The sequence below is a fragment of the Callithrix jacchus genome, chromosome 5 (assembly GCF_049354715.1).
Source record: "Callithrix jacchus isolate 240 chromosome 5, calJac240_pri, whole genome shotgun sequence".
NCBI classification, from domain to species: domain Eukaryota; kingdom Metazoa; phylum Chordata; class Mammalia; order Primates; family Cebidae; genus Callithrix; species Callithrix jacchus.
The window spans coordinates 137,543,737-137,676,559 of NC_133506.1; the positions used below are offsets into that span (position 1 = coordinate 137,543,737).

At 56.5% G+C, this 132,823-nt stretch overlaps 8 protein-coding genes, 4 long non-coding RNA genes and 1 pseudogene across 126 annotated transcripts in view; 5 read left to right on the forward strand and 8 right to left on the reverse strand.

Moving 5' to 3' along the window:
- Positions 1–13,810: 13,810 nt before the first annotated feature.
- NOTUM (notum, palmitoleoyl-protein carboxylesterase) lies at positions 13,811–22,085 on the reverse strand. Of its 6 annotated transcripts, none has more exons than XM_035302150.3 (12): positions 21,987–22,085; positions 20,803–21,176; positions 19,753–19,805; positions 19,570–19,665; positions 19,057–19,117; positions 18,729–18,787; positions 18,248–18,350; positions 17,297–17,488; positions 17,064–17,164; positions 16,286–16,433; positions 15,260–15,307; positions 13,811–14,572 (listed from the first exon to the last, which is right to left on the reverse strand). In XM_035302150.3, exons 2-12 carry the CDS (start codon positions 21,147–21,149, stop codon positions 14,266–14,268), a joined length of 1,515 nt encoding a protein of 504 aa, XP_035158041.1. In that variant the 5' UTR covers positions 21,150–21,176; positions 21,987–22,085; the 3' UTR covers positions 13,811–14,265. The 6 variants fall into 6 exon arrangements, with proteins under 6 accessions (XP_035158041.1, XP_054112596.1, XP_035158043.1 ...); XM_054256621.2 differs by having other exon boundaries at positions 16,286–16,364; positions 18,729–18,835; XM_035302152.3 differs by having other exon boundaries at positions 16,312–16,433; positions 18,729–18,835.
- A 16,124-nt stretch (positions 22,086–38,209) lies between these two features.
- ASPSCR1 (ASPSCR1 tether for SLC2A4, UBX domain containing) lies at positions 38,210–79,157 on the forward strand. Of its 41 annotated transcripts, none has more exons than XM_078374996.1 (18): positions 38,210–38,425; positions 40,284–40,339; positions 42,496–42,603; positions 45,833–45,947; positions 47,693–47,793; positions 57,212–57,269; positions 58,736–58,809; positions 59,145–59,535; positions 70,847–70,986; positions 71,257–71,338; positions 72,036–72,102; positions 72,731–72,793; positions 73,287–73,356; positions 77,741–77,867; positions 78,206–78,257; positions 78,521–78,590; positions 78,662–78,834; positions 79,069–79,157. In XM_078374996.1, the coding sequence occupies exons 3-18, from the start codon at positions 42,593–42,595 to the stop codon at positions 79,080–79,082; spliced, it is 1,608 nt and encodes a 535-aa protein (XP_078231122.1). In that variant the 5' UTR covers positions 38,210–38,425; positions 40,284–40,339; positions 42,496–42,592; the 3' UTR covers positions 79,083–79,157. The 41 variants fall into 41 exon arrangements, 32 of the variants coding, with proteins under 32 accessions (XP_078231122.1, XP_054112609.2, XP_054112606.2 ...); XM_054256631.2 differs by lacking the exon at positions 38,210–38,425 and adding an exon at positions 39,078–39,197; XM_054256634.2 differs by lacking the exon at positions 42,496–42,603.
- LOC108591902 (uncharacterized) lies at positions 52,448–55,676 on the reverse strand. Of its 2 annotated transcripts, XR_013536096.1 has the most exons (3): positions 55,138–55,676; positions 52,931–53,165; positions 52,448–52,724 (listed from the first exon to the last, which is right to left on the reverse strand). It is a non-coding gene; the product is annotated as an uncharacterized LOC108591902 (long non-coding RNA). The 2 variants fall into 2 exon arrangements; XR_013536095.1 differs by lacking the exon at positions 55,138–55,676 and having other exon boundaries at positions 52,448–52,645; positions 52,931–53,582.
- On the reverse strand, positions 60,802–62,247 carry LOC144582732 (uncharacterized). Its single transcript, XR_013536097.1, has 2 exons — positions 62,107–62,247; positions 60,802–62,053 (listed from the first exon to the last, which is right to left on the reverse strand). It is a non-coding gene; the product is annotated as an uncharacterized LOC144582732 (long non-coding RNA).
- Positions 79,158–79,159: 2 nt separating the features above from the next.
- On the forward strand, positions 79,160–84,133 carry LOC144582734 (uncharacterized). The gene is made up of 3 exons (XR_013536099.1): positions 79,160–79,284; positions 83,477–83,593; positions 83,998–84,133. It is a non-coding gene; the product is annotated as an uncharacterized LOC144582734 (long non-coding RNA).
- CENPX (centromere protein X) lies at positions 80,377–93,505 on the reverse strand. Of its 30 annotated transcripts, none has more exons than XM_054256649.2 (6): positions 84,336–84,395; positions 82,655–82,702; positions 81,461–81,512; positions 81,248–81,301; positions 80,901–80,989; positions 80,377–80,825 (listed from the first exon to the last, which is right to left on the reverse strand). In XM_054256649.2, the coding sequence occupies exons 1-6, from the start codon at positions 84,369–84,371 to the stop codon at positions 80,811–80,813; spliced, it is 294 nt and encodes a 97-aa protein (XP_054112624.1). In that variant the 5' UTR covers positions 84,372–84,395; the 3' UTR covers positions 80,377–80,810. The 30 variants fall into 30 exon arrangements, 23 of the variants coding, with proteins under 23 accessions (XP_054112624.1, XP_054112622.1, XP_054112623.1 ...); XM_054256647.2 differs by having other exon boundaries at positions 81,219–81,301; XM_054256648.2 differs by having other exon boundaries at positions 81,455–81,512.
- On the forward strand, positions 84,848–92,388 carry LRRC45 (leucine rich repeat containing 45). Of its 13 annotated transcripts, none has more exons than XM_035302153.3 (17): positions 84,848–85,340; positions 85,713–85,774; positions 86,123–86,193; positions 86,442–86,620; positions 86,762–86,890; positions 88,145–88,257; positions 88,624–88,682; positions 88,915–88,992; positions 89,245–89,380; positions 89,468–89,545; positions 89,630–89,741; positions 89,847–89,917; positions 90,331–90,423; positions 90,766–90,858; positions 91,297–91,470; positions 91,565–91,712; positions 91,842–92,388. In XM_035302153.3, exons 1-17 carry the CDS (start codon positions 85,103–85,105, stop codon positions 92,036–92,038), a joined length of 2,031 nt encoding a protein of 676 aa, XP_035158044.1. In that variant the 5' UTR covers positions 84,848–85,102; the 3' UTR covers positions 92,039–92,388. The 13 variants fall into 13 exon arrangements, with proteins under 13 accessions (XP_035158044.1, XP_035158045.1, XP_054112605.1 ...); XM_035302154.3 differs by having other exon boundaries at positions 84,848–85,322; XM_054256630.2 differs by having other exon boundaries at positions 84,848–85,280.
- Positions 92,861–95,396, forward strand: RAC3 (Rac family small GTPase 3). 2 transcript variants are annotated; one of them, XM_017972951.4, is made up of 6 exons: positions 92,861–92,982; positions 93,568–93,639; positions 93,975–94,092; positions 94,212–94,274; positions 94,680–94,843; positions 94,939–95,396. In XM_017972951.4, the coding sequence occupies exons 1-6, from the start codon at positions 92,948–92,950 to the stop codon at positions 94,997–94,999; spliced, it is 513 nt and encodes a 170-aa protein (XP_017828440.1). In that variant the 5' UTR covers positions 92,861–92,947; the 3' UTR covers positions 95,000–95,396. The 2 variants fall into 2 exon arrangements, with proteins under 2 accessions (XP_017828440.1, XP_002748908.2); XM_002748862.7 differs by having other exon boundaries at positions 94,680–94,839.
- Positions 95,397–95,539: 143 nt separating this feature from the next.
- DCXR (dicarbonyl and L-xylulose reductase) lies at positions 95,540–99,378 on the reverse strand. 5 transcript variants are annotated; one of them, XM_078375032.1, is made up of 8 exons: positions 99,312–99,378; positions 99,139–99,236; positions 98,534–98,688; positions 98,402–98,444; positions 98,225–98,324; positions 98,059–98,123; positions 97,866–97,983; positions 95,540–95,737 (listed from the first exon to the last, which is right to left on the reverse strand). In XM_078375032.1, exons 1-8 carry the CDS (start codon positions 99,361–99,363, stop codon positions 95,598–95,600), a joined length of 771 nt encoding a protein of 256 aa, XP_078231158.1. In that variant the 5' UTR covers positions 99,364–99,378; the 3' UTR covers positions 95,540–95,597. The 5 variants fall into 5 exon arrangements, with proteins under 5 accessions (XP_078231158.1, XP_078231159.1, XP_008996191.2 ...); XM_078375033.1 differs by lacking the exon at positions 95,540–95,737 and adding an exon at positions 96,592–96,732; XM_008997943.4 differs by lacking the exon at positions 95,540–95,737 and adding an exon at positions 96,755–97,027.
- A 1,796-nt stretch (positions 99,379–101,174) lies between these two features.
- LOC144582733 (uncharacterized) lies at positions 101,175–105,420 on the reverse strand. Its single transcript, XR_013536098.1, has 5 exons — positions 104,693–105,420; positions 104,390–104,478; positions 103,040–103,753; positions 102,591–102,946; positions 101,175–102,155 (listed from the first exon to the last, which is right to left on the reverse strand). It is a non-coding gene; the product is annotated as an uncharacterized LOC144582733 (long non-coding RNA).
- Positions 105,421–115,311: 9,891 nt separating this feature from the next.
- On the reverse strand, positions 115,312–116,300 carry LOC100402232 (calponin-2 pseudogene; annotated as a pseudogene).
- An 11,173-nt stretch (positions 116,301–127,473) lies between these two features.
- RFNG (RFNG O-fucosylpeptide 3-beta-N-acetylglucosaminyltransferase) lies at positions 127,474–130,948 on the reverse strand. The gene is made up of 8 exons (XM_002748845.6): positions 130,645–130,948; positions 130,439–130,487; positions 129,821–129,923; positions 129,563–129,716; positions 129,116–129,204; positions 128,874–129,039; positions 128,264–128,349; positions 127,474–128,166 (listed from the first exon to the last, which is right to left on the reverse strand). Exons 1-8 carry the CDS (start codon positions 130,903–130,905, stop codon positions 128,085–128,087), a joined length of 990 nt encoding a protein of 329 aa, XP_002748891.1. The 5' UTR covers positions 130,906–130,948; the 3' UTR covers positions 127,474–128,084.
- The window catches only part of GPS1 (G protein pathway suppressor 1), a 5,918-nt gene continuing 3,666 nt past the window's right edge, over positions 130,572–132,823 (forward strand). For 4 of the 23 annotated variants that reach the window (XM_035302184.3, XM_035302186.3, XM_035302187.3 and 1 more), the window contains exons 1-3: positions 131,040–131,103; positions 131,344–131,547; positions 132,355–132,447. In XM_035302184.3, the coding sequence (XP_035158075.1) occupies positions 131,071–131,103; positions 131,344–131,547; positions 132,355–132,447 (330 nt within the window). In that variant the 5' untranslated portion in view covers positions 131,040–131,070. Of the gene's footprint in view, positions 130,670–131,039; positions 131,104–131,258; positions 131,548–132,354; positions 132,448–132,823 lie in introns of those variants that run through there. The other 19 variants (XM_035302185.2, XM_078374984.1, XM_035302188.2 and 16 more) reach the window with 6 other exon arrangements.

Here is a 132,823-nt window from a genome sequence, read left to right on the forward strand (position 1 = left end):
CTCCTGAGTAACTGGGATTACAGTGCCTGCCCACACCCAGATAATTTTTGTATTTTTAGTACAGACGGGGGTTCACCATGTTGGCCAGGCTGGTCTCGATCTCTTGACCTAGTGATCCTCCTGCCTCAGCCTCCCAAAGAGCTGGGATTATAGGCATGAGCCACTGGACCTTTTTCTTTTGAGACAGGGTCTAGCTCTGTCACCCAGGCTAGAGTGCAGTGATGAGATCGTGGCTCACTGCAACCTTGACCTCCCAGGCTCAAGTGATCCTCTTGCCTGGGCCTTTTTATTTATTTATTTATTTTACCACCTGCAGTCACTCCCAACTCTTCCATTTTTAAGCTAAAATATGAAATGTTTTTGAAAAGGAAAAAAAGATTTCTTACTAAATTTTGTACATGCTCTGGCCCAATCAATACAGGAAAAGAGAAAGAAAAATTGCCTGTAATTCCATTACCTGGATTTAACCACTTTGAACATGGTCCAGTATATCCTTGTAGGTATTTCCTGAACTTTTTAGTTAGAAAAAACAAATCCACAGAAGGGCTGCAAAATAGCACAACAAACATTCATATACCCTTCACCTAGATTCAAAACTCATTGAGGTTTTGTCATGTGTGAACTCTCTCTCCCCCCAGACACCTCATTAATTAATTAATTCTGCAAATATGACAATGCAACCCTAGATTCCATAGACCTGGTCTTCCTAAGAACAAGGCTGGCTGGGCACGATGGCTCACGCCTCTGATCCCAGGACTTTGGGAGGCCAAGGGAGGCGGATCACCTGAGGTCAGCAGTTCAAGACCAGCCTGGCCAACATGGTGAGCCTCCATCTCTACAAAAATTACAAATGTGTGAAACCCCGTCTCTACTAAAAATACAAAAAATTAGCTGGGCATGGTGGTGCGTGCCTGTAATCCCAGCTACTCGGGAGGCTGAAGTAGGAGAATTGCCTGAACCCAGGAGGTGGAGGTTGCGGTGAGCCGAGATCGCGCCATTGCACTCCAGCCTGGGTAACAAGAGTGAAACTCCGTCTCAAAAAAAATAAATAAATAAAATAATAATAATAATACAAATGTTAGCTGGGCATGATGGTGGGAGCCTGTAATCCAAGCTATTTAGGAGGCTGAGGCAGGAAGAATCTCTTGAACCCAGGAGGCGGAGGCTGCAATGAGCTGAGATCTTGCCACTGCACTCCAGCCTGGGTGAGAGACTCCTTCTCAAAAAAAAGAACAGGGCTATTCCTCCAGAGAACCTCAGCACACTGGCACATTCCAGAAATTTAAGAATGATCATAACACAATACATGGTTTATGTTCTGTTTTTCCTACCTGTCCTCAAAATTCATGTTACAGCTTTTAAAATTTTTTTCATGAAGCTCTCATTAGGGATTATGCCTTGCGTGTGGCTGTCATGCCTCTCAGGGGGCTGTGTTCTCAAATAGTCTCCGCTTTTATTTTTTTGAGAGAGAGTCTCACTCATGTCACCCAGGCTGGAGTACAGTGGTATAGTCACCACTCACTGCAACCTTGAACTCCTGCCCTCAATCCATCCTCCCACCTCAGCCTCCTCAGTAGGTGAGACTATAGTTTCAAGTCACCACTCCTGGCTAATGTTTGTATGTTTTGTAGAGATAGGGTCTCTCTGTGTTAACCCAGGCTTGTCTCTATCTCCTGGCCTCAAGCAATCCCGCCACCTCAACCTGGCACATGTCTGGGATTACAGGCATGAGACAACCACCACACTAGACCTCCACTATTTTTTTGAGATGGAGTCTTGCTCTGTCGCCCAGGCTGGAGTGTAGTGGCACAACCTTGGCCCATTGCAACCTCTCTCTAGCAGGTTTAAGCGATTCTCCTGCCTCAGCCTCCCCAGTAGCTAGGACTACAGTCACTTGCCACCATGCCTGGCTAACTTTTGTATTTTTTTTTTTTTTTTTTTGAGATGGAGTTTCACTGTTGTTACCCAGACTGGAATGCAATGGCACAATCTCGGCTCACCGCAACCTCCACCTTCTGGGTTCAAGCAATTCTCCTGCCTCAGCCTCCCAAGTAGCTGGGACTATAGGCATGCACCAACATGCCCAGCTAATTTTTGTATTTTTTATAGTAGAGACGGGGTTTTACCTTGTTGACCAGGATGGTCTCGATCTCTTGACCTCATGATCCACCTGCCTCGGCCTCCCAAAGTTCTGGGATTATAGGCGTGAGCCACTGCGCCTGTCCCAACTTTTGTATTTTTAGTAAAGACGGGTTGCCATGTTGTCCAGGCTGATCTCAAACTCCTGACCTCAAGTGATCCACTCACCGTGGCCTCCCAAAGTGCTGGGATTACAGATGTGAGCCACCACACCTGGTCACTTTTTAAAAATTTTTTATATTTTATTTTATGTGAGACAGGGTCTTGCTCTGCTGCTCAGGCTAGAATGCAATGATGAGATCTCAGTACCCTGCATTCTCTGCCTCCCAGGTTGAAGCAATCCAACCACCTCAGCCTCCCAAGTAGCTAGGACAATAGGCGTGTGCCACCATGTCTGACTAATTCTTTGTATTTTTTGTAGAGACAGAGTTTCGCCATGTTGCCCAAGCTGGTCTCAAACTCCTAGAGGAATAGCTGGGATTACAGGTGCCTGCCACCACGCCCAGCTAATTTTTGTATTCTTAGTACAGATCGTTGGTTTTGCCATGTTTGACAGGCTGGTCTAGAACTCCTGACCTCAGCTAATCCATCCACCTCAACCTCCCAAAGTGCTGGGATTATAGGCGTGAGTCACTGTGCATAGCCACACTCTTTTTTTTGAGACAGAGTCTCACTCTATTGCCTAGGCTGGAGTGCAGTGGCCTGATCTCAGCTCACTACAACCTCTGCCACCTGGGTTCAAGCAATTCTCCTGCCTCAGCCTCCCGAGTAGCTGGGATTACAGGCACCTGCCACCATGCCCAGCTAATTTTTGTATTTTTAGTAAAGATGGTGAAACCCTATCTTGGCCAGGCTGGTCTTGAACTTATGACTTCATGATCCACCTGCCTCAGCCTCCCCAAGTGCTGGAATTACAGGCGTGAGCCACTGAGCCCGGCCTTTTTTTTTTTTTTTTTCGAGACAGAGTCTGGCTCTATCGCCAGGCTGGAGTGCAGTGGTGCAATCTCGGCTCACTGCAACTTCCGCCTCCCAGGTTCCAGTGATTCTTCTGCCTCAGCCTCCAGACTAGCTGGGATTAGAAGCATTCGCCACCATGCCCAGCTAATTTTTGTATTTTTAGTAGACATGAGGTTTTACCATGTTGGCCAGGATGGTCTCAAACTCCTGACCTCAGGTGATCTGCCCTCCTCAGCCTCCCAAAGTGCTGAGATTACAGGCGTGAGACTGTGCCTGGCCTATTTTTTTGTATTTTTAAGAGCCAGGGTTTTACAACTTTGACCAGGCTGATCTCAAAATCCTAGACTCAAGCAATCCCGCCTCAGTCTCCCAAAGTGCTGGGATTACAGACGTGACCCACAGCACACAACCTCATTTTATTTTATTTTATTTTCTTGAGGCAGAGTTTCACTCTTGTTGCCCAGGCTGGAGTGCAATGGCGTGATCTTGGCTCACTGCATACAACCTCCACCTCCCGGGTTCCAGTGATTCTCCTGCCTCAGCCTCCAGAGTAGCTGGGATTGCAGGTGTGCACCATCATGCCTGGCTAATTTTGTATTTTTTTTTAAATCCAAAATGTGTTTGTTGAGATGGTTTCCCACTCATCTTGATTCAGAGTGCTTTTAGTGCTGCTTCCTCCTGAAAGAACATTCTTCTGTAAGCCTTGCTTTTCCTCCTGTAGGCTGGCAGAGGACAGTGGAGCAGCCAACATACAGAACTATCGTTTGTGCCTGGCTAAGACCATGGTGATGTTACAGCATCCTGGGCATTTCACATCCATCAAGTAGGAACTGGGGCTCTGCACCAGGCAATTTCTTCTTGTGTTTCCCCTTCTCCTCCTCTGGAGAGGGATGAATGAGATCCTTTGTGAGAGGCATGTTCTAGTGGGTAGGTCGTCACTGCCGGATAATTTTGTATTTTTAGTAGAGACAGGGTTTCTCCTGGTCAGGCTGGTCTCGACCAACTGACCTCAGGCCACCCACCCGCCTTGGCCTCCCAAAGTGCTGGGATTACAGGCAGGAGCCACTGCACCCTGTCCTGAATGCTCTATTTTAATATGATATTAACTTCTGGAAACACCATAAAGGTCTTGGAGAGGATGATCAGAATGCCTCTATCTTTAAAAGGCAGGGGTGGGTGGAGAATACTGCCTACTAGAACCATCAAGTATTCTCATGGAGAATACTGCCTACTAGAACCATCAACATTCACTAGGACCAGCAAGGAAGACTACTGAGGAACAAGTAACCACCCATGGGTGGGGCCTCACCCGCTCTGGGTGCTGCTGTCACATCTGCCTGGTTCTCCTGCCTGAAGCAGCCAGCTTGGACTCTAACTGTGAGGAAAGGGTCAGATGATACACATTGAAAGGTGATCTGTAAAGCCACCAGTCTGGACCCTTCAAAACGTCAGCATTATAAAATATTTTTAAAAGTGTGTGGCACTATTTTAAAAAGGCTGAAGTGCAAGAATTATCTGAGCCCAGGAGACCAAGGTTGCAGTGAGTGAGATTGTGTGACTGCTCTCCAGCCTGAGCAACAGAGTGAGACTTAGTCTCAAAAAAGAAAAACAAAAATGAAAAATGATTTGGATGCTGAGAGAATTAGGAATGAAAAACAATAGCAAAACAAAAAATTTACAAGTGTGGCAAGAGGCAACAAGAAAAATAAAATAAAATAAAATTTTTAAAAAGGCCAGGCATGGTAGCTCATGCCTTTAATCCCAGCAGTTTGGGAGGCCAAGGTGGGTGGTCAGGAGTTCAAGACCAGAGTCACCAACCAACATGGTGAAACCCTGTCTCTACTAAAAATACAAAAATTAGCTGACCGTGGTAGCACGCACCTGTAATCTCAGCTACTCGGGAGGCTAAGGCAGCAGAATCGTTTAAACCAGGGAGGTGGAGGTTGCAGTGAGCCAAGATTATGCCACTGCACTCCAGCCTGGATGACAGGGGGAGACTCCTTCCCAAAAAATAATAATAGGCTGGGTGCGGTGGCTCATGCCTGTAATCCCAGCACTTTGGGAGTCCGAGGCGGGCAGATTGCCTGAGCTCAGGAGTTCAAGACCAGCCTGGGCAACACGGTGAAACCCTTTATCTACTAAAATATGAAAAATTAGCCGGGCATGGTGGCGTGCGCCTGTAGTCCCAGCTACTTGGGAGGCTGAGGCAGGAGAATTGCAAGAACCCGGGAGGTGGAGGTTGCAGTGAGCTGAGATTGTGCCACTGCACTCCAGCCTGGGTGACAGAGCAAGACTCCATCTCAAAATAATAATATTAATAACATTAAAAATAAAATAATTTTAAAAAATTAGCTGGGCATGGTAGTGCACACCTGTAGTCCCATGCACTTTGGAGGCTGAGTTGGGAGGATGGCTTGAGCTCAGGAGTTCAAGGCCAGAAATTCAAGACCAACCTAGGCAATATAGCAAAACTCCATTAAAAATATATTATTTTTGAGGCCGGGTGAGGTGGTTCATGCCTGTAATCCCAGCACTTTGGGAGGCCAAGGTGGGTGGATCACGAGGTCAGGAGTTCAAGACCAGCCTGGCCAACATGGTGAAACCCCATCTCTACTAAAAATACAAAAATTAACTGGGCGTGGTGGCAGGTGCCTGTAATCCTAGCTACTCTGGAGGCTAAGGCAGTAGAATTGCTGGAACCAAGACCCAAGAGGTGGAGGTTGCAGTGAGCCGAGATTGCATCACTGCACTCCAGCCTGAGCTACAGAGCAAGACTCTGTCTCAAAAACAAAACAAAACAAAAAACCCCAAAATTTGCTGGGTGAGGTGGCACCCGCCTATAATCCCAGCTACTCAGGAGGCTGAGGCAGGAGAGTCACTTGATACCAGAAGGCAGAAGTTGCAGTGAGCCAAGATCTCGCCACTGCATTCTAGCCTGGCAACAGAGTGAGACTCTGTCTCAAAAAAAAAAAAAAAAAAAAAAAAATTGGCTGGGCGTGGTGGCTCACGCCTGTAATCCCAGCACTTTGGGAGGCCAAGGCAGGTGGATCACGAGGTCAAGAGATCAAGACCATCCTGGCCAACACAGTGAAACCCCGTCTCTACCAAAATATAAAAAATTAGCTGGGTGTCGTGGCCCGCGTCTGTAGTCCCAGCTGCTTGGGAGGCTGAGGCAGGAGAATTGCTTGAACCCGGGAGGAGGAGGTTGCAGTGAGCGGAGATCGCGCCACTGCACTCCAGCCTGGCGCCTGACGACAGGAAGAGACTCTGTCTCAAAAAAAAAAAAAAAATTATGTTGAATTCTTCTGCAAAAGAGACTTGTCTCCTCCCCCATTTATTTGTTTGTTCAATGAGGTGTCTGTAGGTGATCTCAGCTCACTGCAATCTCCACCTCCCGAGTTCAAGCAATTCTCCTGCCTCAGCTTCCTGAGTAACTGGGATTACAGGCATGCACCACCATGCCTAGCTAATTTTTGTAGTGATTTTTAGTAGAGACCGGGTTTCACCATGTTGGCCAGGCTGGTCTCGATCTCCTGACCAGGTGATCCACCTACCTTGGCCTCTCAAAGTGCTGGGATGACAGGGGTGAACCACTGTGCCTGGCCTGTTGTTTTTTTTAGACAGAGTCTCACTCTGTCACCCAGGCTGGAGTGCAGTGGCCTGATCTCAGCTACAACCTCCACCTCCTGCCTTAGCCTCCCAAGTAGCTAGGCTTACAGGCGCTTGCCACCACGCCCAGCTAATATTTGTATTTTTAGTATAAATCCTGATCTGCCTATCTCAGCCTCCTGAGGTGCTGGGATTGCAGGCGTGAGCCACCGTGCCCAGCTGGGTGTTATAGTTTGGATTATAATTCAGAGTTACAGGGGATCTTGTGGTCGGCCATGCTCCCCTCCCCATTTCCATCAGTGTGTGTGTGTGTGTGTGTGTGTGTGTGTGTGTGGACGTGTGTGTGTGTAAGCACTTCCTTACTTTTGGGCACTACAAAATATTCCAGGTTCAACCTGTGTTTTTCCTGACTGTGATACTGTGATGTAATAAGAAATGCATACTGAATCTCCGCCCTGGGTTTCTGAGACAGAGCTTCCACCACCCTTGCAGACAGAGGCAGGAGGAGTCTTTTATTTTAGTATTTGGTCTTTGACCTGGTTCCTGACGTTGAGCTCCTAAAACTTTTATAATCTCCTAACTGATAGGAGCATCTGACACGTGGCTGCCAATTCCCTGGAATTTCCTGGGTGACAGGAGCATCTTTTGTTCTAATGAGGTGACTCCTGCTGGGCACCTGGACAGCCTTGGGGTTGGGGCTGGTGGCAACCACTGTGTGATTGAGCCCTACTAGCCACCTCCAGGAGGGACAGGGGATGAGGGCTGAGCTGATCACCAGTGGCCAATGATGTAATCAGTCATGCCTACATAATGAAGCCTCCATAAAACCCAAAAGGACAGGGTTTGGGAAGTTTCAGCTGGCAGAATGCTAAGTTCCTGGATGGTGGCGCTCCCAGAGAGGGTGTGGAAGCTCCAAGCCCTGTGCACTGCTTCCATCTGCTGTTCATCTGTGTCCTTTGTAATAAATGGGGAAACATAAGTAAAGTGTCTGTCATCCCAGCACTTTGGGAGGCTGAGGTGGTCTGATCACCTGACCACCTGAGCTCAGGAATTCCAGACCAGCCTGGGCAACACAGTGAGACCCCATCTCTACAAAAAATACAAAAATTGGCTGGGTGTGGTAGGTCACACCTGTTATCCCAGCACTTTGGGAGGCCAAGGCAGGTAGATCATTTAAGGTCAGGAGTTTGAGACCAACCTTACCAACATGATGAAACTCTGTTTCTATTAAAAATACAAGGAAAGAAATGAGCTGGGTGTGGTGGTGCACCATTGTAATCCCAGCTATTGGGGAGGTTGAGGTAGGAGGACCGGTTGAACCCAGAAGACAGAGGTTGCAGTGAGCCAAGATTGCACTACTGCAGTCCAGCCTCGGTGACAGAGTGAGACTCCATCTCAAAAACAAACAAACAAAAAACAACAACAGCAAAAAAAAAAAAAAAAAAAAAAATTAGTTGGGAGTGGTTGTGCACATCTGTGGGGACGTCCCAGCTACTCAGGAGGTCGAGGTGGGAGGATTGCTTGAACCCAGGAGGTTGAGCCTGCAGTAAACTGTGATTATGCCATCACACTCCAGCCTGGGCAACACAGTGACACCCCATCTCAGAAAATAAATCAATAAATAGGCTGGGCGTGGTGGCTCACGCCTGTAATCCCAGCACTTTGGGAGGCCGAGGCAGGAGGATCACAAGGTCAGGAGTCCAAGACCAGCCTGACCAACGTGGTGAAACCCGTCTCTATTAAAAATACAAAAAATAGCCAAGTGTGGTGGCTCACACCTGTAGTCCCAGCCACCCAGGAGACTGAGGCCTTAGCCTGCAGGATCTGATCCCATCTCTGCAGAGAAAGTGTCAGAATGGAACAGAATTGGAGGATGCCCAGCTGGTGTCCACTGGACACTCTCTTGGTGTTTGGGGAAAATCCCCACGCATAGGTTGCACATTTTGCTGACCTTACCAGAATTTTGTGTTGGATGTTGACTGTTGAGTGCATGACAGCTGGTAAAACACTGTTTTTTTTTTTTTCCTGTCTCAGACACCAGCCCAGCCCTACAGTCAGCCATGTCTCCCAGGACCTTGGTTCCTTGTGTTGGGGAATAGCATCAGGGATCAAGATATGGGGGCCAGGCATACTTGTTGCTACTGGAATATACATTCACAAATATAAATATATATATATATATATATATATATATATAGAGAGAGAGAGAGAGAGAGAGAGAGAGAGAGAGAGAGAGGGAGAGAGATGGATGGAGTTTCACTCTTGTTACCCAGGCTGGAGTGCAATGGTGTGATTTCGGCTCACCACAACCTCTGCCTCCTGGGTTCAAGTAATTCTTCTGCCTCAGCCTCCTGAGTAGCGGGGCCTACAGGTGTGCACCACCGTGCCCAGCTAATTTTTGTATTTTTAGTAGAGACGGGGTTTCACCATGTTGACCAGGATGGTCTCAATCTTTTGACCTCGTGATCCACCCGCCTTAGCCTCCCAAAGTGCTGGGATTATAGGCATAAGCCACCGTGTCTGGCCAACAAATATTTTTATTTTTTATTTACGTATTGAAGATGGGGTCTTGCTCTGTTGATCAGAGCAACAAAGCTTTTTTTTTTTTTTGAGACGGAGTTTCGTTCTTGTTACCCAGGCTGGAGTGCAATGGCACGATCTCGGCTCACCGCAACCTCCACCTCCTGGGTTCAGGCAATTCTCCTGTCTCAGCCTCCTGAGTAGCTGGGATTACAGGCATGCACCACCATGCCCGGCTAATTTTTGTATTTTTAGTAGAGACGGGGTTTCACCATGTTGACCAGTATGGTCTTGATCTCTTGACTGTGATCCACCCGACTCAGCCTCCCAAAGTGCTGGGATTACAGGTGTGAGCCACCGCGCCCGGCTTTTTTTTTTTCTTTTTGAGATAGAGTTTTGCTCTTGTTGCCCAGGCTGGAGTGCAATGGCGTGATCTCGGCTCACTGCCATCTCTGCCTACAGGTTCAAATGATTCTCCTGCCTCAGCCTCCCGAGTAGCTGGGATTACAGGAACCCGCCACCACACCCGGCTAATTTTGTATTTTTAGTATAGATGGGGTTTCTCCATGTTGGTCAGATTGGTCTCGAATTCCTCACCTCAGGTGATCGACCCACCTTGGCCTCCCAGAGTGCTGGATGACAGTCGTAAGCCACTGCAACTTTTTTTTAAGTACAGAGTTTAAATTTGGAATAGATGTTGTCACACAGCGGAAGTTCCCTGCTTTGAGTCCCTCGACAGTAAAGGCTACGCCTTAGTCATCACTGCTGGAAGGAACAAGGCAGTGTATTGGGTGAATGTCCTGAGTGTTTTTGCTCCAGAGAATGAAAGGTGCCAACCCTCCTGGGAAAGTTAAGTCAGCATGGACAGCGTGGGGTCATCCCAGGGCATCCCCATCACTGTGGGGTTACAGGCCAGTTTCCTCTTCATATCCTAGGGCTCGTTTTGCCCCGGGTCCTGCAGGAAAGCATGGCACTGATCGACCAATTGACTACTAGGTGAGCGTGCCTCTTTCTGCTTTTGCCACAAACGTGGGAAGAAAGGGTTTATTCATCAATTAAATCCCTTTGGGCCCAACTCACAAGTGTCATGTTAGTGAGGCTTGTGCCCCCAGACACACAACACCAACGCCCTCAGTTCCCTTTCAGCCACCTCAGAGGAGCAAACTTCATGACTGCTGGACTGCAGCGCTCAAGGAAGAGCCAGGCTGCAGGCAGCACCTTGCTCGTGCTTCCCTAGCTCCGACAGCACCACAGGCCCCGCCCACCCAGCAAAGCCTCCCCAGACAGAGCAATAGCCAGGCAGGCTCCTTTCAGGTCCCCAGGCCCCTTCTCCCTCCCAAGCTCTGTCCTTGTAGGGAGTCCTGTCTGACACCCTGCCTGGTCTGGCTCTGGAGGCTCTAAGGACGAGGCCACCAGACTCCCACGGACCCCTTCTCTCACCTCCAGCCCTTGGTTTCCCTGACTCCCTTGGCTGCTGGGACTCCATGGATTCCCATTGGAGACCACAGAGAAGTGCCCTACAGGGGGATCACAGACAGGCCACTTGGCTCTGCTGCGGATGGCAGACACCCACCCATGGGCACCAGTCCTGCTTGGGGATTCTCGGGCCCCGGGCAGCCCTGACTCATTGGCACAGAGGATCAGACCCCAGGACATGCATCCCAGGGCACAGGGACTTCACAGTCCTGGCCGTGTGGGAATGGAGCTGTGACCAGAGGGTGGGTGTGCATCTCATGGTGACCCAGCCCCAGTGTCCTCTGACTCTTGTGGTCACATTGCCTCTCTGGGCCTGGTTCTTTGTAAACTGGAGTTTATTTTATTTTTTGAGTCAGGATCTCACTCTGTTGCCCAGGCTGGACTGCAGTGGCGTGATCTTGGCTCACTTGCAACCTCCACCTCCTGGGTTCAAGCGATTCTTATGTCTCAGCCTCCCGTGTAGCTGGGACTACAGGTGCTGCCACCACACCCAGCTTATTTATTTATTTATTTTTGTATTTTTACTAGAGTCAGAGATTCATCATGTTGCCCAGGCTGGTCTCAAACTCCTGGCCTCAAGCAATCCGCCCTCCCAAAGTGCTGGGATTACAGGCGTGAGCCGCCGTGCCCGGACTGTAAACTGGAGTTTATAATGAAACCCACCTACTGGGGCTACTAGGGGATCACATGACAATTTGTTCAGAAAGCTCCATCCACAACAGTGCCCAAGATTGGCATTGGTGTCACCTTGGTATTATCAAAACTACAGGTAGGTGTGTGTGTGTATGTGTGTGTGTGTGTGTTTTGACACAGTCTCACTCTGTCACCTAGGCTGGAGTGCAGTGGCTCAGTGTTGGCTCACTGCAGCCTCCACCTCCCCGGTTCAAGCAATTCTCCTGCCTCAGCCTCCCAAGTAGCCAGGGTTACAGGTGTGCACCACCACGCCTGGCTAATTCTTGGATTTTCAGTAGAGACAGGGTTTCACCATGTTTGCCAGGTTGGTCTTGAACTTCTGACCTCAAGTGATCCACCTCAGCCTCTGAAAGTGCTAGGATTATAGGCGTGAGCCTCCGTGTTGAGCCTATTTTTTCATTTTTATTTATTTATTTGAGAGAGAGAGTCTTCCTCTGTCACTCAGGCTGGAGTAGTGGCATAATCACTGCTTGCTGCAGCTGTGACTTCTCAGGCTTAAGTGATCTTCCCACCTCAGTCTCTTGAGTAGCTGGGACCAGAGGTGTGCTTCACCGCACTCAACTAATGTTCTAATTTTTTTTTAAGAGACAGGGGTCTTCCTATGTTGCCCAGGGTGGTCTAAAACTCCTAGGCTGATGCTATTGTCTCTCCCTAGCCTCCCAAAGTGCTGGGATTACAGTCTAGAGCTTCATGTTTTTGCCCCAGGAATCGCATGTCTGAGGTTTAGCCCACAGACATACATACCCACATGCAAAGTGGTGACTACACCAGGAGATGCATGGGCACCCTTTGCACCTGAGTGTGCAGCAGAACCCTCTGCAGGCCCCGCACTGTCACATCTGCGGCAGCTCACCCTGCACCCCGAGATAGTGTCAAGAGGAGACAACAATGTGTGATGTGTAGCCATCTGTGTAAAAGAAAAAATTCGGCTGGGCACGGTGGCTCGTGCCTGTAATCCCAGCACTTTGGGAGGCTGAGGAGGGCAGATCATGAGGTCAGGAGATCAAGACCATCCTGGCTAGCATGGTGAAACCCCATCTCTACTAAAAATACAAAAAAATTAGCCGGACATGGTGGCACGTGCCTGTGGTCCCAAGCTGCTCAGGAGGCTGAGGCAGGCGAATTGCTTGAACCTGCGGGGTGGAGGTTGCACTGAGCTGAGATAGCACCATAGCACTCCAGCCTGGTCGGCAGAGCGAGACTCCGTCTCAAAAAAAAAGAAAACGCGTGTACATGTGTGCATGTGTTTACTGGAATTTTCATCTCTAGGAATATCCACAAGATAACCCTATTTATCCTTGGAAGCGGAGCTAGGGAGCCTGGAGCTGGGTGGGAAATGGGCATTCTCACCCTCATACCTTCTGCATCTTTTGAATTTTGAACCATGTGCATGAATGACCTAGTAGAAATAAACTGCAAACGTTTAAGGAATTGTCAGCTGCGTAGGAAGTGTTCTGGGTTGGTAAGAGTTTTGAAACTAGGGGCCGGGCATGGTGGCTCACGCCTGTAATCCCAGCACTTTGGGAGGTCAAGGCAGTCGGATCACCTGAGGTCAGGAGTTCAAGACCAGCTTCGTCAATATGGTGAAACCCCGTCTCCACTAAAAAACAAAAATTAGCCAGGCGTGGTGGCACGTGGCTGTCATCCACAGAGGCTGAGGGAAGAGAATGACTTAAACCCAGGAGGCGGAGGTTGCAGTGAGCCAAGGTTGTGCCATTGCACTCCTGCCTGGGAGACAGAGAGAGACTCTCTCTCAAAAAAAAAAAATTTTTTTTTGAAACTAGAGAGAACCAGGGGTCACACAGCACTCTGAATGTGACAAATGCTGCTGAGTTGCTCAATTGGAAATGGATAATCTTATGCTTTGTGAATTTCTTCTCAATAAAAAATAAATAAAAAGAGGCGAAGTGCAGGGGCTCATGCCTATAATCCCAACACTTTGGGAGGCTGAGGGGGGAGGATTGCTTGAGCCCAGAGTTTAAGACCAGCCTGAGCAACATAGGGAGACTCCATCTCTACAAAAAATTAAAATATTAGCCAGGTGTGGTGGTGGGTGCCTGTAGTCCCAGCTATTCAGGAGGCTGAAGTGGGAGAACTGCTTGAGCTCAGGAGGCTGCAGTGAGCTATGATTGTGCCACTGTACACCAGCCTGGGCAACACAATGAGATCGTGCCTCTAAAATAAATGAATAAGATATGAAGCTGGTACTATCCGCCCTGGGAAGTGGGCATCTGGTGAAGGGTTGAAGGGAAGCAGGGCCCCTCCAGAAGACACTGCTCGGAGTCTGTGCATCAAGAAAAAGTCAGAGTTGGGGAGTTCCCATGGCCCCTCCCTATATCTCCCTGCTGCCCTGGGGTCCCGGAGAGGAGGTGTGAAGCAGGTGGAACTGCCCATTCAAATAAACACGTCAGCAGGGTGAGGTTCTTATCTTTTTTTCATCATTTAAAAAAAGTTACAAAACAATATCATTCATCATATATTTCTTGATTGTTCCTTTTTTAAAAAATTAAAGTAATAAAAAAGTCATTTTATAAAATAATATAAAAGGGCTTGATGGGTGGGGCCGGTTGGGGGCTGTCTGAGCTGGTGGGCTGAGGAATCCAGCGCATTTCTTCTGGCTCCCCTCATCGGGAAGGGCTCTCGGGCCACAGCTGGGGATGACAGCACATCCCCTGTCTCTGGCTGGGCCTCTTACACACCATGGGAGATGGGCAGGCAAAGCCAGGGCCGGGAGGCCGGTGGGCAGACCCAGGCAGGGGGATGGCTGGGGGCCTGTCCTGAAGAGATGGGAGGGCCTGGTGGGGGGTGAGATGGCACTGGGCAGCGGGTGGCCTTGCCCCTTGGTGCTGGCTCCTCCTCCAGACAGTCTGCCTAGCTTCCGCTGCTTAGCATCCCCAGCAGCTCGCTGGGCTCCAGTCCCTGCTGCTGGGCCACCGTCTGCACATCGAAGCCCATGTGCATGAGGAACTGGGCCACGTTCATCTCCTGCCCCGTGAACTGGTCCCGGACAGTGGGACACGAGGGGTTGCAGTGGGGCCAGGGGCAGCTGTCCACTAGGTGGACGGGACAGCCCTTTAGGGGGGTCTTGCTGGCTTTGTGGCTATCATGGAGGCTCCTATCCCAGCAGTGCAGTGCTCGGGGCAGTGAGATCCCCTTCACCTGGACATCCGTCCAGTGGCTGCAGAGGAAAACAGGGTTGGGGTCACATGGGCAGTGGTATCACCACTGAGGTAGCTGTTTTCTTTCTGAGACCGAGCTGGAGTGCAGTGGTGTAATCTCGGCTCACTGCAACCTCCGCCTCCCAGGTTCAAGTGATTCTCCTGCCTCAGCCTCCCGAGTAGCTGGGATTATAGGCACATGCCACTGTGCCTGGCTAATTTTTGTATTTTAGTAGAGACAGGGTTTTACCATGTTGGCCAGGCTGGTCTCAAACTCCTGACCTCAGGTGATCTGCCCACCTTGGCCTCCTAAAGTGCTGGGATTACAGGCATGAGTCACTGTGCCCGGCTTGGTTTTTTTTTTTTTCTTTAAGACAATGTTTCCCTCTGCCTCTCAGGCTAGATAGAATACAGTGGTGTGATCACTGTTCACTGCAATCTCACCCTCCTGAGTTCAAGTGATCCTCCCACCTCAGCCTCCCCAGTAGTTGGGATTACAGGCGTGAGCCACTGCTCGGCAGTGGTGGGGCTGAGTCTTAATTCTTGCCATACAGATGTTGCTACAAGTGGCTCTGGCAGCCCTAGAAGGAAATTCCATACACAGAGCCAAGAAGAGGCCCGTGGGAGGCCAAGTGCAGTTGGGGAGCCTGTGGTCTTTTGAAGCTGATGTCACAGACGCCAGCTGCCCGGAGCCCAGGGACACTGACCTCCGGATGATGATCTCATGGGAGAGGCAGGCAGGGGCAAAGCTGGCCCTGTTGGAGAGGAGAGAGTAGCTCGTGAGCTCCCCACCCCTCAGTCCCTTTCCCACCCTCCTCTCCTAGAGCTGTCCCTGGCCTGGCCATTGCCCTTTCCAGTTGCTTTGGCTGCCAGCTGCTCCTCTGGCCCAAGCCTCCCCTGGAGTCAGCCAGCTCCTAGCTGACCCTTATCCCTTTGTGCCACAAATCCCTCCTCAGAGTCCACGTCTTCCAGGCAGGGCCTCCCAGGCGTGGGCAGGAGGCTGTCCTAGACAGGGAAATATTATGCTACCATCCAGAACACTATTTTTATTTTCTTTTGAATGGGGGTCTGGTTCTGTTGCTCTGGCTGGAGCGTAGTGCCACAATTGAAGCTTGCTTGCCTCCCATAGGGAAGGTTAGCTCACTGTAATCTTGAACTCCTGGGCTCAAGGGATCTTACTTCCTCAGCCTTCTGAGTAGCTGGGATTACAGGTGCTGCCACCATGCCTGGCTAATTTTCGTATTTTTTGTAGAGATGGGGTTTCACTATGTTGCCCAGGCTGGTCTTGAACTTCTGGTCTCCAGCAATCCAGCTGCCCCAGCCGCCCAAAGTGCTGAGATTATAGGCATGAGCCACCATGCCAAACCCAAGACCTCTCTCTCTATATATATATTTTTTGAGACAGAGCCAGGCTGGAGTGCAGTGGTGCCATCTTGGCTCACTGTACCTTCACCTCCCAGTTCAAGTGAGTCTCTTGCCTCAGCCTCCAAAATAGCTGGGATTACAGGTGCACACCACCATGCCTGGCTAAGTTTCGTATATTTTGTGGAGATGGGGTTTCGCCATGTTGGCCAGGCTGGTCTCGTACTCCCGACCTCAGGTGATCTGCCCACATGGGCCTCCTAAAGTGCTAGGATTACAGGTGTGAGCCCCCCTGTGTCTGGCCTAGAACCTCTATTTTTAAATCAAGAGTGAGCTGCCCAGGGAGGGGCTCCCGGGGCCCATGCACTCACGGCACATCCTTGAGTGTGTGGCGCACCTCGCGGCCGAGATTCTCGATGTACAGCCGCTGGCCCTCCTGCACGGGCTGCCCTGAGAGGTGCACGTTGCCCACAGTCAGCTGGGCCTCGTCAAACAGCCACTGCACCACGAACACGGGGCCTGCAGGTGGCGGGGCTCAGTTCGGCCTCCCCATGACCCCGGCTCCTGCCCCCCACCCCAGGCTCCGAGCTCAGCACCCCAGGTCCCTTCCAGTGCTGGACTCTCCCCAGGGTGCCAGTCACCAGTCCCTAAGAATGTGGCTTCCTTCTTCTAAACCAGCATTTTTATAATCCATAGGTTCACAAACAGATAGATAAAACATCTTTCCTTGAAAAAGGGCTCTTGTTAACCCCTCCATGACCTTGGCCTACTTCTCAGCAACTCCACTTTCACTAAAATTTGCTGATGATTCACTTGAATACAACCTCACCACTCCTCAGAGTGAGGGGCTGGGGAGAAACTAGGCCAGGGCCCTGCAGCAGGGAGGGGCAGCTTGGGGATTAGCTCCAAAGCATGTCCCTAGCCACGGGTGTAGACAGGGTGACCACCTGTCCCGGTCTGCCTGGGATTGGGGGGTGTGAGTGCTGAGGGCAGGCAAGTCCCAGGCACACCGCAGTGACAAGGCCCCCTGGCACACAGCCGGCCTCCTCCCTGGACCAGGGCAGTGGTCTCCAAGCCCAGCCCAAGGGGCTAGAGTCCATGCTGGATTTTCAGAAGCTGCCCCGCTGCTCCACCCCACCTCCCACTCACAGCGCAGAGTCGGGTAGATCTTGTAGCCGAAGAAGCAGTTCCACTCCTCGCCCTCCTGGAACTGGCGGCGGCAGCGTTCTGGGACCACCCCGTTCCAGTATCTGGAGCCACAGCTGCAGGTTAGGCTGCCACAGGCCTCGCCCCCTGGAGCTCCCCACCCACAGATGCTGCTCCACCCAGGCCCTTTTGGGGCAGAGCTGTAGCTCGGGGACAGGCCCTCCGGGCTGGGGCACCTGATGCCACGGCGGATGGCCTCCGTGGGCGCACACGTGATGGTGTCGATGCAGTCTGTGTGGCGATACTGCTTGCTGTCCAGGAACCAGCCGGAGTCGGCCAGGCCTCGCACCTGGATGGCCGGGTAGCCCAGCTCCTCCAGCTGCTCAGCCACGCGGTCCACATTCAGCAACACCCCAGTGCCCCCCGCGCTGCGAGAAGGGCCGGGTGTGAGCCCAGGTGGCTGGAGAGAGGCACTCACCTCCCCAGAGTCTGCTCAGCCTCAGCCGCCCATGCCCCGAGGGTGACAGGAAGCCTGCTTTGTTCTGAACTGCACGTGCCTCCCTCGGTCTAACTGTTCCCGTGCAAGACCCACGGCCTTCAGGGTCCTGGGGCAGAGGGGCTGGCAGGTACCCTGCGCAGGCTGGCGTTGAGGCTGGCAGGTCACCACACTTTCCTGACACGGCCAGCCTCTCCCCTCCCTCCTCCCCTTCCTCTCTCTCTCTTTACCTTAGTTTATCTGAAAATGAAGATAAACTACATGGCCTCAGGCCCCTTCATCTGCTCCCCGTATGTACCCTGGGTCTCCTGCATGCTTGCTGGGATACTGAGACCCACAGGGGTGATCCTCACCTACCAGGCCCTGGAGGAGGGGCGTTAGTCCATGGCCAACCCCTAACCAACGACCTAGGTCCCTGCAGCCCAAACCTTCCCCTACATCCAGCAACCATCGAGCCCAGAAGCATTCTCTGGACAACGTCCAGTTACCCAGCACTCTGGAGCCCACCTCAGAGTCCCCAGTGATGCCAGTTCTCCCAGCTCCAGCCTCTCACCCTCCCAGCCACCTGCCAAGACCAGCACAGGCTCCGCTCCCTCCTCACCTCCCATACACCCCCACCCCACACCCATTCCATGCGCCCTCCACACCGGTCCTTGCCTCTCACCTCCAGCACCCACCCCACCCTGCCCACCTGCTGCCGGCCAGCAGCAGCACCTTGGCCCCGCTCAGCCCTCTGCCCAGGAGCTCTCGCACCACCTCCTGGATGATGAGGGTGCCCATGAATGCATACTCATCTGCAATAGAGAGAGGGGATGGCCTCAGGTAGGGGGCTGGGCAGAGAACCATCTCCTACACCAGAATGGCTGGTAGAAGATATCTGGCTCTGTTGGGGGACTGGGGGGAATCTTCTGGAGAGGGGTCCGGGACTGGAGGAAGGTGGGTACACCAGGCCACGCTGGGACCCCTCCCTAGGGAATATTCAGAAATAAGGACCCGCTACAGTCTTGGCCAAGCGGGCAGTGGGTGCATGGGGTGGGAACCCTGGGACATACTATCAAAGGCTTTGAGAGTGTGGCAAGTCTGAGTGTCAGCTTTTCCCTAGAAACCCCCTTGTCCCCCCTCATCCCTGCCCTGCAGGGCCTTGCCGTGCCCTGGGAAGGCCGAGGACTCACTCTTCTCGGACTTAGATGAAGCCCCGCTCCAAACATCACTGGAGCAGTAAGGGATGAAGCTGCAACACACGACAGTGAGCCTGCCACGGTGCCGGCCGCCCGGCAGCCTACAGGAATGATGAGGGACCCCCAGGAAGGACCATCCCAGGACAGGCCTCCCAGAGAAAGACTCCCAGGATAAGACTCCCAGGATGACTTCCCTAGGAAGGACCATCCCAGGACAGAACCGCCCCCCCACCCCCCCGGAAGGACCAACCCAGGATAGGAACCCCCCCATGGAGAACCCCCAGGAAGAACCCTCTCCAGGCAGAACCCTGCTCCCCCTTACACCATGTTTGCGTTCCACCAATGGGGGTTCTCCTCCGGCTGTGAGGACAGGATGCCTGTGCCTGGGGACAGAGGCGGTGGGGCTTTCTAGTGGGAGGAGGCTTCGCAGGGACAGGAATCCCAGGCTGGGGACTGGGCTCCTACTTGGCCCCAGCAAGGGAGGTGTGCTAGTGCTGCGGGCCTGAACCGTTGCCGGGAGTGGAAGACCATCAGGTTTAGTTACCCAGGGAAGCCACCATAGCCACGGTGCCAGGCCAGGCTGCGACAATAGGTCTGACCTTGACTTCAACCCCCATCCCCGCTTTGACACCCGGGACCGTGAGCGCCTATTAAATGCTAGTGTGGAATGGACCCCAAAGGGCGAGAGTGAAGGGCGCCCCTTGCTCTTAGGAACTTGGGCGCCGGGGGCTGGGTACGATGAGCGGGGTGGGGGCCTCGCTGGGGCTCAGGGAGCGGGCACGGCTTTCTCCTGGACCTCAGGTGGAGGCCACCTTCCCCGAGGCCCGCCGCTGACCTCTGCGAGTGCGCGGCCAGTCCCGGGAGCTCATGAGGCGCCGCATGGTGTCGTATCTGGAGTCGCAGTTCTCGCGGTTGAAGCAATACCAGCCGCCTGCGGACACCGCCACCGCGCTCAGGCCAGCGCTCGCAGGGACCCCCCCCCCCCGCCCTCGCCCCGCCTCGGCCCCCGGACGCGCACCTTCCAGGAAGAGCAGCCACCGCCTGCTGCCCTTGGACTCCTTCAGATAGTAGCTGCAAGGAGGACACCGAGCGGTCGGCCCGGGCAGCAGAGCCGCCGCGCTTTCCCCGCGCCCAGCCCCGGCGGAGGGGCCACGCCACCTGTTCCCCGTCGCGCGCGACGGTCGCACGAGGGCGCCCTCAGCCAGGCCCATGCGGAGCGCAGCGGACGGCGGCGGTCCCGGGAGGTGGCGCTCGCGGGGCGGGGAAGGGACCACGCGGGCTGCGGTCCGTGGAAAATCCCCACGGCCCGCCTGGCGCGGGTCCTGCTGTAACCTCGGCGCCCGCGTCTGGGCGAGAGTCCTCCCGGGGCGCGCAGCGGCGCTCAAAGCGGGCAACGCGCCCGCATGGAAGGAGCGCGCATGGCAGGGGCGCGGGACGCTCCAAGGGGTGCGGGCGCCGCCGACCTGGCGTGCGAGCCTTCAGGCAGAGGCCCGACCCCACGCCGGGGTCTCACGCCTGTCCCCGGCCTGCTGAGCGCGTGGGCGCCTCCGCCGCGCCCCGACACCTGGCGTCACGTCTCTTATCTACTTCGGGGCTGTGGGGCGGGGGGCAGTAGGACTCTCCCCGCTCCCCGGTGTCGCCTGTTCCCGCTGGAGCCAGGCGCACTCTCGGGCTGCATCTCCTCGCCCAGGGACCGAAGGACACGAGCAAAGCGGCTGGGTCCGGTGGCTGAGGGGGCAGTGTCCAAGCTGGCCGGGGACCAGCCCTTCCAGTGCGGCTCTGCTCTTCACGCGAAAAGTCACCGAATTGAGTCCTCCCCAGGGCCAGCACCGCCGGTCGCCCGACGGAAGCCCTTCCCCCCCACACCCCGGGGAGAGAACGGCCGCGGCCTGTAGGGAGGGTCCAGCCGGAGACAGGGCGCGTCTGGGTGAAGCAGAAAGGCGCAGGGTGCGGGCCTTACCGGGTTGGGTAGGGAGGCTCAGGGTGCCGGGCTTACTCAACGGGGTAGCGAAGCGCCGGGTGGGGGCCTTATGGGGTGGGGTAGGGAGGCGCAGGGTGCGGGCCTTACCCGGCGGGGCTTCCGTCGTTGCAGGTCACCGAGGTGTTGAGCAGGAGGTGCAGGCGCAGGTCCTCGTTAAGCTGCGGCGCGGAGCAGGGGTACAGGGACTGCGCCAGGCTCTTGACCTGTGCCATGAAGCTGTCCATGTTGCCCTCCACGGCCGTGAAGTCCAGCGGGAAGCTCTCCACTGGCTGTCCAGCCGCCGGCGCCGGCTCGGTCCGCGGGGGTGGTGGCGGCAGGGGCGGCGGCGGGGGCGGCTGCTGACCCTGGCGCCGCCAGGTCTTCCTGGCCTCGCCGCCCCCAGCGCAGTGCAGCAGGCCCAGCAGCAGCAGCAGCACGCGCACCCCTTGGCCCATGGCCGCGCCGCTCGGGTCCGCGGCCACCTGCGGACAGCGGGCGGCCTTGAGGCGGTGGCGGCGGGGGGTGCCGGGCCGGGGGTGCCCGGGCCGCTGGGTGCCGGCGGCTCCTGCTCGCTCGCCCCCGCTCCCGGCCGCCGGGTCTGGCGGAGAAGGCGCGGGTGGTTGGGCGTCGAGGCGCTCGGGGACGGGTGCCGTCGGCCTCCGCTGCTGGGGCTTCGCGCCCGGCCGTCCGAGGGCAGCGCAGGGTCTGGGTGCGCTGGCTCCGGCCCGCGCCAATGAACGGCGGGGGCCGAGCCTGGGCGTATTTGCGGGGGCCGCGGCGGCCCGGGTGCCCGCGCGTTAGATGTGCCGCCGCCGCCCGGGTTCGGCGGAGGGGGGAGGGGGCCGCTCTCGCTCTTTTCTTGGCGGAGGCATCGCCTTTTCTTCCCAAACCGCAAGCCTGACGGAGGGGCCTGGACTACCCCGCCGCGGCCGCCGGAGGCGCTCCCGGCCCGGCTCCGTGGGGGGCAGCGCGGCCGGGCGGCCCCGGCGGCTCCATTCACCGCGGCCAGCCCGGCGCCTCCGCCCCCGCCCCGGGGCAGCTGGAAGGGGCGGCGGGTGGGGGGTGGCGACGGGGAGGGGCGAGGCTTTTCCGCGCCGAGGGGGATGGGGGGAACTCCGCCTGCGGCGCAGCTAGCCGCGCCCGACGGACTGGGGGCGCGGGGAGGGCGCGCTCACCTGGAGCAGCCAGAGTCCCTCCCATCCCCCACCGCCCAGGCCCAGAGCGGGCCGTGGGGGACTCAGACCCCGGCCCACATCTCCCCACCCGGAGCAGCCCTGGGGCCCCGCTCTCACCGCGGCCAGCGCGGGCGACCCAGCGGCCCCAGCCTCTCAGCGCCCTGGCCCTGCGCCGTCCCGCTGGTGCGCCCGGCTCGGCTGCGCTCCCCCTCTGGCGCTGGCGCGGAGCCGCCAGGGACTTTTATCCAGCAGGGCCCCCCGGGATCAAAGCGGCGGCGGACACAGGGCTTCGAGCCGAGGGCCAGGCAGCAGCGGCGCCAGGGCCCCCTGGAGAAGCGGACAGGTGGGGCGCGAGGTCCTGGCTTCCTCGGAGACCGGTGGGAGGGACCGCGCGCCCCTGCAAGGCGCCGCGGCAGAGTCACCCAGTCCCGGGCCGGGGTGGGCAGATTCCGGGCCGCTTCTGCTGGCACTGGAGTCAAAGAGGGAGCTGCGACTTTAGAAGATCACAGGGGCCAGAGGTGAGGTCTTGGATCTCCTCCTGCCCCAGCCTGGCTGCTGGCCCCTGCCCAGGACCCCCAAGAACCTACCCCAGCCGCCACTGGGGGAGGAGGCCAAGGGTCGGGTGGCTGCCTGCTAGGCCTCTGCTTGGGGCGCTTCATGCCAGGAAGGGCGCCTGGCTTCACCTTGGAGGGCACCCCCGTCCACTTCCTAGGCTCAGGATACTGGGGGCAGAACAGGGTTCCTGTGGGAAATCTACGCTGGAGGTTGGAGGACAGGAGGGGCTCAGGAGGCTTCCCGCTGTGGTGGCGGGGGTGGGGGTGGGGGTGGGGGTGGGGGGGGTGGGGGGGTGGGGGGGTGGGGGGGTGGACAAAAGAAAGGAAATGACAAATGACACACAAGAACCAGTCGGCAGGGCAGACTTCCCCTTTTACCATCGGGTCTGCAGCCTGTTGGGTGCCATGATGCCCATTTTAAAGATGTGAAACTAGTTTTGCGTTTCAGGACAAGCAGAACTTCCAGAGCTCCTCCTAATTCAGGGCAGTGGGGAGCCCACAGCACTGAGTGGGGCAGGAGAGCAGAGGCTGCAGGGTCATGGCTGCAGCCAGGATGCCGCCTGAGCCTCGGACCCCTGACCCACAGGGACCAGTCCCCAGGCTGAGCGAGAAGCTTAGGGAGAAAGTCCCAGCCGTGCTTTCTGGGTCTGGGCTCTTGCAAAACACTGAGAGAGACCAAACAGCCCTGAGAGCAGTTGCCAGGTGCATTTGATGGGTGTAAGGGCACCCCTGTGTAAACCACAAGGCCTAAGATCAGGCTGGGGTGCCCTGGAGGTCAGCCTGGGCTGGGGACATTCTCAAAGAGGGAGGGAGGCAGGTAGTGTTCCTAACACAGGCCCACTCCACAGCCTCCCCCTGCTCCCTGCAGCAGACACACGCACACACACACACACACAGACACACACACACGGCAGATTGCAGCATTTCCCTGGAGGGGAACTGAGGTTCAGGAGCACTAATGGAGGAGCTGAGATTTGCCCTTAGCTCTCTGCTCACTCAGAAATCCACATCTGTTCTTCTGTCGTAGGCTCAGTTTAAAGACCATGTGTGGGCCGTCGTGGTGGCTCACACCTATAATCCCCGCACTTTGGGAGGCCAAGGTGGGCGGATCACCTGAGGTCGGGAGTCTGCTACCAGCCTGATCAACATAGAGAAACCCTGTCTCTACCAAAAATACAGAATTAGCTGGGTGTGGTAGCACATGCCTATAATCCCACCTATTACGGAGGCTGAGGCAGGAGAATCTCCTGAATGGGAAGACAGGAGTTTTGGTGACCGAGATGGCACCATTGCACTCCAGCCTGGGCAACAAGCAAAACTCCCTCTCAAAAATAAATCAATAAAAAATAAAGGCCACTTGTGGGGCTGGCCAGGGGCAGTAGCTTCAGACTCAGGTCCCATCCTGGAGTGTTCTCCCGCCCACACCCCAGCAGAGAAGGCTAGCCCAGGCTGGACTTCAGCGTCCAGCAGGAACCTGTCTGGAGGAGGCCTCTCCCCCGGGCACCTGTTATTCCAAGTCTGGAGTGTGATGCTGTCTTCCAGCTGGCTGCACACTACCCTGGCTCTGAGGCGTTTCCTGGGCAAGACCTGTGACCTTTCCCTGTGCTGCGGCTTCCTCTCCTTTATTTTTTTTTTATTTATTTTTTAGATGAAGTCTTGCTCCATTGCCCAGGCTGGAGTGCAGTGGCATGATCTTGGCTCACTGCAACCTCCGCCTCTCAGTTCAAGCGATTCTCCTGCCTCAGCCTCCTGAGTAGCTGGGATTATAGGCGCGAGCCACCACACCCAGCTAACTTTTTGTATTTTTAGTAGAGATGGGGTTTCACTATGTTAGCCAGGATGATCTCAATCTCCTGACCTCATGATCTGCCCTCCAAGGCCTCCGAAAGTGCTGGGATTACAGGCATGAGCCACCGCAACCAGCCCACTTCCTCTTCTTTAAAGTGGGGCAGTGACTCTGCCTCTGTCAGACGGCTGTTGCAGGATTACAAGAGCCCAGGCATGAAAGTGCACGGCACGGGTGGCAGTTATGATTGCTGATGGAATTCCAGGACAGGAGAAGAACATGCGTGTTCTATTCTCTGACGTCTGCTGTCATGCTATTTAGTCTGCTTGTTGAACCGAAATGAGTTTATGTTTTGGTTATTCAACACTGGTAGCAGACGCAAGAAGGGACTCAAACCCAAGATTTCCCCAAACCTCTCTGCCCTTCTGTCCACCTTCCCCATCCACTCTCCTCTGAGGCTCCTGCTGCAAACAGGTGACTGACAAGGCTGCAACCCCATGCCAGGGACGGGGCTCCGGAGTCTCCGCAGCTGCTCACACCCAGGTCCTTCTCTTGACTTCCACCAACTGGCTCTGTCCTCACACTCCCCACCCCCTGGGGCAGCTTTAGCCTCTACACCTGAGACTCCCCACCCATAATTTTGAGCACCCAGAGTCTGGCAGCAGCTCCAGGAATGGCGGGTCCTGTGGGTTAGCAGGTGCTGGGCCTCTGCTTCTGGGCCACCTGCATCGAGATGGGGCCACCCTGGTCCTGACAGGTATAAGGAAGGGTCCACCAGCAATGGGTCAGATGCCACCTCATGCCCACTAAGATGAGCATGATCAAAAACAGAAAATAACAAGTGTGGGCGAGGCTGAGACCACATGGGAGCCTAGAGCGTGGTTGTGGGGCTGGACAGTGCAGTGACCATGTCCCTAACGGTGGAAAACAGTTTGTTGGCCCCTCAGTATGTTACACAGAACACATGTCCCAGCAAGCCCATTCCAGGGATACACCCCAGAGAACTGAAAACAAGTGTTCAAACAAAACATTGCTCATGAATGTTCACAGTAGCACCAGCCACAGTTGCCAAAAGGCAGAAACAGCCCAAAGTCCATCAGATGAGTGGATAAACAATGGGCACAGCGGGATATGTTTTAGCCAGAAAACGAAGTTCTGACATGTGCTGCGCTGTGGACGAATCTTGAGATGATCAGCCAAGTGGCTGGACACTCATGGGCACACGCTGTATGATTCCATTCATTTTGAGTGTCCCGCAGAGGAAACTTCATGGAGATAGAAAGTCCACTGGCGGTTTCCAGAAGATGGAGGGAATAGGGAGTGATTACTAGTGGGGTTTCTCTTTCTCTTTTTGAGATTGAGTCTTGCTTTGTTGCCCAGGCTGGAGCGCAGTGATGCAATCCCGTCTCACTGCAACTTCCGACTCCCAGGTTCAAACGATTCTCCTGCCTCAGCCTTCCATGTAGCTGGGATTACAGGCATGCATCGCCATGCCTGGCTTTTTTCTTTTTTTGAGACAGTCTCGCTCTGTCACCCAGGCTGGAGTGCAGTGGCACGATCTCGGCTCACCACAACTTCCGCCTCCTGGGTTCAAGCGATTCTCCTGCTTCAGCCTCCTGAGTAGCTGGGATTACAGGCATGTGCCCCCACACCTGGCTAATTTTTTGTATTTTTAGTAGAGATGGGGTTTCACTATGTTGCTCAGGCTAGTCTCGAACTCCTGACCTCAAGTGATCTGCCTGCATTGACCTCCCAAAGTGCTGGGATTACAGGCCTGAGCCATCACACCCGGCTGGTCTGGGGTTTCTTTTTGGGATGATGAAAATGTTCTAAAATGGGTTGTGGTAATAGTTGCACAACTTTCTGAATGTACTCTATGTCATGTCATTCATTTTTGTTTTTGTTTTTTTTTTTTGAGACAGAGTTTCACTCTTGTTGCCCAGGCTGGAGTACGATGGCTCAGGGCAACCTCGCTTCCTGGGTTAAAGCGATTCTCCTGCGTCATTCTCCTGAGTAGCTGAGATTACAGGCATGCAACACCACCCGCAGCTAATTTTTTATATTTTTAGTAGAGACGGGGTTTCACCATTGTGGCCAGGCTGGCCTTGATCTCCTGACCTCAGGTAATCTGCCCACCTTAGCCTCCCAAAGTGCTGTGATTATAGGCGTGAGCCACCGCACCTGGCCCGATATTTTATTTTATTTTGAGATGGAGTCTTACTCTGTTCCCTCGGCTGGAGTGCAGTGGTGTGCGATCTTGGCTCACTGCAACCTCTGCCTCCTGGGTTCAAGCAATTCTCTGCCTCAGCCTCCTGAGGCATGTGCCACCACACCCAGCTAATTTTGTATTTTTAGTAGAGACGGGGTTTCACCATGTTGGCCAGGTTGGCCTTGAACTCCTGACCTCAGGTAATCCACCCACCTCAGCCTCCCAAAGTGCTAGGATTACAGGTGTGAGCCATCGAGCCTGGCCCAATATTTTAAAGTAATTAGTTTTGACTGGGCATGGTGGCTTACACCTGTAATCCCAGCACTTTGGGAGGCTCCAGCAGAATTGCTTGAGCCCAGGGTTTTGACATCAGCCTGGGCAGCAGAGCAAGACCCTGCTTCTATTTAAAAGAATCAGGGGGTAAGACCAATGATGATCAAGCTGCGCACAGGGTACTGGGCTGGGCACAGGGTACCACCCAGTCGGGGTGAGGCCTGAGGCTCAGTGATCGGAGAGGCCAGCTCGAGGGGGTGGGCTGGCTCCACTCTAGAAGACTTGTGGCAGGTAGGGCGTTTCAGAACCCTCCTTTTGCATGTTAGATGTCTACTTCGTCTGCACTGGCACGGATGGAGTAGGACAGCCAAGTACCAGCCTCTGCGGGGCATGCAGTTGTGTCTTAGGTTCCTCATCTGTGAGACGGGGATGAGAAGCACACCTGCTTCCCAGGGGCCTCGTCAGCATCAAAGGAGCAGGACGTGTTGGGGGCTCCGCTTGCCTCTGGAATGACCATGTGATAAATATCAGTTATTCTGCCCAGGTTCCATGGGGGTGCTGGCGAGTCCCAGGGACCAGACACCGGCCCGGGGACAGAGAGCAGGACAGTGCCCTGTCCCAGGCAGCATGGCTGTGGAGTGCTGTGCCCTTCTCTATTTCCTTGGCCCGCCCCATCCTTATTGTCCCGTTCAGGGAAGACCATTCACGGTTCTGGCCTCCAGGCTCCCCAGTGTCCCATTCAGGGGACACAGAGGCTTCTGACTAAGCCTAGACTCTGTGCCCACTGCAGGAAAGCTGGGGAAACGAAGGCCCAGAGGGGCTCTGTTCTTCAGGCAAGGCACCCGAGACAGGGTGGGGTGAGGGTTCAGTTCACTGTCTCCCCCAGGGAGGGAGGTGTGGATGCACTGGGGGGTTCCGAGTTAACCCACGGGGATCACGGCTGTGCTGGGGGCCGAAGCCCACTCCCTGGATGAAAGGGGTCAAGACGGAACATTGCAGAAAGCAAGGGCCCAGGCTGGGGGGGTGGGCACAGGTGAAGAGGAAGGAGGGTGTGATAGAGGGCGGTTGGCAGCACAGGGGTCCCCCCGAGACCCTGTGTGGGGCCCTGCAACTTGGTGACCTGAGCCTCCAGCACGCAGCATGTCCGGCAGTCCAGACTTGAGGCAACTCCACGCAGCACAGCCGGCCCCTCCCCCCAGGACCGCTCTGGGCTCCAGCTGCTGCCTGCTGTCTGGGGCCCAGCTGTTGTGTACTGGCCTCAGCCGCCCCGCCCCGTATGGCCACCTGGGCTACCCTGTGCCCCAGCTGCTGGCCTCTGACGCTCAACTGAGCAGGGAAGTGAGGCGGGCCACCCGCTTCCCCAAGTGGCTGGCTCTGGGGGGAGGCTCTGCTCTCCAGCTCAGAGTGGGGGAGGGGTCCTGAGGCCAGGTGGTGCAGTGGCAGAACTTGACCCCCTTTTGGTTTCCCCCAGCCCCCCTTTCTGGTCACCCCATGCATCAGAAGGACTCTCCTTGGCCTCATATACTGGGACCTCGATGAGCCAAGTCCCTTGCCAGGAGCTACTGTGACTCTCATCCAGGTCTTTGGAGGGTCAAGGGGTGCCACTGGGCTGGACAGCAGCTCCTGGGCCTGGTGCTGGAGCTGCCCTCTCCTGGGCCCCAGTGCCTGGGAGTGGGTGGCCTCTGGGTACCCTGGTGGGAAGGACCGGTCTTGCCCTAGGACTGAAGCACATGGGCTTAGAAGTCCTTTACCCAGCTGACAGCCTCTAGAGCTCAGCAGGGAGGCCAAGGCCCTGTCATTTCTGGACCCAGGTATTTGGCGGGATCTGCTTCTCTTGGCACCCCTGCAGCTGAGCCCCATCCCCTCCCACCTCCTCCCTATGGCCTCACCTGGCTGGTGCCAGCCTGCAGCCTACTGGGCTAACTGTGGAGTGGCAGGGCCACCAGGGAAAGGTCACATTCCGAAGCTGGGGGAGGAAGGGCATGGGGATGTGGGAGCCCCTGCTCATTGCTGGAGATGGGGCCTCAGGACCTCAAGCAGAGTGTGTGTGTCTCCTTCCTGGACAGGTGAGGGAGGCTGGAGGTCAGGCTCTGGGGTGTCAAGGGGAGGGGCAGAGAGGCTGGTCCTTTGCCCTCCCAGCTGTCAGGCTCTGCTGCCCCCCCATGTGGCCCCCACCCATCCAGCCTGCTGGTCCCCACACTCCTGCTCCTGCGGCAATAGCAGCAGCAGGCCAGGGAGGCCATGTGACCCTCACCCTCCCTCCCTCCCTCCCTATGATCCCCACGTGGCCTCTGGGGAGGCAGAAACAAACCCTCAGATCTTGCCACTGGGAACCTTTCAGCGCCAGCGACATCAAAGAGGGGTGGCGGAGGCGGGGGCGGCCAGCGGATGCTTCTCTTAAAGGGCCATACCACTTTTAATTCAAAGCAGATCCTGGGAGCAGCTGTCTAGCTGCTGTCTGGGAGGGAAGGTGGCAGCCAAGTCCTCTCCAGACCTGGCTACAGTTGCTCCTCAGAACTAGTTAAACTAGGCCGGGTGCGGTGGCTCCCGCCTGTTGTCCCAGCACTTTGGGAGGCCAAAGTGGGCAGAACATCTGAGGTCAGAAGTTCGATACCAGCCTGGCCAACATGGTGAAACCCTGTCTCTGCTAAAAACACAAAAATCATTACGGAAGGAAAACCCAGGGCATCAAAAGAAAATACAAAAATCAGCCAGGCATGGTAGTGGTGGTGCACGCCTGTAAGCCAAGCCACCTGGGAGTCTGAGGCATAAGAATCCCTTGAACCCAGGAGATGGAGGTTACAGTGAGCTGAGATCACACCACTGCACTCCAGCCTGGGTGACACAGTGAGACTGTCTCAAAAAAAAAACCAAGAAAGAACTGCACCACCACAGTCAGTTAATTTTTATTTTTTTTTGTAGAGATGGGGTCTCACTATGTGGCCTAGGCTGGTCTTGAACCCTTGGGCTCATGTGATCCTCCCCCTTCGCCTCCCCAGATGCTGGGATTACAGCTGCATGCAATCCTGCCTGGCTGAGGTGGGATTGTGATGGGCTCAGGTGTCTAATCTGCCGGGAGGCCACAGGAATGTTCTCTGACCACCTCCCATTCATTTGCCTGACCCCTGTCCCAGGCACAGGGACATAGGACCCAGATGGCAGGTGTGCCATTGCAGGGCTTATCTTCTGGAGGAGGCAGACAATGAAAAATAACTGCTCAGGGAGCTCCTGACAGGATGTCGGGGAAGGGGAAATGGGACAGCCAGGCAGAAAACAGCCCCTGTGCTGGGCATTCAGTGGGCCTGGCAGGAGCCCCAGGCCAACCCTGGGATGGACTCTGTGCAGCCTTGGGGAAGGAACCTAACCTCATCTTCTGGCCTGGCCCAGGCTTCCTACAGCCCACCGGGGACTCGCTGCCTGCAGTGATCTCTTGGTCCTCCTGTGCCAAGTCAGGGTCCGCTCACCTGTGAGACGGGGGCTACAGATGAGGATCCGAGGCCTGGGCAGGCTAGGCTCTATGTTGGAGGCCACACAGACCAGGTCAAAGTTCAGCTCTGTGCAGGTAGGGGGGGCTGGACCTTGTGCCTGGACCATTCCACACCTGGACACTGTGGCCTCCCATGCAACATCCAGCAGTGAGCACTTTGTGCTATTGACTTAGTGCTTGTGGAGTAGAGTGGAGTCACAGGTGTCCCCAGAGGGGGTCATGCATACATCTTTGAAAACATGGGCTGCAGTGATAACAAGAGAGACTGTGGTGCCCTGTGGTCACCTCCTGTGTAAGGAGGAAGGGAGGTTAAGAGTCTACATCTGGCCAGGTGCAGTGGTTCATACCTGTAGTCCCAGTGCTTTGGGAGGTCGAGGTGGGTGGATCACTTGAGCCCAGGAGTTCAAGGCCAGCCTGGCCAACATGGTGAAACCCCATCAACACTCAAAATACAAAAAATTAGCTCGATGTGGTGGCAAGTGCCTGTAATCTCAGCTACTCTGGAGGCTGAGCCAGGAGAATTGCTTGAACCTGGGAGGGAGAGGTGGCAGTGAGCCAAGATCGCGTCATTGCACTCCAGCCTGGGTGACAGAGCGAGACTCCATCTCAAAAAAAAAAAAGAATCTACATATATGTCCACCTGGCACCTGACACAGGCATTTGCTCATCTTTGCAAACAGAAAACAAGCAGGTTACTTACTCTAGAAGTGAATGAAAATGGTTTTCTTGGCTGGGCTTGGTGGCTCACACCTATAATCCCAGCACCTTCTGAGGCCAGGGCAGGAGGATTACTTGAGGCCAGAAGGTTGAGACCAGCCTGGAAGAGACGGCAAGACCTCATCACTATAATATATATGTATTTTTAATTGTGTGTGTGTGTGTGTATGTGTGTGTATATATATATGTTAGGCACGGTGGCATATGTCTGTAGTCCCAGCTACTTGGGAGGCTGAGGCAGGAGTTTGAGGCTGCAGTGAGCTGTGCTCATACCACTGCACTCCAACCTGGGCAATAGAGAGAAATTCCATCTCTAAAAAAAGAAAAGAAAATAGTTTTCTATGGTGATGAGTGGGAGCAGAAATAGGTCAGGCCATGTCTTTACACTTTTGAATCAAATAAATTTTTTTTTTTTTTTTTTTTTTTGAGATGCAGCCTCATTCTGTTGCCCAGGCTGGAGTGCAGTGGTGCTGTCTCGGCTCACCACAAACTCCACCTCCCAGGTTCAAGTGATTCTCCTGTCTCAGCCTTCAGAGTAGCTGGGATTACAGGCATGAGCCACCATACCCAGTTAATTTTTTTTAGAGATAGTATTTCATCATATTGGCCCGGCTGATCTTGAACTTCTGACCTCAGGTGATCTGCCCACCTTGGCCTCCCAAAGTGCTGGGATTACAGGCGTGAGTCACAGCACCCCACCTGAATTCAAATAAATATTTTGAACAATGAAAAATGTAGCACTACAAAAAAGGATGAAGAAAAAAAAGAAACCCTCTAATTTAGTAAAAACCAAAATAAATAAACCTAACCTAATCATGTATCAAATTGTTAAACAAAGCCAACCTGACTATAATGGTTAATTTTATGTGTCAACTTGACCCAGAGAGTTGGTAAAACCTCAGGCCTGAATGTGTCTGCAAGGGTGTTTCTGGAAGAAATTAGCATTTGGATCAGTGGCCCTCACCACTGTGGGTGGGAATCATCTGATCCATTGAGGGCCCAAGTAGAACAAAATGTGGAAGAAGGACTAATTTTCTCTTCTTGAGCTGGGACATCCATCCTCCTGCCCCTGGACATTGAGGTGCAACCTGGTTCTCAGGCACCTGGACTCCAGGACTTACACCAACTTACACCAGCTACCCATCCTACACTACCTGAGCTTCAGGATGGGAGTTACACCTCTCGCTCCCCTGGTTCTCAGACCTGCAGACTTGGATTGAATTATATTATACTATAATTATATTATAAACCAGTGTATTAAGTTATACACTGGTTTACAATACACTGGTTTTCCGGTCTCAAGCTTACAGACAACAGATCATGGAACTTTCTTTTCCTTCCTTCTGTCCTTCCCTCTCCTCTCCTTTTCTTTTTCTTTCTCTCCTTTTCCCCTCCCCGCTCCATGGAGTCTTGCTCTGTCACCCAGCTGGACTGCAGTGGTGCAATCTCAGCTCACTGCAATCTCCACCTCCTGGGTTCAAGTGATTCTCCTGCCCCACCTTCCCGAATGGCTGCGATTACAGGCACCCGCCACCATGCCCGGCTAAGTTTTGTATTTTTTTTTTAATAGAGATAGGGTTTCACCATGTTGGCCAGGATGGTCTCCACCCATTGACCTTGTGGTCTGCCTGCCTCAGCCTCCCAAAGTGCTGGGATTACAGGAGTGAGGCACTGAGCCTTGCCTTTTTTTTTTTTTTTTTTTTTTTTTTTGGTGAAATGGAGTCTTACTCTGTCACTCAGGCTGGAGTACAGTGATGTGATCTTGGCTCATTGCAACCTCCACCTCCCAGGTTCAAGTCTTTCTCCTGCCTCAGCCTCCTGAGTAGCTGGGTCTACAGGCATGCACCAATATGCCTGGCTAATTTTGTATTTTTAGCAGAGATGGGATTCCTCCATGCTGGTCAGGCTGGCTTCAAACTCCCAAACTCAGATAATTTGCCTGCGTCAGCCTCCCAAAGTGCTGGGATTACAGGCGTGAGCTGCTGTGCCCAGCCTAATTTTTGTATTTTTAATTGAGATGGGGTTTTACCATGTTGGCCAGCTGTCCTCTTGTATATGTCTACGCATGTCCTATTGGTTCTGTTTTTCTGGAGAACCCTATAATACACTAACCTAACCTAACACAGAAAAAGAAATTAATTCAGGGCCGGGCGCAGTGGCTCACGCTTGTAATCCCAGCACTTTGGGAGTCCGAGGCGGGTGGATCACGAGGTCAAGAGATCGAGACCATCCTGATCAACATGGTGAAACCCCGTCTCTACTAAAAATACAAAAAATTAGCTGGGCATGGTGGCGCGTGCCTGTAATCCCAGCTACTCAGGAGGCTGAGGCAGGAGAATTGCCTGAACCCAGGAGGCGGAGGTTGCAGTGAGGCGAGAACCCGCCATTGCACTGCAGCCTGGGTAACAAAAGCGAAACTCTGTCTCAAAAAAAAAAAAAAAAAAGAAATTAATTCAAATAACTTTTGAACACAATATATTTCTCTAATGCGACATACTCTAAGGGACAAAAATAGCTACAAAGCGACCTTGAAATTTCCATAGGTCTGTTGTTAATAGCAGGATTGCTGCAGTACCTCAAACTATTTGGAGGGCATTTTAGAAAAGAGAAAATGAATAAATATATTGATTTACTGAAAATTAGGGTTTTCACTGTGGACAAAGGAGACATTAGGTTGAACTATATAGATTTTGTCATTTTTTTGTAGATCAAAAATGACATCCAGGTGGGGTGGCTCAACACCTGTAATCACAGTACTTCGAGACGCTGATGTGGGAGGATCACTTGAGGTCTGCAGTTTGAGACCAACCTGGCCAATGTAGTGAAACCCCATGTCTACTAAAAATACAAAAATTAGCCAGGCATGGTGTTGGGCACCTGTAATCTCAGCTACTCAGAGGGTGAGGTAGGAGAATCCCTTGAACCCGGGAGGTGGAGGTTGCATTGAGCTGAGATTATGCCACTGCACTCCAGCCTGGGCAACAGAGTGAAACTCTGTCTAAAGAAAAAAAAAAGGTCAACTAGGGCAATTTCATAGAATTAAACTGAATATAAATGTGGAATGAGGAAATAAGAGGGAGGAAGCTGAGACATGGCTTAGAAATATTCAGATGAATTCATGACGCTAACTCTGTTCCCTAAGAGGACCCAGAAAACAGTGACATCCCAGTAGCAATGAGCACACTCAGCACCCAGAACTTGGTCTCTAAATCCCATTTCCTTGTTAAAGGGCTTCTCTGAGAAATGGCTGACTTCAGGGCTTGGGCAGGGAGGAGTTGCTCAAAGAATAATGGAAAGATCAAATGGATGCAGGAAAGATGTCAACACTTGGACAATTAACTGAGGATTAGCTCAGAGTATGATATCAATGTTAGAGTCCCAGTTTTGTATAAAATTATGGTGGTTATATAAGAGGCTGGCCTTATTTTTTTTTTGAGACAGAGTTTTGCTCGTTACCCAGGCTGCAGTGCAATGGCGTGATCTCAGCTCACCGCAACCTCCGCCTCCTGGGTTCAGGCAATTCTCCTACCTCAGCCTCCTGAGTAGCTGGGACTACAGGCGCGCACCACCATGCCCAGCTAATTTTTGTATTTTTTAGTAGAGACGGTGTTTCACCATGTTGACCAGGATGGTCTCGATCTCTTGACCTCGTGATCCACCCGCCTTGGCCTCCCAAAGTGCTGGGATTATAGGCGTGAGCCATTGCACCTGGCCTCTATTCTTTTTTTTTTTTTTTTGAGACAGAGTCTCACTCAGTCATTCAGGCTGGAGTGCAACGGCACAATCCTGGCTCACTGCAACCTCCACCTCCCAGGATCAAGTGACCCTACTGCCTCAGTCTCCCAAGGAGCTGGGACTACAGGAACATGCCACCATGCCCAGCTCACTTTTGTATTTTTTTTTAGAGACAGGGTCTCACTATGTTGCCCAGGCTGGTCTTAAAGTCCTAGGCTCAAGTGATCCTCCTACCTTGGCCTCCCAAAATGTTGGGATTATAGTGGTGAGTCACTGTGCCTGGCCACAAAAAGTTTTTACATATACATAGGGTTGGGGGGTGGTGGTGGGGGGGGAGAGAGGGAACATGATAAAGCAAATGGGGTGACACGTAAACACTGAGCTTGTTAAAGACATACAGGAATTCTTTGTACTGCTTTTGCAAACTTTTCTTCTCCTTCTTCCTTCCTTCTCCTCATTCTTTTTTGTACCTTTTTTTTTTTTTTTTTGAGACGGAGTTTCACTGTTGTTACCCAGACTGGAGTGCAATAGCACAATATCGGCTAACTGCAACCTCCGCCTCCTGGGTTCAAGCAATTCTCCTGCCCTCATCCTCCCAAGTAGCTGGGACTACAGGCGTGCACCACCATGCTCAGCTAATTTTTGTATTTTTAGTAGAGACGGGGGTTTCACCTTAGTCAACCAGGATGGTCTCAATCTCTTGACCTCGTGATCCACCCGCCTCGGCCTCCCAAAGTGCTGGGATTATAGGCATGAGCCACCGCACCCAGCCTCTTCTACTTTTTAGAGACAGTATTATACTATATTGCTGGGGCTGGGGTGCAGTAGCTATCCATAGGCATGCTAATGGTTCACTACAGACTTGAACTTGGACTCAGCAATCCTGCCTCAGCCACCTGAGTCGCTAGGACTACAGGTGTGAGCCGCCTTGCTCAGCTAAGTTTGAAATATATCAACATAAAAGGTCATTCCTTCCACCAAAAAAAAAGCATAGGAGTCAGGAGGGCCAATTTGAACATCAAAAAGAATACCAACTTAATAAAAAAATACATGAATTCATATAATAATTTTTTTTTTTAGACAGAGTCTCGCTCTATCTCCCAGGCTGGAGTGTAGTGGCATGATCTTGGTTCACTGTAACCTCCACCTCCTGGGTTCAAGTCATTCTCCTTGCCTCTCAGTCTCTGAATAGCTGGGACTACAGGAGTGTACCACAAAGCCCGGCTAATTTTTTGTTTTTTTTTTTTTGAGACGGAGTTTCGTTCTTCTTACCCAGGCTGGAGTACAATGGCATGATATTGCCTCACCGAAACCTCTGTCTCCTGGGTTCAGGCAATTCTCCTGCCTCAGCCTCCTGAGTAGCTGGGATTACAGGCAGGTGCCACCATATCCAGCAATTTTTTTTGTATTTTTAGTAGAGATGGGGTTTCACCATGTTGACCAGGATGGTCTCAATCTCCCGACCTTGTGATCCACCCACCTTGGCCTCCCAAAGTGTTGGGATTACAGGCGTGAACCACCATGCCCAGCCAATAGTTCACAGATTTTTTTTAAATAAGGGGAAGCTTGACCAAAAATGCCTATAAATGTGGAAGGAACAATAAACTTGGGAAGTCAGGATTTTGAAGCTGTAAATGTAACAATGAATCTACTCATTAACCTATGCTAAAACTGTTGGGCGAATGGTTATTGGAAAATCTTGGTATTTGTGGTCTCAGAGAATTGCCTCACACATGCCTTAATTACTCCATAAGGAGCAAAGGACCTTGACCATGGAGGAATTTAGCAGAATTGAACTTGACCAACTGGTTAAACTTTACTCATGACCACACTGACGTCCTGTACCTCCTGCTCACTTGTCACCTCCCTTCATTATTGCCCCAAATGTCTAAGCAAGGATCCAGACTGTGGGACGGTCTAAGGAAAACAGGACCAGATACGTCAAAAATGCCTCTGAAAAACTGAAATACACCCACCAGGAGATGTGTGGCTCAGTGAGGCTCTGAGGTTGCACAGGGCAGGGGGGTCTGGCTGGCTGGGAGGGCTGTGGCTAATGTGGGGCTCTCCCCAGCTTTCTCCAGTGTACATAAGTGTCCATGTTTGCCTGCATACAGGTGTGTGTATGATGTGGATGTGTCATCAGCAGGAAGGTAAGACAGCACCCAGGCAGAGGAGGTGTCCTTAAACTCAGCAATGATTGCCGGGTATGGTGGCTCACACCTGTCATCCCAGCACTGTGGGAGGCTGAGGTGGGCAGATCACAGGAGGTCAGGAGTTCTAGACCAGCCTGGCCAACATGGTGAAACCCTATCTCTACTAAAAATACAAAAAGTACGGTGGCTCAAGCCTGTAATCCCAGCACTTTGGGAGGCTGAGGCGGGTGGATCACGAGGTCAACAGATCGAGACCATCTTGGTCAACATGGTGAAACCCTGTCTCTACTAAAATTACAAAAAATTAGCTGGGCACGGTGGTGCGTGCCTGTAATCCCAGCTGCTCGGGAGGCTGAGGCAGGAGAATCACTTGAACCTGGGAGGCGGAGGTTGCAGTGAGCTGAGATCCAGCCACTGCACTCCAGCCTGGGTGACAACAGTGAAAGTCCATCTCAACAACAACAATAAAAATTAACCAAGCATGATGGTTTGCACCTGGTTTCCAGCTACCCAAGAGGCCAAGGCAGGAGGATTGCTTGAGCCCAGGAGTTGGAGACTGCAGTAAGCTGTGATCACAGCACTGCATTCAAGTCTGGGCCACAGAGGGAGACCCTGTCTCAGTCAAATGAAGCATAAGGACTGACTGACAAGTGCACCAGTTCCCCCTTCCACAGGCTTCTGTGCATCTGAGTCCTGGCCAGGAGCCCACAGAGCCAGGCAGGCCCACGGAGAGGGGAGAGCCAGGCAGGCCCACGGAGAGGGGAGAGCCAGGCAGGCCCACGGAGAGGGGAGAGCCAGGCAGGCCCACGGAGAGGGGAGAGCCAGGCAGGCCCACGGAGAGGGGAGAGCCAGGCAGGCCCACGGAGAGGGGAGAGCCAGGCAGGCCCACGGAGAGGGGAGAGCCAGGCAGGCCCACGGAGAGGGGAGAGCCAGGCAGGCCCACGGAGAGGGGAGAGCCAGGCAGGCCCACGGAGAGGGGAGAGCCAGGCAGGCCCACGGAGAGGGGAGAGCCAGGCAGGCCCACGGAGAGGGGAGAGCCAGGCAGGCCCACGGAGAGGGGAGAGCCAGGCAGGCCCACGGAGAGGGGAGAGCCAGGCAGGCCCACGGAGAGGGGAGAGCCAGGCAGGCCCACGGAGAGGGGAGAGCCAGGCAGGCCCACGGAGAGGGGAGAGCCAGGCAGGCCCACGGAGAGGGGAGAGCCAGGCAGGCCCACGGAGAGGGGAGAGCCAGGCAGGCCCACGGAGAGGGGAGAGCCAGGCAGGCCCACGGAGAGGGGAGAGCCAGGCAGGCCCACGGAGAGGGGAGAGCCAGGCAGGCCCACGGAGAGGGGAGAGCCAGGCAGGGCTGAGCCGTGGAGAGAATTTACCCAAGTCCCAGGCAGGGGGCGGGGGAACACGTGCATGTGCTGTCCATGAGTGGCCCAGGTGCTGGGCGCTAAGCACAGGGCTGCGATTCAGGAAGGCAGCTCCTGCTGGAAGACAGGAGCTGGCAGAATGTGGCCCTGGTGGCCCCGAGGCCAGGTGCCATCCCTTCTGCGGCGGCTGGGGATGGGGTGGGGTTTCTGAGGCTTCCACCAAGTCCCTGTTCAGCACGGCATTAGCGTGGGAAGTCCTCGAGTGCCTGTGGGTCCGCAAGAGCTCCGGTGAGACTCAAGTTCGCCCACCCCATGATTCTGGACCCTTACCTACCTTACTTACCTACCCTCAGGTTTAGGGACCATCGCAGCAGCCCTAGGGCTGCCAGGTATTTCACCCCCATTCTAGGGTGAAGGAAATAAGGCCCAGACTCGAGGGCCACAAGCCCCAACAGCCAGGAAGGATCCGTACAGCGGTGGGGGGCCTGCCTCATCCCATAAGGTCAGGAGGGGGACGCTGAGCACAGGGACAGGTAGGCAGGGAAGAGGCTCAGGTGCTAGAGCGGAGGAAGCCGGGAGGGTGGGGGAGAGCAGGGCACCGACGTGGGGACGGGACGAACCGAGGACGGGCGAGCGCGGACCGCTGGGGCCCCAGGGCTCACTGCCGCTCACTGGGGGTTACCGCGCACCCAACTCCGGCTCAGCCTGGCCCCGGCGAGCTCATCCGGGTCGCGCTTCCCGGATGCAGAGGTCGGCAGCGCCATTCGGGACGCCCGGTTCAGCGCGTGCTTCAGCGGCCCCAGGGCGGGGCGGGGGCGGTGTGAGCGGGGCTAGGGCGGCGCCCGGCGGGACCCGGAAGCGCGCTCCGGCCCCGCCCCTCGGCCGCGTGGCTGCGCGTCCCGGCTGTTGCCGATAAAGTTGTTTGACGCCGGGCGGCGGCGGGTCACGTGAGCGGAAGATGGCGGCCCCGGCAGGTGGCGGAGGCTCCGCGGTGTCGGTGCTGGCCCCGAACGGCCGGCGCCACACGGTAAAGGTGACGCCGAGCACCGTGCTGCTTCAGGTGCGGCCGCCGGCCGGAGGCGGATGGGTGGGCATGTGGGGGGTGGGGGCTCCGCGCCGAGGCCCCGCCCTCTGCGGTTGGCGTCCGGGTCTTCTGGGGCGGGGCCTGCGGCGGCCAATGAACAGACTCCTGCGCGGCGTCACCGCCCCCTGCTCGTGGGCACCTGCGCTTCCGCAGGGGTCCCGGGGGTCTCGTGTGGGGGCGGGGCGGGGGCGGGGCGGGGGCGGCCCTCCCCGGGGTGCGGCAGGGACGGTGTCGCGTGTCACCCCCCTTGGAGTCCTGGACGCCCAGCCGAGCCCAGCTCGCGAGGGCGCCGGGAAGAGGGAAGAGTGGAGTCCCAGACCCGCGTTCCCATCCCAGGGCATCCCCTGGAGCGGGAGCCCGGGTTGCGCGGTGGCTGATGTCCTGGCCGTAGGGCGTGGAAGCGATTTTTGCTGAGTCATGCACTGCACTTTTACTCGTGCAGCTTGTGACCTCGAATCAATTAAATATATAAGTATTAATTGAGCCCCTGCTGCTTTGGGGACCGTGAGGACCCAAAGTGCACACGACCCGTAGTCTGCGGGAGCAGCCCACAGCTTGGGGCGGCCGGGCCTGGACAGGTGGAGGGCGCAGCTGGGAGGCTGTTGGTGCCTGCCGTGCAGAGTGTGCAAGTGCGGCGCTCCCGTGGAGGCTGGTCCAGCGTCACGGCTTTGGCTGTTGGAGAAGGGCGGAGGCGGTGCAGGCTGTGGGAGCAGGTGCACAGAACCGTGCCAGAGCCAGGGGCAGCCTCTGATGGACAGGGTTGTAGAACTACAGGGTTTGAACTTCATGGTGGGAGATCCCAGAGTGTGTGCCAGGAAGATCCTGGTGTTGTTTGCCGCCGGGGAACCCTGAATAGAGCCTCCCTGCAAAGTGGGGACGGTGAGGAAGGGAGAGACGCCCGCGGCTGCTGTGGGGACCGTCCATAGTGCGGTTTGTGCTTGGCTTTGCCTGGGCAGAGTCACCTGGCTTGCCAGGAAGCTGAGTGCCCTTGGCTGGCCTGCCCCACTGCGCCCACCAGCCCGGCCCACTCAGCAGTTCACCGTCCTTTCATCCCACCCCTAGGTTCTGGAGGACACGTGCCGGCGGCAGGACTTCAACCCCTGTGAATATGATCTGAAGTGAGTTTGCTCCAGCTCAGCAAGCAGGGTCTGAGTGTATCTGTGCCCCTGCCCCCTGAACATACTGACTCTCACTTGGAAGAGCCCCCGGTGGTTTTAAACAGTCATCATATATTCCCTCCCAGCTCTGGAGACCCAAGGCCTTGGGAGGGCCACACTCTCTCTGATTGCCCTAAGGGAGGATCCTTCCTGCCTCTTCCGGCTTCTGATGGCTCCAAGTGTTCCTCGGCTTGTGGCCGAATTGCTCTCTGCCTCCGATTCCTTGTGGACTTTTCCTGTTTTCCGTGTCTTTAGAAGACCCTTGTCACTGGATTAGGGTCCCTTTGGATAATCTAGGATGGTTTATCATTACATCTCCAAAGACCAGGATACCCAAGAAGATGGTCAGAGGACATTGACCCATCGGTTTTTGGGGGGGGCACTGTTTAACCCCCTCTAGATTTTATTGCATTTGGTTGTGTAAGTTCCCAGTGGGGCTCTGAGGGGAAGAGCTGGCCATGGAGAAATAAGAAGATACCCTGAAAACTTCAGGGAGATCCCTGTGGTCTCACAGCCCCTGGAATTACCTCCATGTGGAGGTATTATTCCCAAGACAGGGCTTCTGCCAGATTCTGAGAGTCTGAGACAGCAGAAGGGTCAGACCCCTCCTATGGGTAGGATGTGTATGTCTATCCCACATGTGAAGCTTTTTACTTTAGTTTTTTTCCTTTCTTTCTTTTTTTTTTTTTTTTTTGAGACAGGGTTTCACTCGTTGCCCAAGCTGGTGTGCGCAGTGGCATGGTCTTGGCTTATTGCAACATCTGCCTCCTGGGTTCAAGTGATTCTCCTGCCTCAGCTTCCCAAGTAGCTGGGATTACAGGTGTGCACTACTACACCCAGATAATTTTTGAATTTTTAGTAGAGATGGGGTTTCATCATGTTGGCCAGGCTGGTCTTGAACTCCTGACCTCAGGTGATCTACCCGCCTTGGCCTTCAACATTGGTGGGATTACAGGGGTGAGCCTGTAACACCGAGCCCAGGGTTAAAGACCTGTTTTCATAGTACTGTTGTCCTAATACTGGGGGCAGAGGGCAGGAGCCTGCCTTACTGGCCTTGCTGACCCTGTCTTATGGGGCTCTCCCGGGAGGAGTTTCTTAGGAGTGATACTTGCCAAGTCATTCCAGTCTTCCACCCTGTGTCTGGACTGTGTGTTAGTCCCAGGGCCTGTGCTCTGAATGCCAGGTGGTCTTGAGTATCCTGCCTCAGACCACCACACCATCCTTCTCCAGTTTGTGGTCAACTGAAGAATGAGGTTAATACATTTGGGTTGCATCCTGAAGGGTGGCCATTCTAACAGGCTGGGAAGTGTAGCTGTCAGCCAGAAGCTGGAAGCAGACACTTCAAGAGAGGGAAGAATATGACAGGGATTTCCACCAGATAGGGTGGCTCATACAGACATACTTAATACGCTATGGGAGGATCGTGAGATTCTTGAAGGGAGAACTGTGCACACGCACAATTGAGCTTCATGTCTCTCCATGGGTCCTGTGTTTAAAAAATGACCTGAGGAATTTAACTTTTGGCCTCTGAAGTTAAAGGTGAAGCAGGCTGGGCAAAGTGGCTCATGCCTGTAATCTCAGCACTTTGGGAGCCCAAGGCGGATAATTGTTTGAGCCCAGAAATTCTAGACCAGCCTGGGGAACATAGTGAAACCCTGTCTCTACAAAATCAATCAATCAATCAATTAAAGGAAAACATGGCAAACCAGAGGGCACGAAAACCCTCACTGCGCCAGAACCGCCCCATGATTGGTGGTCTCTTATCAGGAAGAAATACCTGTGGGTTGTTTCGAAGAAGTGAGAGGAAAGGGCCTGGGTGGAGGTTGGCTGTTGTCAGATACCAGCCCAGGGGTCTGAAAGGGCTGCTTTCTGTTTATCCCTTAGGGAAGAAAGCCTATAGGTGTGCCTGACCTCATACCCATTCATGGCCAGGAACTCAGCTTTCAAGGTTTATGGAGTCCCCTGGGCCAAGAGGAGGCCAAGTTCAGTTGCTTAGGGGGCTTAGGGTTTCATTTTTATTTATTTTTTACTATTATTTTTGAGATGGAGTCTCACTCTGTCACCCAGGCTGGAGTGCAGTGGTACAATCTCAGCTCACTGCAACCTCTGCCTCCCAGGTTCAAGCCATTCTTGTTCGTCGGCCTCCTGAGTAGCTGGAATTACAGATGCATGCCACCACACTCAGCTAATTTTCAGTAGAGACAGGATTTCACCATGTTGGTCAGGTTAGTCTTTAACTCCTGATCCAGTGATCTGCCTGCTTCGGCCTCCTCCAAAGTACTGGGATGACAGGTGTGAGCCACTGCGCCTGGCCTATTTTACTATTTTTTGAGAGAGTCTCGTTCTGTCACCCAGGCAGTAGTACAGTGGTGCGATCTTGGCTCACTGCAACCTCCGCCTCCCAGGTTCGAGGAATTCTCCTGTCTCAGCCTCCCGAGTAGCTGGGATTACAGGCATGCGCTATCATGCCCAGCTAATTTTTTTTTTTTTTTTTAGAGGGAGACTCACTGTCACTCAGGCTGTAGTGCACACATGGCACTATCTTGGCTCAGTGCACCCTATGCCTCCCAGGTTCAAGCACTTCTCTGCCTCAGCCTCCCAAGCAGCTGGAATTATAGGCATCTGCCACCACGCCTGGCTAATTTTTGTATTTTTAGTAGAGACAAGGTTTCACCATCTTGGCCAGGCTGGTTACTTTTTGTATTTCTAGCAGAGACAGGATTTCACCATGTTGGTCAGAATGGTCTTGAACTCCTGACCTCAGGTGATCCACCCGCCTTGACCTCCCAAAGTGTTGGGATTACAGCCGTGAGTCACCTTGCCTGGCCATTTTGTTTGAAAAGTCTTGCTCTGTCACCTAGGCTGGAGTGCAGTGGCACAATCTCGGCTTACCGCAACCTCTGCCTCCCGGGTTCAAGCAATTCTTGTGCCTCAGCATCCTGAGTAACTGGAATTACAGGCACATGCAATGCCCGGCTAATTTTTGTATTTTTAGTAGAGATGGTTTCACCGTGTTGGCTAGGCTGTTCTCAAACTCCTGACCTCAAGTGCTCCTCCTGCCTTGCCTCCCAGAGTGCTGGGATTACAGGCATGAGCCACCGTGGTTGGCCTCATTTTTATTTCTGACGGCTCACCTGCCCATGATCTGTGTGATGGTGTCTAGTGGGAGCCAGTGAGTGTGACTTTGAGGCAGGTCTCCTGCAGCACCATTGCAGTGTTTTCTGGTCTCCTTTTCCTCTGCTGAGGCAGTGCAGCGAACACGGCTCCATGCAGGGACAGTGCCCTGTCCTCTCCATGGTTCCCAGTCTGCCTGCCCTCAGGTTCCCCCGATCTGCTGTCCTGTCTTGCCCTAGATATTTCATGTGGCAATTTCCAGAGTCACTTTTCTGGCCAGTATAAAAGATTGATAGCAAAGTTTGTTCTCTGTTAATTCTTCTAGACACCCTCGAACTTTCTGAACTCTGTTTTCTAATTGTTTCCAATGGCAGCTTGCATTTCTGAAGGGGGGCCAACCTTTTTCTTTTTCTTTCTTTCTTCCCTCCTTTCTTCCCTTTCTTTCCTTTCTTTCCTCTCTTTCCCTCACTCCCTCCTTCCTTCCATTGTCTGGGCTGGAGTGGGAGTGCAATGATGTGATCCTGGCTCACTGTAGCTTCTGCCTCTCAGGTCCAAGCAATTCTCTTGCCTCTGCCTCTTGAGTGGCTGGGACTACAGGCAACCGCTACCATGTCCTGCTAATTTTTGTATTTTTAGCAGAGACAGGTTTTTACCGTGTTGGTTAGGCTGGTCTTGAACTCCTGACCTCAGGTGATCCTCCCGCATTGGCTTCCCACAGTGCTGGGATTACAGGCATGAGCTGCCATGCCGGGCCAAGTATATTCAGATTTCATGTGTGTTCTCCCCTCAGCCTGGAGTTTTTTTTCCTTTTATCTAAACTTTTGTTAAAAACAGAGCTCAGATAGGAGTATGCCACCAGGTGACAGAGTGAGACCCTGATTCTTTTTTTTTTTTGAGATGGAGTTTCGCTCTTGTTACCCAGGCTGGAGTGCAATGGCGCGATCTCGGCTCACCGCAACCTCCGCCTCCTGGGTTCAGGCAATTCTCCTGCCTCAGCCTCCCGAGTAGCTGGGATTACAGGCACACACCACCGTGCCCAGCTAATTTTTTGTATTTTTAGTTGAGACGGGGTTTCACCATGTTGACCAGGATGGTCTCGATCTCTCGACCTCGTGATCTACCCGTCTCGGCCTCCCAAAGTGCTTGGGATTACAGGCTTGAGCCACCGCGCCCGGCCCGAGACCCTGATTCTTATACCTGCAATTCCAGCACGCTAGGATGCTGAGGTGGAAGGATTGCTTGAATTCAGGAGTTTATGACTAGCCTGGGCAACACAGCAAGATTCCCATTTCTGCAAAAGATAAAAAAATTAGCCAGGATTTGTGGTGCATACCTCTAGTCCCAGCTACTCAGGAGGCTGAGGTGGGAGGGTAGCTTGAGCCTGGGCGGTTGAGGCTACAGGGTGCTCTGTGTGCTCTGCTGCGCTGCACCCTGGGGAAGAAAGTGAGACCCTGTCTCAAAAACAGAGTCAGAGCCTGACCTGTGAGAGGCATTAATAGCCTCTTGTTTGTTCTTCGGGTGATTGACTGGCCACTGTGGTCTCCTTGAAGATCAGGGCAATGCGGCAGTTGTGATTTTCTTTTCTTTTTCTTTTTTTTTTTTTGAGACAGAATCTTGCTCTGTCATCCAGGCTGGAGTGCAGTAGCGTGATTTCAGCTCACCGCAACCTCCACCTCCTGGGTTCAAGTGATTCCCCTGCCTCAGCCTCCCAAGTACCTGGGATTGTAGGCGCCCACCATCATGCCCAGTTAACTTTTGTATTTTTAGTAGAGACTAGAAATAGCTGGTCTCCAACTATTGACCTCAACTGATCACCTGCCTCAGCCTCCCAAGGTGCTGGGATTATAGGCGTGAGCCACCGCGCCTGGCCCACATGTGGGTTTTCTGTTGCTTCTCTTGGGTTGCGGCCCCATTTGGAGGGAGGCGGGAGCAGGAGTGGTAGGTGGCCACTCTGACTGGTGGCTGAGGTGAAAGTGGAGGGTCTCGGGCAGCCGGCTTTACTGTGGCGGCTCCAGTTGTGATGACCGGGGGCTCTGACACCTCAGCTTCTCGAGTGCGGCAGTGTTCACCACCCAGCCTTTCTGTGTGTTTTCTGAGCATTTGCCCTGGGGCTGTCAGCACCCTAGACTCCGGAGGAGCGGCCCCTCGACGCGTCCGTCCGAGGCTCGCTTCTCCCTTTTCCCTGCTCTCTTTTGCATGCATGAGGCCCTATATAGTCAGGTCCCACCTTGTGCCCCTGTAGATGATGTGGTCCTGCTCTCAGGGAGCTGCCGTTTGCCGTGGATGGTGGGGCGTGTCAGGGTCTGCAGGGCAGCGAGTGGGCTCCGGTCTGTCTTGCAGGTTTCAGAGGAGCGTGCTCGACCTTTCTCTCCAGTGGAGATTTGCCAACCTACCCAATAATGCCAAGCTGGAGATGGTGCCCGCCTCCCGGAGCCGCGAGGGGCCCGAGAACATGGTGGGTGGTGCTCTGGGGGAGGCTGGCTGTGTGGGGTATGAGATCATTTAGCTGGCCAGGCACAGGGGGTGGTAGGGTTGCTGGGGAAGGAGGGACATGAGTCTTAGCACTAATTCTGCCTTCCCTGGGTTGGGTCTGAGCAATTTTCTCTTCTTTGAAAGCTGGCAACTGAAAATGAGCATCTCATGCTTTTTTTTTTTTTTTTTTAATCCCCTGACAGAGTCTTACTCTGTCACCCAGGCTGGAGTGCAGTGGCACCATCCTGGCTCACTGCAACCTCCGCCTCCTGAGCTTAAGCAATTCTCATGCCTTGGCCTCCGTAGTAGCTGGGATTACAGATGCCTGGAACAACGCCCAACAATTTTTTTTGTGTTTTTAGTTAACACAGGGTTTTACCATGTTGGTCAGGCTGGTCTTGAACTCCTGACCTCCTGGGTCTGCCCACCTCAGTCTCCCAAAGTGCTCTGGTTACAGGTGTGAGCCACTGCACTGGCCTAAAGTCTCATTCTTCATGTGAAAGTTTTTCTTTCTTTTTGGTGGGGTCATTTACCCCCGGCTCAGGGTATTGGAAGCATTCACCCACCAGCCTGACATTTCGTACATAGAATTGTCCAGAATGTTAGAGCCCGAAGCACTGCATGGACACTGCCCAGGCAGCTCCTTCGTTTCTCAGACGAGACGCTGTGGGGCTTAGGGTCTACCCCAGGCTGGTCTTGAAATCCTGGGCTCAAGTGACCCTCTCACGTCGGCCTCCCATAGTACTGGGATTACAGGCATGAGCCATTGTGCCCAACCCAAGTTGGCATGTGGGCCGGGCGCAGTGGCTCGCACCTGTCATCCCAGCGCTTTGGGAGGCCGAGGTGGGCAGATCACTTGAGGTCAGGAGTTTGAGACTGGCCTGGCCAACATGGTGAAACTCCGTCTCTACTAAAAATAAAAAATTAGCTGGGCGTGGTGGTGGGTGCCTGTAGTTCCAGCTACTTGGGAGGCTGAGGCAGGAGAATCGCTTGAACCCGGGAGGCGGAGGTTGCAGGGAGCCAAGATCACACCACCGCACTCCAGTCTGGGTGACAGAGCGAGACTCATCTCAAGAAACAAAACCAAACCAAAGTTGGTGTGTTAAGGCATAGCAGCAAACATTTATCATCTCGTGGCTTCTAAGGGTCCAGAGTCTGGGAGCAGCTTAGCTCAGGGTCTCTCCTGAGGTTGCAGTCAGGCTCAGTGGAGCTGCAATCTTTTCAAGGCCCCACTAGGGCAGGAGGAGTGTTTCCAACACAGCTCCATCCTGTGGTGCCTGCATACACCCACACACACAGGCACACACACCTGTGCACACACCTGCATACCCGAGCACGCACCCACCTGTACACACCTGCACACACACATGTACACATGCACACCCACACATACCTGCACACATATCCACATACACCAGCACACACCCACGGACATATTCACATACACATGCATACCCACCCGCACACCCGTACACATCCGCACATGCACACACATGCACATACACCGCACACATGCACACTTACATGCTGATGCAGCCTTGTTGGGGAAGCCTCCATGGCCCTCACTCCAGAGTACAAAGGAGGGTAGCACTTCTCTGTGGGGGTCAATCTCTCCCCAGAGGCCTGGGCAGGAGCTTTCGCCCTCTCTATCCGGAGAGCCAGTCTGGGGTGCAGACGGAACCATTGCTTTTCTTCCTAAGGATGTTTCTCGTGTCCTGTACCCTCCAGGTTCGCATTGCTTTGCAGCTGGATGATGGCTCCAGGTTGCAGGACACCTTCTGTTCAGGCCAGACCCTCTGGGAGCTTCTCAGCCATTTTGCACAGACCAGGTGAGCATCAGCAGGTGGATGGGGGAAGCTGCGGGGGTCACTGGGTCTGGTCCAGAGCTGCACACCCAGTCTCTGTACTGGACCATGGTGCCTCTTGGGCTTTGCAGTCCTTGGGAGAGGAGGGTTGTGTGGGCTGCCAGTTCAGGAGTGGTAGCCTCAGGGATGGTTGGTCATAGCTCATTGTTCTGAGCTTCCTGGGTCCAGGGCCCTGCCCTGCCCTCCCAGAAGAGCAGCGATGTGCTTCTGTCCTTGTGGGGGCCTGGCGAGCGTAAGGGGAGACCTTTGGTGCTGGGGGCAGGGCTCCCATGCTTGCTTCCCCTGGATGGGATCAGAAAGTCTCTCTCTCTTTTTTTTTTTTTTGAGACGGAGTTTCGGTTTTGTTACCCAGGCTGGAGTGCAATGGCTCGATCTCGGCTCACCAAAACCTCCGCCTCCTGGGTTCAGGCAATTCTCCTGCCTCCTGAGTAGCTGGGATTACAGGCACACACCACCATGCCCAGCTAATTTTTTGTATTTTTAGTAGAGATGGGGTTTCACCATGTTGACCAGGATGGTCTCGATCTCTTGACCTTGTGATCCACCTGCATCGGCCTCCCAAAGTGCTGGGATTACAGGCTTGAGCCACCACGCCTGGCAAGTCTCTTTTTTTTTAAGAGGAAGGGACTCACTATGTTGGTTGCCCAGGCTGCTCTTGAACCCATGGGCTCTAGCAGTCCTCCCATCTTGGCCTCCTAAAGTGTTGGGATTACAGGGATGAGCCCTGTGCCCCACTAGAAAACTCTCTTAGAAACACTAATTGGCTGGCCAGGAACAGTGGTTGATGCCTGTAATCCTAGCACTTCGGGAGGCCAAGGGTGGCGGGTCGCTTGAGCTCATGAGTTTGAGACTAGCCTCAGCAACATAGTGAAACCCCGTCTCTATGAAAAATAGAAACATTAGGCCAGGCATGGTGGTGCATGCCTGCGGGCCCAGCTACCCAGGAGGCTGAGGTGAGAAGGTCTTAGCCTGGGAGGTGGAGGTTGCAATGAGTCCTGATCGCACTCCAGCCTGGGCAACAGAACAAGACCCTCTCTCAAAAAAAAAGTAATCTGTCCGTTAATGGTTGAAACTTTGTTTCTGAATGTGTAAAAATGGGTGCTTTATAAATTTGGGTCTTTTCATTGTGGGCTGGAAATCTTTGTATGCTGTGAAAGGCTCGGCCAGCAGAACAGAAGGGACTCAGGGCTGGGGCTTGCTGGGGAGTTCTCGCTCTCTCTGGGCCTTGGTTTCCCCACCTGTGCCTGGGTGGTGTGTGGATGGGGTACATTCCTGTCTTGAGGACTGAGTGCAGGGCCTATGGGAAGGTGACTGCGTGTCGGGCAGTCTCAGTGGCCCTGGGTCTGGGCCTGCTCCCATCTGACGGTGGAGCTGCCTGCACAGCCCAGGTGTTGCATTCACAGAGGAGGGCACCGAGGTCAGGGGTCCTGGGGGTGGAAGCCACCTCAGCAGGTGTTGGGGTGAATGGAGTCTTCTGGGGAAGACAGTGGGTTAAGTATGGGCACGGAATTCGTTCTCCTAAAATGCAACTAAAACAAGTGACAGAACCGGTGAGAAAAGACAAAGCCACAGGCAGGAGTGAGCAGGACCCGAGGCAGGAATGGTGCCAGGCAGGGAGGCGGGCGGCCCCAGGTGCTGGGTAGGCATTCGGTGAGGAGTGGGGATCTCGGCACCCAGCTCTGCTGCTTCCTGAGAGAAGAGTGGCAGAGGGCAAGAAGAAAACCAAACAATGAAGGGAGTAAAAGTTAGGAAAGATGAAAGTCCTGAAGGAAATGCCCTGGGCCGGCCGGTGCCCCAGGCGGTAAGCAGAATCCATCACTCCCATGGGTGCAGGTGCTTGGTGATGGCCATTCTCCATGGCTGTGCTGTCTGTCTTCAGATCAGGATGGAGGTGAGGAAATGGCCCACAGTGGCCCCAGGCTGCCACTGGGGAGGGGCCCAGGGTGTCTGGGTGGTGGGATGGCCATTGTGGTAGCATAAGTCTCTTCAACAGACTTTGTAATCCTCGTATAAAACTTAGTTTAAGAAACAATAGGAGTGGCTGGGCACGGTGGCTCACGCCTGTAATCCCAGCACTTTGGGAGGGCAAGGCAGGTGGATTATCTGAGGTCAGGAGTTCAAGACCAGCCTGGCCAACATGGTGAAGCCCTGTCTCTACTAAAAATACAAAAATTAACCGAGCCTAATGGTGCCTGTATTCCCAGCTACTCGGGAGGCTGAGGAGTGAGATTCACTTGAACCCAGGAGGTGGAGGTTGCAGTGAGCTGAGATTGTGCCATTGGAGTCCAGCCGGATGACAAGAGCAAAACTCTGTCTTTAAAAAAAAAAAAAAAGAAACAAGAGCCCGGGCACAGTGTCTTACCCCTATAATCCCAGCACTTTGGGAGGCCGAGGCAGGTGGATTGCCTGAGGTCAGGAGTTTGTGACCAGCTTGGCCATCGTGGTGAAATCCGGTCTCTACTAAAAATACAAAAATTAGTTGGGGATGGTGCCACACGCCTGTAATCCCAGCTACTTGGGAGGCTGAGGCAGGAGAATCGCTTGAACCTGGGAGGTAGAGGATGCAGGGAGCTGAGATCTCGCCGTTGGAGTCCAGTTAAGGCGACAAGAGCAAAACTCCATCTCAAAAAAAAAAAAAAAAAAAAAAAAGAAATGAGTGGCCGGGCGAGGTGGCTAGCACCTATAATCCTAGCACTTTGGGAGGCCGAGACAGGCTGATCACCTGAGCTCAGGGGTTCGAGACTAGGCTGGCCAACGTGGTGGAAACCCTTCTCCACTAAAAATACAAAAATTAGCTCAGTGTGGTGACTCATGCCTATAGTCTCAGCTACTCAGGAGGCAGGAGAAACGCTTAAACCCTGGAGGCGGAGGTTGCAGCGAGCCAAGATTGCGCTGTTGCACTCCAGCCAGAGTGACAGAGTGAGACTTTGTCTCAAAAAAAAAAAAAAAAAAAAAGAGAAAAACAGGAGCAAGTGGGGCAGCTCTTTCAAGGAACTGGTGACAGCAGGAGGTGACGGGCTGTCGGTGGTGAAGCCCCCAGCCTGTGGCCCTGGGCCGTGTGGTAGTGTGGGTCTGTGTGCAGGTGTGTCTGCATGTACACCTCATTTGGTGAACACTCACGCCTGGGGTACAGTAACTGGTGCCTGGCTCTGGGTGCTGATGAATATGCTGTGGATGTCTTTCTGAAGAGTCTGCACTGTCACTACTCACAGCCTCGCCCTTCTGTCTTGTGGGTGTCCTGTGGATGTCATGGGGCATCTGCCTGTGTCTTGGGGCATCCTGGGCAGGGCTGGAACAGACCATGCATCCAGAGGCCTTTGCACCTGGTTTCCCATCCCCGTTCCTCCCATAGGGTAAATTCCAGAGGTAGGGCTTCTTTAAATTTTATCTCTAGGCCGGGCCAGCAGCTCAAGCCTGTGTTCCCAACACTTTGGGAGGACGAGGCAGGCAGATCCCCTGAGGTCAGGAGTTTGAGACTAGCCTGACCAATATGGCGAAACCCTGTCTCTACTAAAAATACAAAAATTAGCCAGGCATGGTGGCGGTCACCTGTAATCCCAGCTACTTAGGAGGCTGAGGCAGGAGAATTGCTTGAACCCAGGGAGCAGAGGTTGCAGTGAGCTGAGATCGCGCCACTGCACTCCAGCTTAGGCGACAGAGTGAGACTCCGTCTCAGAAATAAGTAAGTTTACTTATTTATTTCTAAAAGTTCAGACCCAAGCTCTGTCCTGGAGGCTGGAGTTTGCTGGCCATGGAGCAGGATGTGGATGAGGTTTTGTGGTGGGTGGTGTTGCTAGCGCCATGGTGAGGCTGGAGTGCCTGGTGGGCTCTGTGCTGGAGGCTGGTCCCCAGTAGGTCTGCGTGACAGAGGAAGGCTCCCTCATGCCTAGTGTCCCCTCACTGGCCTGGGAGGCTTAGGAAGGCAGGGTGGTGGCCTCGGAACTCCAGGTGTCAGCAGGGTGGGATAGGCGGGAAGCTGGTGTTTCTCCCTTCGTGTGTTTTGGAAGAAGTTCGAGCCAGGGACAATGTGAGAGCCGTGCTTGGAAGGGGTGATCCGAGGCTGGGGACTGCAGGCCTGTAGCCTGCCCAGGGACAGAGCCTGCTTTGTGTATTTGGGGACCTGAAGTGATTTCCTTGGATAGAGACCACCACATATTTGAGATGTTGCAGCTCCACTGAATGGATGTCACCGTGGCACAAAGCCCAGGCCTGAACAGTGTCTCGAGCAGCAGTAGCCTAGGGGATAACAGTGAGCCACACGTGTTGGCCACAGAGTGACTCACTTTTTCTTTTCCGTTGCCCAGGCAGGAGTGAAGTGGTGCCATCTTGGCTCACTGCAACCTTCGCCTCCTGGGTTCAAGCAGTTTTCCTGCCTCAGCCTCCCGAGTAGCTGGGATTATAGCTGTGTGCCACCACGCCGGGCTAATTTTTTTTTTTAGTAGAGACGGGGGTTTCACCATGTTGGTCCGGCTGGCCTCGAGCTCCTGATCTCAGGCAATCCACCTGCCTTGGCCTCCCAAAGTGCTGGGATGACAGGTGTGAGCCACTGTGCCCAGCCACATGACTCACTTTTTCTTGTAACCACATTAAAAAAATAAATAAAAACAGGTGTCATCAATTTTAGTAATATGTTTAATTAACTCAGTATACCCAAAATATGACTTCTTGGACGTGTAGTGAGTGGAAAAGTGAGCCATCTCACGCTCTTGCTGGTGCGGAGTCCTTGAAACCTTCGTGTACTGTGCACTTGGACCGTCTCGGTCTGGGCCAGTTCCTTGTGGACAGGCTGCTCCTCTGCTCTACTTCTTGGGCTCTGCTACAGGGAGGGCGCCAGGAGACGGAGGCTGTGGGCTGCTGGCTCCCAGCTTCCCCATTTTCCCTGTAGCCTGAAGGTCCTGCCCAGGAGAGGGATGTGAGCAGCCACACTGAGCCCTGGGGGACACTGTTCTCCACCTGTCTGGTGTGTCTGTGTCAGAGCTTGGGTTCTTTATGATGGGAGTGCACCTTCCATGATAGGAGACACATGAGATGGAAATGAGAATTTCACTGCCCTGGGAGTGCACAGCCCGCCTGGAGGTGCCCAGAGAGGGAAAAGGAGTACCTTTCTGACCAGCATCTTTGCTGGAGTCCAGGTCATTATTCACTCAGTGGGTTTAGAGCCAGCCGGCATAAGCCCCGGAGGTCGCGCTGAGACTCGGAGGTGGGGAGATGGCACTTGGCACATCTGGGTGGTCCGCAGGGGCAGGCAGGTGAGTCCCGTAGGTTGAATCCCGAGTCCCGTAGGGACCTGGTTGCCAGGGAGCAGTGGTGAAAGGCAGGGGTGTGGACGGACCGCACTGAGGAGCGGGAAGAGAACTGGGATTGTTATGGGTGACTGAGCCCTGCCCTGGAATGATGCCGAGGGTGAGCCGTGGGAACTCATGGCGGCTCAGCCACTTCTGTCCAAAGGCTGTGAGGGAGCAGTATGGACTTTCTGTAAATGTCAGCTTCACAAGCTCTGCCATGGAGGGGATTTGCCCTCTCTCAGAGGTGCCCAGGTGGGAGTAGCCCCCAGGTATGCCCAGCCCCCTGGCTAGATCTCCTCCCAGGCTGCCAGCCCTCTGCTCCCATCCATGACTCAGTGCTCGGGTCTGGCTGAGTACATCTTGGCTGGTTACTCCCTCTGTGGGTAAAGCTGAGGCTCTGGAAAGGCTGGGTGATTTCTGCAGCCCTCTGGGTGTGCTGGGCTGCAGGGAGGGGCTGCTGGTGAGGACATGGCCCTGCCAGGGAGCACCCGCCCGTGGCCACACTCAGCAGGGGTCTGTGCATGCAGCCTGGCCAGCTCAGAGCTCTTAGGCCCTGTCCCTGTCCATCCCTGTCCAGACCTGGCAGTAGAGTTCGGAAGGCCAGAGGCTGCCTTCCTCTGAGACACTCTTAGGCTGGGCTGTCATGTGGTGGGTGGCACCCTCCGAGGACCTCCCCAGGCCCAGTGGCTCCTGGCTGCAGCCACATCTCTGCTGGTTCTGTTCCTGGCGTGCGGCTGCCTGGGCCCTCTTCAGCATCTGTGTTTGCACCTAGCTTTGTCAGCCCCAGACTGGACATGAATACGAGGCTCCAGACTCACTGCCTCGTCCCTAGCAGACAGCTGCGCCCGGGCAAAGTGGGGCTCTGGGGGGCAGGGTTTGTGGTGCGTAAAAAATATGCCCGCAAAGCCAACCGCAGAGGCGTGTCTGCCCTCCTGGCTTCTGGCCCTGACTGGGTAAGGAGCTCTGTCGGCCAGAGGGTGGGTGAGACTGTGCCAGCCCCCCACTGTGAGCAGGCACCCTCAGAACCTCACCACAGCACCCCATCTTGCATTTCTGGCTTCGGAGCGCGGTGTCTGGTGGCTTGGCCTGGGGTCCCCAGGAGGCCCTGGGTCTTGCCCCTGCAGACACTGGGACTTGCAGAGGCCTTTGTGGGGGAGGGAGTGTCTCCTCAGGCTCTGGAATTTCCCCTGGGCCCTGTCCTCCAGAGCACTGGGCCAGCGCGGAAGGTCTGGAACCGATTGCGGCAGCCCCTCCCCTCGGCCAGCTGCCACACAACGTGTTCACAAGCCGCTCCCTCAGACCCCGCACGAGGGAATCTGATCCGTCTGTCTGCCGCTCCCTCTGGAGGAGCCGCACATCAAAGCCGGGCCGGCGTTTGATGTCACGCTGCTGTGCTCTGTCCCTGTTTGTGATTTGAGGTCCCCAAGCTGGCGGTCCGGGCAGGGAAGACTGCGAGTAGGGATTCTGGCCACTGCGTAGCCCAGGGCTCCCCAGCCATTGCTCAGCGGTTTCATGACCATCTGTGGGGCCCTGGCCGTCCGTGTTGTGTTGGGGAGTTGGGTCCCTGCACTCTTCCCCGTCCCCATCCCTGGCCCTGGGGTCTGTGCTTCCTTGAGGCCTCTCGCAGTCTCTGCCCGGGTTCTTCTCTGGCTCATTTTGGGGTCTTGCGTTTTCCTGAGTCCTGGATCTCGGGCCGAGTCTCCAGCCATTTGTAGGGAGGGCAAATCCAAGGCCCTCTGTTGGCTGCTCCGTGGGATGGGAGCTCAGCGCTGTGTCCCAGCCTGTGTGCAGAGGACACCTGCCGTGTGCATGGTGCGCATGCGCTCCACAGGCCGGAGGCCGTTGGGATTGGGGCTTCATTGTAGACAGCGGGCCCCCTGAGTCCCATGGCGCTGCTGGGCCTCTGCAGCCAGAGGAGGATTGGGGCCTGCATGGGGAAGGGAGCCCCCACCCGGAGTGAGGAATGCATGGACATGAAAAATACAGGCCAGGAAACAAAAGAAAATACGTCAAACCCACGCACATGGCGAGAGTCCCCCGGCGGCCGTCTGGGCCTGTTCTGGGTGTGGCACCTCCTGCTTTTCTGCTTGGTCCTTTCTCGTTTCACGAAGGCGAGTCCTGCTTCTTCAAGCGGGTCCGCAGATCCCAGTGTTGGGAGCCCTGGTGAGTGCACGGCCGGCCCCTGCGGCTTGGACACCCACAGGTGGGTTCAGGTGGAGGCTGAGAGCTCCTGCCCCCGGAGCCTTCTCTGCTTGGATGTGTGCGGCGACGCGCACGGATGTGGGCGGATGAAGACGGATGTGCGCCTGTGGGGAGTGGATGTGGGCGGATGTGCGCACATGAGCGCGGATGCGGCAAGGGGAGAGGGGGAGTTGCGGCAGTATGTCGGTGGATGCGGGCGATGTGCGCGGATGCCGGCAGGTGTCTGCAGATGTGCCTGGATGTGCGCTGATGCTGGCGGATGTGCCTGGATGTACGCTGCTGTGTGCAGATGCGGGCGAATGCGCGGATGCGGGTGGATGTCGTGGATGTGGGCGGATGTGCCTGGATGTACGCTGATGCAGGCGGAAATAGGCGGATGTGCCTGGATATGCGCTAATGCGGGAGGATGTGCGCGTGCGCGGATGTACGCTGATTCGGAAGGATGTGCGCGTGCGCAGACGTGCCTGGATGTGTGCGGATGCGGGCGGATGTGCACCAGTGCAGGCGTATGTGTGCTGATTTGCGTGAGTGCCGGCGGATGGGCGCGGGTGTGAGCAGCTGCGGGCGGATGTGCGTGGATGCGGGTCATGTGTGTGCATTCATGTGGCGGTGGACGTGCTTGGTTGTGCGCAGCTACTGGCGGATGTGCGCGGATGCGAGTGATGTGTGTGGATGCGAGTGGATTGCGCGGATGCGAGCAATATGCGCGACTGTGGGCGTATACGCGCAGATGTGCCTGGATGTGCATGCCTGCTTTGACCTGGACACTGCAGGCACTCTGTTCTCTGACCTCCCCCCGCCAGCCTGCCCCATCCTGGGGTGTTGCTGCAAGCTCTGTCCAGCCCAGCTCTTATCTAATCTTCATGCTTTGTGTTCAGGTCATCAGCTCAGCTCCTGTGTTTTCCTGTCCCAACTGAGCCCCTACAAGCCACGCTGGCCATAAGGCCTGGCAGGGCACCTGCATGATGTGAGGCTGGCCCTGGCCTCCCCTTGGCCTGGGCTCTGGCCATCTGCCCCTCCTCTCAGATTCCCCTCCTTGGAGAGGGACTGATGGGGGAATCTCCAAGTGAGGCCTGAGATGGGCTTTTGTTTTTCTCAATGGGGAGGATTTCTCATGGTGAGTTGGGAATGTGGAGATGAACTCTCTCATGCAAAGGTGCTACCTGCAGTTCACATGCTCTGGGGCTGAGACGTGGGGATGTGTGCTTCTGTGACCCGGGCTAGTGTGTACATCAGGCGTGTGGTGTGGTTAGGTATGCTGTGTATGCATGCTTGCCCCCGGACTGGTCCACCTGTGCCTGCCTGGCAGAGGCCGGCAGGGACTCACAATTGCGGCCTCCCAGGCCGTGGGCAAGCGGGTGTGAGCGGAGTGCAGTATCCTACCCTCCGCGCTTTGGTGACTCAGGTGTTGGCATTGAAGGGAGACAGCAGGCGATGGAGATGGGGGCACCTCGTCTTAGAGAGTGGCTTTAGATGAAAGCCCAGACCTTGGGACCCCACCCTCAGGCGTCTAAAGTACAAGTGGCCATGAGCCGAGTTCCTGAGCCAGTGTGGCTCACCCCTCCCATGCGGCCTCTGGGCCCTGCCTGGGGGCTCCACGTCCTGCCAGTGGCCCTGAGACTGAGGTTGGGGGAGCCCCCAGGCCTTGCAGCACAGGCCAGGCTCCTTGGGAGTTCCCCAACTGTCAAAGCTACCTCCTCCTGGTGGTTGTGGGTGCAGTGGGGGCCTGGGCTGAGGGCTGTGTCTTGGGCCTGGGACGCTGTCCTGGTTGGGAGCTAGGTGAAGGCCTCACACCTTTGCCTCCTGAACCTCCTGCCATGAGGCCTCCGTGGGAGTGACTGAGGCACCCTAGGGTGCCCTGCGGGTACCTGATGGTTTTTTTCCTCTCCTCCCAGGGACGGCCTGCAGCAGCCTGGTGGGGCGACCCCAGTGTGCGTGTACACAAGGGATGAGGTAGGCCACCTGCTCTTGCCCACCCAGTCCCCGCTCAGGCTGAGCCCACTTCCCAACTGGAAAACCCACTCTCCCACCTCTGTCTCCAGTACAGTGGCGGGAGACTAGGGCTCTTGAAAGCTCATCGTCGTCTTTCATGGAAAAAGAGGGAGTGGCCAGCCTGGGAGCCCCTGCTGCCCTGAAACCTCCCTCGCAGCCCTGTTTGTTTTCTCAGCTTCTCTCAAAGCCCAAAAGTCACAAAAGTGGTTTCATTTAATAAATATTTGCTTTGCTCGGTGTTTTGATCATTTTCAAAACCGAGCGTGGCGTGGCACAAGCAAGGCCTGCCATGGCGGGACCCTCCTTGAGCTCGCCCCCGGCTTACAGGGGCCTTTTGTTTCCACTCTGGCTGAGTGCCCTTTGCTGGGGTTGGTGGGGCACTGTCCCAGAGGGGCCCTGGGGGGCCTTGGCGTGGACAGGACACTCCCCTCATTTATCCCCAGTTGGAAGCTCCCTGGTCAGAGCTGTAAGGGGAGGGCTATGTCCTCCCTCAGAGGAGATGAGCCACGGGGCTCAGGCACCCCAGCCCAGCACCGGCCTGAGGCTCCAGCCCCCCCCGGGGGACCCTTGCACCCTTTGGCTTCTGTCCAGGGCCCTTCACTGTATCCTTACTAGAGGAAGCTTCTCCACCCCTTCCTCACAGCGTTGGAGCTAGCGTGTGGGACCTGGCCCACCCCGAGTCCAGCACTGGGAATGCCCTGAGAGCAGAGACTTGGAGGAGGTTGGGGCAGGGTCCCGAGGCAGCTGAGCCGCTGTGACCTCTGGGAGAGGTGGCAGTGAGGCAGGTGTTGCCCTGGCCAGGCACCAGAGCCTGTGAAGCCGGGTGTTGTGATTTTGGGGCCCACCCAGCTCAAAGGCTTTTGAAGGGTGGGTGCTGCTGGCCTGCCCTCTGCCCACCAGATGTTGGGGGCTCCCGGCAGTGACTGGGGCTGTGGAGGTCTGGCAGGTGTCATGGAGCTGGGATGACCCCAGCCCAGGAGCCTGGCCGGCTCAGTCTCACAGACATAGATTCTCTTGCCCAGGCCTCCTCCCCACCACTGTGGATGATGGCACACTCTTGCCTCTCCCACCCTGGACCTGGGCTCTGGGCAGTGGGTCCTGGCTGCCGGGCATCCTCCTTGCAGCCCAGCTCTGCCAGCGCAGGCCTCAGTGAGCTTGGGTCCCAGCTGGGGAGACCAGGCTCAGGGAGACACAGTCCAGGCGTGGGCAGCAAGTCCTGTCCTGGCTACAGGCCAGACTCGAGCTGCTCCTCTCGGAAGGTGTGGACCAGCAGGGACCAGACATGGGGGGTGGGTAGGATGGAAGCTGGAGGGGCCATGAGGCCTGTGGTTCTGGTGATGCCGGTGCATGGAGCCACAGCCTGAAGGGTTTCCCTGGGCTCTGGGGTCCCTGTACAAGGCCCACCTGTCCTGTTGCTCCTCCCGCAGGTGATGGGTGAAGCTGCCCTGAGGGACACCACACTGCAGTCGCTGGGCCTCACGGGGGGCAGTGCCTCCATCAGGTAAGAGCAGTGCCGCTGGGGCCAGGAGTCTATTTAGCTAAGAAAAGGGATCTCAAAGGAAAGGAGAAAGGAAACTTGGAAAGTCGGGGAGAATGTGTGTGCTCAGGGCCCTCGCCATGGATGGGTGCCTGGTGTCCTGTGTCTGCTTGTGAGCCTGGGGGCTGGCACCTGGTGACCTCTGCCCTGCGCTGCTGAGGGGGCTGGGCTGTCCAGTCTCACTTTGTTTCCCCCAGAGTGTCGGTGGATCTCGGGAGGGCACGTAGGGCAGGAGAGGGTGAGCTGGGGGCCGGCAGGACCGCCATGAGGCACTTCCCTGGTCCTCTGGCCCCACTCAGGTTTGTCATGAAGCGCTGTGACCCTGTGGGCAAGACCCCAGCAAGCCTGGGCTCATCAGCGTCGGCTGGCCAGGCAGCTGCCAGCCCTCCACTCCCCTTGGAATCTGGGGAGCTCTGCCGTGGTGACCTGAGCCGTCAGGAGGACGTGGACACCATGGGGTCCAGCTGCGAGGATTTGCAGAAGAAGCAGAGCATGAGGGCGCCCATGCCTGCCCCCTTCGTTCCTTTCTCAGGCGGGGGACAGCGACTGGGGGGCCCCTCTGGGCCCATGAGGCCTCTGATTTCATCATCAGCCAAGTTGCCAACATCCCTCTCCAGCCCCGGAGGCCCCTCCAAGCCAAAGAAGTCCAAGCCTGGCCAGGATCCCCAGCAGGAGCCAGAGCCAGAGCCGGTAAAAGGGGCCCTGGGTCTTGGGACTTGGGGGCATCCTTTCTCCTGACGAGGTGGCACCATGTGGCTTTGGCTGGTCAGCCTGGTGGCATGTCAGTGATGCAGGGCAAAGGAACCCAAAACTGGGACTCCTGCCAGGATGGTTCTGGTTCCCCTAGGAAGGAAATCAGGGGTAAGTGGGTGGTGGAGTAGCTTTACTGAGCCATGGCTGGGTCTGCTCCGGGATGAGGCTGTGTTGGCTCTATGATGAGGCGGCGGCCGCAATGTGTCAGCTCCGCGGTGTGGCACAGAGGAGGGCCGCCCAGGGCAGTGCATGGAGGGCAGCAGCTCAGGGCAGGGGTGTGGTCACGTTTACATCTATTCTTGTCTACGTGCATATTAAGGGGTGAGGTATTCAGTAATCTCTAGAAGTGGTAACTAACTTCCACGTTGTGGCCAGGGAAAGGGTAAGCGGTGGTGGTGCTGTTGGACCATTAGCCAGTCTTCAGTCTGGTCCGGGATCAAGTCCCACCTTCTACCTGAACAGGATTGCTAGGCTGCTTCTCAGGGAAGTTATTTTTTTTTATTATTTTTATTTTTCTGATTTACAGCCACCTTTACCAAGGCATCCACTCTGTTATTTTTGAGATGGAGTTTCACTCTTGTTACCTAGGCTAGAGTGCAATGGAGCAATCTTGGCTCACTGCAACCTCCACCTGCAGGGTTCAAGTGATTCTCCTGCCTCAGCCTCCTGAGTATCTGGGATTGCAGGTGCGCGCCACTACACCTGGCTAATTTTTGTATTTTTAGCAGAGATAGGGTTTCACTATGTTGGTCAGGCTAGTCTCGAACTCCTGCCTTCACGTGATCCACCCACCTTGGCCTCCCAAAGTGCTGGGATTACAGATGTGAGCCACTGCACCTGGCCTAATTTATTTTTATTTTTCGTAAAAACGAGGTTTCTCTCTGTTGCCTAGGCTGGTCTCGAACTCCTGGGCTCCAGCAATCCTCTTGCCTCAGGCTCCTACAATGCTGGGATGACAATCGTGAGCCACTGCACCGGGCCTGAAAGTTACCTTTTGTGATACTGTGGATAGTATCATGCTGCCTGTTACATTTTTGACTGGCTGGCTCCTTGTTAGTTATAGCGGTGTCTGGGTTTCTGTCAGGGTCTCTGCAAATCCCTTTTCCTTTCTCCTCCCAGTGTTTTTCTCCCTGTGTTGCAGTGACCGGGCCCCTGGTGCTTGCTGGATATTGGCAGTTTAGTGGGCATCCTTTCTCGTGTGTCTTTCTTTTTTTTTTTTTTTTGAGATAGAGTCTTGTACTGTCGCCCAGGCTGGAGAGCAGGGGCAAGATCTCAGCTCACTGTGACCTCTGCCTCCCAGGTTCAAGTGATTCTCCTGCCTCAGCCTCCTGAGTAGCTGGGATTACAGGCACCCACACCACGACCCGCTACTTTTTGTATTTTTTGTTTGTTTGTTTTTGTTTTTTGAGAAGGAGTTTTCCTCTTGTTACCCAGGCTGGAGTGCAATGGCACCATCTCGGCTCACTGCAACCTCCGCCTCCTGGGTTCAGACAATTCTCCTGCCTCAGCCTCCTGAGTAGCTGCGATTATAGGCACGAGCCACCATGCCCAGCTAATTTTTTGTATCTTTAGTAGAGACGGGGTTTCACCATGTTGGCCAGGATGGTCTCGATCTCCTGACATCATGATCTTTTGCCTGAGCCTCCCAAAGTGCTGGGATTATTGGCAAGAGCCAGAGTACCAGGCATCCTTTATTTTCTTGATCTTAAGATGGATTACTAATTGTTTCTCTGCGAAGGATGATGTGTGATAAAAGCCTTTATCAAGCTGAGAAAGTTACTGTTCCTAATTTTCTGACATTTAAAATAATCTGAGCAGATGTTGAACTATTTCCATGTTTCTGGCATCAATGGAGATGCTCATATGCTTTATTTATTGGCTTGTGTGTCTGTGTTCATAAGTGAGGCTGACTTCTTTCCCTGCTCTGTCTTCATCCCGCTTGGGAATCAGATTTCACCTTGCTCACAAGGGAGCTAGGCAGTGGCTGCTCTTTTTTGGGTTCTGGAAGTTCTCCGAAGGTATGGCCACTGCTCCCTGCAGACTCCACCCACCACTGGGGCGCTGGGCCCTTGGCGGGGAGCGAGTGTGAGCAGGAGATGAGGTGCTGACCTGTTAGCATGGCTGTGTGGGGTTGTGGCTTGACCCTGTGCCTCATGCCTCGGGGTGACCACAGGTCTGTGGGCTTCCTGGCCCTATGACTGACTTTCCCTCTGTCCCAGCCCTGACCTGCGTGGGGGTCCTGCACTTGGGCTGACTTTCCCTCTGTCCCCGTCCTGACCCTGTATCAGAGCCCTGCGCCTGGGCTGACTTTCTCTCCACCCCCGTCCTGGCCCGCATGGGAGCCTTGTACCTGGACTGACTTTCCCTCTGTCTCCATCCTGGCCCCATATCAGAGCCCTGCACCTGGGCAGACTTTCCCTCCATTCCCATTCTGACCCTCATCAGAGCCCTGCGCCTGGGCTGACTTTCCCTCCATCCCCACACTGACCGGCATGGGGACCTCTTCACCTGGGCTGACTTTCCCTCCATCCTCGTCCGGACCAGCATTGGAGCCCTGCGCCTGGAATGACTTTCCCTCCCCATTCCCGTCCTGGTCCCGCATGGGACCCTCCTGCGCCTGGAATGACTTTCCCTCCATCCCCATCCTGGCCCCGCATGGGACCCCTGCACCTGGGCTGCTTGAGCCCGACTTCCTTAGCTTCCTCACCTGTTTCCCAGCCCCTATGTCCCCCGAGGGCCAGACTGCCGGCTGCCAGCTGGCATCAGCCTCCCAAAGTGCTGGGATTACAGGTGTGAGCCACTGTACTTGGCCCGTTTTTGTTTTTTGAGATGAAGTCTCACTCTGTCGCCCAGGCTGGAGAACAGTGACATGATCTTGGCTCATTGCCATCTCCACCTCCCAGGTTCAAGCGATTCTTCTGCCTCAGCCTCCCAAGTAGCTGGGATTACAGGTATCCACCACCATGCCTGGCTAATTTTTGTATTTTTTTAGGGCTGGACCAGAGCCGCCTGAGCTCCTGCTGACGTAGTCAGCCTGAAAGGCCCCCATGCCCCCATCTCCTGCGGACATTTAGAATGTTTGTGTCTGGGCCAGATGTGGTGGCTCACACCTGCAATCCCAGCACTTTGGGAGGCCGAGGTGGGCAGATCACCTGAGGTCAGGAGTTTGAGATCAGCATGGTAAAATCCTGTCTCCACTAAAAATACAAAAGTTAGCTGGGCATGATGGTGGGCACCTGTAGTCCCAGCTACTTGGGAGGCTGAGGCAGGAGAATCAGTTGAACCCAGGAGGCAGAGATTGCAGTGAGCCAAGATTGCACCAATGCACTCCAGCCGGGCGACAGAGTAAAACTCCATCTCAAAAAAAAAAAAAAACATAACTAGATGTGGCCAGGAGTGCTCTGTGTACACAGCCCCAGCCTTGGCTGTGCCCTGGGCATTCATGCTCCGTGTCCCTGACCTCAGGTGAGGTCGGGAGTTCGCTTTGTCCTCCTCTGAGTGAAACACCCTCACCCCTCCCTCTTGCCTCCAGCCACACCTGGGAGGGCAGAGGCCAGCCGTCTGCACTGTGTGGGGCGGGAGGGCTCCCATCCAGCCTGGCATCAGGGTCCAGCCCCTCTGCTTTTTGTACCCCGGGCCATCCTGGGACTGTCCTCCCTTTTGAGTGGACAAAGGAGTGGGGAGTGAGGGCATTGGGTCCATTCTGGCACTGTGATGGTGGTGGCACCCCATCCTCCCTCTGGGAACTCTGCACTGTGACATCTGAGCCCCCACGAAGCACTCTGGCCCCTCAGCGCGGAGTCGGAGGCTGGAGACAGGTCCATGTGCTCTGGGTGAGCAGGGGTGACGCCCCCTGGGCCTACCCTTGTGGGGACCCCTGGGTGTGAGGGAAACAGTGGTGGTCACATTCCTCCATTCTAGAGGCATGGGCTTCAGCCCCGTCTTCCCTCTGTGCCCAGGGCAGAGCCTGTTTGCGGAACGTGGGGCTCAGAGCAGCGCCCACCTGTTCCCGCCCCTGGGAAGGTGCTGGTGGGCAGGAGGGATCCGGGGAGGGCACTGTGCCTCACCTGCAGGGTGTCCTCAGGGCCTTTGACCTGGGGCTCGGGCTGCTGATGGATGGAGGGCGTCCTGCCCGCCCAGCGCCTCCCATCGCTGCCAGCCGCACATGCAGAGGGCGGGAGGCCACATGCCGCTTGCTGCTGGGTCTCTCAGTGCTGGGGGAGGGGAGGAGGGAACAAAACAGAACCTTTTGGGGGAACTTCAAAGGTACACTTTAGTAAGCAAAGAAAGTTTCCAAGTTTCCCATTAATGTTTTGCCTGTGTGTGGTTTTTGGATTTAAATAAAGAGTCAGAAGAAAGAGACAGGATAAAATACAGGCAGGTCCTCGGCCGAGGCCCGGGGTGGTTCACAGACCCGGGCGGTTCCTGCCTTTGATGTCAGGCATTAATTATTAGAAGGTAGTTTTACTGGCGATCAGAACCGGGCTCTGGGAGAGGCTGGGGCTGCCCGGCGCCCCCTGGCTGTGTCTTTGAAGTTACTCCGCTGGCCGGGAGGCCGCCCTGCAGCCCTGTGCAGCGCTGGGACGCCAGTCTCAGCAGACACCCCCCCCCCCCGACAACCCGGCCTCCTGGCAGCTGGCACGAGGGCCGCCCCGATCAAAGACTGGGTCTGCCCACGAGGGCTGGCAACTGCCGCCCCGCCCGCCCCTCCCGCCTCGGGGATGAACCCTGCTTCTGGAGCCGGGGCCAGGGTTTCCTCAGCACGCCTGCTCACCCCCTGCCCACCCCCTGCCCTCTGTGGCAGACGGCCAGTGTGGGGCTTGTGGAGTGGGGAGGAGCCTGTCCCAGGGTGCTGGGGGCAAGCCGGTAGAGGAGGCTGGGCTTGGAGCGGGCCATGCACTGGCCATATTGAGAACACCCTGCCTGGGACCCCTGAGCGCCTGGCAGGGCAGGGGCTGCTGTTTCTGGGCAGCAGGCATCCTCGGAGGGGCCGGGGCTCCTGCCTGTGCCGTCTCTGAGGCTGGCCCAGTGGCCAGGGTGGCCTGGGTCTCTGCTATGCCTCATGGTGTCTGTGGATAACTCTGCTCTGAGCAGGGTCCAGGCTGTCCCTAGAGGCACAGCCCATGGCCTGGATTGGAATGGCCACCAAACGTGGCTGGCAGATGGGTGAGTGACTTTGCAGGCGGCGGACTGAATTCCAGCTGTTTAGAAGCCTGGTGACTGACAAGCGCATGTCTCAGTGAGGAACCTGGGGAGGAGGTTCACTGCTGGGGCATCAGTGGGGTGTGGGCCTTCAGGCTGGGTGAGGCGGCTCCTGCAGGGCACGACCACACTGTCCCTGCCTGACCTGGACTCCCCTCCCTGTTGGGCCCAAGATCCCCTGGTTGCTCCAGGAACTCGGGTCAGGGGCCCTGTCACCCCTTCCTAGGGTCCCTGAGGAGAAGCCTCCAGAAGCCACCCCGTGGATGAGCCCCCTCATCAAACTGCTTCTCCTGCTTCTCCAGGGGTGTTGGTGTGCTTATCCAGGGTGACACATGCCTGGCACACCGGAATGCACCCAGCTCCAGATGGGCTCATGTTGTCAGCCCAGGCTCCAGCAACCCTCTTCTTATTTTTCTTTCTTTCTTTTTGCTTTTTTAGACAGGGTCTCGCTCTGTTGCCCAGGCTGCAGTCCAGGGGCGCTATTACGGCTCACAGCAGCCTTGACCTCCCATCTCCACCTCCTGAGTAGCTGGGACTGCAGGCATGAGCCACCACACCTGGCCTCTGTTTTCATCCTTTAAAATATATATATATATATATATATTTTTTTTTTTTTTGAGACAGAGTTTTGCTCTTGTTACCCAGGCTGGAGTGCAATGGCACAATCTCGTCTCACCACAACCTCCGCCTCCTGGGTTCAGGCAATTCTCCTGCCTCAGCCTCCTGAGTAGCTGGGATTACAGGTACGCACCACCATGCCCGGCTTATTTTTATATTTTGAGTAGAGAAAGGGTTTCACCATGTTGACAAGGATGGTCTCGATCTCTTGACCTCGTGATCCACCCGCCTTGGCCTCCCAAAGTGCTGGGATTACAGGCTTGAGCCACTGCACCCGGCCTAAAATATTTTTCATTTTAAAATTAAAAAACGGGCCAGGTGTGGTGGCTCATGCCTATAATCCCAGTACTTTGGGAGGCAGAGGAGGGTGGATCATGAGGTCAGGAGTTTGAGACCATCTTGGCTAATATGGTGAAACCTGTTTCTACTAAAAATACAAAAAATTAGCTGGGTGTGGTGGTGTAGTCCCAGCTGCTTGGGAGGCTCAGGCAAAAGGATTGCTTGAACCCAGGAGGCAGAGGTTGCAGTGAGCCAAGATCTTGACACTGTATTTCAGTATGGGTGACAGAGCAAGACTCCATTTCAAAAAAAATTTTTTTTTATGTTTTTTTTTTCTCATGAGTACCTCATGGTTTATATTTTCATCTTTTCATTTTTATTATTTTTATTTATTTAGAGATGGAGTCTTGCTCAATCCCCTAAGTAGCTGGTATTGATTACAGGTGCCCGAGACCATGCCTGGCTAATTTTTGTAGTTTTTGTGGAGACGGGGTTTTGGCGTGCTAGCCAGGCTGGGCTTACTCCTTACCTCCAGTGATGCGCCTGCATCGGCCTCCCAAAGTGCTGGGATTCCAGGTCTGAGCCACTGTACTCAGCCTGTTTTCATTTTTTTGAGATGGAGTGTCACTCTGTCGCCCAGGCTGAAGTACAGTGACATGATCTCGGCTCACTGCCATCTCCACCTCCTGGGTTCAAGCGATTCTCCTGCCTCCGCTTCCTGAATAGCTGAGGTTACAGGTGTCCACTACCACGCCCGTCCAATTTTTGTATTTTTAGTAGAGATGGGGTTTTACCATGTTTGTCAGGCTGATCTCAAACTCCTGACCTCAAGTGATCCTCCTGGCTTGGCTTCCCAAAGTGCTGGGATTATAGGCATGAGCCACTGCACCCAGCCTGTTTTCATTTTTTTTAAATACCTTTTTTTTTTTTTTTGAGACAGGGTCTCTCTATGTTGCCTAGGCTGGAGTGTGGTGGTGTGATGTCTGCTTACTGCAACCTCTTCCTTCTGGGTTCAAGTGATTCTCGTGTCTCAGCCTTCCAAATAGCTGGGATTACAAGTGCCTGCCACCACGCCCAGCTAGTTTTTGTATTTTTAATAAAGATGGGGTTTCGCCATGTTGGCCAGGCTGGTGTCGAACTCCTGGTCTTATGCGATCCACCCACCTTGGCTACCCAAAGTGCTGGGATTACAGGTGTGAGCCGCCGTACCCAGCCTAAAATTACCAGCTGGGTACAGTGGCTCACACCTGTAATCCCAGCACTTTGGAGGCCAAGCCAGGAGGATCACTTGAGCCTAGGGGTTGGAGACCAGCCTGGGCAACATGAGGAGACCCCATCTCTACAAAGAAAATTTAAAATTAGCAGGGTGTGGTGGTGTGTGCCTGTAGCCCCAGCTACTTGGGAGGAGCCTAAGAGATCAAGGCTGCAGTGAGCTGAGGCTGCACCGCTGTATTGCAGCCTGGGCAACAGAGTGAGACCCTGTCCAAACAGAAACATCCCTGCTTTGGGCCTTCCTCAGTCGCCTCTCCCCAGCCACATGGCAGCTTGCTGGTGTGCAGGCCCCAGCTGTGGGCATGGCTGCGGATGTTGTACATGGCCTGGGTAAGGCGCTGTCTCTTCTGGGTGGGATCTGAGGACTGGGGCCTCTGCTAGGTGCGGGGGTGTGTTTGCTGAGGCTGCGCCCCGTGCTTCGATGTGAGATTTGGGCATGGAGTTTGGCATGTCCAGGGCTGTCACACCTGCATCCAGCATGAGCAGCTGTCCACGCCAGTCGCAGGGGTATCCCCACAGAGCCCAAGCCCGCGCCCGAGTCCTGGCCCAGCTCTCGCCCTGGCACAGCGTCTCCTGCCGTGTGGGACCTGGGCCTTTGATGGCATCCACGTGTCCACGTGTTCTGCTGCCTGCCTCTGAGGGTGGCCAAGGCGCTGAGTAACTTGGGAAGCTTGGCCGTGTCTGGCTGGCGCAGTAATTCATTGAAGCTCAGAGCCTCCAGGGAAATGCTCCACACTCCCTCTCACTGGAGCCCTGGCGGGGCAGGCCAGGCCGAGACAGGAGGGAGGGAGGCAGGCCAGGAGGGAAAAACACAAACCCTTAGAGACGCTGGAAACTCTGAGGTCGGGGCCACCTCCAAATGGGCTCACATTTTCCCTCTGTGTGTCATCACATCCTGGAAAATTACTGTCAAGAAAAGGAGCCCTCTGGGCAGTGTTCTGGCCGGAATGCCCCGGGCGCCCGCACCCCCCAGGCCCCAGCCCCCAGCCCCTTTCCCCTCCCTTTGGCTGTGTGCCTACAGAGCTCCCTGGCCTCCCAACAGCAGCCCTGTCCTCGGTCCTGCTGTGGGCTTTCTCTGGGTCGGGGCCTCTGGACAAATGGTCCACATCCTTACATCCATGCGGTCCTCCTGGAGGCCATGACCTGGGGGTCTGCTGGGGCCTGGGTTTGCAGGAGATGACGAGAAGAGACTTCACCTGCAGGAAACGGGTCTTTTGCAGCTGCCTGGCCACCCTCAGAGCCTGAAATGCCAGCACCCCTTCCCCTCGCCGTGCCGGCTGGACCCTCAATGCTCCATGCCTCAGTTTCCTTAGCAGCCATAGTCGCTACCACCCTGTGGCATATTTTGAGCCTCCGGGGAGCTCAGCACACACAGCCCTATGAGAGCCCCTGCACTGGCACTGCCCCCCACGCCAATCCTTGTCCTCTGGCAACTCTGGCTCTGCCTAGCAAGAGGGTCAGGGTCAGGAAGACGGTGTTGTGGGGACTTCAGCAGCTGGGCCCAGATGGTGAGGCAGAAACCAGGTTCCCCCTTCCCGGCCCCTCTTTGTGGGATGGAAGGACTCTTGGGGAAGGCTTGCAGCTGAGCTGATGGATGTTTGAAGAGACTGCAGGAGGGCTGGACGGGACGGGATAGGGAGGGTGTTCCCAGGGCTGTCATGCCATCCCCAGGTGTCCAGAGTGCGGGGTACGTTCCCCTTCCAAGTCAGGTGGGAGCCCAGAGCCTGCCCCAGGCTGCCCACCACTCGAGACGGCTCTTGGCTATTCTGTGAGGGAGGACGGGGCAAGTGTGGACCTCCTGGCATCTCCCTCTGCCATTTGGCTGCCTAGTGACATTTCCCAGCAGCTTTGCTACAGACGCCATCTCTTTTCAGGGGAGACGCAGGTGGCCTGGCCTCTCTGGCAGCCCCTTATCCTGCCTGACCCCTGGCTCCAGCAAGGTGGCCCTGGATCAGGGCTTCTATGCCCGAGTGAAGAGTGGGCGTGCAAGGTTTCTGCAGAGGCTGCTTTTTCTGCCACCCTGGTCCTGTGTGGGACCCTGGGCTCTGATGGAGGCTTCCTGGGCAGGGCCAGGCCCTTGGCATGATGGGTAGGAATCTAGGGTGGATCCAAAGGAATTAGAGATTTTGTCAGTTTTGTTTTCCAGATGAAATTCTATAGTCCCGATGGCGGCATGAAGCTGATGGCCCTGTCCTCTCTGGCCCACATCCGGGAGGCACCAGTGTGGGCTGTGGGCCGGGGGATCCTTAGCACTGTACAGCGTGCAGACGTGTACCCCCAGGCTGTGCCTAGGACATGGCTGTCTGAGCATGTCGTGTCCTGGAGGCAGGGGCCCCTTCTGGTCAGGCTCAGGCGCAGTGTGATGCCATCAAGGGTGCTCTGCCCGCTCGGGGAGATGCAGTGTGGATTCCGGGAGGGGGGCTCCTCCAGGGAGGCTCTGGACCAGGCCGCAGAGGGTGCTAACCTGCCACAGGCTGGCCTGGCCACTCATGAACATGGCGGCTCCTGGCCCAGGGTGCACCATGTCCCACCCTCCTCTCCCCTGGGAGCCCGGCATGCTCCCGGCCTCTGGAATGCAGGCACTGGGGCTGTGGGGGGCAGCCTGGCGCCTGGCATCTTGTTATAAAAAGCTCTGGCGCAGGCTGCTCTCAGCGGCTGCAGGATGGTTGTGGCTTTGGAAGGGCAGCCTCCAGGGGCCTTGGTCAGCCACCTGTGGGCCCCACTGCCAGGCTGTGGTCAGCCTGCGCTGGCTGCCCTGCCATGATGCTGCCGAGGCCAGTGGGGCTCCTGCCAGACCCCATGACATGTCATGACAGAGCCCCGTGCTGGGTGGCTGCAGGGCTGTCGCCATGGGCACACAAGGCCTTAGGTGTGTCCAGGGGCAGTCCTGGAGACACTGGGGACAGGTGTCCCTCTGGCAGTCACACCCTGGCAGTCTCCCAGTGTGGGCATGTTGAGGGCACCAGAATGCCTTGCAGGGTAGGAGGCAGTGGCCTGTGGCCACGTGGGAGACTGCAGGAGGGCTGGACAGGACCGGGAGGGTGTTCCCAGGGCTGTGATGCCATCCCCAGGTGTCCAGAGCTCGAGGAGGTAGGTTCCCCTTCCAAGTCAGGTGGGAACCCAGAGCCCTCCCCAGGCCACACCCACTAGAGACGGCTCTCGGCTGTTCTGTGAAGGAGGATGGGGCAAGGGTGGACAACTCTCGCTGTTCTGTGAGGGAGGACGGGGTGAGTGTGGGCGACTCTCACTGTTTTGTGAGGGAGGACAGGCCCAGTGCGGAGATGTCCCACCTGCACCACCACTGGACTGAATGGGCTGAAATCACTGTCCAGGCCTCTAGCTGCGTGGCCCGGCTTTGTCCATTTCATGGCTGTTGATTGGGGTGACGCTGTCCCTTCCACATCCCAGGGTGGGCAGAGGGAGGGCCCAGCTTGTTCTCTGAGGGCAGGCGTGGATGGAGTCAGCCTGGCCATGGAGCTGTGGCCAGGAGGGCAGTGGGGGCAGCGGGGGCAGCTGGCCTGGGGTTTTTGCCGATGCTCTAATTAGGTGGCTGTGGCCACCCCCCCCTCCCCCCCGCCATGGAGACCCTGACTTGGCCTGAGCCAGACTCCAGGGGCCATGCGTCCTCAGGGATTAGGTCTCAGCGTCAGGGCTGCTGCACTGGCTTGAGGGGGAGGGCCTTCAGCCCTGAACAGGCCCTGAGTGGGTTGGGGGCCCCTAGCTGCTGTGCCTAGCCCTGGCCCTGTGCTGGTCAGGCCCAGGGAGGGAGTGGGCCCAGCTCCCACATCTGTGCGACTGCCTCAGCCGGGGACACCAACAGCCCAGGGCATGGAGGCCCTGCCCGTTATACCTGCCGTCAGCCTCCCTCTGCCTGCAGCCTGTGGACCGGGAGCCAGTGGTGTGCCACCCCGACCTGGAGGAGCGGCTGCAGGCCTGGTCGGCAGAGCTGCCTGACGAGTTCTTCGAGCTGACGGTGGACGATCTGAGAAGACGCTTGGCCCAGCTCAAGAGTGAGCGGTGGGTCCCCCTCGGCACTTCCCAGCTTCTTTGCCCCAGGGTTTGCCCTGTCGGGGGTCCATGCCTCCACTGTCCTCGGGCACCAGGTCCCTGACAGGCTGCCCTTAACAGCACCTCAGAGGGTTGGGGGGCAAAGGGGGTGTCCGCTCTTGGTGTCTCGTGGGGAGAGCAGCCTACTCCTGCCCTGGCAGGTGCAGGTGACAAGCCCAGGCCTGTTGCCGGTGCCCCATGCTGACCAGGAGCCCTGTTCCTTCCCCGCTCTTCCCACAGGAAGCGCCTGGAAGAAGCACCCTTGATGACTAAGGCCTTCAGGGAGGCGCAGATGAAGGAGAAGCTGGAGCGCTACCCAAAGGTCTGCAGACAGGGCTTTGGGGTACAACTGAGGCACAGTTCTGAGGGGGCTCCTGTGGCTCCCACATGGGACCAGGGCCCTCAGTGATGGCACGAGTGCCCGTGGTAGCCAGTTGATCTTCCCCTGCTTACGATTTAGAATAAAACTTTTTTATTTGTTTATTTTGAGATGGAGTCTCACTGTCACCCAGGCTGGAGCGCAGTGGCGAGATCTTGGCTCCTGCAACCTCTGCCTCCCAGGTTTAAGTGATTCTGCTGTCTCAGCCTCTCAAGTAGCTGGGACTACAGGTGCCCACACCTGGCTAATTTTTGTATTTTTAGTAGAGCTGGGATTTCACTGTGTTGATCAGGCTGGTCTTGAACTCCTGATCTCAGGTGATCTCCCCATCTTGGACTCCCAAAGTGCTGGGATTATAGGCATGAGCCACTGTGCCCGGCCAGATGAAACTTTAAACAGCAAATCTGAACACAGGTCAATGTGGTTTTAGGATTTGGGCCGATGTACGCACACGTGGCATTCCGCTGTCTCTGTGCCCAGCCTGCCGAGGGGGAGTCGAGGCTCGGGCCCTGATTTGGGGGGACTGCCGCTGCTTCTGCCTCCCCCAGCCCTGGTATCCGTGGGCCAAGTGGGGAAGCCATGCCCTGGTCCCTGGGTTGGCTTCGGCTGTTCTTCTAACCCCTCCACTTGTCTGGCCTAGGTGGCTCTGAGGGTCCTGTTCCCTGACCGCTACATCCTGCAGGGCTTCTTTCGCCCCAGCGAGACAGGTGGGCAGCACTTCGGGGTGTCCGGAAATGGGGTTGGGGGCCCATGGGGCCCCTCCTGGCTCCTTCCTTCCGTGCCACACACAGGATTGCTGCCGCCTGGCCTGTAGGCTCCAGGGCACCGGGTGGTGTGGGTTGCTGGGGTCCCCTTGGGGCTGCAGAGTGTCAGGCAGGTCCAGGTGCCTAGCCCCAGCTCAGGGAGCCTGTGGTCCTGAGTACTTACGTCCATCACCTACTAAACATGGGTGGGGCTGAGGGGCACCCAGAGGAAGGTACCATAACCCGGGAGGAGGGCAGAGGTGCTGTGACAGTCAGAGGTTCCTCACTGACCTGTACCCCAGACAGCTGGGTGGCAGCAGCCCAGGGTCACGGGACTCCCCCAGGGAAGCACTCAAGCTGGGGTGGTGGCTGGGGTGGGGCTGGCAGCACAGGCTGGCAGTGGGAGTGCCCTCCTGCAGCAGGGCAGGGTCCCAGGTGTGTCCCGCCAAGCACCTGGGGTGCCGTGGAAGGAACAGGGCTGAATTCCCACCCCAGGGGAAAGGCCCTGAGGGTCAGAGCAGTGGCCCAGGTGCTGGGGCAACCTGGGGCTGGCATCGTGGAAGAGCTCTGTGTGTTTCTTTCTCCTCTGCAGTAGGGGACTTGCGAGACTTCGTGAGGAGCCACTTGGGGCACCCTGAGCTGCCATTTTACCTGTGTAAGTTGTTTCTCCTGAGCCCGCTCTTGGCATCTGTGGCCTTGCGCCCAGCTGCCTCCTGCCAGCCATGGTGTCTGTGTGGGGACCTGGGAGGGGTGCAGCAGGGCCCTTCTTCCCAAGCCGGGCAGTGGGAACCAAGCTTCCCACGTTCTGTCCTGGTGCCCTGCTGCCCTCTGGAGCCCTCTTGCACCCCTGGGGCTCAGGCCACTCCTGCTCGAGAGCTATGGGAAGGACGGGTGGATGGGAAGTGGCTGGTCTCCTTTGGAGGACCTCTGGGTGTAAAGAGTTAGGCTGCCCACCCCGAGGGGAGCTGGGCTGCAGAGCTGTGTGGGTGGTGTCCCCTGGAGGTTGGCCTGCACTGCCCAGCGCCTCCAAGCCCCCCGCTGGGGTTTCTGCAGCAGGAGTAGTGTGGGCAAAGGGCGTGAGCCTGAGGGGGAGGCATCACCCCATCTTCAGGCCTGTTGGCCGGGACTCCATCCTTTCTGATACATAGGCACCTTCTGTCCTCAGTCATCACCCCTCCAAAAACAGTCCTGGACAACTACTCGTGCACCCTCTTTCAGGTACCTGAAGGCCCTCCTGGGGTGCTGTGGGGTGGGGCCTCCGGGGAGGAAAGGATGGGAGGGTGAGGCCTGCGGGTGCTGCGGGGCAGGGCCTCTGGGGAGGGCAGGACAGGAGGATGAGGCCCCGAGGTCAGGAAGGAGGGCCCTGGCAGCTGCTGCCCAGTGATAATAAGCCTTTGAGAGCCAGAGGGGGGTGCTCGCCGGCTTTCCAGCTCCTCTACTTCCTGCTAGCCCCAGCCTGCCTGAACTGAGGCTGCTTGGAGGTCTCAGCCCCCTGGGCTGCTCATGCTGGGGCCAAGGCAGGCCCAGCTCCTGCCCAGGGATCTGGGTGAGAAAGGGCCCAGCAGGCCTGGGAGCAGGGATGGGGAGCCCCAGAGGAACCCAGCCCTCAGCTGGAGGTGGCCGCCTGGGACTTCAGCGGCCAGGCCTGTTTTCCTGCCCCTTCCCCTGCCTGGCCTCTCCCTCTGGCCCCACTGGCCCCTACTAGGAATGCCTTGGTGCGCATTGCTCTCCGCTGCTTCTGTGGGTCCCTGCCGCCTCCCTGAGAGCTCCTGAGGGTGAGGCCAGGGTGAGGGGCCAGGTGCCCAGCCCTGCTGGGCCACCCTCCAGAGCCAGGAGCAATGAACATCCTGTCCTTGGCCTGGGGCCTCCCGGAGCCCTCTGGCATAATGGTTTCCTCTTCAAAGTCTCTGCAGATATTTTAATTAGCAGCAGAGGAGCGTTCTTTTTAAGTGGCCGCAGGCCTCAGCAGAGGTCTGGGGTGGAGGTGAAGGGCTTGCTTACTGCCTGCGGTTGCAGCCACTGGGCTGAGATGGGGCAAGAAGGCTGGCAGCTGCCAGGGGTGATCAGAAGCAAGCCTGAACGGGATTCCCTGCAGCAGAGGCAGGCGTAGGGAGGGGTGACAGTCCCCTCTCAGCCCGAGCTGCTGGCTGGACTTTGGGCCTCTTTCCTCTGCCTTTGCCCCTCCCTTGCTGGCCAGCCAGTTGATAAACATTGAATTTAGACGATTCCTTGGGATGGAGGGGAACCAGTGCCCAGGCCTGCAGCCCACCCTCCCATTGGGAGGCCCCCAAGGGCCCTGGGGTGCTGTTGCCCTGTTTCTGGAGACACCCTGACCTCCCCCACCAGCCTCTGCCTCCTGCTATCCGTCAGCTTAGCTCCAGCCTCGGGGCCTCTCAGGGTGGCGTCCCTGGTGACGTCCCTGCCTGCCCGCCATCAGAGAGCTGGCAGGGCTGAGGGAAGGAAGCTGCCTCCCTGGCGGGCAAGCAGACGGCGGGTGTGGAAGCGCCAGCTTTCATGTCTCTGGCAGGGCCCTGCTCCGGCTGCCAGTTCCCTGGGGAGTATCCAGGAGCCAGCCTCTGCTTCCAAGAGGGATGGCATTCGTGGGTGTGGGGCTGACAGCCCGCAGCCCTCGGTGGCCCTGGCCCAGGAGAGCTGAGAGGAGGCGGCCAGGAGTGAGGACGAGGAGTTGTGAGCAGTGTGGGGTGCTGCTTTGTGGGACAAAGTTCCCCAACCCCTGCCTGAAACTTGCTTCCTGGCCCTGAGCGTCAGAGTTCCCTCAGCCCTGGGGTCCATGCTCTGCCCTTCACCCTGGAGCTCCTTAACAGGCACTGAAGACACTGGTGCGCTCCAGGGATGCCCTCAGCACAGGCTTTGTCTGCTGGCCCTGTGGGGACTGAATTGGAGGCCTGGCCAGACGGCCAAGGCGCCTGGCTCCAGCCCCCATACACACAGCCTGCTTCTTCCACAGCAGGGGTCGGAGGGAGGGGGTGCAGGCCTGTGGGCGCCCAACCCCCGATGTCCTGGGAAGTCTTCCCTCTACTCATGGTGTGATTTGAGTGTCAGCACCACCCGTCTTGTGTGTTGCTGCACTGCTGCCTGCTGCCCTTCTGAGGCCTCAGTTGTCCCCAAGGCCAGGGCAGGGCATCTAGAAGCACCTGGCCAGTTGTCGTCCCGTCACTTTGCTGTGCTCGTCTAGGCTGGGGTCTGGAGTCTGGGCCAGAACTGAGCAGAGAGTAGAGATTTCTTCCCCGTGGCCATGGTGGTCTGTCCCTCTGTCCCTCATTCCACTGGGATCCCAGAGACACAGCCAGCAGGCAGGGGACTTCTGGTGGGCAGCCAGTGGGGCAGGGAGGCCTGGTTCCAGAGGAGCTCCCCCAGGGGTCCTTTCCCAAGGCCTCAACCCGGCAGCTCCAGCCTGGGCCCTGGCACGTCCTGTCTCCTTGTCCAGAGCAAAACGAGACAAGGGGTGGGGGCCCACAGGCACGAGCTTGCCCTGGGGACTGAGCCCTGCCCAGAGACCTTCCTGTGCATGTCCACCTGGCCTGGATCAGATGAGACTCACCTCCAGTGCCAATGCCGGCCATGATGGGCTGAGTGGACCTGGCGGTGAGTTCCTTGGTCAGGACCTCCTTCCAGACTTGGCCATCCCCCTCCCGAGGGGGGTCTGGCTGTGGCCACCCTGTGTCTGGAGCAGGGGAAGCAACTCTGGGTTGCAGGAAGCCTGGGGCCAGCCCTTCTTTGTGGTCCTGGGGATAGAGAGGCTGGACCTTTCTCTCTGAGGTGGGAGTGGGGAGGGGAGCCACAGGGGACCTGTGGGTGTGAGAGGAGATTCTCAGACTTCCTTCACGGGTGATTCCCGCTGCCTTCTCCGCCCCATCTGTGGTCCCCATTCCACTGTCCTCACCCCACTGGGACCCTCCTGGGGACTGGATGTACTGGGGAACCCTGAGTCCACTGGGGTGGCTGTGACGAAGGCCCACTATCCCGGAGGCCTGGGGTCCAAGCTCAGGGGATGGCTAGGCTGGCCCCTGTCAGGCTTCTGTTGTGGCTGGCAGAAGTTACCTCTGTCATCGCATGGTCACCTCTGTGAGCATTTTGTGTCCTCATCTCATGAGAATTCACACTGGAACAGACCCACCTTGGATGTCATCCACTCTGGGTGGCTGCCCTGTCTCTCCCTGCCTGGGTACCGTGGTGCCACCCCATGCCTGGGTATCTTGGGCCATAAGGCTTTTCTCTTGGCTGCTTTTCCCCGGAGGGTGGTGCCATTCTTGCCCGTGGGGACGACCGGGGCACCGGGCCACGTGCATGCTGCTCCTGCAGAGTCGCTGCCCACGAGGGTTGGCCTGGACCTCCTTTCAGAAGCTCTTCCTGGCAACACTGAGTGTGGCAAGGGGCTGGCAGCAGAGGGGGCAGGATTTGGGGCCCCAGTGTGCTGGGCAGCAGCTAGGGAGGGGCTGGCTCCAGGGTGGCTGTGCTGGCTCCTCTCAGGCTTCCGTTGTGGCTGGCAGACTGGCGTCCTTGCGGTGTCACTTCTGTGTGTGGTCTGTGTCCTCATTTCTTGAGGAATCACACTGGACTAGACCTGCCTTTGATGTCATCTCACATCACTTATCTTTTCAAAGATAAGTGAGATATCTTCAAAGATAAGTGCATGGTCCCAGGCCCTCAGGTTGTGTCAGGGCAGGGTGGGCGTTCCTCTTTTCCCTGTCAGCCCAGGGAGCCAGGACAGTGCTGGTAGGGACAGGCCCCTCAGCCTGCGCCTCCCTCAGGCCCTTTCTGGGCCCTGCTCTGAGTGGTGGGTGGGGGGCGGGGGTGTCCATTGTGACTCACATTTCGTGTCTAGACCCAGCTCCATCCACCCTGGTCCCTTGCTGAAGTGGCCCCTGGAAACCAGGGCAGAGAGCACCGTTTCTCACAGTGCAAGATGGAGGTGATATGAGACTTTGGGAGGCTCCTTTTTTGGGGTCCATCCAGAGGCCAAGCCTCTCCCAGCACTGCAGCGTCCATGCCACCCAGTCTGCTGACCCTCCTCGCCACTGACTGCCAAGACTACTTCCCTCCTCGTGATCCTGAGCCCCAGCTGCCCCTTTCTGTACATCCTGTGGGGCAGTGCTGGGAGGGTCATGGCCTGTGGGGGCAGTGATGAAAACCAGGTGCCTCAGTATCAGTGGCTTCTGAGGGATTCTTCTTGCCTGGCGGCAGGTGGGACACAGATGGGGCTGGCTAGGCCTCTGGTGCCCACAGCAGCCTCCAGGCAGTGTCCCTGGGCTTCTGTGGGCGGCTGCAGCCTGGGTGTGAATCCCAGAGGCCCTATGGCGCTCTTATCTGTGAGGCTGAGACCACAGTGGCTCCTGGCGCTGTCCTCCTGGTGCCCTCTTCCTGGCTCCCCAGCTTCCGATGCCTTTCCAGGGCCACTGGGGCAGCCCCTGCCCACCCCGCAGGCCCTGTTCTCCTCACAAGGCTTTGATCCCAGGCGGCACAATTGGGTTTTCAAAGCATTCACGGCCCTTGTTTGTGTCCCCGGCTGGAGGCTGAGGTTTCAGCGTTCCTGGGCCTGGCCTTTGAAGCTTCCTCTTATTAATCTTTTAACATCCCTCAGCCCCACCCCAGACTGTGGCCCCGAGCAGCCTGGAGCCGGGAGGGGGATGCCTTCAGCCTGGCAGCTGCAGCACTCCACAGTGGTCCCGAGGCATCCGTCAGGCCCTGCCCCACCCCGCCTTCCTGAGGTGCAGAGTCCAGAGCAAGGAGGACTGTGACACTGCATGACTCAGGGACCCTCAGGGCCCTAGCCTGCAGCTGGCTTGGGGCTTGGGGTGGTCCCATGGAGGGCGCTGGTGGTCCTAGGATGCCCTGGGCTTGCTTACAGTGGTAGGGTTGGTGCCAGAGTCGGGACAGGAAGCTGGGCAATGAGGGGCTCATGGGACTGGGCAGGTGGAAACTGCCTGAGGGTGGAGCTGTGGCCATCAGCAGGGCCTGGGCTTGGAGGTGTGGCTGCCTCCGCAGCAGAAGGGGTGCTCTGCCCACGGTGCCCGCCCGGCTCCTGAGTCTCCTGCCCTCCCTGCAGGCGAACCTCTTCCCGGCTGCTCTGGTGCACTTTGGAGCCAAGGAACCAGCAGGTGAGTGTCAGTGGTTGGGGCATCAGAGCCTGGCCAGCCCGTCCGGGACCTCAAAGCTAGCTGCCCCAGAGGGCATTCAGTCTGGGGCCTCATTTGGATCTGGGAGGGAGGTCTGAGGCTTCCAATACCCACCTCTCAGAGGGAGGGCTGGGACAGCCACCTGCTGGCCACCCTGCTCCCAGAGCTGAGTGCTGGTGGCTGGTTGCTGGGCAGATAAGGGTGGGCCTCTCCGAGGCTGAGGGTGGGCTTGGGCCTCCCTGCAGGTGTCTACCTGGAGCCTGGCCTGCTGGAGCGCACCATCTCCCCATCCGCGGCCGACGTGCTGGTGGCCAGGTAAGTGCCAGTGGGTTTGGGGGCTCCTCCCTCAGCGACACCCACCACCCTGTGTCTTTGCCTCCCCCCAGGTACATGTCCAGAGCCACCAGGTCCCCTTCCCCATTGCCAGCCCCTAACCCTGCACCTGAGTCTGAGCCACCTGCTGAGGAGGGGGCGCTGGGCCCCACTGAGCCCATCTCAGAGATGGTTCCGCCTGTGAAGAGGAGCCTGGGCAAGGTGCCCAAGTGGCTGAAGCTGCCAGGTACTGTGGCCGGGTGGAGGGCAGGGGGCTTCGACCAGGTGGAGGACGTGTGGGGGCACAGGGTGCTGTGGTCTGCGGGGATGGGGGGGCCGCATGCTGAATTTGGTTGGGGGGCAGGGGGGCTGGGTGCTGCAGTGGGGGTTGGAGAGCTAGTGCTTCGGCCAGGCCAGTGAGCGGGTGGCTGGGCAGCGAGAGCCCAGGGCCTGTGGTCACCCTGGTGTGTTTGCACTACAGCCAACAAGAGGTGAGCTGCCAGCCTGAGGTGCCCACCAGCCACAGGACCACCTCCCCTGCCAGCAGGAATAAAGACTGTGCGTCCTTCAGTGCTTCCTGTCGTACTTTCTCCAGCAGGGGCCCCTGTCCACCCTGGCTTGGCCTGACTGGAGTGTCCAGGCCCAAGGGTCCTGGTGGACCATGGTGTGGGCCTCGGTGGCCACTCGCCGGGCCGAGGTGTGCATCCTGAACCCGAGTGGGTCTCCTAACAGTATTTACTCCTCCTCCCAGAGAAACAGAAGTGCTGGAAGAAGGGCTTTTTGGGCAGATTGCCTACAACCCAAGAACCAAGCCTGGGCCAGGAGCTGGGGGAGTTAGTAGGCCACCCCATCTTTAGGGCAGGGCCTGGCCTTGCAAGCCTAACAATTTCCACAGGCTTCCCAGGGCTTTCAGACAGACCTACTTGGGTGGGCAGGGTGGGGAAGGGGTGGATCCCAGCAGCAGCTCTGCCTGGCCAGGGCCAGTGGGGCTAAATCAAGGATGGAAAGGCTTACCCCAAAGTTGTCTTAGAGCACCAGGGGAGGAGAGGCTGGGCCGCCTCCAGTGATCCCCAAGGGGCAGCTCTTGTCTTTCCCACCCTGGAATCTGACTCCCTGTGTTCTAACCTTCCCTGCATGGGGCCCCAGGATGGCACTCAACTGAAAGCCCCTTGGGTGTTCACAGTCCTGGGCTCTAACTAGGGAGCTAAAGTGAGGTGGGCTAAGGCACCTGGCAGGGCACTGGAGGGGAAGTGGCCCAAGGCCCTGCTGCTTCCCAGGTGTTGGCACAGGTGGAGCTCATGCCAGACTTCTGACAATCAGAGGGCAGCTAGACCTGGACAGGGCATCCAGGCAGGTCCCACAGCCCTGTGTCTCCAAACATGGGCAGGAGGCATGGCCTGAGGGGGCTGTCCCATACCCCCCGGCACTGCGTGGGGCTGGTGTTGAAGAGAAGGGGAGGCCCTTCCTCCATTTCAGCAGGGCCTTGGGCCAAGGTCCCTCTCACCCTGTGCATCCTGGTCCTGCCTGCAGCCACAAGAATATTCATGGAAGCCACTGCCCACTGGTGGCAGGCCCTGGGGCTGCCCCAGCCTCTGGGGCTGGAGTAACATTTTCCAGGTAGGCGGCCACATATACAAGGTATGGGCTCCACAGCCCCATGCACACATGCTGTCAGCCAGCCTGTCCTGGTGCTTTGCTTTTGTCTTACCAGGGGTGGAAGGGTGCACACAGGGAGCGTGGCTTTGAAGCAGTCTGACTTCAGTGATTAATAGCAACAAGAAGGCCAAGCTGGGAGAGACAGTTTTGATTTATTGATGTTGCTTTGTCAGAACAAATTTATAGCCTGGGGAGCCATTTTCTGAGGGGAATAGCGGATGCCTGGGAAGGTCACATCAGCTTTGATGTTGGTAGCAGGAATGTGGCCAGGAGGCGGCGCTGCCAGCTGCTCTTTGTAAAACATGCAGTCTACCTGTTGGCTGGGCCTTTCCCAGCACCTGCCTGTAGGTGCCCCCATGGGCCTGTCTCCAGTGGGCACTCCAAGGGTGGCAATGCACTACAGTCCTGCCCCTTCTGCAAAGGTTGGAGAATCTCGGGATCTTGTTTGAATCAGCTCCAAACCCCTCAGGTCCTTCTCTGTCTGCAACCAGAAGCCACTAGAAACACAAGACCTGCTTCTGTGGACCAGGGACTTCCCTGGGGTGGCTTCAGCCACGGCTGAGGTCCCTAGAAGTCCAGGAGCTGTGGGGAAGAAGCGCTTAGGTGCGGCCTGCCAGCCAGGCACTCCCACCTGTGCACCGACCCGCATTCACGCACCAACTGCGGAAGCACCTTCTCCAGCTGGTCCACATCCACAAGAATGGCATCTTCTGCCTGGGCCTGCCGTACCGCACGGACGGCTGCTTCTGCAGTGAGAAACTCGAGAAGTGGGGGATGCTGGGAGATCTTAAACCCAGGCCCACTGGGCCTCAGCCTGAGCCAGTGCCCCCACCCACATCCACAGGCAACCCCCAGAACCAGGCTGTAGCACCTGACCAACAGGCCCAGGAGACCAAGTTCAGGCCCTTGTGGGAAACAGAAAAACGTGTCTTGGTTTTCCCGCTAGAAAAACAAAAGGAATCCTGGACACTGCACCTGGGAGGGGGCCTGGGCCCTGGGCTCACCCACAACGAAGATCTTCAGCAGCTCCGCCATGAGCTGCAGTGAGTCCCCGCTAACTGAAAGGCAGGGGGAAGACGTTATGTGGGACCCTTGCCCACTGCCCTGGCTGGGTGCTCCAGATGCAACCCACCCGCCCCAAGGCCTTGGCCCTGCAGAGTTGTGGGAAAGGTACAGGAGGACGGGAACCCCCGCTCCCACCTGCACCCCACCTGCACCTTTGGTCTTGTCATCCTTAAAGTGCGCGTGCAGCAGCCTGCTCACCAGCTCCTGGAGGGGAGGGGGATGTCAGTGCCAGGCCCTGCCCTCCCCCACACCCCCAGGGTGGTGATCATTCTGGGTGGCACCGGCTGTGATTTCCAGCTGGAGATGCCCTCTGTGCGTGGGCCTCTCCCAGGGCAAGGAACAAGGGCCGGCCCAGTGCTTAGGGTGGCAGAAGCTGGAAGAGCAGGGTCTGTCAGGGAGCTGCCCTGCAGAGCGAGTGGATGCAGACTGGTCGCAGGCCCAGCCTGCTGGAGCTCCAGGGGTAGCAAGGAGAGGCCTTGTCGAGTCTGGCATAATCTTGCACTCCCGTCCCCAGCCAAGGGCCATGGATCTGCTTTCCTTTTGAGGAGGCAGGGAAGGCAGAGCCGGCCTGGGTCTGGAGGCAGCTGCTCCCTGGGTGGGATGGCCTGAGGGAGTGCCACCAGTAAGGCCTTGCTTGGCCAACTGTTCAGTGTGCTAGGTCAGCTCCACCAGTCTTGCCCTGGTGCTTATCATCCTGCAGGAGGTGCTTGTGTCTGGAAGCATAGAGCTGGGCTGCACCAGCGAGGTCTACAGGTTAGAGTGGAGGGAAGGGTGGGCTAGATGCTGAGGGCCTGAGGCCTGATCAGCTCTCTCTCTGTGGTAGGAAACTGGGAGTCCTTTCTGTTTTTTTTTGTGGAAAGCAGCACTGTTGTTTGAAAGGACCCCTGTGGCCATCATGCCCAGGGGATGGGGGGCAGGGAGAAGGCTGCAGAGCTGGGGCCTTTGTCTTCCTGAAGCATGGAGGATGGGTACAGGGGAGGAGTCAAAAGGACAGCACTGTTCTGTGGAGCTGGGGGGCCGTGGGCATGTGTACTCAGGAGCTCAGTTTGGGATGTATTGTTACGAACCCAAGAGCTGTCCACAGGGAGTGGCAGGCGGCAGCTGCAGCAGTGGCTGAGACTTGGAGGGCAGCCCTGGGTGGCTGGTGGAGCCACGAGACTCAGTGAGGTGACCCAGGGCAGGCACCAGCCCACAAGGGCTGGGAAAGGAGCCAACATGGAGTGCCCAGGGTTGGGGGCAGGGGCAGTGGGCACCCAGGAGCCCAGAAACAGGCACTACAAGGGAAGGTGGGTGAAGGACCGGCCAGGCTGCCAGCAGCGGGAAGCAGGGAGCTCACAGCACCTCACCCAGAGCAGTCCAATAGGTGACAAGCAGAGCAGCGGATGGGTGAAACCCTGAGGCACGGGAGGTGAATGTGTCACAGCAGCGGACAGCAGGACCCAGCATCCCAGTTTGTCCTGAGCCCTCACTGTGCCCCAGCCAGGGTCCCGGTCACTGCCCGCGTAAGCTCAGTGCCACCTGCTGGTCCTTCTGGCTGCCTACCACCAGCTCTACCTGTAAGGTACCAGAAAAGGCAGAGAAGGCACTACTTCCCCACCTGCTCTGAGACCCCCAACACTGCTGCCCCAGAAGGCCTGGGAAGGAAGACCACACCAGTGAGTGGCAGCTGCCTGGATAATCCAAGGGGTCGCTCCATACACGGGCAGTGGCTTTGGGAGTCAGGCCCAGCACTGGGGGTGGGGGCCTGGGACACACCCAGCCTTGCCCCCCAGACCTGTGGGTGCCACGCCAGGGCTGCAGGCCCCCTGCTCCCCATCGTCCTCAGGCTCTTCGTCTGTAATGACCACAACTCCAGCTCTGGCCAGAGGCCTCGGGGCCCTAGTTATCAGGTGGGCTTGACAGAGAGAACACATGACTTCCCCTGGGGTGTGCCCAGTGCCCTCTCTCCAGCTGTGGCCTTTTGGCTACTCTAACCTGGTGTATTCTCACAACCAAGCGGTGAGGTGGCCCAAGCCTCAGCGACTTTCTCTTTCTGAATTCTGTCTAGCAAGAATCTTCAGCAACTCCACCCCTAGAGTCCCTCCACTCCCCCCCAACCCTGTACTGAGCCCCTGGTGTCCTTGGGTGATAAAGAAGGGGCTAATAAAGAATTCCCCCTGCCCCTACAGGGTTGAAGTAGGACCCTGAGGATGGGTTCACAAGGGCCTGAGACCCTCCCCTTTCCAGGCCACAGAGGTCCACGAGGCCCTGATGACATTGAGGAAGCTCAGTGCCCCAACCTTCAGGTACAGTAATAGAACGAAGGGCTCAGAAACCACTCTGCCTGCACAGAGGGGGGTCCTCTGCACGTGACAGCCCCAGAGAGCCCCACTCACCAGGGGCAGGGAAGAGCAGGGCACGCCCTCCAGCCTTGGCGGATCATGGCTCAGACGGCCTGGGTCTGACCCTAGCCCTGCTGAATCACTTAACACACCCGTACCTCGGTTTCCCCACTGGCGGGCGGGGTTAATAGGTGTCCAGTGTGTGTAACGTGGAGCACCGAGGACACCACGCGTTCCGGGGACTTAGCCCAGTGCTGGCGCCCACCGGAGAGTGGGCAAAAGGGGAACTACTGTGCCTGGCGGCTGGGCCAGGTCTGCCGACTCGGGCCTCATTCTTGCCGTCCTGGGGTCTGACCTCCTCTTCACAGGAGAAACCAGGCTCAGGGCTCAGGACGGCGGCCCAGCTCTTCCTCTCTTTTTGCTGGCTTGGACTCCGCCTGGACGGCGCCTACCCCTGCCTATTTCTGCAAACCTTCTCCACCTTCCCGCAGCCCCGGCTGCCCCACGCACCCTTCTACCTGCTGCGAGACTCCCACCCAGGATAGCGCGGGGCGCGCTGGCGGGCCGGGGTAGGAGTCTGAGAACGGGGCCAACATCAAAGGCACAGGTGGGCGGCGCGGGGGCTGGCTTCGGGCCCTCACAGTGTCACACGTGGGATCGGGATGCAGGGTCCACGCCGCCCTAGCCCCTGCCCGCCGACCCTCACCTTCCGGAAACCAGCTCCTGCTCCGACTCCCTCCATGGCCGCCTCCTCGGCGCGCGCCCTAGGGAGCCCCGCTCCGCGCCCCCAGCCAATGAGACCCGAGCGCGCCCCCGGAGCCCCGCCCCTACCTTCAGCCAATGAGCCAGAAGCGCGCCCTCCCGCAGCCCCACCCTCACGCCCCTCAGCCCATGAACCAGGAGCGCGCCCTACCGGGGTACCACCCTCACGTCCCTCGGCCAATTATCCTGGAGCATGCCCTCCCGGAGCCCCACCCTCATGACCCTAGCCAATGAAACTGGAGCGCGCTGCTCCCCTTCGGATTGCTAGCCCAAGAGCGCGCCAGTTCCTTTGTTCTAATTGGCCCCCAACTAGCGCCGCCAGCGCAGCGCCTGCTGGGAGTTGTAGTTCCCGCGGCCGCTCCCGGCGCGCCTGGTTCCTCCTGGATACTGAGGTCCCAAAGCGGCTGTCGCGAGACCGGGGCCGAGGCTGCAAGCGCTGCAGGGCCTGGAGGGGGCGCGCGACGAGCCTGCCTGCTTCCTGTACGGGTGGTCCCCACGCACCGCGGGGCCCCAGCCCAAAGTGGACCTTGACTACCGCCCAGCCCCGCGCTCCCAGGACCTCCCGCCCGCACAGCCCACTCTGATTGCTCTTCGTCCGGGTCAGCGGAGGCCCAGTCTCCTGTACCCGGCGCCGGGGCTGCTCCGCACCAGGCGGCTCCCTTTCAGCAGCTGCGGGAGCATGCGAAGGAGGTCCTGCCGACCCCGCAGGTCATGGAGGAGTTCCGGCGCTGCTACAGCCGCTTGTGCAGGGAGAGTGGGGCCGAGCCCCAGGAGGCTGTCCTGCAGCAGCTGCACCAGCTTCCCAGGGGCCGGCTGGACCTGGCCACGCAGAGCCTGACAGTGGACACCTGCAGGGCCCTAGGCAAGCTGCTGCCGAGGGAGACGCTGTGTACGGAGCTGGTCCTAAGCGACTGCATGCTCAATGAGGAAGGTGGGCAGGCCCGACAGGGTAGGTCGCTGCTCCTTAGCTGCCCACGCCGTTGCCTTGGCAGCCCCAGAGGCCGCTTCCTCTCCAGGCTCTCCTCTTTCTGTACCGTAGTTAAAGCGAGCAGGACTGGAGGGCAATTCCTCTTTATGACGGGGGAAGAGGCCTTAACCTGCCGCGACTTACCTGGTTCCCTGCGTGCTGACGCGGCTTTGTGCTGCAGGGGCTGCAGGTGTTTCAAACACAGCTTCGCAGCGAGACTCTTGGCCAGCGCCAACCCAGACCACCGGGACAGTTGTCCTTCCCTGGGTCTAGGGAGCTGCCCTCAAAAGGGGCCCACAGGGAAGGTCTTGGGGTCAGCAGGGGCAGAGAGTAATCGCGGCCTCCCTTACACAGGGGCCACACTGCTGCTCCGAGGCCTGTGTGCCAACACCGTGCTGCGCTTTCTGGACCTAAAGGTGAGATACCTGCACTCTGGGTGTCCAAGTGTGCCACCCGAGGGCAAGAGGAGAGTGGGAAGATGCCAGGTCTCGGGGGGCCTGGGGTCTGGACAAGTGGCTGGAAACTGTAAGTGTCCCAGGCCATTCTCCAAAGGCCTCCTATTTGAGTGACTGTCTCTGGAGCAAGAGTTCACATCAGCTACAAGCAAGCCAGCCCCAGGAAGTTCTTGAAGGAAGGGAGGCCACACGTCTGCCCAGGGGGCACCCCAGCCTTGTCCACTGGCTGACCAGGGCCCTTGGGGCATGAGCGGGAATTCAGAACCAGTCAGGGTGAGGGGAGCGACTACCAGCCTGTTTCTGTCCTAGGGCAACAACCTTCGAGCCACCGGGGCTGAGGCTCTGGGAAAACTCCTCCAACAGAACAAATCCATTCAGAGGTGGGTGGTGGTCCTGACCCCACCATCACCCCAGGTCCCCTCTCTATGTGGTTGAGGATTGGCCCTAGAGCACATGGTTCTGCTGCCCAAGAGTTCACAATTGCCAGTTGTCTGCTGTGTTTCACAAACAGCAGTGAGCAGGCAGAGGCTCCAGCCCATCAGACCCCAAGCCAACACCATCCCCAGGCCCTGGACCCCATGGGCTAGGCAGTCCCCTGGGTTAACACTGGCTCCTGTCCTTCCTGCAGCCTTACACTGGAGTGGAACAACTTGGGCACGTGGGATGATGCTTTTGCTACCTTCTGTGGGGGCTTGGCAGCCAATGGCACGCTGCAGAAGCTGGACCTCCGCAACAACCAGATCAGTCACAAGGGCGCCGAGGAGCTGGCCCTGGCCCTGAAGGGCAATGCCACCCTCCAGCAGCTGGGTGAGGCCTCCAGGGTGCCTCGGGCTCCCTCGTCCCTCCAAGACTGCCTGTGCTCTTGGAAGTGAGGGGCTAGGGGACCAGCCAGGCCAGCTCCCCCTCCACCAGGTGCATTCCATCTGGTGACTACAGGTTTCTTTCCAGACCTGCGCTGGAATAACATTGGCCTCCTGGGGGGCCGGGCTCTCATGAACTGTCTCCCCAACAACAGAACCCTGTGGAGGCTAGACCTGGCTGGGAACAACATCCCCGGAGATGTCCTCAGAGCTGTGGGTACGCTGCAGGGCTGTGTGGAACGACACACGAGCCTCTGAGAAAGGCGTGTCCACTGAGGGCGGGGTGCTGGGCCTGGGACCAGAACTGATGATGAGAGCAGCCTGAGAGCCTGCAGAAGCGGAAGGAGCAGAGGGTCTCGGTGCACTTGATCGGCACTCACCACACATGGGCACTGTCCAAGACTCCCTGTGTGCTCCATGAGTTCTTACAACCTATGCAGTGGGGGTACCCATTACATAGCTGCGGAAGCTGAGGCCTTGTGGCTCACAGCCCTGGCCTTGGTGGCAGTGCTGATGCTTCAGGTGGCCCAGGCCTTGGCTAGGGAGGGGCTTCTTGGCATTTGCTCCCTGGTCAACCTGAGTTGTGGCCCTGCATGTTGAGTCCTGTGGGCTGGGGCTGCCTGGTCTGTGTGGCCTCCACATTCCCACCTACCAGCAACCCCACGTCCTTGCGGCTGATGTCTCAGTATCAGGCCTCATACTCCCTCATCCACACACAGTGGCAGCCTCTTCCGGCCCCTGTGCCGAGGGCTCACCCTCCTGCTGGCCCTGCCTGGCCTCTGGCTTGAGCTGCACTGTCCCTGGCGTTGCCTGAGTGTTGGCCTGGCTATTGTCATTGCTCCTGACCTCTGCCACCTCCCCACATGCCATGATCTTTCCAGAACGTGAGCTGAGCACAGTGTCCACCTCAGCATTGTGCAGTGCCCCTTGATCTTTGGGATGGTGGCCAGATGCCCCAGGATGGCCCTTGCCTCTTGTGGTGGATCAGCCCCCACCACCTCTGCCCCACATGTGCCCCACCCCCAACACCCAGTGCCTCCTGCTCAGGACCCCACCCCATGAAGCTAATCCACCCTAATGCACTGAGGGGGTGCTCATGACTTGCTAGGTGAGACGCTGCCCAGCACAGCATAGATTTGCAAGCAGCCAGCTGCTGGGTGCAAACCAGCCACCTCTGAGGCTGAGCAGCCCTGGGTGACATAGCTACTGTGTGTGTGTGTGTGTGTGTGTGTGTGTGTGTGTGTGTGTCAGTGCATGCACGTGCCTCAGCCTCCTGAATAGCAGGGATTACAGGTGTGTGCCACCACGCCCAGGTACTTTTTTGTATTTTTAGTAGAGATGGGGTTTCACCACGTTGGCCAGGGTGGTCTTGAACACCTGACCTCAGGTGATTCAACCTCCTCAGCCTCCCGGAGTGCTGGGATTACATGTGTGAGCCACTGTGTCCAGCTGACACAGCTCCTTCTGACAGAGCAAGCCATGGGCCACAACCAGGACCGGCTCACCACCTTAAAGGAGAACCACGCCCGCACTCACGTGCTCAGCAGGGAGGTCCAGCACCTCAGGGAGGAGAAGTCCAAGCAGGTGAGGATGGCGCCTTCCCTGGCCTCAGAGCTGCTCATGGTTGGGGGTCCTGCCACGTCCTGCCTCCCCCAGCCCCATGGTGTGCCCGCCTTCCCTTCCTCGGGTCTCTGGAGCCTCCCTGAGTGGCTGGTACCTGGAAGGAAGGGCAGCCACCTGGTCTGACTCCCTGCAGGTGGGCTTCCTTGGGGAGCTGGCATCTGAGCCCCAAGGCCTTGCTCTGTAGGAACCACCCTCTTTGTGAAGGAGATGGGGCACTGTGGGTGGGACCCTTTGTTGCCTTGCTGGGCTCCTGCTCTCCTTCCCCTGAGAGGGTAGGGTGGACAGGCTGCAGATGCCCTGACAGGCTGTGGCTGTCTCTGTCCCCAGTTTTTAGACTTGATGGAGACCATTGATAAACAGCGGGAAGAGATGGTTAAGACCAGCAGGTGAGCGAGCCCAGGGCCGCAGGGGCAGGGCGAGGCTTCAGGGCTCAGGTCCTGGCTCAAGACTCAGCTGGGACCCAACGAGAGCCCACGAGTGAGGCCACCAGGAGGCAGCTGGAGGCTCAGTGCCCAGATGACCATAGGTGCTTAAGGAACAGCAGCAGCTACCAAGGTCAGAGGGGTACAGCAGTGCTCTGGGGTTGGGGTTACTCTGCACCCTCCTCTCTGCCCACAGGGCATCAGCAGCCCACATAGGGCAGCTTCAGGAAGCCCTGAATGAGAGGCACTCCATTATCAACGCTCTCAAGGCCAAGTAAGGATGGGGGGGGTGGGTTCAGGATACTTCAGAGATGTGCCACAGGAGGGTGATGTGAGCCTGTGTGCAAGTCCTGTGTACAAAGCAGAGGTGGGAAATGGGGTGAGACTGGGGCAATAACCTGGAAGCCTTCCTGGAGGAGGCAGGTGCTGGCTGGCATTGACTACGTTTTCAGTAACAGAACAGTGACGCCTTTGTAAGGCAGGTAAAGTCCAGCCAGGGTGGGGGTGTTGCCCTTCCTCTCTGCAGGCTGCAGATGACAGAGGCTGCCCTGGCTCTGTCAGAGCAGAAGGGCCAGGACCTGGGGGAGCTCCTGGCCACAGCAGAGCAGGAGCAGCTGAGCCTGTTGCAGAGGCAGGCCAAGGAGCGCAGGCTGGAGCAGCAGGTGGGTAGGCAGGGCTTGAGAGGGGTGGGCTAGGAGGTACGTGGCAGCCAAGGGACCCTCATTGCGCATACCCCACCCCCCTCCCAGGAAGCTGCGGAGCGGGAGTCTAAGTTCCTCAGAGACTTGTCTGCTGCCAATGAGAAGAACCTGCTTCTGCAAAACCAGGTAGCTGTGGGGTGGAGCCAGGGAGCCCAGGGTGGGCGCAGCAGGGCTGGGTCACAGCTTCCCTCCATGCTGCTGGCTTTCCAGGTAGATGAGTTGGAGCGGAAGGTCAAGTGTCAGCAGGAGCAGCTGTTCCAGACCAGGCAGGAGCTGACCAGCATGTCGGCCCAGCTGAAGATGCAGGCCATCCAGGCCGAGGGTGCGCAAGGGCAGGCCTGCTGTGGAGGGGCCTGGGGATGGGTACCCCAGGGACGGGGGCCTCCAGGGGATGCTCACAAATGCTCTGCCCCCCCTGGACTTCCAGAGCGCCTGGACATGGAGAAGAGAAGGTCCAGACAGAGCCTGGAGGACTCGGAAAGCCTGCGCATCAAGGAGGTGCCCTCTCACTTGGCCTCATCTGGCCTCTAACACACCTCAGTGTATGGCCTTGGTGTCATGCAGGTGTCCCCAGAGCACACACCTGGTGGGAGCTACATTTGTCACCTTGGGTCACTGGGTGGCTGTATTTTGCCAGCCTGAGCAGATGTCAGACCCAGAACCTCCTATAGGGGCTGGGAGGGGACCCCATCCATGCCTCAGCCATAGGACAGGTTGGTGTTGAAGAGATAGCCCCACCCATTCAGGGTACACATGCTAGGGCAGGTTCCTGCTAGGCCACCCAAGGCAGCGCTTTCTCAGAATGAACAAGGTTCCCAAGAGATGCCTGCTTTCCAGGGTGGGAAGTCCATGGGGGAAAGGTAGGGGGCCCTGCTCTTCATCCTGGCCCCACAGTCCCTGCACCTGAACAGGTGGAGCACATGAGCCGCCACCTGGAAGAGAGCGAGAGGGCCCTGCAGGAGCGGGTGCAGAGGCTGGAGGCCATGCGGCTGTCCTTGGAGGAGGTGGGTGCCCACCAGGTGGGGCTGAACAAGGAAAGCAGCCCCTGGTGTTCACAGCCTCAGGACCCCTGAGAGCCCTTCCTGGTCTCAGAGCCTCATAGGCCACACCTTGGAGACTCACCCACCAGTGTGCCCAAGAAGCTACAGGGACATGGGTGGCATTCAGGCTCCCTTGGCTGTAGGAACCCCGCCCAGTTAGCCAGGTGGCAGGGCAGCTGCGTGGCCCTCAGGAGGCTGGCAGAAAAGAGCCCCTCCAGCTAGGGTTGGCTGGATGGGCCAGAGAGAGAAGGGCTGTGGGCCAGGGACAGGAGAACAGGCTGGCAGGAGAATGCCGTCTATGTGCAGGAGCTGAGCCGGGTGAAAGCAGCAGCACTCAGTGAGCGTGGCCAGGCTGAGGAGGAGCTGATCAAGGCCAAGAGCCAGGCCCGCCTGGAGGAGGTGAGCCCACAGATGCCCGCCACCCTCTAGGGGAGCCAGGCTGCCTGGCTTCGCTTCCCACATGCAGGCTCCAGAGCTGGAGCTTTGAGTGGGGAGGTGGGAGTATAGTGTTGAGGTCAGGTCACACATCTGTACCCCTGCACACTGCTGGGAGGCTTCAGCTTTGCATCCAGGCCTTCGATGGTGGCGGGGTTTGGCCCATCCCTGTAGCCTGTGACTGCATGGAGGAACTGGAGGGGTGGCGTGACTGGAGAGGGAGGAGGGGAGCCTAGAGGGCATCTGCAGGAGGTACCTGCCAGGAGCGGGTTCAGAGCAAGACAAGTCGTAGTATCTTGAGCAGCCAGTCTGGTGGAGCGGTGGGGTCGTGTCCATGCAAACTTCTCAGGAGGTGAGCTCAGGCTGACACCTTGTGCTCCACGGTGGCTCCTGTGCCCACAGCAACAGCGCCTGGCTCACCTGGAGGACAAGCTGCGGCTGCTAGTGCAAGCGCGGGATGAGGCGCAGGGCGCCTGCCTGCAGCAGAAGCAGGCAGTGGTGGAGGCCCAGACCCGGGCCAGCCAGCTGGGCCTGCAACTGGAGGGCCTGCGGCGGCGCCTGGAAGAGCTGCAGGAGGTAGCTGGGGCTCCGGTGCGGGGTGTGGGGGTCGGGAGGCAAGGGTGCTAGCCCCCGACCCCTCGCCTCACTCCCCAGCCTTCGTTCCTGTCAGGACCTGAGCCACAAGGACCAGGAAAGGGTGGCCGAGGTGAGCAGGGTGCGTGTGGAGCTGCAGGAGCAGAACGGCCGGCTGCAGGCGGAGCTGGCGGCTCAGGAGGCGCTGAGGGAGAAGGTGGCGGCCCTGGAGCGCCAGCTGAAAGGTGAGCCAGACCCTCCCCCTCCCGGTGCCCACTGATGGGACGAGAGGCTAGTCAGAGAGCGGAGCTGGCCAGGTCTCCAGTGCCGGGGCCCTGCCAAGGTGCCTGCTCACAGCGCTCCTTGCCCTGCAGTGATGGCGAGCGACCACCGAGAGGCGCTGCTGGACAGGGAGAGCGAGAACGCGTCTCTCCGGGAGAAGCTGCGGCTCCGGGAGGCGGAGATCGCCCGCATCCGGGACGAGGAGGCCCAGAGGGCGAGCTTCCTGCAGAACGCCGTCCTGGCTTACGTGCAGGGATCCCCCGTGCGGAACCTGAGCCCCCCAAAGTGAGGCAGGCCGGGAGGACCCGGGCGCAGCAGGCGTGCATCAGGGAGCGCGCGAGATGGACCGGGGTTCGCGTCCTGCCCGCGCTGCCTCTTCCTTTGAGACCCGGGCCGTCGGGTCCAAGCGGGGGTTGCAGCGACTGGAGGAGGTGTCGCGGCCGCGGGGCGACCCCGTGGGAGGCGCCTAGGAAGGGCTCCCTCCCTGCCCCTTCGTCCCAGTCGACGCCGCCTGGGAGCGCACCGGGAAGGGGTCCCGCGGGTGCGTCTCCCCCTCGCCATTTGCGATGTCACCCTGAACGCTGCGACCGCCTGCACGCGGCGGGATTTGGAAATACAGCGTGTTTGCACTTTGTGATACGTTCTGGCCCCGCCTCTCCCTCCAAACGCGCCGACCCTCTGCCCCCAGCCCTGCTGGGGTGCAGCCGTTAGCCCTTTTCCCTGCTACCTGGAGGGACCGGAGAGCCGCGGGGGTGTTCGTCTGCGGGTTCGGGTGGCTGCGGAACCCGGAGTTCCCGGCTGGTTCCCAGAGGCAGGGGGGCAGGTCCCCGAGAGCGCTCAGCGCCGGCGGCCCGCGCCTCTGGGTCCAGGTCGCTGGGCTCTCTGCAGCCTGCGCGGCGCCCCGAGGAACCACAGGAGACCCCCGGGCCCGGGACACGCTGGAGAAGGGGGTGTCGCGGCTCCCGCCGCTCTGCCCGAGTTCGGGCGGCCCCGCCCCCCAGCCGCGCGGCCGGGCGCCCTCCGCCCGCTCGCCCCCGCCCCCCGCCGGCCGCGCTCGGCTGTCTCCGCGCCCGGCTTTCGGCGACGCTCGGCTGTCTCCGGCCGCTCGCTCGGCGCTCGGGTCCGCGGCCGCTGCGGCGCCGGGCATTTCTCCGCAGCTCGGCTCGCGGCCGCGCCCGCCGCCGCCCGGCCCGCGCCCATGCAGGCCATCAAGTGCGTGGTGGTCGGCGACGGGTGAGTGCGCGACCCGGAGGCCGCTCGGCTGGTCTGGGCGGGGGCGGCTCCGGGGCCCGGGGCGCAGCCTGGGCGGGCGGGGATGGCGCCCTGGTCCTCGAGAGGCGGCCCCGCCGTACCCCGCCAGAGCCGCTAGCATCCCAGGGCGGAGGAGGGCGGAGGAGGGCGGGGTCCGCGGGCCTCCAGCTCGGGCCCACCTGATGCTGTCCGGCTCCCGCCCGGGCTGGCTGCGAGCGAGGCGGGGCCGCCGCCCTGTCCTCCCAGTGGGTGGGGCCAGGCCTCTCACCTGGGCTGAACCCTCTGCCTGCCCCACCCTCCCGTGCCGCCACTCCTCGGAGTCGGGGCCTCCGCCGCTCTGCCTGGGGGTCCAATGTTGGGGCGCCCCCATTCACCACCCCAGCCCGGAGCCCGGCCTGTCCTGGTAGTCCTCCAGCCCTAGGTCGCCGTGCATCTGGTGGGCTGGGACCCCCATCTTTACCTCTGACTCCCCTAACTCGCCTCTGGCTCCGGGGGAGGGGGGCTGCCCTTGTTGGGCAGTGGGTCCCAGGCCGGGCCCGGGAGCCACGTGGCTTGCCCTGTCTGCAGCGCCGTGGGGAAGACATGCTTGTTGATCAGCTACACGACCAACGCCTTCCCCGGAGAGTACATCCCCACCGTGTGAGTGTGCGGGGCTTCCTGGGAGAGCACATGCCCACCTTGTGAGTGTGGGGGGCTTCCCTGGAGAGCACATGCCCACCTTGTGAATGTGGGGGGCTTCCCTGGAGAGCACATGCCCTCCGTGTGCGTAGGGCATGGGGGGGACATGGGCAGGGGCTCCCCTGGGCTTCCAGGTCTGGTTCAGGTGGCTGTGCCTCTGAGCTTCCTGGTTGGGGCTGAGGTGCCAGCTAGAATTCCAGTTCCGTGCAGAGTTGTGAACCCCAAGACACAGGCTGCAGGGCTGGGGGTTTCTGGGACCCTTCCCAAGCCCTGACCCTGCCCTCACTGCTCTGCAGTTTTGACAACTACTCTGCCAACGTGATGGTGGACGGGAAGCCGGTCAACCTGGGGCTGTGGGACACGGCGGGGCAGGAGGACTACGACCGGTTGCGGCCGCTCTCCTACCCCCAAACTGTAGGTGACAACAGGGCCTGCCCCAGGAGCTGGGTGGGTCCCTGAGGTCCAGACAGGGGAGGGAGCAGGGCCACAGGGACCCCCGTGACCACTCCACCATCCCTCACCTTCTTCCCAAGGACGTCTTTCTAATCTGCTTCTCCCTGGTGAGCCCGGCCTCCTTCGAGAACGTTCGAGCCAAGGTAGGGCAAGGCTAGGGGCCCTGGTGGGCAGAGGGCTTGCCCCGGAACCTGCCCTGACAGTTGTCCTTTACAGGCAATTGAGATATGGTTCTTCCTGGGGTAGGCACATGGGGTAGGGTCTGAAGAGGACTGTAGGGGCTGATGGGGTGGCATCAGCTCTCAGAACGGACTGAGAGCTGGGGATGGGCCTTGCCTGGGAGGTCCTGGGGGTCTCCAGCTTCCCTGGCTGTTTGTTTTTGGCATCTCCCCACCAAACCCACCAGACCCCTGCTCACCCCTTGAAGGACGAAGAGCCGAGTGTCGCTCTGGAACAGCGGGGAAAAGGGCCTGAGAGCCGTGGCCTGCTCAGGTGGGGCTAGGGTAGCAGACCCCAAGCGTAAGGGTCAGAGTGGTCTGTCCCTGCAGTGGTACCCAGAGGTGCGGCACCACTGCCCCCACACGCCCATCCTCCTGGTGGGCACCAAGCTGGACCTCCGTGATGACAAGGACACCATTGAGCGGCTGCGGGACAAGAAGCTGGCCCCCATTACATACCCACAGGGCCTGGCTATGGCCCGGGAGATCGGTGGGTAGGCGCTGGCGGCCTGCAGGGGAGGGACAGGGAGGCTCGAGGAGGGCCCCCCTGTACCTCACCCTCACTGTCTTCCCTCCTCACCACTGTCAGGCTCTGTGAAGTACCTGGAGTGCTCAGCCCTGACACAGCGGGGCCTGAAGACAGTGTTTGACGAGGCGATCCGGGCAGTGCTCTGCCCACCCCCAGTGAAAAAGCCAGGGAAGAAGTGCACTGTCTTCTAGAGCCTGAGAGCTGGCAGGGGAGCAGCCCTAGACGTGACCACTGTTGTGTTGAGACGTGTGGTGTCCCTGAGTTGGCGGTGGGGAGCAGTGGGGGTGGGCAGCGGGAAGCATGGGGATGAGGCTGGGCAGCAGGGTCCTGTCCTCTCTGCCGCCTCTTTCTGGGGTATGGCTCCAGCCTTCCCTGGCCCCCACCAGAGGCCGGGAGGGAGGATGGTCTTCCTCAGGGCTGAAGGGGCAGGTGCAAGGAGGGTGGGGGGGAGTTCTGTCCATTGCGCCCCTCGGCGGGGTGGCCCCTTCTTATTTTATACAATAAACATTCTCTACACCTCCTGCTTCTCACTACCTGCCCTTCTGCCCTAGGTGGGCTTTGCTCCTAACTGCCCCCCAGGGACCATGCAGAGCATGTCGGTCACACCCCAGCTACACCTCGGAGCCGATTCCTGATGGGCAGCACTAAGCTTCCTACCCTGGACCCAGGGGCAAGAGGGGCTTGCTGAGCTCCTCAGCCCCCAAAGGAGCCGACCCAGTTCAAAGCAGTAGCAAGTACATTGAGCCCTTGGGATGATCACATGCCTGTGTACGAGGCTCCCTTGTGCTGATTTTCGGCCGCATTTCCAGGAGAGGTGGCCCAGTTCTCAGGCAGCTCTGGTTATGCTGATCGGGACAGTCTGAAAAGAGGGTAAAGCGCTGGGCGCGGTGGCTCAAGCCTGTAATCCCAGCACTTTGGGAGGCCGAGGCGGGTGGATCACAAGGTCAAGAGATTGAGACCATCCTGGTCAACATGGTGAAACCTGGTCTCTACTAAAAATACAAAGAAATTAGCTGGGCATGGTGGCGTGTGCCTGTAGTCCCAGCTGCTCAGGAGACTGAGGCAGGAGAATTGCTTGAACCCAGGAGGCGGAGGTTGCGGTGAGCTGAGATGACACCATTGTACTCCAGCCTGGGTAACAAGAGTGAAAGAGTGAAACTCCATCTCAAAAAAAAAAAAAGAGGCTAAAGCAGGTCAGGCCTCTCAGAGCTCATGGGAGCTGAGGCAGTCTTCCCCCCCCCAATCCCTCAGCTCCTCTGGCTGGCACTGGGAGGAAGGGCATCCAGGTGGAGGCACAGGGTGGACAAAGGCACGGGGGTCGGTGTGTGGCATGGAGCATGAAGAGAGCAGCGACCCAGCATGGTCTGCTGATGCTGAAGCCAGAAACAGTGGGCCCCGAGCCAAGTTCCGGAGCTTGGAGTCACTCAGGATCGGAGGGTGCCATGGGGGCCAGAGTCAGCTTCACCTGGTGCTGGGTGGGACAGCTCCTTCTGGCTCAGTTAAGCTGATTGCTGAATTCTCAATAATTTTGCTAGCCAGTTGTTAAACAACCATCATTAACAATTATAGAAGTTTAAGCCGGGCGTGGTGGCTCACGCCTGTAATCCCAGTACTTTGGGAGGCCGAGGCGGGTGTATCACGAGGTCAAGAAATCGAGACCATCCTGGTCAACATGGTGAAACCCCATCTCTACTAAAAATACAAAAAATTAGCTGTGCATAGTGGCACGTGCCTGTAATCCCAGCTACTCGGGAGGCTGAGGCAGGAGAACTGCTTGAACCCAGGAGGCAGAGGTTGCGGTGAGCCAAGATCATGCCATTGCACTCCAGCCTGGGTAAACGAGCGAAACTCCGTCTTAAAAAAAAATACAATTATAGAAGTTTACAGTTTGTTTTATTAAAAGCAAAATCAACAAACATTACTTCCTAGTTATTTCTGCACATATTACTGTTTTCTCTGCCCCTGGGTTATATATATATCTGTGATACCTATGGACACAGACACCATGTAACAGGGTGCTGAGGGCATCTCTTCCACCTCCACATTCAATGACGTCTGACTGGTAGCTTGACATCAGCTGTGGTGAGCGTATTTCCACCATGGGAATTGGCAAACTCCTTACATTGGGGCTTGATTTATGATTAAGTGTCTAGACTTAAGATGATGGAGAAAATGCAGATTAGACTTCAGGATGCTGTATCTGTATTCATTACATTGTGAACAGCACCACAAATTGAGGAAATGCTCTTCTAGTATTCGAAAACCATTATCTGAGTCAACAAACTGGCTCAGGTCATTGACAAAATGGAGAAGCTTGAAGTATTCCTTGTTGCCCTTTTTTCTTACTCATTAGCCTGAAGGAAGAGTAGCCAACCGCACACTCACAGAGTGGGTGACAAACACTTATATGCACACACTGTCTCACCCCAGGGTTCTGGACAGGTCCAAAGGCCATCCGTGCTGAAATTCACTGCCTTCCTTAGGAGCCAGCCTTTCACCACCTCCTACCTCCCTCCCAGTCCCAGACTGCAAGCTGGCCAGGTGTGAACGCCTCAGGTGTGGGAGCCTGGCTCCCCTCTTGGTTAGAATGGGGCTCTCATGGGTCTCTGCCAGCATTCCCACACCCTGCTTTGAGCCTCAGCTACCTGCTGGAAGCCTAGGAATAGCACATAGCCTGGGCAGAGGAATCAGGTTTATTGGAGGGATTGGGGGTAGGACGGGCATGGCATGGGGCTGAGGTATGTGTAGAGGGGGGCTCAGGTGGCCCAAAAGCCCCCATCCACCGGCACAGTGGAGCCAGTGGTCATACCGCTTCGGTCACTCAGCAGAAAGAGGATGGCGTCCACCACATGCGCTACCTCTGTGGTCAGGGCAGGGGTCAGGGGCACAGATGAAGGAGGCTGCTGCTCATCTTTCCCTCCCATCCCTGCCCAGGGTGGGCATAGGGGCTGCTGGTGCCATGCTGGCTGGGCTCCCACCCAACTCACCAGCAAACTTGCCAAGTGGGATTCGGTCGAGCACAGTCTTGGCCTTGTGGGGGTCCATCCAATTGGCCTGGCCCATGGGCGTCATCACCACTGTGGGGTTTACTGCATTCACTCGGATCTACACCAGGACAGCTGGGGTCAGCAGGGTGAGTGGGGTGCCCTAGGTTGGGGGAGGCACCCCAGTGCTGCTCACCTTGTGGGGCCCGAGCTCTAGGGCCATCACCTTGGTCAGCATGTCCAGGGCACCCTTGGTGGAGCCTGTGAAGGGGAACCCAAGCTGGCTGGGGCTGGGGCTGGGGCTGAGGTTGGCGATGAGGGTGAGGCTGGGGTGGAACCGAGAGCACAGCTGGGGCACTCACAGTAGATGCTGTGGTTAGTTATTGCCCTCTGGGAGGCCTGGCTGGAGATATTCACGATGGCCCCTGGGACTCCCCGGGCTATTAAGCCCCTGGCCACGATCTGGAATTGCAGTGAGAGGGTGAGGCAGAGCTAGCGGCACTCACTAGAGTTCCAGTCCAGCCTGGAGGGCAGCTCACCTGAGACACCTGGATGACTGCTCTCAGGTTCACCTCAAAGGATCTAGAGCCCAAGGGACAGAGGCTGGTCAGAGGCTGGCACTGTCTCCAGGACTGCCCCTCTGTAGGGTTCCTCCACTCCCACAGGCTCACCTGTCAAAGGCCTCCTTGGTGACATCCAGGAAAGGCTGCAGCAGGGCCACAGCTGCGTTGTTCACCAACAGGTCCACAGGGCCCACGCTGCCTAGGGCCCGCTCCGTGGCCTCCCAGTCGCTCAGGTCCACACAGACAGGATCTATCCCAGGGCACTGTGTGTATCAGCAGGTAGTTACCAGAGACTCTGTGCCCAGCAAGCCGCACAGCCCTGGGGCTGGTGCCCTTTCAGCCCGACAAGGAAAAGAGTTAGGAGTTCCGGAGTGGTCAGGACTCTGGGCCAGCGGCCCGGCGCTGCCTCCAGCGGGGTCACTTCCTCCCTGAGCCCGAGCACCTCCTGCCCCGGGCCTACTCGGTAGCCTTTTCCGCCTCTTTCCGAGCCCGAGGGCCCTGGCGGCTCTGCCGGCCACCCGGCCGCCACGCAGACCACGAGCCCTGGGAGTGGGTGCGAAGGCGCCCAGGCCACGATGAGAAGTGCGGCGCCTGCGAGGGGAGGCCGAGCCGAGAACAGGGTGGCCGAGCCGCGCACAGGGGTTACCGACCCCGCCCGCTGGCGCCCCCTCCCCGCTCGCCGCCTCGCCACGCTGGGACACGGCGGCGCGTACCTCGCGGACAAGGCTGTCCAGGTCGGCCTGTGTCCTGCTCACAGCCACCACCCGCGCGCCCGCCGCATGCAGCGCCTGAACCGTGCCGCGCCCGATGCCTGCCGGAGTACACAGCTCAGTGAGGGCGCCCCCCGCTCGCCTTTGCCCGCCGCCCCTCTTTGCCCGCCGCCCACCTTTGCCCGCCCCGGTGACCAGCACTCGACGACCCGCGAGCCCCAGCTCCATGTCCACGCCGTCTCCGCCCTCCGTGCTGGGGTCGCGGGACTTGAAACTCTGGCCACGGAGGGCGGGGCGCGGCGGGGCCAATGGCAGGGCGGCCTCCAGAGGGGGCGGGGACATTCAAATAGCTGCTTCCCGCTGCAGTGATTCGTCTAAGGAGTGCGCGCGCCGAGGGGGGCAAGTTCTCCGCTGTCCCTGGGGCGGGTCTTTTGAACTGCCTGGTGTGACCCATCCACCGTGCTTGAAATCGGTTTCGTGGACTCTGGCTAGCTATTTTTCCTGCCAAGATTGTTACATAAAGCCGCTGGCAGTTAATATCGGAAAGAACGTGTGGCTAAATTCTGGAAGCACACGTGAAATGAAGAACTCAGGGCCAACATTTCTTCTTTTGTTTCTTGAAACTTTGTCATGTCTTAAAACGTGTCACCTGTGCCCATCATCCCCCAGGCTTGGGAGCAGGACACGGAGGCTCACTGGTAATGCAAAGGGAAAGAATTTGGACAACCCAGCGTGTCTGGAGAAGACACCAATGTCAGCAGATGTCCGCTTTCATCTGAAAGGGACTTGAACCACAGGTCACCTTGGACAGCCAGCGTGCGGCCACGGACGCCTTTTAGAAGTTGAATATGGGCCGGGCACGGTGGCTCACGCCTGTAATTCCAGCATTTTGGGAGGCCGAGGCGGGTGGATCATGAGGTCAAGAGATCAAGACCATCCTGGCCAACATGGTGAAACCTCCTCTCACCTAAAAATACAAAAATTAGCTGGGCATGGTGGCCCATGCCTGTAGTCCCAGCTGCCTAGGAGGCTGAGGCAGGAGAATTGCTTGAACCCTGGAGGGGTGGTTGCAGTGAGCCGAGATTGTGCCACTGCACTCCAGCCTGGTGCCTGGAGACGGAACAAGACTATGTCTCAAAAAACAAACAAAAAACAACAAAAAAAAAGAAGTTAAATAGGATAGGAAGATATATGATTGGGGTCATAGAAGTACACGGTGGCCTAGCAAAGACCAGCATTGCTTCCCAAGGCTTTGGGATCAGTTACAGATGTGTGTGTACCCACTCATATGGGGCCTCCATGTAAAACCTACTTTGTTTCGTGTTTCATCATAGGAAAGTCCAGAACCACTGTCCTGAGGACCTTCTGTGGCCAGGAGCATGAAATTGGTGACTGTAGCTGTGGATCCAAGCCCTAGACTTTGGATCATCTAGAGCTTGGGGCCCAGAGGCATGGACAGGCTGGAGTCAAGGGTGGCTGGGTACAGCAGGAGGCAAGGTCCTGGTTTGTTCTGGGGGACAGCCAAGTACATTGTCCCTATCAGACCTGGCCCTGCAGTCAGTCCACCCCTGGCCACCCTGTCAACTCTGCTTTCTGCCCCTACCCTTGGAGCCCACTCTTTGCTTGCCAGCAGCCAAGGGAGGAACAGCCCTCAACCTGTCCTTCCCAGATGGCCCATCTGCTTAGACCCCCTCCAACGGCCTGCATGTGTCCCCAGGAGAGTGGACCAGGCCTCACTGGTCCTGTGATCTGTGGTTCAAGCCTTGCTCCCTGCGGGTCCTGCTGGCTGGTCAGAAGCACCCTCAGCATCTCCCACCCTCACCCTGTGCCCTGTGCCCTGTGCCCTCCCACCCGCTGCTTGGCGGGCCGGATCCCGACCCTAGTCCTCTGTCCCCTCGCCCATGGTTGGACTTTATGCCCCGTCCACCTCAGGCCTATAGCTCCCCAGATGTAGGGCTGTACAGCCCCACAGGGTCGTGGGGTGTCCCTTGCTGTGCTGAAGTGCAGGATCCGAGAAGTAAAGAGACAGGACACTGAAGAACTGGTGAAGAGCATCTGGACTCGGGGGGCCACACAACCTGTGAGCGGAGATCGGTGAGAGCCCCAAATGCCCAAAAGCATCTGTATTTATTAGGTACAATCAGGGGGCAGGATTGTGAGTGAGGTCATCCTCTATAGGCTTAGTGATAGGGCATACACAATCATGTGAGTCACAAGCAGGGGGGCCACCCCATTATGTCACCTGGGCAGAGAGGTGGGCTGTGTGCAGTAGGAGGCCATGCCATGTGCAGTAATAGAGGGTCATGTACAGAAAAGGGGTCCACCCCCATTAGGTCCTCAAGGCAAGGAGGTGGTGGGCTGTGTGCAACAGGTGTCATGCACAACACTTCTTATTTGGGAGCTGGAGACTTCAAAGAATTTCTAACAGAAGGATACTGTAAGCCAATGCAGTGGGAGCTGAAGACTTGTGTTCTTCTCTTAAGATATTTGTGGGTGCTGGGTGTGGTAGCTTACACCTGTAATCAAGCACTTTGGAGGCCAAGGTGGGCTGATCACCTGAGGTCGGGAGTTCAAGACCAGCCTGACCAACATGCTGAAATTATATATATATATATAAAGATATTTATGGGAGGATTCTTTGCACTAGCACAGAAGCGAGAAAAGACTGACAGGGTGTACAGCCACCGTGACTGGTCACACCAGAGGGGTTCTTCTACCTCGGTTATTTCCAGGATCTCAAGCCTGAGGCCTACTTTCCACAGGAACTGGATGCAAGGAACTACAACTCCTTTATCAGGAGGGGAGGCTCTTGCTCCAAGCCTGCCATACAGCATATGCCCTTTCAGGCAGGGACGCCACTGCCTGGGTCTTTGGTTCTTGTCCTGGTCTGGCTGTTTTCCCATGTACTGCTGCTCTGTGACTGCTCTAGGCATTCTTCCTACTACAGACTGCTATATGGTTATATGGAAGGATTCTATAAATCAGCACTAAATGTGTCAGTACAGCTCCGGCTGCAATACCTATAGGAATATAAAGAAAGATTATATGGGACTAAGTGTGAGTATATATATATAAGCTAGATAGAGTAAGCAGTGAGTTATGTTTCAGACACTAACTGTACCTGGGGTCTATACAGTTCTCCTTCCTTGGTGCCCCTGGGGGGTGTTACCCACACCCAGGTGGCATGGCAAAAGCAGGGCCTGGCCTAGGCAAGCACAGCTGAAAACCCCAGGGCCTGCAGGACCCTCTGGCCAGGCCTGGACTGCAGGGCTGTTGAGCCCGGATTCAGTCCAGGGGCTCTCTTTGAGCGGAACTGGGAGCTCAGCCCTTGGCTTGGGCAGCCTCTTACCGGTGGCCTTGGGTGAGAGGTGCACCCAGAGGTGGAGGTGGATTCTCTGGGGATTTGCTGCAATAGGACCCCACCTCTGTTACTCCAGCGGAACTCTCCGCCCTACCTTCCATTCGGAGGGCTTTGGGTCCAGGGCGTGCCCCTCATCTTTCCGGACAGGCGGAGGTCACAGCCAGGGAGCTGGGCTGGAGGACGGGGCCAGAATCTCCGGGGAGAGGTGTGCAGGATGCCTTCTGTCCACTGCCCATGGCCGGCTGAGTGTGGAGAGCAGGGCCATGGACAGCAGGACTCTCCTTACAGAAGAGTCACTGTCCTTTGGTCCTCAGGTGGAGTCGCGGGTGGAGTGGGCTGGCTTCAGGGTCTGCGCGCTCAATCGCCTCACGTGGGGTGAAAGGTGTGCCCACGGTCCCCGTTTCTCTTGTCCCCAGCCTCGCAGCGGCCAGCCCAGAATCCTGGTCTGCGCTGGTCCGGGGAGAAGGGCTTCCATTTATTAAAGCCCATCCACGCCAGCTCAGGGGTATACAGTGGTTGGGGGAGGCAGAGGCTGCGTCTCACCGTAGCCCGGATGAGGACGCGGAGGAGCGCGGTGGGGCGGTGGGTCTGACACCGGCCTGGGCGAGTCGGGCAGGTGTAGAGGCGGGGCAGGTGCTGGAGCGGGCGGGGCCTGGGAGGGGCGTGGCGGGAGCAGGCCTCGGGGCGGGGTAGAGCCAGAGATGATTAGGGGCGTGGCGGGAGCGCTGCGAGAGAGTACTGAGCGGGGTGGTGGGAGGAGGGCCTGGCACTGGCCGGGTGTGGGGCCGAGGGCCGGACAGGAGCGTGATCGAGGTGCATCCGGAGCCTGGGCGCAGGCGGGGCGTGTTAGTGGGCGTGGCGGGTCTGAGAGAGGGGTAGCGAGTGTGGCTTATGGGCATGCGCAGGGCGTGGCGTGGGGCGAGTCAGGAGTAGGTGGGGCCGGGGTGGGACCTGGGATGATCAAAGGTGAAGTAAGGGCAGGGCGGGGCCTGAGCGGGGGCGGAGCCATTTGGAGCCTGTGAATGAGCGTGGTTGGGAAAGGCGGGGTCAGGAGAGGCGGGGCGGGGCCGGGGCTGAGGCGGGAGCCAAAGCAGTAGCGGGGTCGGGGCGGGGTCGTGAACGCGGCGGGGGCGGGACCGGGACTTGGGCGTGGCGGCCTTAGCGTGGGGCGGGGCCGCGGCAGGATTCGAGGCTCTAGATGACTGGGTAGCCGGCGTACAGGAGGGTGTCCGAGTCGCTGGGGAGGCGCTGCGGTCCCTGAGCAAGAAAAAGATGCTGGGGACCACCTCCTCCACCTCTGCGGGGGCGGTGGCCTGTCAGGGTAGCTGGGCTGAGCTCCCCAGGTCGCCCCGCTGACCCGCTGACCCCCTGACCTGCAGTCTTCCTCAGTGGGTGGCGGTCCCTCACCTTCCAGCAGAGCTGGGATCGGACTAGACTTTCTGGCCGCTGGCTGTCAGCACCACCATGGAGCTTACAGAGTTCACCCTGATCTGGGGCCGGGGCCAGAGGTGGTGGCCTCAGCGTCCCCGGTCCACGCAGTTCCTGGATGCCCCCAGGCCTGAGCTTACTTCCTGTGTTGGAGTAATTACCGGTCCCTCTGGCTAGAGCCTTGCGTGGTCCCCGTCCTTCCCATTCTCAACACCATCCCCCAGCCCTGCCCCGTAGCACCCGCTTTGTACCCCCAAGGCCTGGTCCCCAGCCCCGCCCCCACTACCACCTTCTGTGGCCCCAGCTTCATGGCCATGGCCTTTGTCAGCATGGGCACTGCACCCTCGGTGGAGTCTGTTGGTGGAGTCCCTTTAGGGACTGAGCCCTCCCAGGTAGGCCCATCTGCAGGGCGGTGGGGGGGGCTGCTTCGTTGAATCCGTGTGCAGGTTGGGCAGAGGGACTCACCGTAGGTCACGGGATTGGGAAGGCAACATGGGCCAGATGCTGATGATGGAGCTGGGTGCTCCGTGACCCATCAGGCCCCAGGCTGTGATCTGAAAGCAGAGTGGGCGCAGCTGACTGCACCTCAGCCCACCCCCACCCAGCCTGCTCAGCGACGAGCCTCCCCCTTCCACTGGTTCACCAGGGACACCTGGGGTGCACGACACAGATTCATACTGAAGGACCTGGCAGGAGACAGGGACCGTAGCCACCTCCACCAGCCCATCTTCAGCAGCTCCCCTGCCCAACCCTGTCCCTGCTTCTCACCTGTCACAGGCCTCCTTGGTGACCTCCGGGAAGGGCTGCAGCAGGGCCACAGTGCAACTGTTCATCGGCAGGTCCACAGGGCCCACACCACCCAGCATCTGCTTGGTGGCCTCCCAGTGGCCCAGGTCCACGCACACGGGATCTAACTCGCGGCACTGTGGGACGCTGGGAAGTGGCCTGGGGGGTGGTCCAGCCAGGAAGCATCCCTGGGGTGGGGGCAGATCCAGGCCTCACCGAGCTTCATGCTTCATCACCTTGGTGAGGCTGACCAGGTCAGCGCTGGTGCAGCTCACGGCCCACACTTTGGCTCCCAGGGTATGCAAGGCCTTTGCAGGGTTCTGCCTGTTCCCTGGGAGGCTCAAGGGACTTGGTGGGTAAATGGCCCCATATGTCTGGTCAAGGCTGGGGTCAGGGGAGCGGGTGGGAGTAGGAGCTGCCGCCCCTGCTGCCCAGAAACGAGCAGTGAGAGGGCAGAGACCCAACAGTGGGCAGGGCCCGGGTCCGAGACCCAGCTGACCAGCAGGAGGACCAGGGAGGCCCCAAGGGCAGCCCCTCCCACTGGGCCACAGGGAGGAGACCTGTCTGTATACCCGCCTGTGCAGCCTGGTTCTGGGGGTCGCCTGGGGAGAAGACAAGCTCACTCCTCTGTTGGGGGTCTTGTGTTGACCAGGGAGGGGCTTGCTGTTTCAGCTGCTGAGGGAGGCCTGACAGGCCAGTAGGACTCAGGCCCTGCCCTGGGGCCTCTGCGAATCTTGCAGCCTGGCCATCTTGCTCTCCCAGACAGCCCCTCTTGCACCTCCACCTGCCCTGCTCACACCCACCTCTCCCTGCCCCAGTCACTAGGATTTGCAGGCCACTGAACTTCAGCTGCATGGTGCTGCCTCCCAGCCTGGGCCTGCAGTGAAGAGAGGACGGGCAGGTTTATAGGTCTGGGCTGGTAGGCGGGGCCAGGTGACGGAAGTGGGGGTGCCACCAGGAAATGAGCAGGGCAGAACCACTCCCCTCAAGAGGTAGCCCTTCTCACCCACTCCCCAGGCCTGCCAGCCAGAAGCTCCTTCCTGGGTTCTGGAAAAGAAAGAAAAATTGGATTGCATGTGTGTGTGTGCGCGTGTATGTGTGTGCGTGCAGAGAGCAGTGCTGTGGGGGGAGGGGACAGGGCAGTAGAATGTTGGTGTCTTTCCTTTTTTTTTTTTTTGTCCGAACAGAACTATTACCCTGTAACAGCTTCTACTGGAAGAGGAATCCTGGCTGCCTCATCAGCTGGGGGTAGGGCAGTGGACGGCATGGGGATCCAGTTGTCTGTGCCCCAAGCTGCCAGCTCTCTAGTGAACCCCAGTGCCCTGCATCAGGCTCTGCTGCCCTGGAGTGGGGCAGGACACCACCCAGAAAGCAGCAGTGTGTGTTCCTTCCTGAGCGGAGGGCACACACTGCTTGTGGCTCGCCCCTGCCAACCTTACTCTAAACCCCATCACGGCCCCTATCTGGGGGCCGAGGCAGCCTCCAGAGTCTTCCTCACCTGGTTCCTCCTAGGCGCCCCTCACCTGCCCCTACTCAGATACACTGAGGTTTAACTTTTACAAAACAAAGCCTGGCCAGGGGTGGGCAGGGGCTGTTCTTCCCGGAAGTCCTCCTCTGGCGCCCTCTATCTCCTCCATGGGGAACTTTCCATCCCCGTGCAGATTGGTGAACCTTTCAAGGGGTGGGGCGCCATTTGGCAAAAACAGGTCAGACAACACATGCCCCCTCCCTCAGATGTGAGGGAAGTTGCTTTGATCACAGGGTGGAAAGTGCGTCCCTGGGGGTTGAGCTTTGACCACTCCTCACTGGACTGACTTCTGGGTATGAAAACAATATGGCTGCTGCTGCCTCACTCCTGGCCTCCAAATCACAGGCAAATGTGTCTCCAGGCCCATATGACCGGCAAAGCAGGGAACTGGGAACTGGAGCTTTGCCCGTGTGATGTGTGTTGAACCAGTACAAGCCCACTGCAGCCCACCCTCCTAAAGCTGGTCCCCATGATGCACCTCTTTGTATTGTATATATTTTTCATGTTCTGTGTTTTGATGTCTTAAAAAAAAAAACCCTTTCTGGCTCCTGGGGCAAGCCAGGACTTGGGGCTAGCAAAGGACTACACACTGCTCTGCCTTCATCACCCCGGACCAGGGTTGAGAATGCAAAAAAGCTTAAAGCAAAGACACCACTCACAGGTGGGCATGACAGTGTAGGAAACCAATTAGGGGCCGGGTGCAGTGGCTCACACCTGTAATCCCAGCAACTTGGGATGCCAAAGCAGGTGGATCACTAGAGCTCAGGTGTTTGAGACCAGCCTAACTGACAAAGTGAAACCCTATCTCTACAAAAAATAGTCAAATTACCTGGGCACCTGTAATCCCAGCTACTCGGGAGGCTGAGGCAGGATAATTGCTTGAACCTGGGAGGTGCAGGTTGCAGTGAGCTTTAAAAATGCCACTGCTCTCCACCCTGGGTGACAGAGCAAGACTCCATCTCAGAACAAAAAAGAAAAAAAAAGAAAACCAATTAGGAATGGTAGATATATGTAAAATAGGTGAAGGGTGGGGATCAATTAGAGGAAAATGCGCCAAACAGGAAGACAGGTTTTTAATCCGTCCGTGGATTTACCAGGGACTTGTAGCTTGGCTTTCAGGCTTTAAAAGATCGTCTGCTTGAAGGTCAGATTTCTTTGGGAACCCGTCCCTATCTGCCTAGGAATTGTCTGCCTCCAGGCACTATCAAAAAAAAAAAAAAAAGCATATATACATATATAGACAAGGTCTCATTCTCTCACCCAAGATGGAGCATAGTGGTGTGATCTTAGCTCACAGCAGTCTCCAAACTCTGGGCTCAAGTGATCCTCCCGTTAAAACTTGAGCTCTGAATGAAGAGACCCCCCAACGGGTTTTGTGTGAGCAACATGGCTGTTTATTCACCTGGGTTCGGGGGAGCTAAGGCTGAAAAGGGCGTAGAAGTTGGTTTTATAGGTTTGCAGTAAACAGTGGAAAGTTACAGAAGTAACTTTAGGTCGGTTTTTTTGTAAGTTGGGAGGGATCATAGGGTGTGGAGGTTGACCAAGGTCGGTTACAAAGTCCAATGGCCTTATCAACTGGGGCTGGAACATGGAACAGTTGAGAACGTTTTAAAGGTGCCTCAGGGGTTGATCATTTCTTCCTCTTTTCATGGTCTTCCAGTTACTTTAGATTTTCCAGGAACTTCTCTAGAGTGTCTCTGCAGGTCGCAGAGGTTAACATGGCATCTATGGGGCCGTCAGTCTGCTTAAAAGACCTTACTCCTCCCACCTCAGCCTCCTAAGTAGCTGGGACTACATGTGCATGTCATCATGCCCAGCTAATTCTTTTTGTTTGTAGAGATGGGGGTCTCACTATGTTGTCCAGGCTGGTCTTGAACTTGTGGGCTCAAGTGATCCTCACGCCTTAGCTTCTCAAAGTGCTGGGGTTACAGGTATGAGCCATTGAGACCAACCTACAAATTTATTTATGTTTAAAACAAAAAGGATAAAATTATTGGCCAAGTGTGGTGGCACATGCTTGTAATTTTATCACTTTGGGAGGCTGAGACAGAAGGACCACTTGAGCCCTGGAGTTCGAGGCTGCAGTGAGCTGTGACTGTACCACTGCACTCCAGCCTGGGCAGCAGAGCCAGACCCTGTCTCAGAAAAAAGAAAGAACAAAATGTATTCCAGTTCTCTCTTCTGCAGCTGGTCACATGGCCACATCACTGTTCATCTCCTCACGGTAGGTCCTCTGCTTTCAGCAAGCACCTCAGCTGGCCAAGCTTCCTAGCCAGTGCCGGGATCGAAGCCCCATGTGGTCTGCTGATACCAGCTTGCAGCACTTTTTCATGGGTGTTAATGACACAGGAGGGGCACACCGAGGTACCTGGGGCCTCCCGCAGTCCAGGCTCGTTCCCAACTACAGTGTGTCATGAGTGGCCTGCCTTCCTCTGGCAGTTGGGGTCCAGCAGCCACCTAACAATCCCTTTCTTTGTCTATTGATCTACTTGCATAAAGGGTCCCAAGCAGCCAGACGGCTGTCCCACTTGCAGTGTAATGGAGGCCGGTTGTGTCCCCTGATGGAAGCACTCCAGCTTGTATACAATGACTTCTATACCAGCCGAGTCAAAGTTGCAGAAATGAGGCCGGGCACAGTATCTCATGCCTGTAATCCCAGCACTTTGGGAGGCTGAGGTGGGCAGAGTCACGTGAGGTCAGGAGTTTGAGACCAGCCTGGCCAACATGGCAAACCCTGTCTTTTCTAAAAATATAAAAATTAGCTGGGCGTGGTGGTGCATGCCTGTAGTTCCAGCTCCTCAGGGGGCTGAGGCAGGAGAATCGCTTGAACTCAGAAGGCGGAGGTTGCGGTGAGCCAAGATGGTGCCACTGCACTTCAGCCTGGGTAACAGACTGAGAACCCATGTCAAAAATAAATAAATGAATAAAACAAAAACCAGAGTTGCAGAAATGGGAGGCAGACATGTTGCTACTGGATTATTACTGGTAATAATGAGAGGAGGCCAGGTGTGGTGATTTATACCTATAATCCCATCGCTTTGGGAGGCTGAGGTAGGAGGATCCCTTGAGCCCAGGAGTGCAAGACCCAGCCTGGGCAACATGATGAGACCCTGTCTCTCAAAAAAAAAAAAAAGGAAAAAAGAAAAACAAATTAGCCAGGCATGGTGGTGTGTGTCTGCAGTCCCACAGCTACGTGGAGGGCTGAGACAGGAGGATGGCTTGAGCCCAGGAGTTCGACGCTTCAGTGAGCTGTGATCACCCCACTGCACTCTAGCCTGGGCAACAGAGTGAGACCCTGTCTCACAAAAAAGGCACTCCAGAGAGCTCCCTCACCCCTTCTGCCATGTGAGGAACACATTGAGAAGGCACCATTTATGAGCCTTGAAGGTACCCCACCAGATACCGAATCTGCCAGCACCTTGATCTTGGACTTCCCAGCCTCCAGAACTGTGAGAAACAGACCTGTCATGGGCCACGCGTGGTAGCTCACACCTGTAATCCCAGCACTTTAGGAGGTCGAAGCAGGCTGATCACTTGAGGTCAGGAGTTCGAGACCAGCTTGGCCAACATGGTGAAACCCTGTCTATACTAAAAATACAAAAATTAGTCGGGCATGGTGGCATGTGCCTATAATCCCAGCTACCCAGAAGGCTGAGGCAGGAGAATCCCTTGAATCCAGGAGGCGGAGGTTGCAGTGAGCCTAGGTTGTGTTACCTCACTCCAGCCTGGAAGACAGAGTGAGACTCCATCTAAAAAAAGAAAAAGAAAAAGAGAAAGGAAAGAAACAGACCTGCTGTTTATAAAGCAGCCAGCCTGTGGTCCTTTGTTACGGCAGCCTGCAGGGCCTAGATAGCGCCTACGCTTCAGCTGCATTGCTTACAAGTGCTTTACCACCCAGCCAAACCTTTACCCATGGCCTGCGAGTTAGTTCCTCTAGGAACCTATGGCCATTCTCTTTTCAAGGTGAAATAAACAAGCAGGTGCACTCTCTTGATTCTGCCCATGGGGAGGGGTTTCCTTTCTCCTGTGGGGTGGCAGTGCTGCAGGTGCGGCTTTGGGAACAGCCAGCATGCCACACAGAGCTGCCTGTAACAGGGCCTGACGTTTTCCTTCCCCAGGCATCTGGGCAGAGGGAGCCCAATGAGGCTGCAGGTGCCGGCTGAGAGAGAGGAGGCCGGAGCAAGAGAGGAGCTGGGGCATCTGGGCTGCTCGTTCCTGCAGCTCTCGTGTGGTCTGGGCACCGTCGGCCCCTGATGCTGTCGGCAGCCCTTCCACGTGGTGATAGAGGGAGTCAGGCACACCCAGTGTCCAGCTTCTGGATCAGATAACACCCTTTTGATGATGGCATCACAGGTCCCATGGTAACTCGGTGGCTCCCAGTCAAACCTTCGGTCTCTAAGTCCCAGAAGCAAACATAAACTGTATCTCACAATGGGAATATTTGTGTACAAAGCATGACGTACCTTGTTCAAAAATCCCAGTGGGGCTGTGCTGTGCTGGGAATGATTTACAGGGACCTGCCAGATGCCTCTGATGACACTCCCATCTGTTGCTGGCATGTTGGGTGTTGTGGGATCTGCTGGCCACTCACCTGGGTGGCAGAGTGGCTTGTGTGGCAGCCTGGACTGTTGTGATGCTTGCCCTCGTTCTTGGCCATACTCAAAACCAGCGCTATTTGGGTTACTTCAGAGCAGTACAGAAACGACGGGGAAGAAATGCACGAAAGAAGAATCCATGTCCCCCAAACCAAAAGAGACACCCCAAACCAAAAGAGCCCCTCAGGTGTCGTGCCCCTTCCTGAGTGATGGGAGGGACCAGATGCAGCTGCTAGTTCTCTACCTTGAAAGGGACATCCCGACATGCCCCAAACCGCTAGACCAAGGTGGCAGGATCCTGAATGTTTCTTTTAGATTTGTCTCCTGCCTCCTGGAACACGGATCTTACTAATGCATCTAGGGTAGTCGCTCCATCATACTTGCTGCGTCCCAGCAGCACGCTATCCTCACGTACACCCGAAGGACAGCATCCTGAAGAAAAAAGCGATCCTGTGGATGCAGCTCTCGGAAGGAAGAGCGGAAGTGCACTGCGGGTCCTGCCGGCTGAGAGGAAGCTGCACTGGCTAGTCGCTGCCCACAGGTGTAGAAGGAAGACCAGCACTTGACAGGGGAGGAGCTGCAGAGCTGCACGGGAGCCATGATGCGTCACTCTAGCAATGACGTGGCCTTTGGAGCAGCAGCCAAGAGCAGCAAAGCAAGGATGCCATCGACGTCCCAATACCCACTGCCATTCATCAAGGCCCACCTGCCTGGCTGTGGGAGCCCCTGTCCTTCACTTCATGTCCTTGCTGGTGCTGCTGGTCTCTGAAATCCCTCCAGGAGCGTGAAGCTACATTTGCCATTTTGGCAGGCAGAGGCCACTCTGGTATTTTCTAGTCGGCCTCTCACATCATCCTGGTCTTCACTCCATGGATTAGAAGACCAATATGGCAATATGGGGATTCTTTTTTTTTTTTGAGACAGGGTCTCATTCTGTTGCCCAGGCTGGAGCACAGTGGCAGATCTCAGCTCACTGCAACCTCTACCCCACAGGTTCAAGGGATTCTCTTACCTCAGCCTCCCAAGTAGCTGAGACTACAGGTGCATGCTACCACGCCTGGATAATTTTTTATTGTATTTTAGTACAGATGAGGTTTCACCATGTTGCCCAGGCTGGTCTCAAACTTCTGACCTCAGGTCATCTACTCACCTCGGCTTCCTAAAGTGCTGGGATTACAGGCATGGCCACATGTTTTCAATTCTGTGGGTATTGCCCTAGGAGTGGAGTTGCTGGGTCCTATGGTACCTGTGTGTTGAACTCTGGAACCACCGAACTCTTCCATGGAGGCTGCGCCAGTTTCCAGTCCTGCGGTACTGCATGGGGGCTTCGACATCTCCATGCCCTGGTCTTTACTTGCTGTTGTCTGTCTTTTTTATTACAGGCATCCTAGTGGGTGTGACGTGGGATATTGTGGCTTTGATTTGCATTTCTCTAACGACTAATGAAGTTGGACATCTTTTAATGTGCTTATCAGCCATGTTAATATCTTCTTTTCGGCCGGGCGCGGTGGCTCAAGCCTGTAATCCCAGCACTTTGGGAGGCCGAGGCGGGTGGATCATGAGGTCAAGAGATCGAGACCATCCTGGTCGACATGGTGAAACCCTGTCTCTACTAAAAATACAAAAAATTAGCTGGGCATGGTGGTGCGTGCCTGTAGTCCCAGCTACTCAGGAGGCTGAGGCAGGAGAATTTCCTGAACCCAGGAGGCGGAGGTTGCAGTGAGCCGAGATTGCGCCATTGCACTCCAGCCTGAGTAACAAGTGAAACTCCGTCTCAAAAAAAAAAAAACCTTTTTATTTATTATTATTATTATTTTATTTTATTATTATCTTTTTTTTTTTTTTGACAGAGTTTTGCTCTTGTTACCCAGGCTGGAGTAGTGCAATGGCGCAATCGCGGCTCACCGCAACCTCGGCCTCCTGGGGTTCAGGCAATTCTCCTGCCTCAGCCTCCTGAGTAGCTGGGATTACAGGCACGTGCCACCTTGTCCAACTAATTTTTTGTATTTTTAGTAGAGACGGGGTTTCACCATGTCAACCAGGATGGTCTCGATCTCTTGACCTCGTGATCCACCCGCCTTGGCCTCCCAAAGTGCTGGGATTATAGGCTTGAGCCACCGCGCCCGGCCTATTTATTATTTTTTGAGATGGAGTCTTGCTCTGTTGCCAGGCTGGAGTGCAGTGGCGCAATCTCAGCTCACTGCAACCTCTGCATCCCCGGTTCAAGCAATTCTCCTGCCTCAGCCTCCCAAGTAGCTAGTACTACAGGCGTGTGCCACCACACCCAGCTAAGTTTTGTATTTTTAGTAGAGACAGGGATTCTCCATGTTTGTCAGGCTGGTCTCGAACTCCTGACCTGAGGTGATCTACCTGCCTCGACCTCTAGAGTAGTCCCAATGTGCTGGGATTACAGCACGCGAGCCACCATGCCTGGCCATCTTAACATCTTCTTTAGGCAAATGTCTATATTCATTTGCCCATTTAAAAAATTAGGTTATTTTTCTGTTGGGTTGTAAGATTCTTTATATTTTGTGGGTACAAGTTCCTTATCAGATATATACACAATTTGTAAATAATTGCAAATATTTGGGTTGTCTTCTCTTTCTTTCTTTCTTTTTTTTTTTTTTGAAGATGGAGTTTCGCTCTTGTTACCCAGGCTGGAGTGCAATGGCACAATCTCGGCTCACCACAACCTCCGCCTTCTGGGTTCAAGCAATTTTCCTGCCTCAGCCTCCGGAGTAGCTGGGATTACCGGCGTGTGTCACTGCCCAGTTAATTTTTGTATTTTTTTTAGTAGAATGCAGTTTCACCGTGTTGACCAGGATGGTCTCGATCGCTTGACCTCATGATCCACCTGCCTCGGCCTCCCAAAGTGCTGGAATTATAGGCTTGAGCCACTGTGCCCAGCCTTGGGTTGTCTTTTCATTTGCTTAATGTCATTTAAGTACAAAAGTCTTTAATTTTGGCTGGGCACAGTGGCTCCTGCGTGTCATCCCAGCACTTTGGGAGGCCATGGTGGGTTAATCACTTGAGGTCAGAAGCTCAAGACCAGCTGACCAACATGGTAAAACCCTGTCTTTACTAAAAATAAAAAAATTAGCCAGGCACCCATAGTCCCAGCCACTTGGGTGGCTGAGGTGAGAGAATCACTTGACTCTGGGGGGCGGAAGTTGCAATGAGCTGAAATCACACAACTTGTGGTGCCCTCCAGCCTGGGCAATAGAGTGAGACTATATGTCTCAAAAAAAAAAATCTTTAATTTTGGGGAAATTTTCTTTATTTTTGTTCCTTTGCTGTGTGTGCTTTTGATGTCATGTCTACAAAACCACTGCCCCATCCAGGGCCCAAGAATGAACTCCTGTGGTCATTGTAGGAATGTAAATTCCTCAGCTTTCCTACTTAGGTCCTTGGTGCATTTGGAGCTACTTTAAAAGTTTTTTTTTTTCTTCTTACAGAGGTTTTATTGCGTTTGGTCCACAGTTGGGTTTCACATTATCTCATGGAGCAGGGCCCCTGGGTGAGGGTCCCCGTGCAGCACTTGGCGGGGTGTGTTGCCCAAGATGGAGCAGTATAGCTGGTCAGGCCCAGAAGGGGAGGAGGAGGGTTGGGGCTCCTGAAAACCTACTGAGGGGCCGGGCGCAGTAGCTCATGCCTATAATCCCAGCACTTGGGGAAGCCAAGTCAGGTGGATCCCTGAGGCCAGGAGCTCGAGACCAGCCTGGTCAACATGATGAAACCCTGTCTCTACCAAAAATACAAAAATTAGCCAGTGTGGTGGAGCACCTGCAGTCCCAGCTACTTGGGAGGCTGAGGCAGGCAAATCCCTTGAGCTCGGGAGGTGGAGGTGCTGTGAGTGAAGATTGCCCCATGGCACTCCAGCCTGGGCAACAGCAACAACTGAAAAAAACCCACTGAGGCTATGGGGAGGATGGGGTAGCATGGAGACCGGGTCAGGTTTGGCCCCAGCAACTCAGAATTCCGCTTCCTTGTACAGGCCTCACTTTCCTCACCAGGCCCCGGGGCAGGTCTGAGGGTCCAAGGGAAATCCAGCCACTTGGGAGCCTGACACGTTCAGTATCATGGCCAGGCCCCCTTTCCAGGGGACTCATTGCCCAGCACCCTCTCCACTGTCTCTGCCCCATTCCTCCGGGGGAAACAAAAGTATTTTTCTTTTGTTACTACTTCCTGAAACTTTTGCAGGTACAGAAACCACAAACTGATCAGATGACAAAAGTGAGAAGAGACGAGGCAACCGGAAATCTTCAGGGACTGGTTCCCTCCAAGCCCAGGCCTCTTCTCCCCAGCACAGCTCAGCTCACAGCCTGGATGTGCCAGCAGGGACCCTGACCTTACAGGTATCAAGATATAGCCTTGACCCCTTCCCCCGCCCAGCCCAGTGGCTCAGTCCTGCAAAGGACCAAGGCAAGGGGGAGAAAGCCCTGCTGCCTGATCCCAGGAACCACTCATAGACCCTTGGCTGATTGGCAGCACTGAACAGGTTAATTTTAAAAAGATGAAAACACAGAAAATCCCAGAAACCCAGACAGGGAGACGACGTGGGGAGAGAGCGCACTGGGAGCCTCAGCAGCCCGCCTCCTCCTGGTGGTAAGGGGGATGTTCAGGGACCTCCCCCGGGCCCAGGCAGTCGCCAGCATCGGAGGGAGCCCCGTCGGACACTGTGCCTTGCAGGCAGTACTTGGGGTCGTATATCTGCGGGCCCAGGCCGAAGACCTGGAGGCTCTGGTTGGTGCCCTGCTGTAGCCCGTCTGCAGGGACATGGAGGAGTTATTACACTTGTTGGTGCCCATTTGGAGGCTGATGGTCTAGTGGTCCGTGGCGGGCAGGATGTGGTTCTTGGGGTAGTAGAGATGCCTCCTCGTGCTGTCCGCGGTCATGCCCGACTGGCTGGCGCATTTGTTGGTGCCCATCTGCAGCCCGATGATGCCCTGGCCGGCCTTCATGGTGGCATCGTCGAAGTTCCACTCCTGCTTCTCCGAGTACTTGACGCAGATGTCCACCCTGTTCTGCACTGCAGCCCCTTAGTCTTGGCCTTCCCCACCAGGGCGAGAACAGACATCTGCACCTGTGTCATGTTCCCGCTCTCAAACAGGTTGTTGGCCTCCACGGGGTTCATGCCATAGCTGACCATGGCCTTAATGAAGTTGGAAAGGTTTTCTAGCTGGTGCCAGTTCTGCATGGAACAGTTGATCTTGGGGACTGAGCCTGGCTGTAGCTTGTTCATGAGTGTGCATAAGATAGTCCCGTCCTTCTGGAAGTCGGGGTTGATGGAGAGACGGGTGAGTCCCTCGATCCATCTTCGGAGCTCTGCCTCCTTCTGGGGGTCATACTTGGACAGGAGCCAGTTCTTGAGCTCGGCCGACAGACCGGACGAGGGGCCCTTGTTGAACTGCGTGGAGCTCTTGGCTGGCGGGTGCGGCAGCAGGACCAGGCCGGACGGGACAGGACAGGATCATGGGCGTGCGAGGTGGCAAAGTTTTTTTCTTTTCTTTTGAGACAGGGTCTCACTTTGATGTTCAGGCTGGAGTGCAGTGGTGCAGTCACTGCTCACTGCAGCCTCCACCTCCTGGACTCAAGTGATCCTCCCACCTCAGCCTCCCTAAGTGCTGGGATTACAGCCTGAGCCACTGTCCCCGGCCCTGGAATCACTTTTTGTACGATATTCAGTAGGAAATACAACTTTATTCTTTAGTGTTTAATTTTTTTTTAGGTTACCAATCTGTTTAATTTCAAACAAAGTCAGCACTGTGTAACAAAATGAAAATTTACCTCAAATATCCAAATCCGATAATGAAATCTGAAGCGGTTCACCTCACTAAATTACAAGAAAGTTGGATAACAGCCACAAAATGGCACCTAAAATGAAGTTTGCCAGCTGAGGCAAAGCTTAAGCAAGTAAAAAGTTAGATGTTACAAAATAAGCCTTTCAATAGCCAGTCCGAGGACTGTTGTTGGATGGACCGAGTCTGCGGTCCTTTCTCAGTCCTCCGTGCATACTGCTCGCCGCTGATTCGGCTTTTTCTAAGAGGGCACCGCTCCATCCTCTTCAGGAGACATGGGGTATTCTTGGGTCGCAGCCTGGATTGGGATTTCCTTTTGGACACGTGGGGCGTGGGGGCGGATTCCTGGACCGAGATGGGGACCGCGCGTGGGATCTGGGCACCGACGAGTCCTGGACCGCGCGGATCTGTACCTGGAGGTCAACCGAGAGCGAGTGCGGGGCGAAGACTGGGCGGCTGCGGCGGGGCCGGCTCCGACTCCAGGAGGGGCCGCGGCGCCGCCTAGGGTTGCGGGCGGGAGGAGCAGCGCAACGGTTTATCCAGGCGCGGGGTGGCGGCCCCCCGGCGGCTGTGGTGCGAGTCCGGGGGCGGCCATAGCGCGCCGTGTGCACCCGAAGCTCGTGCCCGCCCAGCACGGCCCGGTCCCCGGCGTCTACGGCGTCGCGCTCGAGGTGGAGGCGGGCGAAGGCGAAGCCGCAGACTCCTGGGTGCAGCGCTTCCGCGGGAGGCGCACGTGCAAGCCGAGGTGCGGTGGGCCAGGCGGGCCCGGCTTTCCTCCTGGAGGGGCCACACCCTCCGCGTCGGGAGCGAAGCCGCCGCTAGGGGCGCTGAGAGGCCCCGGAGCCCCGCGAACTGGCGATGGCTTCAGCTCTCTGCAGGCGGCGCCACCTCTTCTCTGGCCGTTGCCTTCCACGTGGGGACGCTGCGGGAGGCCTTGAGGGAGAAGAGCGCGGATGCGCCCCGCCGGCGAGCGCACCTCAGCAGCAACTGCGTTTGATTTTTATTATTTATCTTTAGAGAGTCTCACTGTGTTGACTAGACTGGCTACAAACTCCTGGGCTCAAGCGATCCCCCTGCCTGGCCAACATGATGAAACCCAGTCTCTACTGAAAACACAAAAATTAGCTGGGTGTGGTCCTGGGCACCTGTAATCCCAGCTACTTGGGAGAATCACTTGAAGCTGAGAATGAGAGTCTCTCTCAAAAAAAAAAAAAAAAAGAAAGAAAAGAAAAAGACATCTTTTCTTTCTTTTTTTTTGAGACGGAGTTTCGCTCTTGTTACCCAGGCTGGGGTGCAATGGCGCGATCTCGGCTCACCGCAACCTCCACCTCCTGGGTTCAGGCAATTCTCCTGCCTCAGCCTCCTGAGTAGCTGGGATTACAGGCACGCACCACCATGCCCAGCTAATTTTTGTGTATTTAGTAGAGATGGGGTTTCACCATGTTGACCAGGATGGTCTTGATCTCGACCTCGTGATCCACCCGCCTCGGCCTCCCAAAGTGCTGGGATTACAGGAGTGAGCCACCGCGACCGGCCTGTTGAAAAAAACACTTCTTTCCCCGTTGAATTATCTTGGCACGTGTCTCAAAAATCATTTGGCTACAAATGCCAGGCTTTATTTGGAGACCCCATTTTCCTCAGTTGCCTGTATTTCCATCTTCTGTTGGTGCCATTTTCCCTGGTTCCCGCAGCTTTGCCGTAAGTTTAGAAATCTTCCAATTTTGTTCTTTATCAGGATTGTTTTGCCTCTCCTGAGTTCCTCGTACTTACATGTGAATTTTAGGATAAGTCGGTGTTTGTCACCCTCTGAGAAAAAGCCAATGGGGTTTTTATGGTGACTGTGCTGCGCATGCTGGAGAGTGTCTGGGGGCATGGCCATGCCAGCAGTGCTGTCTTCTGATTGTTGCCACAGGATGTCCCTGCATTTACTGGGAATTTCTTCATTTCTTTCTACAATGTTTTATGGTTTTCTGAGTATATTTTGTGCTGGTTTTTGTTAAATTCACTCGTAAGTTTTTTATTCTTTTTGATACCATTGGAAATGGTGCAGTCACAGCTCACTGAGCCTCAAATTCCTCAAGCCATTCCCGCCTTCAGCCTCCCTAGTAGCTGGGACTACAGGCACACACCACCACACCCAGCTAATTTTTTTTTTTTCTTTTCCCCTTCCAATTTTTTTTTTCATTTTTTTGTAGAGATGAGGTCTCACCATGTTGCCCAGGCTGGCCTTGAACTCCTGGGATCAAACGATCCTTTCCCTTGGCCTCCCAAAGCACTGGGATTACAGGCATGAACCACCTTGTGTCTGGCCTGGAATTGTTTTCTTGATTTCAATTTAGAGCTATCTGTTGCTCATATATAGAAAAATAAATGTATTTCTTTGTACTTTGTTCCACGTGAGATTAAGAATGGTTTCTTGGTCGAGAGTGGTGGCTCACGCCTGTAATCCAGCACTTTGGGAGGCCGAGGCAGGCAGATCATCTGAGATCAGGAGTTCGAGACCAGCCTGACCAACATGGAGAAACTCCATCTCTACTTAAAATACAAAATTAGCCAGGCGTGATGGTGCATGCCTATAATCCCAGCTACTCAGGAGGCTGAGGTAGGAGAATGGCTTGAACCTGGGAGGCGGAGGTTGCAGTGAGCTGAGATCACGCCATTGCACTCCAGCCTGGGGGACAGAGTGAGACTCCATCTCAAAAAAAAAAAAAAGAATCGTTTCTTGTCTGTTGATTCTGCAAGCATGTGAACTCAGTTATTAGTTTGAGTAGCTTTTTGTGAATGCCTTAGGGTTTTGTACATGTAAGATTGTGTAATTCACAGTACTTTCTTTCCAGTGTGGGTGACTTTTCTTTCTTTTTCTTGTCTATTTGCCCTGGATAGATCCTGCAGTCAAAGAGTGAGAGCAGACAACCTTGTCTTCTTTGTGATCTTAGGGGAGCATCCCCTTCTCCAGCATTACGTGTGATTACTTGCTTGTGTGTTTGCTTAACAGACCCTCTTTATTGGGCTGATGGTACTCCCTTCTTGGCCTGGTTCATTAAATGTTTTCTCGTGGAGGCATGCTGAGTTTTCTACATCTCGGATGATCATGTGTTTTTGTTTTTTATGCTATTGATATGGTGTACTCCAGTAATTTAGTTTATTATCTTTTGAGACAGGGTCTGGCTCTGTTGCCCAGGCTGGAATACAGTGGTACAACCTTCGGCTTACTGCAGTCTCTGAGCCCCCCGCCCAAGTCATCCTCCAACCTGTGCCTCTTGAGTCGTTGGAAACATAGGTGCATGCCACCAGGTCTGGCTGATTTGGAGAGAGGTGAATGTGCACGCGCGTGTGTATGTCTATTTTGCCATGTTGCCCAAGCTGGTCTCAAATTCCTGGGTTGAAGCCATCTGCCCACCTTGGCCTCCCAAAGTGCCAGGATCATAGGCATGAGCCACCTGGCCTGTCCCATTAATTGAGTTTTGCGTGTTAAGGCAACCTTGTATTCCTGAAACAAATAGCACACTAGGCTGTGGCATATCATTCTTTTCTATGTTGCTAGATTCCGTTTGCTAGTACTTTGTTGAGGATTTTGGCAACTATGTTCATAAGAAATACTGGTCTGTCCTTTTCTTGTGATTACTTTGTCTGGTTTTGGTATCAGAATAACATTGGCCTCATAGTATGAATTGGAAAGTGTTCCCTTCTCTTTTCTTTTTTGAAAAAGTTTGTGTTAATTCTCTAAACTTTTCACCAGCAAAGTTGTCTGAGTTTTTTCGTTTGTTTGTTTTTGCTTTTTTGAGACAGAGTTTCACTGTTGTTACCCAGGCTGAAGTGCAATGGCACTATCCCGGCTCACCGCAACCTCCACCTCCTGGGTTCAAGCAATTCTCCTGCCTCAGCCTCCCAAGTAGCTGGGATTACAGGTGCGTACCACCATGCCCAGCTAATTTTTGTATTTTTAGTAGAGACGGGGTTTCACCTTGTTGACCAGGATGGTCTCAATCTCTTGACCTCGTGATCCACCTGCCTTGGCCTCCCAAAGTGCTGGGATTACAGGTGTGAGCCACTGCGCCTGGCTTAAAGTTGTCTGAGTTTAAACTTGTGATTGTGGGAATATGTTTTTTATTACTAATTCAATCTCTTTGTTATAGGTCTATCCAGATGTTCTATTTTTTTTTTTCTTTTTTTTTTTTTTTTGAGACAGAGTCTCTCTTTGTTGCCCAGGCTGGAGTGCAATGGCGAGATCTCTGCTCATTGCAACCTCCAACTCCTGGGTTCAAGCAATTCTCCTGCCTCAGCCTCCTGACTAGCTGGGATTACAGGCCTGCACCACCATGCCTGGCTAATTTTTGTATTTTTAATAGATACAGGGTTTCACTATGTTGGCCAGGCTTGTCTTGAACTCCTGACCTCAAGTGATCTGCCCTCCTTGGCCTCCCAAAGTTCTGGGACTACAGGTGTGAGCCATCACGCCCAGCCTCTATTTCTTCTTGAGTCAGTTTTGGTGACTTGTTTCTAGGAAGTTGTCTATTTCATTTAAGTTATCTAACTTTTTGGCATACCATTGTTTATAGTATTTCCTTTGCTCTCTCTGTCTCTCACATGTGCACACACACAGTTTTGCTCTCTCTTTTTGATCAGCCTAGCTAAAGGTTTGTCAATTTTGTTAATTTTTCTTTTCTTGTCTTTCCTTCTTTCTCAAAACAGTTTTTTTTTTTTTCGAGACAGTTTTGCTCTTGTTACCCAGGCTGGAGTGCAATGGCGCGACCTCGGCTCACCACAACCTCCGCCTCCTGGGTTCAGGCAATTCTCCTACCTCAGCCTCCTGAGTAGCTGGGACTACAGGCACGCACCACCATGCCCAGCTAATTTTTTTTTTTTTTTTTTGAGAACGAGTTTTGCTCTTGTTACCCAGGCTGGAGTGCAATGGCGCGATCTCGGCTCACCGCAACCTCCGCCCCCTGGGTTCAGGCAATTCTCCTGCCTCAGCCTCCTGAGTAGCTGGGATTACAGGCACGCGCCACCATGCCCAGCTAATTTTTTGTAATTTTTAGTAGAGACGGGGTTTCACCATGTTGACCAGGATGGTCTCGATCTCTTGACCTCGTAATCCACCTGCCTCGGCCTCCCAAAGTGCTGGGATTATAGGCTTGAGCCACCGCGCCCGGCCCAAAACAGTTTTATTTTCTAATAGAGACAAGGTCTCCCTATGTTACCCAGGTTGGTGTTGAACTCCTAGACTCAAATGATCCTTCTGCCTTCAGCCTCCCCAAGTGCTGAGACGCCTAGCCTAATCTTTTGGAATAACCAACTTTTAGGTTTTTAAAAATTGGGTTGTACGTGGGTGGCTCATACTTGTAATCCCAGCACTTTGGGAGGCCGAGGCAGGTGGATCACCTAAGGTGAGGAGTTTGAGACCAGCCTGACCAACATGGTAAAACCCCATCTCTACTAAAAAACACAAAACTTAGCCAGGCATGGTGGCAGGTGCCTATAATCCCAGCTTCTTGAGAGGCTGAGGCAGGAGAATCGCTTAAACCTGGGAGGCAGAGGTTGCAGTGAGCCAAGATTTTGCCATTGCACTCCAGCCTGAGCGAAAGAGAAGACTCTGTCTCAAAAAAGAAAAAAAATTGTTTTTCTATTCTCTATTCATTCATCTCTGTCCTAGTCCTTATTGATTCCTTCTTTCTGCTGGCTTTTAGTTTACTCTTCATTTCTAGTTTCTTAAAGGGGAAGTTTAGGTTATTGACTTGAGATTTTCTTCTTTAGGCATTTGCAGGCAAAATTTCCTTGAAAGTTCTGCTTTTGCTGCATTCCGTAAGCTCTTGTGTTTCTGTTCTCATCACCTGAGAGGGTTTTCTACTTTTTATTGTCCCATATTCTTCGACCCATTTGTTATTTAGGAGCATGTTGATTAATTTTCACATATTTGTGAATCTCCTAATTTCCTTTTCACTTTTTTTGAGACAGAGTTTCACTCTTGTCACCCAGGCTGGAGTGCAGTGGTGTGATCTAAGCTCACTGCAACCTCCCCTTTCCAGGTTTAAGTGATTCTCCTGCTTCACCATCCTGAGTAGCTGGGATTACAGGCACACACCACCATGCCCGTCTAATTTTTGTATTTTTAGTAGAGACAGGGTTTCACCATGTTGGCCAGACTGGTCTCAAACTCCTGACCTCAGGTGATCCGCCTACCTTGGCCTCCCAAAATGCTGGGATTGTAGGCGTGAGCCATCGTGCCCAGCCCTGTTTTCTATTTTATCTAGTCTCATTTTTTTTTTGACCCCTTTGTTATTTAGGAACACATTGATCAATTTTCACATATTTGTGAATCTCCTAATTTCCTTTTCATTATTGATTTCCAATATCATTATATTGCGGTTGGAGAATGTACTTTGTAAGATTTCAGTCCTTTTAAATGTATTGTGACTTGTCTCATGGAAGGTCTACCCAGGAGAATGCTCCACGTGCACTTGAGAACAACGTGTATTGTGCTGCGTTGGGCGCAGTTTTCTGTAGATGTGGACATCTACGGAAAAGGCTGGGCTAACTGGTTTACAGCGTTGTGTGCTGCTCTAGTCTTCTGTGTCCTTACTGGGTTTTTTGTCTGGTTGTTCTGTCCATTATTGAGAGGGAAGTATTAAAAAAAAAACTTCAACTCCTGCAATTTCTAGAAATAGAAATTGTCTATTTCTCTCTTCCTTTCTGCCAATTTTTGCTTCATATATCTTATTCCATTTATTTATACAAATTTTTTTTTAGATAGAATCTCGGTCCACGTACCAGGCTGGAGTGCAGTGGTGTGATCTTGGCTCACTGAAACCACCACCTTCCAGGTTTAAGCCATTCTCCTGCCTCAGCTTCCTGTGAAGCTGGGATCACAGGCATGCACCACCACACCTGGCTAATTTTTGTATTTTTAGTAGAGATGGGGTTTCACCTTGTTGGCCAAGCTGGTCTCCTGACCTCAGATGATATGCCCGCCTCGGCCTCCCAAAGTGCTGGGATTACAGGAATGAGCCACCGTGCCCGGCCAATTCTTCTTTAAATGTTTGGTAGAATTTACTGGTGAAGCCATCAGGGCTATGGCTTTTCCTTGTCAGGAGGTTTTTGATTACTGATTTAATTATATTTATAGACCCTATTCAGATCGTCTGTTTTTTCCTGATTCAGCCTTGGTAGGTTTCACATTTCTGGGAATTGTTCATTCATCTCGCTTAATTGATTTGTTGGTGTGCAGTTTTCCACAGTGCTGGCCTCTTTATATTTCTCTAGACTTGGTAGTAAGGTCTGCACTTTCATTTTAGTAATTTGTCTTTTTTCTTAGTCATTCTAGCTAAAGGATTGTCAATTTTGTTAATCTCAAAGGACCAATTTTCAGTTTCACTTTGTTGATTTCCTATTTCTTTTCTATTCTGCATTTGTCTCTGCTCTAATCATTATTATTTCCTTTCTTCTATTAACTTTGGGTTTTGTTCCCCCTCCTTTTTTTTTTGAGATGGAGTTTCACTGTTACCCAGACTAGAGTGCAATGGCACAATCTCGGCTCACCGCAACCTCCGCCTCCTGGGTTCAACCAATTCTCCTGCCTCAGCCTCCTGAGTAGCTGGGAATACAGGTGCGCACCACCATGCCCAGCTGATTTTTGTATTTTTTTAGTAGAGACAGGGTTTCACCTTCTTGACCAGGATGGTCTTGAACTCCTGACCTCAGGTGATCCACCCACCTCGGCCTCCCAAAGTGCTGAGATTATAGGCGTGAGCCACCGCGCCTGGCCCTTGTTCTTTTTCTAGTTCCTGAGTCATTAAGTTTGGTTGTTGACTGGAGATCTTTCTTCTTTTTTTGTTTTTAGAGACAGGGTCTCACTCTGCTGCCCAGGCTGGAGTGCAGTGGCACCATCACAGCTCACTGTAGCCTCAACTTCCTGGGCTCAAGCCATCCTCCTGCCTCCCAGGTAGCTAGGATTACCTGTGTGCACCACCGTGCCTGGCTAATTACATTTATTTAAAAAAAATTTTTTTTAGATAGGGTTTTACCATGTTGGTCAGGCTGGTCTTGAACTCCCGACCTCAGGTGATCCGCCTGCCTTGGCCTCCAAAGTGCTTGGATTACAGGCGTGAGCCATCACACCCGGCCCTTTTGTTTATTTGTTTTCTTCTTTTAATTATTATTTTAAAAAGTTTTTGTGGGCACATAGTGGGGATATATATTTTCGGGGTGTCTGAGATGTTTTGATACAGGTGTGCAGTGTGACAGATGCACGTCATGGAAAATGGGTGTCCACCCCCTCAAGCATTTATACTCATTTTAGTATCATTTTTAAGCTGCTCCACACAGAGCAGGGCTATGCCACAGGCAGCATAGCGCAGAGGAGCCTTCTTTTTGAATGTGAGCATCACAATTGGAAATGTCTCCTTTAGCAAAACTGCATCTCCTAAGTTTTAAGTTGTTTCTATTTGTCTCCAAGTATTCTGTGGTTTCTTCCTTGACCCACTGGCTAAGAGTGTGTTGTTACATTTCTACAAATTTGTGATTTTTCCAGATTTCCTTCTGCTCTGGATTCAGAGATGACACTACTTTTTTTTTCTGTTTAAGAAAGAAAGGCTAGGCAGGACATGGTGGCTCAAGCCTGTAATCCCAGCACTTTGGGAGGCCAAGGCGGGTGGATCACGAGGTCAAGAGATCGAGACCATCCTGGTCAACATGGTGAAACCCCATCTCTACTAAAAATACAAAAAATTAGCTGGGCATGATGGCGCATGCCTGTAATCCCAGCTGCTCAGGAGGCTGAGGCAGGAGAATTGCCGGAACCCAGGAGGTGGAGGTTGCGGCGAGTGGAGATCGCACCATTGCACTCCAGCCTGGGAAACAAGAGCGAAACTCCATCTCAAAAAAAAAGAAAGAAAGACTCTGGGGGTGTCTCCCTATGTTGCCCAGGCTGGTCTTGAATTCCTGGGCTCAAGTGATCCTCCTGCCTTGGCCTCCCAAAGTGCTGGGACTATAAGCTTGTGCCACTGTGACAGGGCTTAACATCTGTCTTTTTAAAGACATTGAGACTTGATTTGTGGCCTGACATATGGTCTCTCCTGGAGAACGTCCTGCGTGTGCTTGTGGACGTTGGGAGGTTTTCTCTGGATGTGTTGGAGCCGGTGGTTGCCTGTGTTCAAGGCCCCTGTGGCTGGAGGGAGGTGTCCAGAGTGTGGACCCTTCCCTGTCGGCTGCCATGACATGCTTCCTGTGACCTGTCCCTGTTACCACTTCGCTGTCTTGGGGGCCTAACAGTACCTGCCTATGGGACCCTGTCTGGTTTCTTTTCACGAGGCTGGACCCCTGAATAACCCCTGCCTCCTCCAAGCCCTGTTTCCTCCAGAGGTGTGGTTGCAACTCGGTTCTCTCCCTACTGGCGTCCATGCTGTCTCTGCAGCTGGAGCCAACTGATCCAGCAGGAACTGGGCCTGGGTTGGCCAGAGTCTCTTCCCAGAACATCTGAGCAGCAGGACTGGCCCTGCCTGGGAATGGCTATTGGAATCAAAGTGGAAAATTGCTGGTTTGAAACGTTTATAAACACAGCCCAACAATACAACAGGGAGCAGTGTGAATGGTTGCTTAGGAGAAAAGCCTCAGGACATCGTGGACCTAAACTTAGACCAAAAAAAAGGAAAGCATAAATGAAACAGGGTGACCTCCGAGACCAGACACAATGCAACCTCAGAGCGTGGCTTAAACACCAATGACCATTTCCTTTCTGCTCGACAACATAAGGCTTTAGGTTTTAAGACCAGTGTTGACACAGTTGAGGCAAAATGGATACAACACTGTTTCCTCAGAGGAGCGGCAAGCTGGACTCTTGGAAAGCGCATGTCCACCGACATCTGTTGGAGCCTCACGGCCTGGAAAAGGCCCCTCAGAGCACTTTGTCCCGACACCCTTTCTGGTGGTGCCAACGCATTCTAGTCCATGTTCCCCACACTCCAAGGACACCGTTCGTGGGCACCTGTGTGGGCGGGCTTGGGAGGGAGGTCTCAGGAGAGGAGAATGCAACTCCCAAACCCCACATCTGGGAGAGCCAGCACGAGGGACCCACAGCCATGTGGAGACACCCACAGCTGACATAGGATGCCTTCTCTTGGGGCATCTACAATTCTGCAGCAACTTTCAAGAATTCGCTTTTTTCTTGTTTCTGTTGAGATGCAGGTTTCAGATTTGCTGAAATTTACCCGACACTTGTTCTGAGCCCCAGAATTCTTCTCCCTGCCCAGAGCCTGCAGTGGACAAAGCCAGAAAACCTGAGGACCCAGTCATGATTAACCTCAAGCATTCTTGGGGCACCTTCTGCTCCAGGCCAAGCATGAATGAATGAGACAGAAACCAGCAAACTCCACATGCTGCCTCCTTCTCCCTCCCTCCACACACCCACACACACAGACGCTGCCATGTACATACCCACTGATGCATACAGACATGCACAGAGGTGTATACTCACCTATATGCATGTATATACCAGCTCTCAATGTGTTCACTCATCCTCATGTACATGCACAGAACCATGCACACATACCGCCCACATCCACCCACATGCACACTGGCTCCACACAACACACAGCGAGAAGGCAAGCTGGACACTCAGGAAGGTAGTTTCTCAGGGCAGCGTCCAGTGTCTGTCCCTCTCGGCAGGACCCCCCCCCCCACACCACCCCTGCTAGAGGCTTTGGCTTCCCAAGTCTGGTGGGTTCAAGGCTGGGTAGGCAGGATGGCAAGGATACAGCCCTGCCTGGGACAGAGCCTTCCTGGAGGAGGGGTCATGCCAGGGACCCAGGAGAGCTGCGCTGGTGGGTGATTAAGACAGGAGCCGCATGATGTAAGAACAGAGCCTTTACTCATGCTTGGCAACAGCAAAGTAGGAGGCAGGGGGGGATGATGCCCCCCGTCCCATTTCCCCTGTGGAAGCCACCGGGTGGGGAGGTGGGTGTGTAGGGATGGGTGGGTCAGGAGTAGTCTCAATCCAGGGAGCCCCAAACAAAAGCTCCTGCTGTTTATGGGCACAGGCACAGTGGGGCGGGAGCAGGACCTAGAAAGGAGTCCTGAGCCGTAAGTCAGAGCAGAGAAAAGCATGTCTGTGGCCCCAGTCAGGAGGCCTCCGAATGAGGCTTGAGGGCTGGGAGCAGAGCTTGGCCTTCCTGGGCCTGAGTCCTCACTGCAATGCCTGGCCATGCACCCAGCCTGTGGCAGAGAGGGGGGCATCCCCCACAAATGCTGCCAGGCTAAGCCCTTGCAATGGTTGTGGTTGGACCAGGGCCTCAGCAGTAAGCAGTGGAGCCCAGATGCCAGACTAGCCAGGGGGTCTTCTAGGCACCTGCATCTCACTGGTGTGGCTGTGGCACCTGATGGAACCCACTGAGGCTATGGGGGGCTCCAGCTCCCCGCAGCTGGGATGGAGCTCAGGCAGCTGTGGGTCAGGGCCATTGGTGTCACTGAGAGGTCGGGGCGCCCTGCTTCTGCCTGGGACACCAGTCCGTGTCTGGGTAGAGAAGGCAGTGGACAGACTTAAACCTGGGGAGGCAAGAAGTGGGGTCAGGGCTGTGGAGGGGCATGCTGATGCCAGCACCCCCATGGGACTGAGGGCCTGCCCATACCACTGCCCACTCACCGTGTGGGGTCTTGCTGTAGGCTGAAGACTCTGGCCACGTTCACCACGTTATGTGGGTTCTCAGGACCCCCATAGCTCAAGGTCACCTGGGAGGGGATGGTATTGGCAGTGTGTGGTCTGCTCTGGTCTTGGGTCACGCCTCTCCATGGCCAGGAGCCCTGCTAAAGCCCCCTTGCCCATTCCTTTCTCCCCACTTCCTTGGGGAGGCCAGGCTCGGGAACAGCACTGAAGGGTGGCATGAGCTGAGCAGGGGACACCTCAGGCGGAGCCTGGGGGACAGGGGTGAGGGATCTGGAACCTCCAGACCAAAGCTGACCCTCATTCCCTCTCTGATCCATGTGATGAGACCTGCTCAAGTCCCCATCACCAGAGACCACGCCCCCTGCCCCGAGCACTGCGCTGTTCCCTCATCCCTCTGCCTGACAGCACACCCCGACTGTACCTGAGGATCCTGTCCAGCAGGCCAGGAGTCTGTCCAGGATCCACCCCCAGCCACATGCAAATCCCACCCACTTGCTCAGCTGGGCATCAGGCCGGGCAGTGGTGCCACTGGGGGAGCTGGGGTGGTGCAAGGCCCCTGTGGCAGAAGCACCCGGAGTGGCACCTGTACCTGCTGAAGCAGGGTGTCCGGTGGCAGCCTCTGCAGGTTCTCCAGGTGGGAGTGGAAGAGGGGGCTGTGCAGCAGGTGGGCGCCCAGGAGCCCCTCCACGATGTAGCCCACCGTGCAGTCATCTGGCAGCCGCACCTGCTCAGCCGTGCTCATGAAGCTGCCCAGGCTGGGGGGAAGCCGGTCAGCACCTTTCAGGTCTCAGCCTCCGCCTCCCAGCCTGGGCAGCTGGACCCCCCACTCACCTGGCCCATGGACTCATCTTGAGGGCAAGGCCTCTACTGAGACAGAACCCGGCCCCACCAGTAGCAAACCAGAACTTGACCGTGGTCACCTGCGGATGGGGTGCTGGTCAGAGCTGCTGGAGACAGGGCTTCTCACCCCTAACTCTTCACGAGACGCCCCAGTCTTCTTTCTTAAGCTGCCCCTTAACAGAAGCTTCCTGGGGCAGGAGGAGCTGGTGGCTTCTACAGGTCATTGATCCATGGTCTCCAGACCCTCCCCACCTGGCCCAGTCCCAGGCTCACTGTCGGTATCAGGTCGGGGGCCTGGCCTGCTCCTGAAACACCACGTGCAAACCACCTGGGTAGGTCAGCTTGGGCCTGGCCCTATGCCCTTCTCACCCAGCTTTCCATGCCCTCTGCTGTGCCTCCCAGGCTGGCGTCAGGGATGGGGTCTGCCCCAGCACTCACAGTTCTGCCACCCTGGACCCTCTCTGTGGCCTCGATGGGGTGATCCAGGCTGGGCCGTCCCAGGTAGACATCCTGGCTGGGTGAGAAGCTGGAAAGCAGGTGCAGGAGGCTCTTGGGGTTCACATAATTGTCATCATCTACGTGGCAGAACCACCTGTGGGTGGGGGGGAGTCCTGTGTGTGAGGGCCTGGCACAGGTGGACGGGAGGCCCCCACCCAGCTTGGTTCTGGGCTCTGCAGGTCGGGCAGTGCCACATACTTGCGACCTGACTCGATAAACTTGTCGTACTCCACGGACATCTTGCAGCAGAGAGCCTGGCGGGTACGAACCGAGGAGCAATTGGTGTTGATGACACGGCCGCCTGCAATTTGGAGACAGGAAGCAGGTGGAGGCTGGCACGGGGACTGGGGTAAGGCCTGTGCCCACCTGCCCCCCAGGGCCAGGGCACAATCTGGCTGTCTGACATGCCCGGACACCTTGCCTAGGTCCAACCACTGCCCTGGCCCTCATGCACTGACCCTGCTGGTGCCCCTGGGGCTAAAGCTGATGGCCATTCGCTGGGATATCTTGAGTGGAAAGAGGATGGACGTAGCTCACCCTGACTTGGGCTGGAAGGGCGGATTCCCTGGTCGGGCTTCTCCAGGGGACCTGGCAGTAGCCCCACATCCTGGGAGGCGGCCAGTGTGAGGGGCTGGTGGGGAGCAGAGCTTGGTTGGTAGGGTGGGCCTCCGCAGGCTGTGTGACCTGGGCAGCGCCGTGCGTGGCCTCCCCGGACCTTCTGAACTCACAGCAGTGCAAGGGCCGCCGCTCCGGGGCGAGGAGGGAAAGGGCTTGGGAGGAAGGTCCTGCGGGCGCCGGGGCTCGGGAGACACTCACCGCCCTGGAGCTGGAGCTCAGGGTCGTCCCCGTCGGTGAAGATGAACGTCTGGGGGAGAAAAAAATCTTTGAGACGTCGGGGGCGCTGTCCAGGCCGGGGACCGACACGCCCCACGCGGAGCCTCCGGGGCCTGGACCGGGTCTACACTCTGCGAGCCGGGGCGGGTAGGAGTGGAGCTCGCCGACGGGATCGGGGTCCGGCGCACCTGCCGGCTGGCCCGGGAGATCCAGGTGTGCAGCAGCAGCCGCAGGCGCGGCCCGTGGTTCTTCCGGGTGGTCTTGACGGCGATGAAGACTTCGTCGGGCCTCAGGCTGGGGGCGGCGGACGCGGGCGGGGGAGCGCGCGGGCCCGGGTCGGGAGTCCGGGCCGGGGCGGGCGGTCGGGGCAGCGGCAGCAGAAGCAGTGCGGCAAGGGCCGCGGCCAGCGCGAGGCAGGCCCGGCACAACGCCCCGCGCGCACGGCTCATGCGGCCGCCGGTAACCCCGGCGCCGGGAAGGGAGGGCCTGGCCGGAGCCGCGGGCGGACTGCGGCCCCTTTAAGACCCCGGCGGCTCCGCCCCGCCCCGCGCCCCGGAAGAAGAGGCCCCACTGTCCCGGAAGTGGACGGCACGCCGCGGCGGGGTGGGTGCAAGATGCCGCTGCCGGTTCAGGTGTTTAACTTACAGGTAACGAGCCGAGGCCGCACCAGGCCTCCGTGCCCCCGCGCCCCTCGCCGCCGGGGCCGGGCCGAGGTAGAGCCGGGGAGCGGGGCCTGCGCCAGGAGTCGCGGGGCGCGCTTCGTGCGTCTCCGCCTTGGCTGCGCGCTCCGGTCGGGGGCCCCGGGGCTGCGCCCGCCCCGCCTCCCTCCCAGCAGCTCACGGGAGCGGTTCCCGGCCGCCCAACGCTAACGCTTTTTCTCCCTTCAGCAGCCAGCCAGCTCTGTGTCAGGGTCGGGGGGTGCAGAAAGTCAGGACAGAATGAGGGATAGCTCGGCCCCCAGCTCGGCCTCCTCGTCAGTGACAGATCTGTACTGCGCCCCTCACAGCAGTAGGTCAGACCTCGTCCTGCCCGGCACGGCCGGGGACTTCAGCCTGAGTGCCAGCCTGTCGGCCTGTACGCTGCTCTACGAGGTACCTTCCAGGACAGGGACCCCCGAGCGAGGGAGGGGGGAGCAGGGCCCTGGCCGCCCCCGCTGTGGCCGGGCCCCTGCTGCTCTGCCGGCCGAGGACAGGGACGCAGTGCTAAGCGCAGGAGGGGAGGGCGCCCCGGTGGGCCCGGGGCCTGCGGAGGGAGCCGAGCTCTTGGTGCTTTTCCCGAAGGAGAGCGGGAGGCCCACGGATCCGGCGTGGTCTCGGCACGGCGGCTTTTCCAGCCTGCTTTGTTTTAAACCGAGATCCTGGCTCCTCTGTGTCTCACAGCTGGGGGCCGTGGGGCTCCCTGAGATGACTCTTTCCCCCTTCTCCCAACCCGTGGCGTGACTCTCGGCCCGGTATTGCTGCTCCCCTGCTCAGGACAGATTCCGGGGTCAGCCCTCTTGTCTCGGGGTTGAGGTGGCATCCGGTTCTTTGTGGCTTGGAGGAAACTGCATCAGGACGGTGACCGGGAACATGTAGGGGCCCTCAGGAGCCCCTGTGTCGTTGGTTGTTCCGTGTCTGCTTTCTGGCTTTCAGAGATAAGCAGCTAGAATCAGGCAAGGGGTTTCTGCTTCTGAGCTTTGGAGTTTTGTGAGGAGATCCCTCCCTGATGTGGTGGTGCAGGAGCCTGGGTGGGAGTGAGTGTGGCTGGGAGGGCACACCTGGGGAACAACAGCAGTGGGAGTGTGGTCTGATCAGCCCGAAAGACCTCTGGCAGAGCTGAGCTCAGAGAACAGTGCAGGTCTCTTGCCCTCCTGGGGCAGTCCCCAGAACGAGGTGCCAGGTGCCCGGCCCATGTTGCAGGGGGCCGTGGAGCCCATGCAGATCGACGTGGACCCCCAGGAAGACCCGCAGAATGCACCTGATGTCAACTACGTGGTGGAGAACCCCACCCTGGTATGGAGCCCAGTGTGGGACCTTGGGTGTCTTAGTTCCGCCTGTGGGGATCCAGGGCAGACTCCCCTCCGCAGCCTGCACAGCAGATAGACCGATCCTTATCAGTGATCTGTGTCGTGTCTTTTTCTGACCCCGAAACCATCAGTTTCTAATTGTCCATTCACATCAGGCTTGTGGCTCAGCTTCAGATGCTGCTCACAGAGGAGCCAGGGTCAGTCTCCCCCCGACCCCCACCCCGCTCAGCCCAGCGACCAGCAGTCTCTAGTGGGTGTCCATCCCTGAAACTGGGTGCTTCCCCAGGCCCACCCAGCCATCTCTGCAGCACCTGAGACAGCAGTCAGTCTTGCACCCCTGTGCCCATGTGCCCGGTTCCTGT

What these genes read in the sequence shown, in the direction of transcription:
- NOTUM (XM_035302149.3), bottom strand. Translation starts at nt 21,149, where the DNA reads ATGGGCCAAGGGGTGCGCGTGCTGCTGCTGCTGCTGGGCCTGCTGCAC. An exon ending in CTGGCCGCGCACTCGCAGAG is followed by an intron (nt 19,118 to 19,569) that starts GTCAGCGGCGGG and finishes CTCTGTCCCCAG; the next exon opens with GCACAGGCATCCTGTCCTCA. An exon ending in GCCATCCGCCGTGGCATCAG is followed by an intron (nt 17,165 to 17,296) that starts GTGCCCCAGCCC and finishes CTGTGGCTCCAG; the next exon opens with ATACTGGAACGGGGTGGTCC.
- ASPSCR1 (XM_008997930.5), top strand. Translation starts at nt 39,096, where the DNA reads ATGGCGGCCCCGGCAGGTGGCGGAGGCTCCGCGGTGTCGGTGCTGGCC. An exon ending in GCGAGGGGCCCGAGAACATG is followed by an intron (nt 45,948 to 47,692) that starts GTGGGTGGTGCT and finishes TGTACCCTCCAG; the next exon opens with GTTCGCATTGCTTTGCAGCT. An exon ending in CCCCACCCCGCCTTCCTGAG is followed by an intron (nt 77,868 to 78,205) that starts GTGCAGAGTCCA and finishes CCCTCCCTGCAG; the next exon opens with GCGAACCTCTTCCCGGCTGC.
- LRRC45 (XM_035302153.3), top strand. Translation starts at nt 85,103, where the DNA reads ATGGAGGAGTTCCGGCGCTGCTACAGCCGCTTGTGCAGGGAGAGTGGG. An exon ending in AGCGCAGGCTGGAGCAGCAG is followed by an intron (nt 89,381 to 89,467) that starts GTGGGTAGGCAG and finishes CCCCCCTCCCAG; the next exon opens with GAAGCTGCGGAGCGGGAGTC. An exon ending in GCCTGGAAGAGCTGCAGGAG is followed by an intron (nt 91,471 to 91,564) that starts GTAGCTGGGGCT and finishes CGTTCCTGTCAG; the next exon opens with GACCTGAGCCACAAGGACCA.
- RAC3 (XM_002748862.7), top strand. Translation starts at nt 92,948, where the DNA reads ATGCAGGCCATCAAGTGCGTGGTGGTCGGCGACGG. An exon ending in TGCGTGGTGGTCGGCGACGG is followed by an intron (nt 92,983 to 93,567) that starts GTGAGTGCGCGA and finishes CCCTGTCTGCAG; the next exon opens with CGCCGTGGGGAAGACATGCT. An exon ending in TCGAGAACGTTCGAGCCAAG is followed by an intron (nt 94,275 to 94,679) that starts GTAGGGCAAGGC and finishes CTGTCCCTGCAG; the next exon opens with TGGTACCCAGAGGTGCGGCA.
- CENPX (XM_078375020.1), bottom strand. Translation starts at nt 93,370, where the DNA reads ATGGGGGCGCCCCAACATTGGACCCCCAGGCAGAGCGGCGGAGGCCCC. An exon ending in CGGCTCTCCGGTCCCTCCAG is followed by an intron (nt 81,513 to 92,476) that starts GTAGCAGGGAAA and finishes CCTCCCCTCCAG; the next exon opens with GAGCTGGTGAGCAGGCTGCT. An exon ending in GGGCCCAGGCCCCCTCCCAG is followed by an intron (nt 80,990 to 81,218) that starts GTGCAGTGTCCA and finishes TTCTCACTGCAG; the next exon opens with AAGCAGCCGTCCGTGCGGTA.
- DCXR (XM_078375032.1), bottom strand. Translation starts at nt 99,363, where the DNA reads ATGGAGCTGGGGCTCGCGGGTCGTCGAGTGCTGGTCACCGGGGCGGGC. An exon ending in GGTCACCGGGGCGGGCAAAG is followed by an intron (nt 99,237 to 99,311) that starts GTGGGCGGCGGG and finishes GTACTCCGGCAG; the next exon opens with GCATCGGGCGCGGCACGGTT. An exon ending in TAGAGCTCGGGCCCCACAAG is followed by an intron (nt 97,984 to 98,058) that starts GTGAGCAGCACT and finishes GTCCTGGTGTAG; the next exon opens with ATCCGAGTGAATGCAGTAAA.
- RFNG (XM_002748845.6), bottom strand. Translation starts at nt 130,905, where the DNA reads ATGAGCCGTGCGCGCGGGGCGTTGTGCCGGGCCTGCCTCGCGCTGGCC. An exon ending in TGAGCTCCAGCTCCAGGGCG is followed by an intron (nt 129,924 to 130,438) that starts GTGAGTGTCTCC and finishes TCCAAATTGCAG; the next exon opens with GCGGCCGTGTCATCAACACC. An exon ending in AAGATGAGTCCATGGGCCAG is followed by an intron (nt 129,040 to 129,115) that starts GTGAGTGGGGGG and finishes GCTTCCCCCCAG; the next exon opens with CCTGGGCAGCTTCATGAGCA.